Source organism: Limanda limanda, chromosome 3, assembly GCF_963576545.1.
Source record: "Limanda limanda chromosome 3, fLimLim1.1, whole genome shotgun sequence".
NCBI classification, from domain to species: Eukaryota; Metazoa; Chordata; class Actinopteri; order Pleuronectiformes; family Pleuronectidae; genus Limanda; species Limanda limanda.
Window position 1 is genome coordinate 31927385 of NC_083638.1, and position 144179 is coordinate 32071563.

General features: G+C 40.3%; 4 protein-coding genes across 4 annotated transcripts in view; 3 read left to right on the top strand and 1 right to left on the bottom strand.

The window, feature by feature from the left end:
- The first annotated feature begins 16512 nt into the window (after window positions 1-16512).
- On the top strand, window positions 16513-99462 carry cemip (cell migration inducing hyaluronidase 1). Its single transcript, XM_061068128.1, has 28 exons — window positions 16513-16567; window positions 24891-25028; window positions 26017-26155; window positions 27931-28167; window positions 29359-29538; window positions 33843-33913; window positions 34121-34216; window positions 36657-36778; window positions 43299-43446; window positions 47655-47846; window positions 53466-53635; window positions 56863-57072; window positions 59371-59576; window positions 74993-75062; window positions 76630-76758; window positions 80252-80337; window positions 82645-82776; window positions 83549-83584; window positions 84584-84739; window positions 86181-86361; window positions 86921-87136; window positions 87670-87881; window positions 95523-95708; window positions 96228-96432; window positions 97861-97947; window positions 98554-98711; window positions 98847-98947; window positions 99275-99462. Exons 1-28 carry the CDS (start codon window positions 16513-16515, stop codon window positions 99400-99402), a joined length of 4047 nt encoding a protein of 1348 aa, XP_060924111.1. The 3' UTR covers window positions 99403-99462.
- A 9718-nt stretch (window positions 99463-109180) lies between these two features.
- Window positions 109181-119242, bottom strand: mesd (mesoderm development LRP chaperone). The gene is made up of 3 exons (XM_061068672.1): window positions 119059-119242; window positions 111842-112074; window positions 109181-110010 (listed from the first exon to the last, which is right to left on the bottom strand). The coding sequence occupies exons 1-3, from the start codon at window positions 119212-119214 to the stop codon at window positions 109743-109745; spliced, it is 657 nt and encodes a 218-aa protein (XP_060924655.1). The 5' UTR covers window positions 119215-119242; the 3' UTR covers window positions 109181-109742.
- Window positions 119243-125081: 5839 nt separating this feature from the next.
- On the top strand, window positions 125082-128306 carry tlnrd1 (talin rod domain containing 1). Its single transcript, XM_061067998.1, has one exon. The coding sequence runs from the start codon at window positions 126659-126661 to the stop codon at window positions 127721-127723; it is 1065 nt and encodes a 354-aa protein (XP_060923981.1). The 5' UTR covers window positions 125082-126658; the 3' UTR covers window positions 127724-128306.
- Window positions 128307-131374: 3068 nt separating this feature from the next.
- il16 (interleukin 16) overlaps window positions 131375-144179 on the top strand; it is a 52807-nt gene continuing 40002 nt past the window's right edge. Inside the window, exons 1-2 of the mRNA XM_061067676.1 lie at window positions 131375-131484; window positions 142409-142449. Of these exons, the coding sequence (XP_060923659.1) occupies window positions 131375-131484; window positions 142409-142449 (151 nt within the window). The remainder of the gene's footprint in view (window positions 131485-142408; window positions 142450-144179) is intronic.

The window sequence follows — 144179 nt, forward strand, 5'->3', positions numbered from 1 at the left end:
ACAAAGAGAGAGAGGAATGGGTAATGTAAAGTAACTGTCGTACCTTTCTAAGAAGTGAGTGCAGTGATTTAGTGTGATGCTGAAAGGATTGACGTCTGTTTCTGAAGATCCTCCTCGCACCAGTCATTCCTGTCTTGATTGTTCAGATTTACTGGCCCTGTGAAAGACAGGCAGCTTCTCCTGCAGCACCCTACAATCTGCACTGTGTTTTCAGATGTTTGCGTTTCTAAGACTTGCACACATTGACCGACGGTATAGCATCAGCCTCTTGTGTTTTCTTAGATCTACATGATGGTTTTATGTGTGGTTTATTTTCTTTCTAGAAAAATCACCATCCTCCTGCCTTTGAAGCAGCAGTGCTCTCTAACCTTTCAACCACACCGGGGTAGTCATTGGTGTAAAGTGGCTCATACATGGATACACACGACATAGAGTCTATCCCAAGTCTATGTTTTTCATGCGACCAGTGGTTTTGCCTCCGTGTTTATACTTCAGTCTCAGACATGAATTAAGCAAAGCTTTTAAAAGCACTGCAGGTCCTTCAGAAATCTTACGCTCTTGTTATTTTTCTTCAGTTATTTTTCTACCCTGCAAAAGTGGGAAAAGAACAATTTAGTTTTACAAGGTTTTTGTAATTCCTCTGCAAATTCGATAATTATGTGTGTGTGTGTGTGTGTGTGTGTGTGTGTGTGTTTAGTTTCTTTGGTGAGTGCATCAGCGATAAAACATTAGCTGCTGATGTTTGCATGTTAGCTTGGTGATATTAGCCCTCGGCTCAAAGTACCACTGTGACAAGTTCTCAGAGAGGCTTGCATGTATATTTCTCAGAGCATAATTCTTTATCGACTTTGTCAAGTCTACTTGTTCAAATGAGTTATCCTGATGTAGACATGATTCTGAAATGATGAAGCTGCACTAATGTGTTCTAAAGTGTGTTGATGGCACAACTCTAGTGTGCAGGTGCAGCTTTGATCTCAGTAGCACATGCATTATTTGGGTGCACACTGCCCACTATACTCAAAACATTTTTTTTTTTGTTGTGAAAATCCATGATGGGAAAAGGACCACCTCTATACAGTTGGCCAGTTTGCTATCACGTGTCCCCATAAAGGTTGAACTTGGGGTTGTTGCAGTAAGAGTGGAACTCTGCTGCACTCTCCTCCCTCCGCATATCATGGTTACAGCTGTGAACTGAACATAAGCTTGAGTCTTGCCTTATTCATTTTCTATCTATTTTCATCTCAGAACTCGTGTTTGAGCTCCCAGTCTGTGCCTTCATATGAATGATGCAGCAATCATAAACAGCACACCGAATCAGAGTGTTCTGCATCAGTAACTTACACTGAGAGGGGTAGTCCCCTGTAGAGGACACACAGAGTGAGCCAAGCAAAGGAATTTATATCAATAATTCATGCATCTTTGGCACTGGCCATATGAATGAAATCAAATTACAGGTTGTATAAATTACAGCAATTACAGTGTTGCCCTCTGGGAAGCTGAAGACAAATCCTGTGGTGCAGGTGGAGTGAGCTACTTTAAACACCGTTCAGCTAGCTTGGTTTTTCGATTGACTCAAAAACTAACACATAAAACCCAGAGAGCTCATTAATGATGAACTAAATGATGAATGATGGGTTCTAGGCAATGGGTTAGTGGCTTTTAACATAATTTAGATGGGATCGTGATAAGAAGTAAACGTTGAAAGAAAATATGAGTGAAAACTGAACTAAATGTATAAACCAAAACAAGGAATGAAACTTAACTTAAGTATTCTAATTTCTTATCTTAGAGAAGGCCCTGCATCAAAATCTACGCACAGATACAGATGTAACCATTCCAGCTGATGATACGAGTTTTTTTTGTCCCATTTGCTAACATTGAGGGGGCGGGGTTTATGACCTCTACTGCAGCACAGCACCGGGGGGCTTACCTCTCGGGATTAGTCATGTCATCCATCTTTACATGCAGGCATTGTGACAGACTGAGAAAGACCAAGGAGACTGTTGAATGACATTCTTAGGTTATGTGATGATTTATCTAAGTGACACGAGCTTTCATCTATTGACAAAGATGTGAAATGCAATTAAAAATGGTAAGATTTTTGGTCAAATTTTATATTGTAGTTCACAAGTGGTATAAATGTTTTAATCAAAGCACCACAAACTAACAGACATAAACCATGAGGCAGAGTAGTAATATTACAGTAATGGACTGGGTGGTCTCTGTGTCTCGAGCATATAACTGTTGCCACACACTGTATGGTTTGAGAGGACGTTGCACCTTGTTAAGCCCTATGAGACAAATTGTGAATTGTGAATAAGGGCTTTATAAATTTGATTGAATTTGGGTGATTGATGCTTGGACTGCATCTCAAGGCAACTGAGCACATTCCCAGTATACAGTAGCAGGTTGGGATGGTGTTTTTGGGATCAGCAGGGCCAATCAGGAAACCTTTGGCCCTGGGGGTGCCTTACAGTTTCCTGTGTCCATGCTAAGACACATTTGTCTGGTTAGTGTAATAACACACTTGTCACTGGTCTTGCTCTCAGTTCCAATCAGTCAACAGGTAGTGTTTGGACAAGTTGGCATGCGATTGCTTTGAATGGTTTCATAAGGATTGATAGTTTGATGGAGCACACTATTGGCAGACCTTATAACATAATAGTAACACCAAGTAGAAGGCTCAGAGAAGCTTATTTCTTGAGTGCACATATTTATTCAGAAATACTCTCTTCCTGTAACTCAGCATTTTGCAGCTTAAGGAACAGGTGGGCTCTGTTAAATGACATCCAGCAGTGCTCTGATGTTCTTAACAACCAACTGAAGTTCATCAGATTAAATTCCAACCATCAAAATGTTTTTTAAGGCGAGTGAACATCAGCAAACACCATCTTTTCTGAGGTATACATTTTTCTTAAGGATCAATCCCTACATGGACAATGAAAATACTTCAGAGTGGTAGTTATGTGCACAACAAGACAGCTAAGGAAGATGTAGTTATACACAGAACAATTTGTGCAGTGTTGTACTTACAGTCAAATCTATGGATTCCTAAGTGATTAGTATGGAAGCTGTATCAAGGCACAGAAATCGTTGCATGTGCAAATGTGTTTGGCTTCATGGATTCATATGCTGTCCTGTCAAGAAGCACTGATGTGTCCCCAGTGGTTATGCTTTGGTTGTGTATAAGGCATCGGGATATGTTATACATTATGGATAAGTGATGTGCCGGGCCTACACATTACAAGTATAAAGATCAACAAACCTGTCAAGCAGAGGAGATTTAGTCAGATTAATAGAGGAATAGAGGAAAATGTTCCATCTTCTGCTTGTGACAAGCCAGCTCAACAGACCAACCATTTCCCCCTCGCACATTGGACTTGCTAATATAGTGTTCTTTGGCACTGCTGACTGTGTGAGTTAGTGTGTTTATGTGTGTGTATTTTTTTCTTCTTTTTAAACCTTCCTCTCATCTGACTTTTAAATGTTGGACCACTTGGCACAGACGCCATAGAAACAGGGCACATTGAGGAGAGGCGATCTTATTAAAAAACAGCCGCGATGTTTCCAGGAAAGTTATCAGAGTACCTCATTGCTGTGTCGGGAGTCATTTATCAGGAGCTGGGATTTGTTAGCTGTTTAGTCGTGCTCCACATCAAGCATGTAAGTCGTGTTCCTCATGCAGCTCCTGGAGGGAATTAAATAAACAGATGGTCAGTTTGTTAAATGTTCTGTTATGATTTTCTTTTTCTCACTATCAATACATTCTATGAAAAGACCTGAAGCAACAATTAACTGATGCTACCATTAAGCATTGTCTGTGTATCCAAAACCTGAAAAACATTATTCTTTTTTTCCACGGTGCTCCACTGTTATGTTATGTTGTGTTGTGGTCTTACTCCTTAAACACCATGAACACATTTATTTTGACTCTATTCCACATGAACCATCCTTGTGCTGTAAACACACACTTAAGCACCAACTGTAGGTTAACCCACAGTGAAAACAATGTCCAACAAATGCAGCACTGTCTTCTGTTTCAGTAACATTGAATAAAAAATAGAGCTCCCAGCTGTTACAGGAAAGTACTTACCCTTGCCACCCTCATGGAGTCTGTTTCTGACAGTTTGGTCAGAAACATGCACACCAGTAGCCTGCTGGAGGTCCTTGTGTAGGACTCTGGCCATGCTCCTCCGGTTCCTCTTCGCACAAAGGAGCAGATACCTGCTCTTGAAACTGTGCTGGGAGACACTGCAAACCTTCTTGCAACCCCACATATGGATGTGTCATCCAGGAGGAGCTGGACTACCTGTGCAACCTGATTGGGCTACAGGTACCGTTTCATTCTACCAGTAGTGACAAGGACACCTGCAGAACACAAAACTAGAGAAGAATCAGTCAGTAAGGATAAGGAGAGAGCAGCTGTCTGTGGCCACCACATGCAAAATCAATTTCCTTTTGTAAGGATGTCTAGCTTTTCTCTAGTTAATTGTCCTACCTAATTGTCAGGAGAGCAGGGATCAAGACGCTAAACCTGCTGCCCCATAGAAACCAGAGCTAATAATAAGTGTTCTAATGTCACCTCAATGTGTGACAACCCTCAGGCAGGTTGACAGACAGGCAGAGTGACAGACAGGCGGAATGACAGACAGGCAGAGTGACAGACAGGCAGAGTGACAGACAGGCAGAGTGACAGACAGACAGACCAGGAGCTGTGAAACACTTGTGCTGTGTCAGGGTTAAAATGCGCATGCAGCTGCAGCAGATTCCATCGGTTGCCCCCGGTCAGTGAAATGAAAGTTTGTCTTGCAGAGGACAGAGTAAGACACTCAGCAGCAGTTTGAACAACAACAACCTGTCCTGTGTGCACGTGCTGAGTTACATCGACATTTGTCCCCCTGATTCCAGTATCAGCACTGCACTGCTGCATGTCGCTGAGGATTTGCTTGACTCAATATACAATATGTGGCTGAAACAGTCCTGATTTATTGGTTTTGACTTATTTTGTTGTGTGCTATTTTTATGGCTTAGGAAACAATGAGCCTAGGGCTGAGTGGCACACCTGACACATGGGAGAATTTGCCTCTTTATAAGACATGCAGAATGCAAATACACTGAACGTCTGTTAGTTAAAAAGCACGCAGACCCAAAATAGTGTCATGGTTTCATGTAATGGCATCTTTAAATTTGGGACTTGTTATTATGTGTGCATGTGTCAATGTGTCATAGTTCATAGCTCTTCAAAGTGAGGCTGTAGCCTAGATGCTGGGTTTTGTTGTTGGGGGCTCTGTCCTAGTTAAGAGTGAAGCAGCACAGCGGTGGTGTATCTGTATGACTGCCTGTCTGAGCACAGCAGGTCTCTCTCTTTGAACCCCCGAGATTGTCAACTCTACGACCGTCTCACACTCATCCTCCTCTCGTTCTCTCAGCATGGCTGCTGCGCCTCGCCAGGAGAAAACTCTTAATTGGAAGAAGTAATTAAAAGTTGCTTATATATTTATGTAGCACATCAATGGGAACCTGCTGCAATGTGCATTGCTAATCACAACTGCGATGGTGCAGAGCTTCTCTGAGGCTGCAGGAACTGGAGCCAATTCTCAATAAGAAAGGTCCTGTCTGTCTTCACTTTTAGCTTTGACTTGCAATGTGATAGTTTCAGAATATCTGGGGTAACAAAATTCTGCCGAGTTTGAAAAAAGCATTTTGATAAAATGGGAAGTGATAACTGATATAGTTCTGTAAGATTAGATTTTTGCCATTTACCTTCCTTTCCTTTACCTTTCTCTAAGTATTTGTGACGTTTACCACAAGCCACTTCACGGCTTTCACAATTTTGGTTTCACTTGAGCATGTTTCTGTGTGAGGGTGGAATATAGTTATAAATGCCACCATGACCATCTATTAGCTACATTAGCCAGATTTACATTTTCGGTGAAACACAGAGATTTTCCTGATCATCCTTTGGATGGTTTTCTTAGACTCAGAGTGCTATTGAGGAAGTGTCCTGTTGCGATCAGTCTTTAATATTTAACTTTATACTATTTTGTAAAAGTAGGTGATGTAGCAAATACATTTAATTCATCTAAATGGTGGATTATTGTCTTTGAAGTGTGAACATTTCTTTGTATTTGACAGTGTTTGTGTAATATCCTACATTCCAAAGACTTTAACTTACTCTGAAGTGAAACGTAGCCTACACCAAATATAGTCTAAATCTGTACCCATACTAACAAAGCACAATAGCATGGATGAGGCACAGATGATTCCCTGTTTTCGAAAACATAGTGGTCAATGGCTCGCACCACACTTTAACACTCAGGTCATTAACTCCAGTAGCCTTTAAATCAAAGAGAGCGTTAATTAAAATAAATTTTTCAGTGCACATTTACCTACTACTTACACAGCCGATTAGCACCATCCACCATGCAATCCTCCAGGTCATCACACAATAACGGGAAGAATGTCCGAGATGCACTTATGTGTTGCTTAGATAACAAAACAAATTCACACTGATCCTAACTGAATGTGACATGGAAAAGCGAGCGAGTGTCAGATTGTGTCAGTGTTTTCAGACGAAGATGTCCTAACCTCAACCCTGAAACCAGACATGACCTTTACTGTTGAATTGGTCTTCAGTTTTTAGCAAAAATGTGAACTTTAACTGTAGGTCTGCGACAGAATGCAAACTCCTCAAGCTTCCTCTCTGTAGGACTCTACATCCTGCACTGAGACATGGCTAATGGCAGAGAGCAGCTCCTGTTCTCTATTTGAAGGTGGCCTCCTTAGTGTACTCAGCTTTGCCTGGAACAAAAACCTGTGTTTTCTCTCCATGGTGTGACAGTCCCCTCCTGACTGAGTGTGATTACGTTCACGTTTGCTGCTTTGACGAGGACTAGACTGGGATAGGCCACAATGAAATTACTAAAATGAAAAGAAGAGGCATTGTGTTGCTCAAGCTCCAGTCCACACTCCGACAGAAATGAAAACAATTTGGTTTCAACCTTTTTATAGATTAAAAAGGACATAGCTCTGTACTCATTTTAGCAACATTAACATATCAAGTTTTATCTTCCGTGTTGAATGCTTCACCACTTCAACGGTATAATCTCCCCTATTCTCTAAGACGCCTCTTTTGATTCCCTGTGCGGTTTTTCATCTTCTTGCATTTTTCCTCTCCTGACTCAGCATTTTGACAGTAACACTGGCACCCTGAAGGCCCTTTCAAACATTCAGGATAAAAAAAAAATACCCCAAACCCCAGTACCTTGCCCCCCGCTCCTGTCAACCACTGCTAATGTCAAATAGATTTCATCATTTCTCCTGTGTGTTTCAATTTCATCACACTTACATATTTAGCTGGTGAAATCTCTGGGCTGTGCAGGGATGGCACAGTGGGACTGCAGGGCTCACACTTCATGCTGTTGACGATGCTATAGCACCAGCGTTAATGAGGTCATTTCTCCCCATCTCTATCCGCCTATTTACTGTGACTGTTGAGAGGTTTCATCATTTCATCGCAGCGACAGAGGGATAAGCGACAGACAGGAAGCTGAAGGGGGAGTGTGTTGGCCTGTCATTCAGTCTCAGATCACCTTGCTGCCTCTGATCTTCCACTGTAGCCTGTAGGTGTCAAAACTGAGCTCCCTGATGTCTTCTAAAATGAACAAATTTACAAAATTCAAATGAAATCATCTCCACTTTGAGACAAACTACATTTAAAAAATAATTTAATTGAGTCATATCAGGTAATGATATTAAGTGTAGATGGAGGAACAGCGAAGCATCTAAGAAAACAAGATTTTTCTCTAGTGAAACAAAAAACTGCATCCCATTCATTGACCTTAGCACCTGTGGTTTTTAATTAGATGTAAACCACATCCTATTAGTTTGAACTTTAATTTTTCTGACATTTTCACACATGCTGAATTATGCAATGTGTTTCCAATATTATTATTCAACTGAACTTTGCAGGAAATATTGCAATATTTTTGGTAAAACATGCCGACCATGTTAAACGCATGACATGTGGCCTTGTGTTTTCTTATTGGCCGAGGCAAGACCCCATGTTTACTACATGCACGTGTATATATCTTAGCATGTGCAGCCAGCATGACAGGCAGTTCCTCCAGTGACGTTTCCTCCATGTTACAGTTTGTGTGTGGTTGTGTGCGTGTGTGTGTGTGTGTGTGTGCACACATTCTTGTGTCTCGTAGATTTCATGCTCATGCTAACCTTGTTAGGTGTACCTGGATCAGATTGAGGACAGCATGCTCAGAATGTGACCAAATACAATTTTCCTGCAACACAATCCAGACTGCTGACCCCCTCAAACACACACATACACACGCGCATACCTGAACCAAACCCTTCCTGTCTGTGAGTATGTGCGTTGAGGCTGATCTGTTATCAAAACTGGCGTGTGTGTCTGTGTGTGTGTGTGTGTGTGTGTGTGACACAGGACTGCCCAAAGGTTTTTGGGGGGCCCTCAACAGAATTTGGCTCTAACCCCAGTGACCCACCCATACCCTGTCAACTACTGTGAGCAGTCAGCAGCACATTGTCCTAGTCATTGACTTTGTGAAGAACGTGAGTGCAGTGCATTTTTTGCATCAAGTGAAAATAAAACTGTTGAAATTACTTCAACAAATTCCGAAATAATAACAAAAATGTGAACCAAAAATGACATCACATTTTGCTTAAGGCTTAAACAACACACACAACAAGCCAATAAGATACTGATTAGGGAAGCAAAGACATTTGTATATTGTCCGCAAGCTCCGAAGTTCATATTCGACTCAAACAAGGTCATTTACACTGTGTTTTAAGCCTAAATGTCTTCTGATAGCCTCCTCTGAGTCACGTTCACGGACCCTCGGACACACTATCACGTGACTATGTCTGCTAGCTTACCAACTTCAGGTGGAATTTTAGGCATAAACACAGTGTAAATTACCTCATTTTGAGATGAATTTGAATGTCGGAGCTTGCAGACACTTGGATGACACCACACGAGCAGTGGGGGCTTGTTAGGTTCTTTTTGTTGTCTGAAGTCTAGGTCACCATTGACTTAGATTGTATTGAAGTTGGCAGAAGCACTATTTACCCCTGAAACTCCTAAAGTCTTTTGTCGACTCAATCACTTTACCCACCCCTCCATCGACATACTGGTGAGTAGATAATGAATGAATTTTAATTTTCATCCTGTCCATAAAAACAAATAAAGATTAAAATAACAATATGCACATTAATTCATGGACTGGGGAACAGTGATAAAGTGTTGCAACGTTTTCTTATAGCAATTAACACATAAATAGGACTAAATTAGTTTTCCTGCTTTACACAATAATGGTAGTAAAACAAAAGAGTTTGACAACCATGCTGAAAATCAAATTATACATTTTATTATACATCTTTTCAACTAACAGCAAAAGAGCAAATTCAACTGACTTCCCCCCCACACACCTCAGTAGCAGCAATGGAGCAGGCACTAGTGAGAGTAGTGACCCCTTATGGATGTGTGGGTCTGTAAAGGGGTTAGGATCTGTGAGGGATAGAGTGAACCTCAGTACTTGCTCTACACATCTGGTGTAGCTCGCTCGCAAATAGATGAAAGAAGCAGACTATTGAAACAACACAGTGATGGCATCTACATCCCATCATCTGGGATATCAGACTTTCCCCTTTCACTGGAATGAAGAATAGTTTATTCAAATCTCTAGCCATGGCGTTTCACTCTTGAGGCTGTGATTGGATTGTCTTTCTTTAGATGAGACAGGGATCAAAACATTTATTCAGACAAAAATGTACTTGGAAAGTTCAAGTGCGTGTGTGTGTAGTCAGCAGAATTCCTATACCTCCATATGGCCAGTGTTTAGCTAGACCTCAAAGAGAGCTGCTGCTATTGCAGCTGACAGAGCTCCACCCAACATTTCCCCAGAGGTATATTATTACACACTATTCCTGGAGTTAAAGCTTGTTTCTGCAAGAGATTAATTGCAAGTTTTTGTTACTGTGGAAGTCATAAAAACATCTTTTAGTATGTTCTCCACCCTCAGTTAACTTGCTGGCAAATGTGTGTTGCTGTGTCACTGTTTATGTGGCAGGCAGAGTAGTTTGATGGGGTAAGTGGCAATTTCTCTCAGAAGTTCCTTTTTAGGAAGTTTGTGTGTGTGTGTGTGTGTGTGTGTGTGTGTGTGTGTGTGTGTGTGTGTGTGTGTGTGTGTGTGTGTGTATTTGTGTGAGAGAGGGAGTTTTGTCAGAGCAGTGCCAGCTTGTGTTTATAAATTTCACAGTTGCTCTGAGCTCATAAAGTGTCCAATAACCAGTAGAGCCTGGAAGTGCATAAGCTACCGTACAGTTTCATCTCTGTGAGTTGCCTCTCACATGAATGTACAATGGATCTCATATTTCTACTGCTTCTACGCAATAGCATACTGAAGAATTGCACTGTTTTGAAATATGATCATATTTTACAATCCACACTGAAACAAAGTAAGACGTAGTAAGACCAAAATCGTCCAGATTTTCTTCCTCCTTACTCAAAGGAGTAAAGCCATGTATTATTGCCAGCATCATTTGTTCAGTGGTAAGTTGTAATGGATGGCCAGATAACAGCACCTTTAATAAACTATTATCTTCTGTTGTCACTCTGTGCACACTTAGTGCACATGAAAACAGAATAGTTAATGCTGACACTGAGTTTGTTGACTGTTTCTCGTTCTCAGAATTTAAATCTATTCTACTGAAGGCTCTGTACATAACATTCAGGTTGCAGTGTGCAGGAGCTTGGGCTGTATAAATTCACCAGCGTTTCCCTTTATCACTAAATGCTCTTGAATCTCATTCTTTTCAAGTTGATATCTTCGTCAGTGTACGGCCCCTCTTTTTCAACATTCTGTTCTATTTTCATCATCAATATGCTACTTGCTGGGGGTGAGTATTCAGTATAATTTTCTGTTGTATTCTCACATGGACATTAATCAAAGTTTTTACTAGGGGGCTAGCAATATAAGCTCAAGGGAATGTCTGCAGCAAGACATAAATCTTCACATATGAATCTGGATATATTTCAGGAGAATATCCAGAGTTAATTGCATGTCTGAAAGCACATTAAAAGATTACACAAACCTTCACATTAGACAATATGGAATCAGTGGATCTTTGTGTAGCTCAAAATGCCCTTTAAATGTTGAATGAATAATGTTGAATAATGTCGATTATGTTCTCAGATATCAAATAATATCATCAGCTTGACAAAAATATAGATAAACTATTAAAATTAAGAGTGAAAACTATCTCAATTAATCAAGATTTGTTACAGACTTATTCTACTATCCAGCTGGTCAAACCTGTCTCGGCCTAACTATGTTTACAGCTCTGGCAATAAGTCAGAGAGGCCTGATGGAGAAGCAAAATAAAAAATACTTGAAAAGATTCAGTTCAAAATTCATAAGCAGTAGCAATGACATAGCCTTTAATAGTGAGACCACCAGTCACAACACTCTCTCTCTCCCTCTCACACACACACACACACACACACACACACACACACACACACACACACACACACACACACACACACACACACACACACACACACACACACACACACGCGCACACACACACACACACACACACAAACACACACTCTCTATGGAGTACATAAACACATCCTTTTTCCTGGCTGGCTGTCTTGCAGACTGTCTAACTTGCCAGCTGGCTGCTTCGAATCATGTTGACATGCTTACTGAGAAATGATAAACAGTGAAGTGTTGCGTGGCTCGAAGGCCAATGGTTCAGCATTACAGCTCAGAAATATCCATTTGAACTTTATGAAAGCCAAGACTGCACAAGCTTCTGTTATTAATCATACATGAATGCTTCACTTAAGTGGCTCCTGCCTTTGCTCACATGTGTGTGATCTATGTGTGTCAGTCAGAATGCATCTGATTGGAAGATGAAGTATTTCACATTCCTTTTGCGCACGAGTGTGTGCAAACTCTTCCGAGCCTTCACCTCGTGATAAGGTCAGGCAATTCTTGGATACTATGTGGTGAGGGAGGTATTTGGTCTTGGACAAATAAGAAAAACCTTAGCTGAAGTCAAAAACATCCTTCCAAAATGAAAACCGCTTGGCACGAGTTCGAAATGGAACCTTTTAGATTTGAATTGTGCCAAATCCATCCTGTTATGTAATCCTCTCATTGAGGTCAAACATATTATTCAGATTTAGGGAACATGATTGACGTTGTTTAAATACACACCTGCAAAACACAGGTGGATGTCATTTTTGCTCATATAGGTTCAAGTGACTGTAACTCCAGTCCAACTTGTCTGGTACATCTGTAACTGCTTGATGTCAAAGAGGTTTCACTTGTAGAATGTACAAAATTCATAAAAGGTAATGTCTGAGTTCTTGTAAAGTACTAACACACTTTTCCAAAGAGGAACCTCATTCTTCGAGAATACCTTTTTGTAAAGGCGCGACTATGATAGGGCGACTATTATACTGAGACACATACGTCATAAAGATCAGGTTTGAGATGAACTTTAGAGATACTGTAGCACACTGAGGAAGCGGTCTTTTCAGTCATTAGTGCATTGCCCATCCATGCATCAAGTAGTCTAGGCTTGATGGGATATGGCCCCCCCATCAGTGTTCTGGGTCTGTCCCATTGTCCCTTCTAAGTTGGATGTTATCCTAATACTTCCACTGGGAGGCGTTCAGGAGTCATCCTGTCCAAATCCTCTTAACTAAACATCCTCATCACAACTCGTTTGATGTGAAGGAGCAGCACTATTTCAAACTTGGGTTTATTTCAACTCTGAGTGTTTAGTACGTGTGACTATTGTGAGTCTACTGGTACACGTATACTAACTCTGCACATGCCACCATTGTAGAGCTTCTCCAGGACAGAATGCAAGCTGCAGTAGCATCCTACAGATCTCTGCATCCAGGTCGATTTGCTGCCCTAGCTAACCTGGTATATCCGATAAACTGTGACTGTTTCTCCCAGTGTCCATTTTAATGTTAGATCATAATGGGTCAAGGAAAATATACAACCCACTCCTTTAACCATAGAGAGCTGACCGCATTGATACAAAAAATATGGCTGGAGTTATAAGATTGTTGTTTCAGATGCGTCCTCAGACAACATTGAGCAATTCAAAAAGCACTTTGTATGAAACACACCGAAGCATTCAGCTGCCAATCTCAGATGGGAGTGATTGTTTATGGTAGAAGTTGACCCAGATAATCTGAAAAAAACTAGTTTTGTCTTTTTTCATGGTGTAGTTTACTTGTTTTCTTCCTTTATTTCCCAGTTTGCTGATTAACCCTTACAGGTCATCTTCCCTTAGGAGGGATTCAGTCCACTTTGGTTCTCTTGTTGAACATCAGTGTTCGTTTGCTGCTACAGAAAGATGCTGTTTGATTTTGAAAGACTAGTGACACCTAACAGTACAGTTTCCTAATGTCTTTGATCACAAAAAAAATTCAAGTTCATGTTTCTTCTCCGGTTGTTTTTTTTTCTGGCCTTTTCACTGTTTATAGGTTTCTTCAAGATTTAAGATTAAAAAGGCGAAAATTATCAAAATGTTGTGTATTCCTCTGAGGCTGCCTTGTAGACTGTGAGTTAGAAACTCATTCATTAGGCCTGTTTTCCCTGCCAAGTCAGGAGCCTTTTGGCCCTGGGAAGGAAACATGTGACACCCCCACGTGAGATAATCACACTCATAATGCATCAATGGGAGAGTAAGCAATGATACCTTGAACAGTAATCACTCCCACATTTACTCCCACACCACCTGATGCGTGGGTCACTCCAGTTCCTCAAGGTGTTTACAAAATCTCACAACCACAGAAATAAATGCAGCTAACAATCAGTGCAGTGAAACTTCAAAGTGTTCCACATAAATGGCTTCATCAATGTACAAAATTACTCTGGAGAATGCAGCTTTATATAAGCAAATCCCTGAACCCAGTCAAAAACAAAATAACCTCATAATGTAACAGTGCAAGTATCTACAGTGGATTTGAAATTACATCGTGTTTGACTATGATACCTGAAGTGTGTTCGTATCCTTTCAGGATCAGTCTGAAGCATGTTTGTTACTGCATCATCATCACTTCTTTCAACCACTAGGAAACTGCAGAGACTGGTTTAGATTTTCCAGCTGCAGCCATGTTTTCAATGGAATAAACAGTGATCCACTAGAATGTACTGATGACTCTTAGCCTTTGTGCACAGTGTGTCAGTGTGTTAATTACTAGTAACTGAAGAGCAGGGCGCTATTTATGTCTTTCTCATAGATTTTGTAGTTTTTTATTTATTTTTCATGAATATAATCTAACAACCGTCGGTTTTATTGGAATTGATTTAGTCTTGAATGTTTACAGTCTGCCCATGAATGTGGCAATATTAGTGCTCTGTGAGTCCTCTAGTCACAGCAAACATCTTTCTACTGTTTCTAAGAATGAAATTAGCATATAGATAAAAACTTTTCCTTGTTTTCAAGAGACTCCGGCCAGTCCTGTACATCTCTCAACCACCTTAGAGACACAATTATATAAACACTGTGATTCTGATAATAGTACTTTTACTGTTAAAGTATTTAAAGTAACTGGGACACTTGCAACTTTCCTAATTGTTAAAGTTGGATCTTTGCCAGCAGGAAGAAATATAATCTTTCATTTTCTTTGGTTTCCGCTGCAGCTCAGGGATTTATCTGCTGCTAGACAGGATAATCATATGATTCCAATCTGCAGAGGAGATTACCTGGGTGAAATGTTTCCCAGTGATTACTACACAGCTGTGACCTGTGAATGTGCTCACAGCCAGATTAACATATGCATACACTTGTATTCATAATGAGCAGATGTCTGGACTGCAGGTGAAACGTGTTGGCAAGAATAACAGAGGGACAAGCAGCATGAGCAGCATGAAGTCCAGCAAACTATCTGAATGAAATTTAAGTCTCTGTCTTGCTCATTAAGTCAGCATGAGTGTAAACTGTTTTTCTGTGTGTAGGTAAATCCGCTGACTGTCACAGCTGACTGAGCACAGAGACTAACTCTGTAACCCATAGTCAAACCGAAAGGTAATTAGAATGTACAGTAAATGATGATTAACTATTTTAGCGCTCCTTTACGCTCCCAGCGTCTCACTGAGCTCTCTGCATGTCATGAGATAATTAAATTAAAGACAGCATCGGGTTGTCACGTCTTCTACAGCAATTGAGCCAATTTTCTGGTCATGCATAAAGCAACAAGTTAATCTGCAGTAAATATTGTTAAATCATTAAATAAGTAATTATAAAGCACAACATTATGACTGTTTTATTAGGTTACAAACTTGCATGTGAATAATTTGAGCTTTTTATCTTTCCTATAACTTCCACGGTGTAGCTTCTTCTCTAGTAAATGTTCTGAGTGTGTGAATACGAGAGCAACACAGCACACTACATTTCTTGCCTTCTCTATCCTGTTTATTTTGAGCAGGTTTGGGAAAGCCTCAGTCACATGCTTGACAGTAAGACTACAGTCACGTCCACTAGTGTTGATTCTGAGTTAAGGCAAAAAGTCCCAGCAGACTCAGGACCATTGTGTCAGTTCAATACTCCTGTTATATCTGATATCTGTGATCTTACACCAATACAAAACAGTTTTGAATTTAAAAATGACAGGGAGAGAAATGTAATTTGTAATAATGTGTTTCATTGTTAGATAAAATTGTCATTACACTCGTCAGAAAAAATGATAGAGATTTGTATTAGACATGTAACTTGTGGAACAGAAAGAACTGGCCCTATTCTGCCATTATATGGTCATCTTGATAAGGATGTGGTTTTATCTTTGTGTTTATTATTTCCAAAAGAAAAATTTGGGTTTTAACAATATATATATATATATATATATATATATATATATATATATATATACTGCTTTGAGTGCAGCAGTAGTGTGAGGCAGAATTAAAGCAGGACTCATTGTTAATGTAAAGTATCACTGCTGAAAGGTTCTAGCATGTGTGTCCATAGAAAGACAGTGACTCAAACACACCATGCTGATAACTGAAGTTCAGCTATCAACTGCAGGGAATTTGGGCTTCATCTCTTTTGTGTATGTTTTGAAAACCTGTGTGTTGTGGAATGATTTGATGTGTGTCTCCCCTGCATATAGTAAGATAATCTGAAATTTTACATGTAATAAAAATAAAACTCAAAGCTAAAGCATGAGTTCTGAAGACTCCTGCACTGCGTGACATAGCTGTGAAGAGATGTGACACACCTCCCGCCACGCTTGTGAACTAGGGAGTCTTTGACAAACGGCGATTTGAACATGTCTTGCTGAGTCCTCTGCATTTCAATGTGATGTTCTAGGTGACTTTGGTGGTCTCCCACAGTCAACTTGGCACTTACCACTCTGCAGCCCCCCCCCCGAATCCCACTGGGAGGTCTAAAGCAACCTTTGAAGGCCTCAAGAGTGAAGTTGGTCAGGAGCGGCTGAGAGAGATGAAGACATGTGCCATATTTCTGGCAGCTCTGCTGCTCCCCAGCATCCAAGCAGGTGAGTGAGGGATGTTTTCTATTCAAATTCTACCATCCAATGAATCAGTGTCATAAAACCGGTTCACATTACTCAGAGTGTAGAAAAGAAAAGGAAAAGATAACATAAAATGACAGAGATGGTAAAAGAATGTCTTGGCTTGAAAAAAATCTATTTTGTTATAATGGTGACCTTCAAATAAAGAAAGAAGGAAAAAAATTGAGATATTATTAATATTCATATCATCATTCAACATTCAGTCATCCTCTCAGCATGTAAGCAGTGAAGGTTTATTCTGAGCATGCTCAGTGGCCTCTACCTGTTACAGAACTATACTCGTGAAGATATATTATTTCAGTAATTCAATTGCTCGATGGCTCATGAGCTATGTCTTACTATATCACAGTAAAAAGCTATTACATATAATATAAAATGTAAGAGTGTATGTTATCAACATCACTTTGAGTCGTGGCTAAAAACCATGGCTGTACACCTGTCCTGCACCGTGCAGAAGAATAATAAATAAAGTTAGATTAGCTGCTGAACTTGTGTAAATATTTACTCAAATCAGAGCTGAAGGGAGAGTGAATATTGGACTAATGCTTATCGGGTGGACAGAAACTAAATAAAGGCACATATGTTGCTCTTCACCCCCTTCTAAACAGACATATTGTGCCACACTGAACCAAACAAAGGCAACATATTGCTGCCCCAGTGTGTGATTTTAGACAGCAAGCCAGAATCAGCAGTGGGACATGTAAAAGTCGTCATCCAGCTCTCCATTTCATTCAGATGTCAATTTGGCTTGAAAACAGAACAACAATGCCCCCCACTAATTGCATCCTTTCAACAAAACAGCAAAGTATTCTCACATCATACTGGCTTTGTGAAAAGGGCCTGTGTCTACAGATTTGTTGAGCTCAATGGATCATTGTGGACACTAATTCAGAACTCACGCACAGAAACTGACTAAGAGCCTAAACATGGTAGTGTATTGTAACCTTGCAAACCGTGAAACGTTGCTACATTGTGGAGCCGAGCTGCAGAGAGAAGAGCCATGGCAGGCAAAGGAAAATGGAGGAAATAAGTGTGGCAGGTGATCTGCGGCCGAGGGAACTAAGAATCACTATTGGGAAAAAAATAAGTGGAAACATTTAAGCTCTTAAGAGAGTTTGGCCAAAATGTGTCATGTGGAGACACTGAATGAAGTGGCGATGAGGAGACAACGTAAACAAGGTGAGTCTGCTTCTCTGGCCCTGTTCAGATTAACATCCTTAGTGATCCAAGCACAAATGGACATCTCTTAGCACACATGTGGACACAGCCAAGATGCATTGTGGAAGCACGAAGGGACACATTGTGAGTGAGTGAGTCAAAGACCTTGAGTGTTTATATACAGTACATATAAAGTGTTCATATCAAGTATGAACAGATACTCTGACCAGTTTCTGATTTCCTTACCCAGTCTGTGGTGCATGATCCTACTGATAAAATACTGAGCAACTTTTTCAAATGGCCTACATTGCAACATAATATTGGGGAAATCACACAAAATATATTCAGAGGCCTTTTTAAACATGCAATACAAAACATGTTAGAGCTTTATCAGACAGAGTGCATAGATAGTACCTGGTAGCTTACAGTTGTTGTTGGTTTTGGTCTTTAATAGGATTTACTAAGAAGAGCAGAACAGACAACCTGGCTGGTTGATCAGTGTTTTATTCATCACTGCAAATTATTTCAGTAAAAAAACTGCAGTGAAGTGCACCCAAACGTAGCGCCTGTGGCATCTGCTTCATATTTAAACAACAGCGGCTGTCAAGAGCTGTGATGGATTAGTCCACTAAACACCCCGAATGCATCATTTTGATGTGAAACTATAGCCCTGCAGCGCTTACCCTGAATGAGAGTTCTTCGATTACAGAAGGTAAGCTTGTGTGTATATATTCTGCTGGAAACATGTGGAATACAAATGAAGGGATATTAGGGCTGAACTTTAGCCCTGCCAAAACAAATCGCTTTTTACCACATCTCAGGATCTCCTCATATAAAATACTATGACATGCAACAGAAAACTTTAGAAAAATCTAGTGAGTGGAACTTGAGTTTAACATATTTTCCTACTTATCCCGATGTAATCTGTTTCCAGAAACAGATTTGTGTTAAGTTTACCCCTGAAAAATCAAAACATTTATTTCTCTGTATTTTGCAACAAAAATAAGTTTATATGCTACTAATGTGCTACGATGAATTTTTTAAACAAAGTTAATGCTTTTTTTGCTTGGAAATGAGGATTAATTCTTATGTTCAGGTAAGCCAAAGCACTTGGTTAAGGTAAAGAAAAGAATGTGGTGGGAGTTAAATATTTTAAAAATCAACAGTGACCACAAGCACAGACAGGATGCATTTATTTTATTAACATTTAATCAAAACCCTGGTATTTCCTTGACCTCACCACATAAAGGACTCTAGCTCCTACTTCACTGGAAACAATGTCGTCACTGAACATAATCCAGACGGCAACATGTTTCCCTTGTAGTATATTGGTAGTATAAGAGGTCATTAATGTTGATATATGAAAATAAATCAAACTTGAGAAAAATATCAGTAATTATACTTCCAGAAAATTGCCATTTAAAATGATGTGGATACAAAAATAAATCATGAAAATATAATGTGGACATTTCAAAATAAGTATTCACCTGTGCCCACATGGGATTTACAGGCATTTACGCTACACAGGTAACACAATTATTTTTCTCCATAATGTATCAGGCAAAATAATATAGGAATATACAATGTTATCTACAGGAGAGACTATTTGAAAAAGTACAAACAAACTACTTAACATCACAATTACAGTAAATTAATACATTAAGCTGCAACATCTTGTCCCATTATAATGTTGTTATAATCTACAGTAGGCAGTTGGCAGGGATTTGTTCACAGTGTTAACCTGCAGAGTTAAAGGAAAACCTTTATTGGCGTTATTACACACACACACACACACACACACACACACACACACACAAAAACACACAAACACACTCACTGAAATAAAGATCAATGTATTTTGGACTGATTCCAGCAATGACACCAGGGGAAAAAATAATTGAAACTCCAAAATTCTGACTAACATTGTTCTTTGAAAAGAGGCAGATTGTTGTTCTGCCTCAACAATGTTGCTGTAAATCCAACTTCTCTTTCCTCATTATATCTGGTCTCAATGTAAAATACAACCAGTTCACTCGTCTCTGTCTCACTGAGACGAAGTTTCAAACACAGTTGAGCTTTGCAGTTACTCCAGTGATAATCGCAAACAGCTTTGTAGTTGTTAGTAAAATATAGAGTATTTAAGTGTTTTCTGACCATCTGTGGTCTTGTGGGTCTTTCTACACACAAAGTGACGCATATTGATCAACATCATTTATCACTTAGAAGTAACATAAAATCAGGGACAACCATCAATGCATAGACGGAGAGAGGTCTAGGGGGATGCAAAAAATAATAATCCAATAGTTGTTGACGTCTTCAAGTGATGGACCAGCTCCCCAACAGACAAAAGAGTCTAGAGTCATGATGTTAATATGGTCACCTCTAAAGCTGCTGGGATGATTGATTTTCTTTACAGTTTCATTAACTGAAATGTGAATGATTCCAGTGTGGAAACGAGGCTGTTGAAAGGCGAACAGCAAGAGAATACATCGAAGAGGGATCAGAGAGGCAAATGAGGATTTTCTATAGTAAATGAAGATAAAATCCTCATACACATTCAGCAGGAGATATGTAGATGCAAATGTGCAAAATATGTGAAACATATTGCAGGGTTCATCTATAGTGCACTGTACACATGTCAGTGCCCTTTCTTTTTTCTTTCTGTCTTTTTTTCTCTTATAAAAAATCTTATGAATTAAACTCTGACATATTATTTTTTGATTTCTTCTAGCTTTATATGACAGGGTTAATAACCAGTGGCAATTAACCAGTGAAATTAGCAACATTAATATTTATCATTATAGACCATAAGCATCTGACTGAAATTGAAAAAAACTTAACTGGAAATGTTTGATGAGGTACAGAGAAGAAATCAGGGAGGATTTAATACAAGTGCTGACAATGATGATGTGTGACAAGTGGTTGTTTGCATGTCTGAGTAATGGCAAAGAGTAGTGCAGGCATCATGTGTGCAATTTGTAGACCGCGTGTTACTAACAAACATCAGCGATCTCTGGTGCTCTCTGAATGACAGCATTCAGAGCATTTCTGTTAGAAGTCAGAACAATAATCCAAATTTGAACTTTTCGCAGATGGATAAAACTACAGGCAAAGTTGTTGAACACAAAAAATGTGGCAGTGGGGTGTTTAGACTGAATGAGCATCTGTTATTAGTTTGCTATGGGATCTTTTCCTCGCCTTCCATCTTTTCCTCATAGACAATGCTTTGTTCGGAGTCTTGATATGCAAAGTCTTTATCCCTTTTTGCAGACATACCAATGAAAGAACAGTTTCTCAAGATAATTACACAAACACTCTCTCTCAGTTATTCTCCTGTTCTTGTGTGCAATTGGACTAGTTAAAAGAGTAGATATAATTCTTTAAAGTCTTGATTTCCCCTGGTTTATTTCGAGGTTTAAGTCTCCCTGACTCACCTGGCTTGGTGTTTATCTGATGGAGTTCATTCTCAGGTCATTGTGATGTTGGATTACAAAAGAATTTAAACCAAAGCAAAGCAAAGCGGCAGGTTCAGCAGTTTTTACTCCCAGCTGTCAGAAACTCCAGTAGCTGGCAGCCACACTGACTTCAGACGCTCATTCAAAAATGTGTGTGAACGGATGCTGATTAGGCTTTTTACTGCATATTCTATTGCTTCTGGTTTTATCGTACGGCTTTTCCATTTTTGTGCATGTATCCTTTTGTGCTTGGTGGTGGAAACTTGCACATGAGTAAGTCCTTGTATAAGGTTCAAATGCAGTTTTATAAAACAAAAATATGACAAAGCAGAGAGGAAGGAAAAGGAAGTTGAGGCAAGCCAAGATTTTGCGGCGACAAATCAACATGCAGAAACGTACATGTAAAGTAGCATACATTGGTTTCAAGTACTCAGACCCTGTCACTTTTTACCCCATTGTGTTATGTCTTATGCTTCTTATTTTTCCTCCTTAGTCTACATTCAATAACCCCCTAATGAGAACTGAATTCATTTTGATTTAAGAAAAACTGTTATACCACTCTGACTTAAGCATTTCGATGCTTCTACCATGAAACTCATAGCTGACAGTGAGTTTGAAGGAGCTGCCCACAGGCCTTAGAGAGAGGTTTGTGTTAAGGCACAGATCTGAGGAAGCAAAACAACTTGCTGCATTGAAGTTTTCTAAGAAACAAAGTGGTCACCAAAAGTTTTAAAGGAAGACGTGTTGAACCAGCATGATTTCTCATAGTGTTGAAACCAGGGTCGCAAGAACCTGATGGTCTGTCTGTCTGAGCTCCGGAGATCAGATGACAGAAGAAGACATAATCTTCAAAAATGGTCTTAAAATGGAACTTCAGTTATGTGGTCATATATGGGTGTACTTTGACAATGAGAGTTAAGTACAGAACAAACACTGCTAAAACATTGTGGAGCCATCAGGAGCATCCCAGTGGGAACTCCTCACATGGCCTGTGTTTTACAGCTCCAGATCCCTCAAGTCACAAGCCACAAACCATTCAAAACACTGAGTTCTCTGCTGGTACCACCTAAGTATGTCTTCATTTTCTTTGTTGCTGCTAGTAATTGCTCATCAACATCTATCTGCTCCAATTTTAACACAAACTGCTTGTAACACTGTTCTGAAGTCAACAGAGACAAAAACTAAAGAAAAAAAAACAAATGTACATTTTTAAGTCCCCAGATGCAACTGCAGAACCAGAGAACTTTAAATATTCTGACCAGAAACCATAAGACACTCAACTTCAGCATAAAAACTCTACCGCCATAGTGCAATTGAAAGATCGGCCCTGTGCGCAGGCTACGTTCATATCTACGTCGTAGCTTTGATGCAGAAGCATGAATTGGCCTTCATCATGTGATGAATATTCAACCCTCAGGGCAGGGTTGCCAGGTCTGCATGACAAAACCAACCAAACAAAAGAAGAAAAAAGAATTAAGTACATTCATTTGTAGTACATTAAAGTACATTAGCATAAATAAAATATTGCTCTGTGAACATGGTGACTAATTTTCTGATGCTCAAACAGCTGATTTTTCTTTTTCTTCTCTTAGTTTTTTCGTCCTCCATCATGCCTGTAACATATGCATACTTACTTAATGTAATTTACTGTAGTTATTTCAATACCTTATTTCAGCTGAAACACCAAAATAATCCACTCATTTCACACGAAACGAGAGATAATGACTCATTGACAAGATAAACCACAAACATAAACCATGGATACAATGTATGATGTGGTCAAACATTGAAAATATATACACATCTTATTAACTCTAGAAAACATGATTTTGAGAATATGATTAACAGCTAAATACTGTTTCTAGAGATGCAACTTGAGACATGATTCACTATCTCCCTGCTATTGTTCCGTCTGCAAAAAAAATGTTTCAACCTGCAGCAACACTTAAAAAACTAGCCAAAAACCACATACCTGGCAACCCGGGTGTAATGAAGCCTATTGTGATGAGCTATTTCCACATTGTAAAGTTGCAATGTCTACTTTTAGTTAAGATAGTTAAAAGTGAAGAAGTTAGGATTGAAACCAGTCTCAGTTTCCACATTAAGATGCAACTACTGTCCCAAAACAACAACTGAGTCCAATGACAGAGAGCCAGTGTAATGCTGGTGACTCAACATGCTAGGTCGGCTGACTTATTTATGTGATTGAGAAGGTAGTGGTTTGTGTCTTAGAGAAATTGCAAGGCAGCCTACAGCTCTGCACACACTCTGAGTCCTCCAGAGTCAAACAGCAGTCACGCAAAGACATCAGAAAACCAGCTGATTGCACGTTACCGTCTATCAATCTGTGTTTGCCCTCTGGGAAATCTCCTTGACCATTCAGGTCTTGGCCAGTCAATTCCAATGATTGATCCATTAGGCGGCAGGGAGATGATGTAACCACAACACACACACACACACACACACACACACACACACACACACACACACACACACACACACACACACACACACACACACACACACACACACACACACACACACACACACACACACACACACACACACACACACACACACACACACACACATACACACTCAAACACAACAGAAAGCATAGGATTGAAACTTTATTGGACAGAATCACACACAATGTCTCACAGTGCTATCCTGATAATAACAGACACAAACTAAATGGGTTCATCAGTCACTTACTCTTGAGTGAGCAATCCAATAACCTTGTGTGCTATTTTATCCCAATTTAGGTTGTTTGGGAGCTGAGAAGGTTACAGATTAGGAAGAAATTTAAGTAATGAAAAAAATCTGATAGCATAGAACATATTGACAAACCTGTAGTCGAACACGCTAATTACGCGACTGTCATGTTTGATGGATTTGATGAACTTACAATTGCATTGTTTTATATAATTTCCCAATTTTTGTTCTCATTTTTCTCTCAGCATTTCAACGGAATCAAGAATTTTCTTTTACCAATTGTTTGCCATCAATTAAAGGAGATAGGTAGATCTATGTGTACTGTTTTTAGATATGAATATATTGGTGCATCCCGTGCCACTAGGAGTTTTGCCATGAAAATAGTGTGTCAAGAGAGAAGCTGATTGATGTACTTTGAGGGGCTGTTTCAAACCCGTTTTTTACCCTGCTGCTCATTTACACTGTTTTATTCCAAAGGGAAATAACTAAACAATAAAAAGTATGTATGCCCAGCAATTTTAGGTTTCAGATTTATACGGTAAAAAGCAATTTTCCCAGCTGTAAAAGATTCCATCTAGGTGTTGATACAGCCTGATAAATGCTACAGCAGCTACAGGATGTTTTGAGAAATGTAATTGGTTCTAAAAGTATCGAAAAGTGGGGTAAAAATCCTGCCTCCTGGTTTCATTCCACTGCCTCCCTGATCGCTCTCCAACAACTATGTTATATTAATTTCTTGGTATAATATTTCATGTGTTTCTTTATGTCGAAAGTTAATCCCAAAAGCAAACTGTAACTATAGTTGTTAAAGGTACTGATTGGTGTCATAACCAAATCAAATGAAATAATCCTCAAATCAAGATGCAAATGAAATTGGCCTGAAGTACTGTACTGTTAATTTATTAAGTTAGAAAAACATGGATGGAAGTGAAGTGTTGTCTATATCCTGTCCCCTGCAGTGTGTCCAGATAAAGAGCCAGGACTACAGCCATGGATGCCAGGACACAGTGTAGACCACCGGGTGACAATTGGCTACGGCAGGAAGGTCCTCCTCACTACTTCAGCTACGGTCCACTCCATTGAGATTCTCAACGGTGGTAAGATGGAAGAATACAACTTTTGTGGATTTTCATTTAAGGTCACACTTTCTTTATCTTCTGTAACATGACATGTTCCTGTGTGAAGCAGAGTGTATGGGCGGGTGATAGTTGCAAGGTGGGTTCAAAACAAATTCTCCAAATTTGATTGGCTTTCTCTTCTCTCTCCTAACCCTTACCCTTTTTAACGGGTTTGTTTTAATTAATAGGGGCCTCTATCTACCACTAGGCCATATAAGGGAGTCTTGCTTAATAATTTATTTAATGTTATGATGTAATAAACATGCAATGTAAAGATGTACTGTTCATACATGTTTACAGCTATTTCTTATTCTATATCATTACAGTACAGTTCAGCATTAATCCTCCCAGCAGACTCCTCATCACTCAGATTCGTTGATAGTCCCTTAAAAGGGCGAAGCCTATTCTGCCACATTTTACTGCTCATTCATTTGATCTAAATGGTCACTTTCTTGACGGAAGCATCTGAGCCTTGATTATCTCTTAATAATTGAAAGTGGAAGACATTTCAATAATACTGTGCAAGAGGCAGAAACAAGACAAAAGGAATATGCTGAAAGCAGGGTCCCTGCCCTTCAGAGAACAGAGGAACATACAGGAGATGATGTTCAATGTTGAGCAGCTATTCACCACTTCACTACTGAACTGGAATCATTGGATTGCAGGTCTGGTAACAGACGTGGTTGGCCAGCTACATTCACTGTGTGTGTGTGTGTGTGTGTGTGTGTGTGTGTGTGTGTGTGTGTGTGTGTGTGTGTGTGTGTGTGTGTGTGTGTGTGTGTGTGTGTGTGTGTGTGTGTGTGTGTGTGTGTGTGTGTGTGTTCAGTCTGAGCACAAGGCCATAAATGGTAGAAAGACAGAAGGTGTCTGAGGGGCACTGGGGCATGAAGGACCTGCCAGGAGGCTTCACCCCCCCCCCCCCACACACACACACCCACTCCAACCCTCATCTCTCTTTGTCCTGTAGGAAAGTTGGTGATTGCTGACACCAACCGGCCCATATTGCTTCGAACAAAACACATTTTGATTGGGAGCAAGGGGGAGCTACACATTGGGAGCCCAGACTGTCCTTATAGAGGCAATCTCACCATCTCCCTATTTGGAAGGTACAGTATGAAACCCAGCTTGAAGCAGAATGATACTTAAGCACAGTAACACTGGTCAATAAGCACACACCCTGTGAGCACAGCAGTGTACTAATAGTGGGCACTTCCTCCATTTAGCTCCCAGACAGATTGTGGACCTTCCTCTAATGGTCTGCTCCACGTTGGTATGACTGCATTTCATCGCTTTTTGTATAATTGTCAGTTGCACACTCTGGGTTCACATCTGGTGACAAAGGAGGTCACTGAAGTTCACTGAACTCATTGTCATGTTCATGAAACCAGTTTGAGACATTTACTTTGTGACATGGAACATTAACCTGCTAGAAGTGTCCATTAGAAGATGATTGATTTGTATGAAAACCCAAGTTGTATAAAAAAAAACTTAATTTCTAAATACCACACCACCTCCAACAGGTTGGACTGTTAACACAGGGCATGTTGTCTCTATGGATTCATGCCGTTGACTCCAGATTGTGACTCTACCATCTGCAGCCTGATCAGAAATCCAGACTCTTCAGACCAGGCTATGTTTTTTACGTTATGTCTACAACTGTCCAGTGTTGGTGAGTCTGTGTCACTGCAGCCTCACTCTTCTGTTGTTGGCTGAAAGGAGAGGAGCCTGATGGGGTCTCTGCTGCTGGAGAACCATCCACCTTCAGGTTCAACAGGTTGTTTATTCTAAGGGGCTACTCTGGTCACCACAGTTGAAAAGAGGCTTATCTGAGTAACTGTAATCTCTACAGTATGTCTGCTCTATCCAGTCTGACCTCCCTCATCAACAGATTGTGATTGTGCTGTGTTCATTGGGCAATCACAATAATCCAACCCCCAAACCCCTACACATAGCAGGTTCCGTCATCTACAGTCAGTACAAATCTTGTAAAATCAAAGATTGGCCAGATTGGCTTCCTTGCTCACTGACTGGAGAGCTGCTCAGCAGCAGGAGTTCAGTGATACCATCAATGCTGTGCTTCACAGGAAGAAACCTTTCTCTGTTCTGATAATTCAAGTTATTTTGTTGCGCTGCAGTCCCATGACACAATGCTTGCTATTTTGTTGTTTTTTATTTTTTGACCAACCTTAGAAGTCTCCATGCAGCCACATAATCCTGAAACACCTTTCATGAGCTACTATGTGACTGAAAGGTCTAAATTATGATAAATTTAATATTATTCTTGTGTTATACAGATACATTGTCCAATTGTTCATCATTTTGCAACACACACACTCTACTTTAATTTGAATCATGCTACCCAAGAAAAAAGACCCAAACAAATCCAAGGTTTATTTTGACTGAGAAAAACTGCAATAAAATAGACCTTTATAAAATGAATGAACTTTTTTTTCTGTTAAACTAAGCCATTTATGTCATATAAGCAACATTCTAGGGTTGACATCATCGGTTCCTCATTAATTTCTGCACAGACTTTAATTTCCCCAGAGAATGAAGTGACTTTGCTGATCCACTGACTTTTAATTTATTTCAACAATATTGAAATCTTTGACACATACCACTCAGCAGATTATCAGTTCATCAGTTTGCCCAATACTGCGGCCAGAAATCTGCAACCAGCAAATGAGGACAATGTTTCATAAGATTTTTTAAATCATCAAAAATACAAATCCCACATGCAATTTAAACATGTCTACATGTTGGACAAACTTTCACAATTCACATTCACAAACATCGCCAAAGAATTCTTCTTGTTTCATGCCACTTGCAGAAAGACATATACTCTATTAACGCATTTTTTATTTTTCTACACTGTTCTCAGATTGGATGACAGTGATCAGGAACACAGCTACTTTGGGAGGAAGTACCTTGGAGTGGGCACAGGGGGGACATTAGAGATCCATGGAAAAAACAAACTGTCATGGACGTTCCTCAACAAAACCCTTCACCCCGGAGAGAGCAACCAAAACAACTACCTGTTTCAGAGAAGCTGGGGCAACCGAGGCATCATTATCCATGTCATCGATCCCAAGACCGGAGACGTGCTACACGACGACAGGTGAGGGTCCCCTCGAAGCAGAGGCAGCGTCTCAGCTCCTGAACATTCATGAGACACTAATTAGAGCAGAGAAGAAGCCGTGGCGTCACCTCATAAGCTGTCAAACCACAGGCTTGTAATGATGGTGACAAATATGCTCTGGCATTGCTTTGTTTGGGGATATTAAATTTTGAAAATGGAGCCATCCTTAGTAACCCCCCGCGTTTAAATGTCCATTACATTTTTATTTCAAATAAATCAATTCATTGATATACAGTTTTTTTTGTGGTTAATAGATGAATTGGTCATTCTTAGAGGAGGTGGAGGCAGGGCACTGGACTGTGTCCAGTCTTGTCAAATTGAATTTCATTAGAAGGTGACAACCATAAAATGCACTTAATAAAAGGCTGTTACAACACATTTAATATAGACAGAATCAACCGCGACAGAAGAATTAGAGAAAAATTATTAAATAATTAGAAAAGGATAGGGCTGGTGTTATACTTTGATGTCATTGATTGTTCAAATTATCTTTCATCTCCCTTTTTGCTCTTGTGCTTAATTTAAGTTTATTTTAAGTAAACTTGGTTTTATCAAAGCTCCTATAGCACCGGATATTACGCCGCACTTAATGTACATTAGTCACATCACAGAAGTCATTTCATCTTCTTTAAATGCGTTTTTTTATCAGTAAAAGAAAGGAGCGGGAAGAGTCTCTGAACGAACGGCTGGAATCTGAGCTTGATTGACAGCTGAAGCAGCAGGGGCACAGAATCGCAATGTAGCAATTTAGCTTTGTCCCTCGACAGAAAAACAACTCCACCGACCAGAAGCCATGTCAAGACACTCAACAATATATACATATTCTTTATATTGTGTGATCTGTTGTGTATTTACAATAGTTATATTTTTTCAAAAAAGAGAAGGGGCCATGCTATTAACATAACAGATCTTTCTATTATTTGTTTTCCTTTTCAGTGCATGGTGCACGTGTGGATATTCATGAGCCATTTCTGTAAATATAGCACAATCATTTCTAGCCTTAATATTAAAACTCAGCACATGTCGGTGGATGCTGCACATGCAGTAGTTGTATTACATACAGAGTGGGCTTGAGAGCGTCTTCTCTGGTAAGTAAAAGGTTGAACCGAAGATGCTGTAATAGTTTTGTGTCTTTGTCTTCTTCTTCTACCCATCCCTTCATTCCTGCAGGTTTGACACATACCGCAGTAAGGATGAGAGTCGTCGCCTTGCGAAGTATGTGGACGGTGTGGGAGTGGGTCTCATACTGGCCGTGGTGGTCAATGACGAGGGTTCCAACAACTTGGAGGAATCTGCCAAGAAGAGCCTCTCCAAACTTGGCAGTCAGCAAATCAGCAGTCTGGGATTTCGGTGAGCTAATTATAAATGTTTGTTTAATCATAAAATTGCATAATTTTAAGCTATATAAAATTAATTCTACATTTTTCTAGATATAATATGTAAATAAATAATATAAAAAGCAATTTAATTTGATGAACCAATGATGACTATAACGGTTCTCTACACCCCGCTGATTTCTACTCTGAGCTCAACATCTCTGAGCTCTTCCAATTCAAACTCAGGTATTCAGTTCACAATGTGGGAGGAAAGATGCTCCCAGCATTGTATTGTCTGGAGCCCGCTTTTTATTGATTGCTGTGAATTAATGAGAAAATGTTACAACTTCAGTCAATGGCTGTCTTTTTCTAATTAATCCCTGCAGCTTTTTGGGCAACTTTTGGTTATCGAAGATTTTCAGTAAACTATCTCCTGTGTATCACTTGTAAAAAATATATACACTCAGTGGCCACTTCATACGGTACTTATGAACGTACTGGTGGAATTCATATTTTGTGTTCCCTAATCTACATATGGCTTATGAAGAAACACCTCTGAATATAATGGTGTCCAGCAAAGTACCACCACTAACTGTGACCTCAATTCAAAATATAGATAAAAACACTGCATGGCAGAACACACACACAGAACGTGGTCTTTTCTACATCAAACTAAGACATCCTCCCTCAAATTCACCCTGGGAGTGCCTAAATATAAGAATAGAAAAGTTTATAATGTGTTCATCATTGCAAATAATATTGTATTTCAAGATCAGCATGAGGTTTCCTTAAGATCTTATTTGTTGTGGTGATTTAGCTGTATATAAAAGCACTATTTAGGAGACAGGGTTGTGAGGTGTGACAAGTAGCTGCTGCTAGCAAATGTTGCTTTGCCTACAACTAAAGAAATATATTTTCTGTACATTTTGGAGCAGCAGAATTAACTATAGACACAACACTTCCGTAATATAGCAAATGTCATTTGTAAATGCCTTTTACCTATACAGCAGATACATTAATATTTATTAGCAGTTGTGTATGTGCTCAGCCAATGAATCTGACAGAAGTCCAATATACACTCAGCTTCTAGCTGATAGATGCTCAGTTATTAGCATCAAGTGACCAACTGTGTTGACTTTGCTCCACCTAACAGAAATTAAGCTAAGCCTTTGCACTAAAAAACATGCAAGTGTGAGCATGTGTGAGCATGTGTGTGTGTGTGTGTGTGTGTGTGTGTGTGTGTGTGTGTGTGCATATACGCAGACAATATGCGCACAAACTCCCACACTTTGACTATTTTATGCTGCAGTAGCTAATCCATTTGTGTGAGCTTTAGTTCTGCCATATCTCACTGTGCAGAAATTGTTTAAGGGAAAAAGCTTGGACTGTTTGTGTGTGTGTGTCTGTGTGTGAGAGAGAGAGAGAGAGAGAGAGAGAGAGAGAGAGAGAGAGAGAGAGAGAGAGAGAGAGAGAGAGAGAGAGAGAGAGAGAGAGAGAGAGAGAGAGAGAGAGAGAGAGAGAGAGAGAGAGAGAGCGAGAGAGAGAGCGAATTAGTTTGTCAGCAAGGCAATGGAAATGGAAACTGAATCATGCCATGATAAGAGCAACCCTGGAGATGTGTCAGTGTCTGACAGAAGGAATATCCTGGTAGATAAGGATGTCTACATTTTGTACACTTAGATATTGACAAATTCCTCAAACAAGACTCGACTGCTCTTTTGTTTGTTGGATAGGCCGCATGCTCGTGTGACTGTGTTGTGCGCTGTGCGAGTTAACTGCAGCATCAGGGGCCTTGTTGTGGGCTGAGGGAAGATGCTGGTGAGTCTTGGCAGCACAGGCCCTGTCCTGTGGTTGGCCTCCTAGCCAGACGGCGTTAGGAAACTAAATGCTGCAGAGAAGACCACAGTAAACACTGACAGGGATTCATGAACGATATGAGTTTGCATTCCACTTCCCAGTTTGCACTATGCTCCATGGTTGTGGATGCTGTGGAGGACAGAATAAGTGGAAGGGAGAGATGGTGAGGTGACAGAGGAATTCCTGCCTAACGACTCCTGTCGCCTTCCCTCCTCAAACTGTTGCCAAACAGACCAACACTGGTGTCTTCAGCAGAGAGAGACTAAGGAATTTGCAACGAACCCAGAGACATTTCAATAAGCTTGGGTTTATGAGACATTGTAGACTCTGCAGTTCATTCTCTGTTATGTAATTTGCATATGTTTACTGCAGCTGCCACTGAAGAAATATAACAACACACCTCTGGTGCAGCGTTTCTTTATTAAAGCTCAACATAAATCATATTGAAATAATTTGATGGATGTATACAGATGTGGTCTGGAGTTGATTCTAACCAACCAAACTATGTTAGCATTAAAATAGTTTGGCTTTTGAATTCTCTGTCTTTACTTTCTAATTATTCGCACATTCCTGTTTGAATAGTGAAGACAGTAAGAACTGGCTGACTCACTGTGCAAAACAGATCCTAATAAATCAGCTGTTACTGATCAGTCTCTCCTCTGTGAACTCTGTGACTGCACAGATAGTTGTCTGGTGCTGCTCTGGGCTTGCTGGATGGATCCACTAACCACTTATTCCCAGGAATTGTATTCCTACTCAGCTCCTCACTGCCGAGCTTTCTCATAAACAAACAAAAGTGACATTTACATTCAGTGTTCCTTACCAAGTGTGTGTATCCTTGAGATTAAGCAAACATGGGGAATTAAATTTCTTCCAAAAATAAACATTTACTATGGCAATTTCTTGATTTTCAATAATGCAGTGTTTGCATTCATGTTAAGCATGGTTGTAATAATTGGACCTAGTGCAGTGCACATTGTAAACATGCTTTTTTGAAATCTTTGCTTGGCCTGTAGTTGCAGCTTACTCAAAGAAACAACTACACACATGACAAGTATTTAATGTATTGATTGCAGTATTACTGCCATATATACATTACCATCGTTATAAGGGAAATCTTCTGACACAAGCATGAAACAATCCAATGTGCAAAGTTTAAAGAACGAAATTGGTGGGTTTCTGTCCAACATGCTCTGACGCTTTTGGTGCAAGTTCAAGCGAGGATTCCTCAGAGAGATCATGCATGGACTCATGGATGTAAGGCTTTGAACCAGGCACAGCCATCTTTGTGATGCACCATTGTCGTGATGACTTAGGACAGGTAAACAACTCATAATAGAGCAAACATAAGCTGTTGGGGAATTTTTGACCATCCTCACACATTACTGTATATGCCACTATATATTATGTATACTGTATATTACACATTATATCTGTACAGGAGAATAGTGCCTGTTTAAACTCCACATATACTCCCTTGTCTCTCTTTGCAGTACCCAAGGTCAGGTTATAGATAAAGGAGCCAACCAACAGTACATTGTAGTGTCTATGTTGCGGGACCTTCATATCTAACTCAGATGCACCAGACAGAGAGACACCAACTTCCACTCTCACCAACTTTAACTATTTTTTTTAATTTTCATAAGGACACAATGGATTTAGTTATGCATACTTTAGACTTAACTATCCAATAGGAAACAAGGGTGAATACGCAACCTTGGATCTTATCTTCAGATTGATTGATTTAATGAGTAGGTTTGAAATGTGTAAATCAAATCTCAGTTTAGAACAAACACTTTAGGAATGTAGAAAGGAAAACATGAATACATGTGTGCAGATGTTGTAGATAATAGAAGTCATTGTGTTCGTGTCAGCACCTTAACTTTATATATGTCCCTCACTGGAGCACAAATACAATCATTTTGCTGGCATGTTATTGCAATAATAGCTTCATCCCACTCAGGTGTCCTCATGTCACTGCCCTGGTATTGTGCATGCTTACTTTGGGAGGAATGTACTGGCAAACTATACCTGTCAATTTCTTCCCATGCAATTTGGATGTTTGATTAATTGTTAGAGTCATTTATCAAGTAAAAATGTCAAACGTTTCTTTCTCAACTGAGGGGAGATGATTTATGTCACTGTAAACTGTATGTCTTTGGGATTTGGCCAGCTCCTTGACTTAAAGGTTGATTGTACAACATCACCTCAGGGTCTGCTTAAATATGAGCAGCGCTTTTCACTATCAGATGAGTGCATTCATGCACATTTGTGTTTGTGTGTTTTATATATAATTCCCACCTGCTCTTCAGCTGCTTCTGTCTATATTTCCTTTTATTGTTCCCTCTCTGGTTTCATTTCATCTTTACTTTATTCTGTCTCTGTCTACTCCTTGTCCAGTCCTTCTCTTCTTTCTGTCTATTTGCTGACCTGTACTCTCTCTTTTCTCTACCTCACATCTCCTCTGCTTTTCCTCTTCAGACATCCCTGGACTTTTATAGTGACTAAAGGTGACACTTCTTCAGTAGTGGAGGATCACGCTGTCTATCAAGGTAGGAATGATTGTAGAAAAAAGGCGTGTATATTATAAATGATCTTGACACTGTGTCTCTTCATAATATTTTAATGCGGTATGATCAAGGTGGTGCCAGTTCAGAAATCCCTGCACAATACCATTGTCATGGTAAATGTCTAACATTTGCATAATCTTTCTCTCTCTCTCACCGCTTGTGTCTGTGTGTGTCTGTGTGTGTTTTTAGGGACCAAGGCCTCCTCAGAGGCCCGGAGCTCACGTGTCTTTCGATCCACTTATGGGGAACATTTCACCATCACCACCTGCAGCCAGTGGGTACAAGGTACTGTCACTTATCTCTCGTACAGACTGGGGTTTGTTGAGCGACATGTTGGTGGCGTTTGGATTATTCCCAGGGACAGATATACTGCTTTGAAACATTCACGTGGTAACAAATGTATCAAAGTCACACCAGAGAGGAGCAACAGTTTTGCAAGTTGTTTGTGCGAGTGTTTCCCAAGTGTGTCTCATCTCTCATGGAAATAATTTATTGAAGGGCCACAGGCAAATAATAGGAGGAAACACGTAACAGACAATCAATCAATAAGTCAGTTGATCGGACTGTATATAACAGTTTTCGTGCAAACAAAACGTAACATAGTGCCACTCATAAAAACAAAGATGGATAGATCCAATCAGCCCAACCAACCTCCAGAGTTGATGACAGAATTGAGCAGGAGTGTAAATGCAGTTGTGTCCATAATCTACAAACAACAGCTATGTTGGTGGAAATAATAAACATACATGACTGTTCCAAACCAGCCAGGGCTGGGCAGCTTGCAGCCATTAGCCAGTAACCAGGAAGCAGTCCTATCCTTAGTCCTTGTGAGACACAAGAGACCTTCGGATAGAGTGAAGGGGAGACCAATCAAAAAGCAAGCGAACACAATAAAGCAGCTTTAGGGATGGCTACCCTTTTCTTCTATTTATCTTCTTCAAACTTGTATTTTTTTGGACCCTCCCAATAGAGAAGAGAATGTGGCTGGAGCAGGACACAGAGATCAGATCTCGGTTTGGACACTGGAGACACATATTAATAGCAGATGTAAACAGATGCAGATGTCTCTCTCTCTCTTCTCTCTCTCTCTCTCTCTCTCTCTCTCTCTCTCTCTCTCTCTCTATCTCTGTATTTATTTAATAAGATAGAACTTTGACTTTTTAACTGTTGAACTACAGTCATTGTAAATTGCTTTGTAATTCATCACCTCATTACCATTTTATTTCAGAGCTTAGTGATCTCAGTGAAATACAACAGCAAACACATCCTCTGAATTTCCTCTCATTCGCCATGTGCAACATGATAGTCAGTCTCAGGATCAGTCCAGGAGCTGTGTTACTGTGTAATGAGCTGCTGTGTTTGTAGATCAGGCAGATCATGACTGCAAACACTTGCACATCAGGATTTGCTTAGTAAGCCAGGCACTGATGTGTTTATTATTTAACACTGACATATCATTAAGCTACTGCACGGCTCTCTGCTTCTATAGCTCTCCCAGTAACAGACAGTTGAGGAAATATTTTTGGGTTCTCCGTTTTCTCTTCCAAAATATGTGCTCATGTTTATTTTAGACCTTTCAAACACATTTCATGGTCTTCATCCACAAATGGAACATACTTTGTCGTCACCTGTGACAACAGGTGGACATGCATGCTAAAGTCAGTTCCACAGTGGTTGAATTAAAATAGTTAAATCTTAGCCAGGCTGAAAAATGTTTTGAAAACCAAATCTAAATTTGATTATGTCAAAATATGAAAATCTCCCATTAAAGCTTTGCAGTATTACAGTACCCATCTAGCACCACGTGCCATATTGACGGGTGGAACTAATGTATTGGGTCTATGAACAACATACAACCACCTGTCTCAGCTGAGCTACACAGCTAAAATCATTAAACCTATATTTTTCCTGATCAGTGGTTTGCATGACTAAAAATAGTAAACCTGTATCAACATGCAGCCTCAGGTGACTCTGGTTCAGCCCACACTGACAAAGACACAAAAAGAAAGCCAGCAGCTCCTGGCAGCTGTTAAAGGTTGTGATTTCCACATCAGCAAATACACACACATAAAGACACACCTACACACACACACAGGTTCATGCACAGACAATAACGCCTACACACACACACACACACACACACAGGTGCATGCACAGACAAACAACTCTACACTTGTTCCATCATTTCACTCTGTCTCTTTAAATTCTTCTCCAGAGGCTATCGATCAGCCTCAGATATCATCACCACATCATCTTCTTATCAATATGTCTGCCTCTTGCTCAGCTGCCTGGTACGCTGCTTTTAGTGAACCCCTCCCTCCCAAAGCTGAGTCCAATTAGGTGCTTCTCATCACATATCTGATAGCATCTCTTTTATTGAAACCGCCACACTGCAACACGCAGATATGCATACAGTGGAAGAAGCTGTGAGACCTGCGCTCAGACATAGTCAGGCAACCTAACTGTGTGTCAAGCTCCAGATAGTAATTCGGGGGCACAGTCAAATGCATATCCCCTGCTGTGGCAGCCAGACAGAGAACATAATGAGAGGGGAGAACCCTTCAATTACTTTGCTACAAATGCTCTCTGACAGCCTAAATGGACTACAAGCCAAAGCTTTGACGTAGATTAGTTTAATATCTACCACTTCGGTGTCTGACCACTGAACTGGGATGTACTTGTGTGTGTGTGTGTCTGTGTGTGTGTGTGTGTGTTCGTCCCGCAGAGGCAGAGTGGACGGAATGGTTTGACAGGGATGATGAGAGGGGATCTGGAGACTGGGAGAAACTGTCTGACCTGCACGAGGCCTATCCAGACCGATTGTGTGGCAGTCCGATGGATATACAGGTAAACCTTCCCTGACTTCTTACTTGCATGAGTGTGTGTGTGTGTGTGTTTGCACGCTCACACAGGGGACTCCTGCAGAGGTCAAATTCTGCAAACATGCACCTGCCCCCGCACCTTTAAAGCTCCGTACGAGATTATCTTTGTATAAATTATGTCTTAATCAAATGCAGGCCTTTCCGACCCATTAATATTAGTCCCACAAGCCCCATTAATTTAAACCCATCGGCTTCTCAGTCACTCACTTAAAAACTCACCCAGACTGTACTTAAAGGGATAGTTCACAGATAAATTAAAATGTACTAATTATCTAGTCACCATTAAAACCTCCATCCTGCTCCTGTGGTGCCTCCCAAGTCTCCATAAGTCCCGACGTTCACATTTGACTCAAAACGATGGCATTTACACCGTGTTATTTGCCTAAATGTCAGCTGTTGTCCTCCTTTGCCCGTGGATCACAGCAAGCTGGGTTTGCTTGTTGGTTGACACGTGCAAATCTACTGTTCTCAATAATGCACAGATCATTTCGTTGAGATGTGTCACTCGGCCATCTCCCACATGTTTTCAATGTCATTTGACACAAAGGTAACCAAGTCGGGAGCATTTATTCGTACACTCAAGTTACTGTCGCATTGTTGTGGTGAACTGCAGAGTGAAAGTTTGTGTTGTAAAGACATTCACAAGAAAAATAATGTCCCTAAGCTATCATATGTTTTTGAAGCAACATGAACCACCCTGATAGGTTATCAGCAGAAACACCTGAATGTTGCAGCGTGTTAGAAGCGATTGCTTTTGCATGATGTACACTTGATGTACAATTTAAATAAGAGGAATTCGATGAAAGCAGCTTTAATACCTTGTGGACAGTAGCATACAAAACCTGTAAAGCATTAATGCTCCAGACTCTCACCCAATTTTGTGAGGGCCATTGTTGTAGAGTTTGAACCACCTTTTCTTCAGAAGCCAAAAGTTAGTTTTATACTTGGCTGCATCAGATTCATGTGGAAAAGAGACTGACTGACATCAGCTCTCTGACCCCTGACCTCTTATACTCCAGCCTGGTCTCTTCCATGTGTCTCTTCTCATGTGGTGTGTCTGAGTCTTTTCGCTGTGTAACTTATGTAATCGCTCTCTCTGCCTCCTTTTCAGTGTCTCCATAACCTATTGCCTCTCTCTCATCTCCATCAACTTTTCTCTTTGTTTTTCTATCTGTCTCGTCATTTTGTGCCAGATCTCTGAGCTTTGATTCATGCAGTTCTCACGTTGTCATGTGTTAGTGAATAAAGTAAAAACAGGGTCAATTGATATGCATATGCATAAGCTGCCAGTCGAGACCTAATTAATAGTAAAACATAAATTGAATTGAAAGAAGTCGTATTGCAACTTTTGTTGAAAGGAATTTATAGGATGATGTCTGGAAATAAAAGGTATTAAACTACAAGCAGGCCACTGATAAATCATCTAGTTATATTTGTTGTGATATTGTATGCATCATATGTATCACAGTGGAATCAGCAGTTAACGCGTTACTGCTGTAGAGAAGGCTGCAGTTTCAGGGTTGCACTTATAGGCACCTAGTTTTTCATGACACTGCCACCTGATGAACTGGATATCCAGGAACAACACTTCTACAATAACAAGATGAACAAGAATTAGCAAAAGTAATTGATTTGATTTAGCTTTCATTAGCTTATTGTAGAACGAATATTGTGTCTTGAAATGGATAGCAAAGTTAACATTGCGTGGTGTTGGCAAACATAAGGAGGTGTTGACTTAAAAGAGTAATCATTGAAAATAATTCAATCTATTCAGGTAAGAAGAGAGATGTAAAGACAAGTCAAGAGATACAGTCCAGGAGTATTCTCCTACCTCACAAGACCTCACTAGAAGAACAGACTGGAGGCATGTGGCTCATGCTATCCCTCTTAAGTGGAAAAAATGTGTATCCAAAAGATATAAAAAGAGCAATGAGAAGAATGTTATTTTCAAAAGCAAGAGTGACTCACTCAGTATCTCAACTGTTGTTCTCACTTTGGCCGTGACATCAGCTTACTTGATACTTACTAATAAAGTACAGGGCACAAAGTACTATCTGTAGACGACTTGAGTTTATTTGAAATCATATGTTTAAGGGCTCAACTACTGTTCCTTCCCTTTTTAGTCTTTATGATTAACTATGCTAAACTCAGGTCAGTCTAATCCCACTAATGGATGTGCAGTACAAAGGATAGTAGTGATTTGTAATGTTTCCAGTCGAAAACTATTTCTTCTAAAAAGTATCAGGAGAAAGAATTGACAACATTTTTTAGTAATAAACAATACACAAAATAGTATAAGCAGTTATTATATTATATATTTTTTATGACAGTAGATGTTTCTTGATGTGAATTGCTTAAATGCTTGTAGTGTGACTTCCTATTTTCAAGTACAGTAGAGATAATCTGTAGCTTAAAATGTTTCTTATAAATACTTGTTCACAGCTGGAATATGTATAGGTTGGATGTAGCTTTCACAGTTTCACTTTATATGCAAAACCTGATTTATTCCTCTTCTTATTCTAAGACGTCAGGTAGACAGTACAGAGGTTGAAGCGATATCTTTCCTTACATCTGATCTCTGATCAGCATTAAGGATTTGATAATTTACCATCCACTTGTGGTCTATTGTCTCTGGAAGTTAACATGACTTCCATCTGATGCTGTTCATCACTTCAGGATATCGGAGTGATAATGTCCTGTTGACCAACACCAGTTTGAGCCAGAATATAGTTTTTTTTAACTAGCCGTGTGCATATAACGACTGCACAAAATAGAGAGAGAATTGGGATGGTGATGCTGAGGCTGGGGACTGGTGCAGAGAGTTAGAAGTCTGCAGTATAGCTGTGAGCTGGTATGAGCACACCCAGACCAAGTGTCATTACTTTCATTGCAGTAAGACATCTGTCTGAATGCAACAATACGTCATGGCTAATAAAATTAGATATGATGGTCAAACATAACAACCGCTGTCTGATTGCGTATCTGTAAAAGTCAGCCAAATAAACTTGTGTTGTTTTAATGCAGTAGTCAGGCAATAATGATTACAGCCATGATCAAAATCCCACGCTGCACAAGATACAAGTAGTTTTCCATAGAGCAGGAAAGGGAGAAGGTTAGCCAGCTGAGAATCTGGAGGTGTACAGTCAGCTGCCTCCAGCCATCCAATTAACAGCTCTTGGTTACTGATCCTATTCTTACATTAGCCGTTGTGATATACAACACTGATCTCCTGTGTTTGGAAGTTGAATGGTAAAATAAGATAATAGAATAACATTTTAACTGCGTCATCAGTACCTTCGTGCAGTTTTGATACAATGTGAAGAGAATAAAAGGCCAACATTGAAGTATCGCTGAGATAAAGTTACGTTGGATTACATGCTGCATTATTTGCTTTGAGTTCCTTGTGCGTGTGAAGGAAGTCTGAATGCAACATGAGAAGGGCAGTGACCTGCCAATACACAGAGGTAATAAGACTAATTATAGGCAATGACTTTTACAGAAAAAAAATGGCCACCATAAATAAATTCAGCCACTGGGTGTGATGAAATCCTTTAGAATCATCTCAGCTATTGCTGTTGTATTAATGGAGTTTCAAACAGAAGACCCCACATGGATGTCAGCTCCAGATGCTCCTGTGTCCGGTTTCATTGTGGTTGGTCTGTCCGTGCAGTCAAGTGATCATCAACACAAAGCCAGTCTGTCATTACTGCGCTGCAGGGACATGACACGGTTGCAGCCAGTGAATGCGGTTCAGCCTGGCACCATAAAGCTGCAGCTGTTAACCTTCCATGAATGATATGCAGTAGCACAGGGTCTGCCCACTCAGCCTCCAACACCCATTACCATAAAAAATAAGGCTCCAACTGCTCTTTTTATATGGATAGTGTGCAATTTTCTACCTCAGTGTCCTCTTCTTTTTTTAATAATGCACAATTTTCTTCCTTTATGTGCTCTTGTTATCTTACTGGACTGTTCTGTTTTTGCAATACGATAAAATAAATAATTCTAAATGGATAGTTTGCAAAAATGATTTCCAGAAATGTACTAATCTTAGTTTTATATATCTTTTTATTATCAGCCTTTTACAACGTAGTAAGTCTCTGGAAATGTTATTCTGTTTTCATAAACATCCAAGAAGAACTGGTATGTCCCTCATAGCTTGCCAGCTCTGTGTGTCATCATTTTTCCACAGAGCCTGGACAAAGTCATGGTTTTCCTCAGTTTGCAGTTTTTACTGTCTAATTTGCCTTTGTGGGATCTCTATTTTTAGTGTTTTTGCTTTTTGTCTCATTCCAAAAAATTATGTAATGTGGTTCGGATTTGTTTTTGATTATCTGAGCATCCTACGGAAATATGGAGTCTCAGTGCCTGAGATCGAGTGTCTGCACTTTCCTGTTGTTGCTTTGAAGTTTGTAAAGTTGTTCTGTAATGTGACACTGATGGTCACTGGGGATCAAGAGGTCATGGTGTGCATTCTTAAAACATTAGCATCATTAAACGCAGAACTGCTGTGGTTGAGGGGTAGAGTGATTGCCCTCTAACTCGAAGGTCGGCGGTTCCACCATCAGTCTTCTCCATCTGCATGCCGAAGTGTCCTTGGGCAAGATACTGAACCCCTAAAATGGCCCCTCATAGATATTGAATGCACTAATTGAATCCTTACTTGTGTTGAGGGTTAAGGAAAGAGGATGTCACACCTTGTTAAAGCCCTATGAGACAAATTGTGATTTGTGAATATGGGCTATACAAATATAATTTGATTGATTGATTGATTGATAATTGCAAGTCTTTTTTCGGATAAAAGCGTCTGCCAAATGAGGTGTAATGTAATGTAAACAAAACAAGGAGTGGCCTCTCCACTTAATTTATGTCACCAACCATTTTCTGAAGAGAAAATCTCTGGATTTCACAAAAAGCACTGAAATTCAGCAGTGTTCATACCATAGACTAGCCTGGGTGCCAGACGAACTTAGCCCCGCCCACAACATTTGTTGTTCGGGAAGTTCGGTCTGGAGTCGCTCCGTTGGGGAGACACTATGGCCGATCAGGAGCTGATCGGACCAATCAAATCATCAGGGCGGGCTTTATACGATGATTGACAGATGATCTACAGTGACGTAATCAACCACGTCACCAGAGAGCGCTGCCTGCAGAGCTGAGATGTGTCGATGCTGCATCGAGTCTGTTCCAGCAGACATCGACAGCGCATTCATTTTGAAAGAGGAACAGAGGAACGCGATCAAGGTATTTGTAGATCGAACAGATGTTTTTGCCGTCCTCCTACGGGATTCATAAAAAGTTTAATTTATCAGCTGGCCCCGATGCTGCGGCCACACAAGCAGTATAAAAAGAGAGTGGGGGGGGCGCTACGCTACGCTCCTCAGCACATATGAGACAAAAAAGACACATGTTGGGACACTGTTAATGTTGGAGCAACAAGGAAGTGTAAAACGCTCCTGCAGAGCCATGACAGCTCTGCCACGCAGCGTGCGGATCAGCAGCTCCGTGGATTTCTGGTAGGGACGGATCTCTCTCAAAGCCCCGGGCCGGTCCCGGGGCCGGTCGCGGTCCCGGGGCCGGTCGCGGTCCCGGGCCGGTAGCGAGACTCTGAGAGAGATCCGTAGCGGGCTTCTTCACGCCGCCGCCGGCCGGGGCTCTCACGAGCAGCCCTGGTCTCCAGCTGCTTCCTGGGGGCTTTGCCTCCAGTGGATATATGAGCGGCATTAGCAGCATTTCCATTGATTTATTTAGAGAGTGAATAAACTTGTGAAACAGACAACTGACAACAACTATGCGTCGCTTGACATACGTCACATACTACGTTGCTCTGATTGGTTGTAGGTCTATCCAATTGAGCGAAGAGGCTGGTTCTGTTGAAACACGCCCCATAATCACAGCCCAATGGAGCGGTCTCAGACTCATATTCTGACTAGAATAATGAGTATGACAACGTCAGGCTAACCATAGACTGTATCAGTTCCCAAATAGAATGCAAATTTTAAAGTTGAAATTTAACCTGTGGCAAAAGGCTGTAGAACTGGATGTGGGACTCTCATCCCTGCATTTCCACTTTGAGCCAGATGTTGACAGACAACATTGGGCTTACTAGCTGACACTGTACTGCATATGGAATTTTTGTGAGAAATGTCATAAATTAGTAGCATTTAGGCTAAACTATGTATAACATGGCACAGCACAAGTATTGGCCACAGAGCAGATTTAACTGGGGAAAACCACACTGTTCAGTAAAAGACCTGAGCCCTAACCCATAGTGCTAGTAGACGTCATTAAATTCCTGTCATTTGCCAGCAATAAAAGGCAGAAACTTGAAAAATAGCAGATGTCTGGTAGAAAGTGCCTTCATTTTAAGTGCCTGCAAGTCCTTTGCAAGAATGTTTCTTTTCTCTTTATCATTGGTGTGTCTTGAAATTTTATAGTTAGGTTTGCCGCCCGTCATGTTTTTCATTCTTTTCTCCTGTGTCCAGGCTGAAACCCATGATGGTATACCATCCAACCAGACAGGAGATGTGATCCACAAGAATGACAAGGACTACGGCTTTGTCTGCCTCAACAAGGACCAGGCTCATGGCCTCTGTCGCAACTACAGGGTCCGCTTCCTCTGTGGGAAACTGGGTACGTTTATCACTTTGTGTGTTGTGTTTGTATGTATTTATTAGGGCTGGGCAACGATTAAAAGTTTTAATCGCGATAAATCGCATGATTTCCCTGATTAATCACGATTAATCGCATTTGTATACGCAAAATCCAATAATGAATTAAAAAGTAGTGTATAGCGCAATTTTATTTTCAATGTTCTGCCATATGAACGAAAGTGCCATAACATTTGTTGTGCAAACACTTTTAACATCAGCATTTAATACAGTAGCAGTTAAATAAAATATTCAGTGTAAATCTCAACTTAACAATGTTATCAAAGCAAATACAAAATTAAAGCTCAATGCCACTGCCAGGGCATTAATGTTATCCTCTTCGTTATGAAAAATGTATACTCCTCCCTGCGTCTAACGTAGTCTGCCGAAGCCTCGCTCCGCTCGCTGTTTCGTTGAGTGATTTGCTGATATCAACTGTGTGTTTTGCATTTAGGTGATATTTTAGACTGGAAGTGCTCCGGTGATAAGAAAATTCACCTTTGCAGTGGCTACAAATGACTTTGGTTCTGTCGACTCAGCCGTCTGGAAGAACTTTAAAATGAAAATGGCCATGTAAAAGCTCGGTACCCTTATCCATGGTTGTTTATCCGCCAATTATTTTCTTTTTTCCGGTTCCGCAGCAGTCAGCAACAGACTTTCACAAAATAAAAGCCTGACTTTCACAATAAAACAATAAATAATCAAACCTGAGTTAATGCGAGATAAAATAATTAATCGAGTTAACTCATCACTTGAGTTAACTCGATTAAAACGAGTTAACTTGCCCAGCCCTAGTATTTATTTTATGTAAGTATGTCCTTGAAATATTCTGTCCGTGATGTTCTAGGTAAACTTTGTTTCTGTTCAACGAGGATTAATGGATCTCACAAGAATATTATGGATAGAGAGCTTGAACTGATCAGTGCTGGTATATACTGTACACAAACATGCTGGCTGTGGTCCAGAGATTGTGTTGTGTGTGGCATGCTGCTATGGTTGGAATGCATGGGGCCCACATCATGGTGCAGGAAAACACTATCGAATGGCCAGCTCAGAGTTCAGAGGCTGTGCACCAACAATACAGAGATACCATGGACCAATGTCTGGGCTCGTCGCTATGTGTCTGCATGCGTGTGTGTCTGTGTGTTATGAGAGCACAACGGAATTTTGGCATGATCTACAATTACCCCACACGCACACAAAATGTGTCATAGCGCATCTACACCCTCCCACATATTCAAGGAAAATCTTCTTAACCAGCCGAGATGTAATTTTAGGACAAAATTGATTCCAGTTCACAAATGAATGGCAAATGAAAACAGATACGACACTGTATGAGTTAAAAATGTTGAACCACAAGTTGTGCAAACACACATTTTCATTAAGTTGTTTGTTTGGCTTAATAGAGGTTTGGGAAGTCAATAATGCCTTTAAAAAGTAGAGAAGACAAAAATATCCAGGATGGCACCATAGATGCTTGCCTTAGTTTGTTTTGCAAAAGGTATTTATTTAATTATTTTCCTTTATTTAAACTTGAAAAGAATCATTGAGGGCCAGCTGGCCCTTATTCACAATAAAGCTGGGTAAAAATAAAAGACACAAGGTAGAAGTTTAAATTGACCAAGGATTCCCAACAACATATTTTTACAGTGTGTTGTAAAGACTTCCATGTGGTTGGAGAACCTAAAAGCAGATTTTCCAAGCCCAGTTACAGACAGTTTGATATGGTCCAGAACATAAGTCGAGCATAGAAGTGATATAAGACGGCAGTTTCCCAATCAGGGCTTTGTAGATAACAAATTCATATGCCTATCACGTCTTTTAGACCACCCAGCTTTTTATACAGGATGCAAGGATAGGTTCGAAAGCATAACCAGTAATAAACCTAAAGGCAGAATGATGAACAGCATCCAAGGGTTTAAAAGTGAAGGCAGAGGCCTGACTATAAATCACATCTTCATAATCCGTAGCAGAAGGGAAAACAGCTTCAACAATCCTTTCCCCTACACGACATAGGAAAGTTAGCTCTATTTCTACACTAATAATGTTTTTATCAGCATTTATTATTATGTCTATATGATATTGAATGTGAATATGTCATCTTTTGAAATTATTCAAAATATTGGAAACCTGCAGACAACTACATAGAGTTAGTTGTTTTTGCATTCAATATGAATAAGACACAATGAGGAGAACCGCAAAAGAATGTTGCAGGTTTTCCATTGCTACGATAGCAGAGTTTGCCAAATAATACAATACAATCTGCATACAAATTTACATTGCAGATAAAGATGTTTTATTATAAAACGTGGAACACCCTTTGGCGTATTGTATAATCTCTTACATTGTTTTGATTCTTATGCACCACAACAGTGAGGCAACTTCCTTGGAATTAGAAAATCTAACAAACATGTTTTTGATTTTTGATTTGATAGAAGAGATCTTCTGCTTTGATGAACAGTTGAAAGTATGAGAGAGGTTACTTTACTGGTAATCTGTCCCACTGTGTGTTTGTCTTAGAGGGGGAGGTGGCTTGAGGTGGAATGAAGATACAATATTTCTTCTTAACAGCCTGGTAACCAACACTGTTTGGACTGGTAGACCACAGTGTTTGATGGTCTCTCCCCACCACATTGGTTTATCTATGTTCATGTTTAAAATAAAATGTATAACATTGCTATATTATCCTGGATCACATAAGGGTTGATACCAAATATAACTGTGTCTCCCTGCTCAGTCACAAGGAAAAGCTTACACTTGATGTGAGACATCAGCTGATTATTGATCCTCAGAGTCAGGAGGAACAACTGTAGACCAGCTCTTTGTCGTTCCAAGGACAAACCCTGAACACACTGGAGAGATGCTTTCAAAAATACTGCCATACATTTTTTTTATTTCTCAGCTGACTAAAACACAAGGTACTGTCAACGGAAAAAAACTATCAAATCAATTTTCAGTCTGACCATCTCCCCAGGTACACTTGTGCAGATTGTAGTTTCTCAAGGTACTTTGTAGGTCCGTTTTCACAGGAATCTTGGTAAATCTGCACAGTTGTTATGTGAACTAAAGCTGTCTCTGTGTCTTCTGTCTCTTCATGTGATCCCAGACTGACTCAGAGCTCAAGTGGGGTCACACCTTCTTTTATAAGACTCTTCATTGTCATTGATGCTGAAGATCTATAGTACCCAACAATACCCAATTGTATATCTCCAATCTGGCCTGGGAACACCTTGGGATTCACAAGGAGGGGCTGAGAGAGATAGATTGGTAAAACATCTAGGTCACCTAGCTAAGCACAATGATAGTAAGACTGAGGGAATTTAATTTGCATTCTTAATCTAAAAGTGAGATAATCACAATGTGAAGCAGCCCTAAATCTAAGTAAATTCAAATGATTCTCAATCAGACATCCTGTGAGGTTTTTTTTTCAATGAATGGAGCTGATGTATTGTTCTTGCATGAAACATGATGATCATTTTCCGACTTTAAAGTGTGGGAATATGGGAGCACAGTGTTCTTTTTCAAAATAGAGCAAAACCTACAAACTAGCTGAGCCAGGTGGAGTGACGCTGATTCATAACCTAGTAAATGGCTGGACAGGTATACGGTCAACATGCTAAATTGTGGCTGTAGTTGGAAACATTGGAACCGTAATGTTTCCAACATCAATCCATGATGTCATTGCATCATAACATGTGCATTATGACTGGTATCAGCAGATTTTAAAGCTTTATAAGTCCATTTAATGTCCAGTTTTACTAACTCACACACAGCTCCTACGGTTTCTGTCCAATAAAGTTTGGGATTAAAGTGCTCATATTAAAACAGCTTGTGTCTTTCACAATGACCACAGCCTCTGTCTGGGTAACAAACCAAACTAGATATTAGAGAGTAAATGTGGTTTGCCCCTGTAGGTGCTCAAGAAAAAATTCCTCAAAGGGTTAAAAAGTGCCAATTCATTTTAAGAGAGCAATGACCATTCAGGAAACTCCGCTAGCTGACCTATGTTGGAACTTGATCATGAACTCTGGCATTTGGGAATGTAGTTCTGGACTTTGGCTGGTTATTGCACTGGAAATTATACTTAAATATGCTCACAATGCAATACATGGACCAGATATTTTACTGGTGTGACTCTTTGACTGTGTCGGTCATTTTGTGTGGTCTAACTCTTATCACCTTCCTCTGTAGTTCGTCCACAAGCCTCCATATCCATCGACATGTTGTCTAACAGCAGCATCCTGGAGCTGGCTGAACAACCAGAGGGCTGGGGCTTAGGGGATCGAGTGGTGGTGGCCAGTACTGACTACTCCATGCACCAGTCTGAAGAGTTCACCCTGTTGCCCTGCCCAACTTGCACATCCAACCAGGTCAAGGTCCAAGGTAAGAGAAGCAGTGACCTGCAGTGTGTTACAATGCAGCCATCAAAGGTTTTGCTCCTTCTGGGTTATCATTCAAATTTGATAACTACTTAATTGTAATAAAAACATTCACCATTTGAATTGATATCTTTCGAAGACAACCCATGGGGTTTGGGAAATTGCATTATTATTTTCCTACATTTATGCATAATAATACAAATATTGTTTTATTATATTCAGTCATATTCAACACCAGGGAGGTGAATGTTCGAGGCAGGTGTATTCCATCAGTTAGCATGTCCCTGTGCTCCAAGTACAGATCAGTTGCAAATTAAATGAAAACACAACATAAAGTGTCTTAGTAACGTGCAACAATTATAATACAAAAACTTTACAATAATCAAATGTGAGCTGATTCCCTTTATCATATATAAATGCAGATGTTGCTATAGAAACAGCAGCCAGCAAAGCCTCGTTGTGACTAAAGCCTCTACAATCACTGTCTCAACAATACGGCTGTTACAATTCACAAACCAAAACTGAGTCCCCAGTCCAGACATCCACGGTTCCGGTTCGCACACACAACCGCTTTTTGAACATGTTCTTTAGTGTTTTCATTGTTCCAAATGTAGGTGTTTTAATAAAACCCACAAACTAAACACCCCCCTCAAAACAAAAAACTAAAAAACGAGGTCCAAACTGGACTATGGATTCAGCACATCTGTACAGTCCTACTCAAAACAAACCCTAGAGTCAACTGAATTTTATAATCTAAATCAACTGGGCCATGCTCAGAATGTCGATGTCACAGAGCGGGATTGGATGGTAACCTAATTTTGCTGTAGAGTGCACGTCTTTGGGTGTGCAGTTGTCATGTTTATGTCCACTCGTTCTTTCTGGATGTCCTCTTAAAGATCCTATATGCAGCTGTTTACTTTCTTTCAGAAATATTGTAATAACTGCATCAAGCTTTCCTCCATCCCTCCTTCTTTTACTCTCTCAGAGCCTGTCTCCATCAGTGGAAGACAACAGTAGTGCCTCTTGTTTGGTTTCTATTTCAATAGCTTCTATCCTTCTACTGAAGTTAGTATGCCAGGGATACCACAGATAGTAAGTCACTGTAGCTGAAGTGTCAAACCTTTTCTATAACAGGAATTGTTTATAATGTGGAAGAAGCAGAGGGGAGAGTGTAAGTGAGTACAGAGACTGAGGACTCGAATCATCTGAATAGACAGACGGCAGGTTGTTTTGGAGCTTAAAATAAAGAGGGGATGTTCTTAGCTTAAAATAGGTGTGTCAGAGAGACCTGAGGTGTGTTCTGCTCTATTCCAGCTCCTGTGGGATGCCTCAGGCACAACTCAGTTTCCTCTGTAAGGAGGACAAATACCCTGTGAGCTTTTCCTCCATGAATTTATTATTGAACTTAACTTAAAATACAAAAAAGCAGATTACACAAATCACAGCAATCCAATTTAGTCAGTGACTCAAACATTTGAGAATGTGTCGTTATGTTGCCCAGCTGCATTAAATGTAATTTGCTTATTGTCTCAAGTACCTCAGTGAGGAGAGAAGGACACTAACTCTTCCTAGGTGAACACTTCAATCTTCTATCTATCTGAATGGATGACATTACAAAGCAAGATACAGAGACATGAGGGAAATAATCATAAATACATCAATATTTTGATTTGAAAATATAATCCTGCAAATGTTCATATTACATCCAGTTGTGAAATATATTATATTTTTAAGATCATGCTAAAGATGGCAATGTCATTCAGGCAGTTGGCCATGCACACATGCTTCCACCATTACACTCTCACCACAGTTCACAGCTCAGCCTCAGAACGCCCGCTGTGAGTTGGCATGCACATGTTAGGCCACGCACTGAGGGTGTAGCAAAGACAGTTTTCACAAAAACACATCTTTCATTTTATTTGAAGGATTTTTTTTCTAAATTGAAATGGCAAGTCATGTAGAGTCAGCCTTACTTTCACAGCACATACACCACAAACCACTTTATTACGAAGTGTTTCCACAAGGATAAAAGCAAAAGGTGAGAGCAGTTGGAATATAATGAAAAGTGGCCAAGCACATAAACCAAGCAATGGAAATACATCAGTGGCACAGAAAGGCAAGGTGACCTTTGAAACAGTCAGGTAAATTGTGTCACTGTGTAGAAGCTGGATAAACAAATGCTTAGTTACACATACCAACATGGAAGCAGGTAAAACACAGTAAACTCAAGCATTTTGAGTTAGAGCTCCATCAAAACAACTGAAGGGTTTCTCATCTTATTTCAATCTTATTTGTTTCCCTATTTTATTCTCAACCTTCCAAATGTTTTCTGTTGACATATATTGACAGTAAGACCCTATCTTATCGCATCAACATCACCATGATATCTTCAGGCTGATGTATTTGTCATTGTTTCTCACCCATGTTGGTTAGACAGAAAATGTATTATTGCATTACATTACACAAGGTCTGAGTAGTCATCACAACTCATGTAATAATGTAGTAATAAGAAATTGTAAATGGTCTGTATTGATTTAGCACTTTTCTAGTCTTGATGACCACTCAAAGTGCTTTACAGTACATTCACACACACATTCATACAGTACATATGTGCAGCACTTTTGTCTATTAGGGGGCCATTCTTGCTTCAGTATCTTTGCCAAGGACACTTGTAGATTGGGAGGACTGGGATCGAACTGCTGACCTTCTGGTTGGTTGGAGGACGACTGCTCAACCCCCTAAGCCACAGTGGGCAAGGGCTTTTTCCATTTTTAAGGTGGTGTGTGTCTGTGTGTGTGTGTCCGGTGTGTGTGTGCCACCCAATGCCAAGCTAGTATGAACACATACATAAAAGGCCCTTATTCTTCTGCATCTCACACACACATTGAGCAGTGTTCTTCAGGTCAGCCTTGTCAGCTGTCTCCTTTCTTGTGTATGAATAAAAAAACCTCTTTGTCACTTGGAAAAAAGACTGTGCCTGCAGAAGCTAAAAGTCAGCATTAACGTGATGTGACGTATCCTCGCGTTGCTGTCGCATCCTGTCACAGATTCATGCACCAAAAAAAATAAAGTTAGCATTTCTTCCGCTTTGGATTCGGGGGTCCGTCTATTTATTTAAAATCTCTGCTTGAGCTGCTGGCATTTGTCTCCTGCCCAGCTGCATCAGAAGATCAGTCAATTTAACTTCCCCTTTACCTTCCCCTTTCCTCTCTGTTTTCTCTCAGCTCTTTGACGTCACTGGGTCTTTGGCCTTCCAAAATGAAAATCCTATTTTTGAGAGCCTGGGGCTGCTCCTCAGAGCTGTCATACTCCTTACTGTTATCCTTTAAATTAATTCCTGCCCTTGTGCCACTTTGCTGCACCATTTTCGTGACAATGCGGTCTGCTCTCCAGCCCCTGAGGTAATGCACAAATACTGAGGGTGTGTTGTTGAGACACAGACAGACGGCCTGTGGCTATTTATCAGTTTGAGTCCAATAAGTAGTGCTTGGGTTTTACATGTTGAACTCTTGACACTTCTAAATGGCATTATATGATGATGGGTGTAGAAAATAAACGCTGTGGAGTGGATCAATGGCCTGGAGCAGTGGTGAAGTATTTAGCATTATTCTATTTCTCTCTGACATTTAACTAAACTCACAAAGTCAGGCTCTGTCTCTCCAGCTCAGTTTTAACATCTTTCACCAGCCCACAGACGTCTGTCAAAACTTACAAACCACATTAACAGCTATCACAACTTCTTTAGTGGATACATTACATGGCCCTTAAATATATCCACATTAAAACCATATGGGAGGATTTGACATGCAATTCCACCTTGAGCCACCACTCTTGTGGTTTCCTGCTTTCTATCTTGAATTGCATGCTGGCTTTGTGAAGTGTTACATATCACTACCTGTATACTACTCTATGTTTGAACTGGATTAATTTATGGCCAGATTTACATCAGCAGTATGAACACTACTAAATGTTTAAAAATTATTCCATCTATAAGCTACATGGTTGTTGAATTATTTGCTCTCTGAAAGTGATGGTGTGTGAATCCTTTCAAATCAATATCGGTATATGAAAATATTTATCCGGGTCTGGGTTAGTTCTGTCAGTACCCGAGGCAGCCGGTTGTATCTTACCTGGCAGCATCTATATAGCACATGAAGAGCTGCTCATCAGTTTATGAAAAAAGTGAATCTAAGTAAATCTAAAACTCTAGTAAACTGAAATATGAAAGATGAATGTATGTGAACCTGAGCTGTTGAAGTGTTTGAGCTGGAATGAAAGTGTCCTGGCTGTGCTGGTGGAAGGAGTAGGAGGAGAAAAGAGGTTAAGCATGTGGGTGTCTGAGCTTCTGTCTCTCAGATTTCACACTTGAACATTTCATTGGTTCCATTTCTTTTCCTGGCATCTCTTTGTTTGTACCTAATCAGCACATTTGTGTTGTTCAGAATGTGAATGTGTAGGAGTGGAGGACACAAGGAACTGAACCGTTATCGTTTCTGCAGCATTCTTCCACTTACTGTGTTGTTTTGTTGCCTTTTATGGGCTCCTCTTTGTTCTTCTCATCTAAAGGAGATACACTACATGCAACAAGCATAATGCTGTAGCTTTTAAACTAGTGAAAGGCTCAGTGTGAGGGGTGGGGGGTGGGGGGGGTACTTATAGCTGTCATGTGTTGTAGCTGTCGCTGTGTCCGATTGTATTCTGGCAGCTCATTAAGCCCAAATCAAAAAGTGTGTGACATAGCCATCGGAGCATTAGTGTTCGCTAATGCCAAGGAATATTAAAACAGTCCTCCAATTGAGCTTTATAGACAGCATGTGGTTCAGAGTGAAGTTAGAAAATTGTGTTCATCCTATTATTATAATAGATGATTATAATAGACAGACAGATCAGAAAAATACCAAAAGCTCATCTTGTGTTATAATTAGGGTCTTTGGCCTGTCTTTGCTACAGGAAAAGGGGACAGTGTAGTGTACTGTACCTTTTGTTCTGAGCTTCCTGTAGCAGCAAGAGGTTGGAGGAAAGTCCAACTCTTTGATGGCAACAACATGAGCAGCAAGTTCACATTAGGGAAGGTCATAAAAAACCACTATGCAAATGAATTCACACTGAATCTTTGATCTCTGAACTTGACATATGGATTGCATTCCATCCTATTTTCTGTATCTGAAACAACATGCTTCCAGCATCACAGCCTCTTACATCTTTTTAACAGATGGCTTGCATTGGCCTGGATGCCAGGTAGGTGTGAACATGTAGCAAGTTAAAATTGGATGGGGTGGAAGGTGAGGTGGAGAACTACTGAGTTTCTGACTGGTTTACTGCTCTGGGGTGTACTCTAACTAATGGTCAGCTCTCAAGTGGTGCATTAATCCGAAACATCTGCTCAGCCACACACACACACACACACACTCACACATACACAGAACTATTCTCTAGTGTGAATTGACATCTGTTGAGACTGTGCTCAGAATGATGAGTGTTGATCCGAGCAGCAGTTTTCAACAGATGTCCCTATTTTGTGTTTGTTGTAATCTCTTGTGTGTGTGTGTGTGTGTGTGTGTGTGTGTGTGTGTGTGTGTGTGTGTGTGTGTGTGTGTGTGTGTTTGTGTGTGTGTGCACACAGGTAAGGCTCAGTTCATCCACATGGGTGAGGAGGTGGACGGTGTGGATGTGAGGGCAGAAGTTGGCCTGCTGAGTCGTAACATCCTGGTTCGTGGGGAGATGGAGCCTGGCTGCTACGGCAATGAGGCTTGCAAATTCTTCGACTTCGACACTTTTGGTGGTCATTTGAAGGTACAGTCTTTTCCTAACCTTTTAATTCACAACAGACAACCAGGTGATTCACTGGGGAACCCGTTTGTACACCAGGGATCATGAACAGTAATCATGTAAAACAGCACTTGCAATATAATATTACTGAACTCAACTTATCTCGAGTACCCCCGAAAGTTTGTGCAACTATCCATGGCAAATGAGCAAACACAAAGCAGTATGTGGACTGTGTTTAGATATTTTTCTCAATGGCTCCTCTGATGTTGGTCTTTTGCTTTGATAATACATGTGCATCATAGGTTGTACTTCACTTTAAGGAGGAGGTTGGGGTGAATGTTTGGGTGTTATCACAAAAAAAATGTATCACTGGATGATTCAGCACCTCACAATTCAGCTCTAGTGCCAAAGCTTAGTGCCACTGCAGGAAGTAATGTGTCTTTTGGGTAGTGAGGTGGAAGGTAGCAGAGGGGAGATTGGGGTGGTGGATGATTGCATTTATCGTGGAAAGCACCAATTTTAATCAATCAGACATAATTGACACTGGATGTTGTCATTGAATGAAGTCTGGATTTCTGCTAAACTGTCCAATACCACTATCCATTTCATAACAGGAGCTCACACTGCGAGAGGCAGGGCACACCCTGGACAAGTTGCCAGGGAATCACAGGTCTAACACATAGAGACACACATTCATACTCACATTCACACCTGGAGGGAATCTAGAGTCATCGGTGATAAAAACCTCTACTATGGAAAGAAACCAGCGCACAAAGAGTAAACCCACAGGCATGGATATTTCACCTTCAAAATTACATCACATCTTAGTTTTTTTAATTTTACCAATCCTCCACTTAACCAATAAAAAAAGTCTGAAGTCATGGCTTCCAAAATAACACATTATAGCCTATTCCCTTAGCCTAACAGCAGGACTCTGTTTTTATTATAAAAAACATTTCAATAAAGGAGAGCATAAAGGTTTTGTCAGAATAAATGTACTGTATGTCATATAATGCATTCAGCATTAATGGACTGTTACGCCATTGACAGTCCTTGGTTTCTTGTAACCCCCTGTGTATTAAACGAGATCGATGATGCAAGATATATTTTGTTTAAGCAAACCTATGCAGCTTCATGCCTATAAACCTTTTTTAATTTGACTATTAATTAATAATTTATTTACTACTCTCTGTTATATGAAGAATAAAGTTAAAATACAGTGAATAATGGGCTGATTAAGGAATTAAAACCTTTTCCTTAGAGGCAAATCAAGTGGACAAATCAGTGGATGTAGTCCTAACCAAATTTTTACCCAGGTGTTTGAATTACCCAGCACTTTACAATTCAACGACTTCTCATCATGAATACATTTGCCTTAAAGTCAAAGTGCATAATACTAAATGAGAACAAACAATGACTATAAAATAAAGCAAACATATCTGTTCTGTGGTTGGTTACGAAGTAGTTAGTTTGCTTTTGATTGGTTCAGAGCTGGACTCTAAGGAGACAGCTTAGATGTGTGTCAGACTGTTGCCTGCTCCACCCCTCAGAGCATCACACTAATGATAAAGAAGCACTGCTACTCTGAGGTCAGACACCGACCCAGACCCAAAGATGAGGGTGTGATGGGAAAAATAAATTATTGCGTGAGAGGAAATCTGAAAGAGTCAGGAAGAACTTCAGTTTCTCATGATGTAACTGGTGCATATTAGTGAAAGGAACAGTCCGACACTACAGATCATACTCCAGAGTATAATGAGAAGATCAATTTTATTTAGTTCATATGTGTATCCACTGCAGAGTGAAGGTCTACGCACAGGTTTAAAATGAGAAAATGTGTTTATGCTGTGTGGATCAGCCTGTCAACAAGAGTAAAGAAGAGAGGATGGAGAGAGACACTGAGGGAAAGGAAAGGACAGATGAGAGAGAGAGATAGAGAGAGCTGTGGTTGTATTGCTAATGTCTCTCTCTCCCCAAGGCAAGCTATCATATCCTATTATGAATTTCCATAACAGCTCATGTGACATAATTCTCATGCATGGGTGTGTGAACAGCACGAACAAGCAACACAGGAAGGAAAGCCCCGGTGAGATTTCAGAGAAGCCTCACAACCTCTCCCACCCCTGACAATTCTGCTTTGATTTTTCTAACTGTAAAACCTTGTATCTCCATGAACATCATCAGGTCATCCGTTGAGAAGTACTTGTATTTCTGAAATTGTTTCATAAACAACGTTTTTTTTGTGCGTATTATCAAAGTCCTTTTTATTTGATCAACTGAAGTCCCAATAAAAATCACCAACAATGGTAGTTAGGAGGTTTTGTTACTATATGGTGCAACAGTGGTTTGAGTTTGTGGAACAAAGCAGCTTTTCATCAGTGAGTCGCTCTGTCTTTTATTCCCTGATCAATCTCCATCTGTCCCTCTTCTTCATTCAGTGACTCTGTCATGTTAACTGCCTCTAAAACCTCCTTTCATCTCTCCTTTTTCTCATCCTCTCTTCTTTTCCTCTATTCTCTCCATCTCTTTTTGTTTGTTACATAATTTCTCTGTCCCACGTACACTTCTACCTTCTTCCCCATGCCCTCTACTTAGTGTAAATTTTTCAACAAAGCCTCCGGCCTGCATTTCTCCTCCATACCACTTTATCTTTCTGCTTCCTTACTTTCTACATCTTATTTGTCCATCCGTGCCATTCGACTGTCCTGAATTTTTTTCGCCAGAAAACTGCAACCTCCTTCTGTTCTTCTTCCCACCCTCCCCTTTAATTTCTAGTCAATTCCTGTTTCCCTCCATGCTTCCGCCCCCTCTCGCTATAGCTTCCCATATCTTCCCTCTTTCCTTTCTTCCTTCATCTATAAACTCTCTATTCTATCTTTGCAACTCCCTCCCCATCATGCCTTTGAAAAATTCTCTTCTCATTTCTTCTATCCATCATTTCACTTTTCTGCCCAACAGTTTCTTTCCTCCATTCCTCCATCCACACATTTATTGCTCATTCTTCACCCTCCACATCTCATGCCCTCCTTTTCCCTTGTTCTGTCAGTATCATCCCCCTTTATTTTTTTGTTTTGATATTCTACTTTAAAAAAAACACCCACTGTTCAGATTATATGTTTTGTCTTTGCATTTCAGTATCCCAATTTGCTTTTCTTTTCTGTGCCTAGTGATTACAGTTGTAGCTGTTCTTGGAGTGATGAGGTGACCTGATCTCCCTGCAGAGGTGTCTGAATTATATCTTCTTTCATCAGGTGGAGCGAGGCTTCAGGGCAGTTCATATATCTGGGCTGGAGCTGCAGCACATGGGCCAGCAGACAATGGGACACTACCCCGTTCATTTCCATATGAATGGAGACGTGGATGAGAAGGGAGGCTACAACCCCCCCACATCTGTCAGAGATCTGTCCATCCACCACTCCTTCTCTCGCTGCGTAACCATCCATGGTTCCAATGGGCTACTGGTCAGTTATGACATTTTTACTTAGATTCATTTTTACTTGATGTATTGCAATTATGTCTGTAAAATAAAGACTGTAGGTGTTGGGAAAAGGTTATTTCTGTTTGAAGACATCAAAGGTTCGATAGTTAAATATGTACAAATTTAATAACTACAAGTTTAGGTTTTACCAACTGGGGATTGTGTTATGGTGTTCCATATCTAAGGCTGGGCTCTGGCAACTTTAGTCTGAATGGGCCACATTTTTCCCAACCATACGTATTCTCCTCATCTCACTCTTTGTTAATCTTCTATATAAAGTGCCTTGAGATAATGTAAATTATATATATTCATTTGGCGCTATTAGGGTTGGGTACCGAGAACCGGTTCCAATATGGAACCGGTTCCAATACAACCGGTACCTACCCGGACCGAAACGCAACGGAGATTTCGGTGCCTCATTTCGGTGCCTGAGCCAATCGAAGCCTGAGGTCTCCGCTCGTCCCGCCTCCTCACACTTCCGCTCCTTCCTTCACGGGAAGCGGCGGCTCCCGTCGGGCCCCCGCGGGCGCGGCTGCCGGTGGACAGACTCTTGTCCCCGCGCTGCCCGCGCCCCGCGTGCGTCAGGGCTTCCGTGCAGGTGAGGGGGGAGGATCTCCTCGTGAGACCTCTCCCAAACTCGTGAGACCTCTCCCCGGCGCTGGCTGCCCCCCGCCGGGCGCATTTCCTCTGTGGCGTTGCGTCGCGAGCTGCTCCGGGTCGGCTTGGAAAGGCTCGGGGTGGGAGGAACGAAGACCACGCCGAGAAATGTTTCATAAAAGCGACCGCATGTTAGGGGCACAGGCGGGGGGCCGAAGCCCCCCTGCGACAGCCCCAGCCGCGGAGACACGGGGGTCTCCGAGTGATGGAACAGCGACCCTCAGTCTTCATTTGGCTCAGGCACCGAAGTCAGAGTCACGAGTCAGAGTGTGTGTGTTTTGCATTTATTTTTATTTATTCAAGTAAACTTTTGTTAACAGTTCGTATGTTATTCATAGTTTTAAGTTAAAAAGGGTTTTGTATTTATTTATATTTATAATCTACTTTAAACAGTTAATATATTTGGCAATAAAAAAAGCCTTTCTTAGTCAAGCATCGTTTTGTGCACTTTTTTGAAAAAAGTATCGGTTCAGGCACCGTTTAGGAACCGGTATCATTTTAAAAGTATCAGTTAGGAACCGGTATCGGATAAAAACCAAACGATACCCATCCCTAGGCGCTATACATATCAAATTGAATTTGTAAGAAAGCCAATGAGCATACGTAGCAGTCGTCCCATTGTCCCCTTCAGACACATACAGTATGTTGCCCTTTGATACAAATTGTTATTGACCACAGCCAAAACTCTTTTCCATCAGCCATCTTTTGCCAGGCCACTTTTAATACTCCCTCCCCTAATGACATACAAGATTAAACAGAACATAGAACACAACTTAACTATATGTTAGATATACCTTATAAACCAGAAATTGATGTAAAAAAAAATCTCATTAACAGAGATATTTTTAGTGCAACAATTATGTTAACGCAGTTTGACAGATTATAGAGCTAAGTGACCAATTTTTCTTGTCAAACACCATCCAATAAAAGAAACAGCTCAAAAGAAACAATGAATACATTTGTGACTGATCCTCCCATGTGGCTCTTTATAAAATCACAGTTTGATCCATATGTTTCAATGGAAGTTAAAGCCATTAGTGTGCGTAGGAAGTCAGCAGGAAGTCAGCCAGCTCACCCACATAAGCTCTCTAATGTTAATACTCGATGGGCCCAACAATGTGGAGGCATAAAAGGCATTTACAGCTAATGCTCTTGTGAATGATTAAGGAACCATTTTAAAGAACAGAATGTCCTTCCACATATTCACAATGGAGCCTGTTCCCAGAGACTCTAAGGAGGATGGTGATTCAGACTCAGCTGTCAAGATGCACAGTCACTTGGTAAGGAGTCAGTTAATGTTTCATGGAAAATGGTGCTAAAATGTTAAAATGTTAATAATGATGACAATCGTGCATTTAACAGAGGATGGAGATAACTGTAATAATTGGTCTTGTGGAGAGTTGATACTTTCAAGACAAATCATGTTGATAGTTTGCTGTCACTCAGCAGGTAGACAAGGTCGTCCACTAACCAAAGGGTTGTTTGTTCGATCCCTAGCATCTCTAGCCTGCATTCCAAAGTGTCCTTTGGAAACATACTGAACCTGAACACTGTAAATGTGTGATGTGTGAAAACGTACTGCGTATTGATACATATATATATTCAATGTCTTTGTCGCACACAGGTAAAGGATGTGGTGGGCTATGACACACTAGGCCACTGTTTTTTCATGGAGGATGGTCCAGAGGAGAGGAACACGTTTGACCACTGTCTGGGTCTGATGGTTCGAGCAGGGACGCTGCTGCCTTCAGACAGAGACAGCAAAATGTGCCGTGACATCACTGACGGAGCGTACCCAGGATATGTGGCCAACCCTCGCCAAGACTGCAGGTAAGAACATATGACCTCTGTCCAGTCTGCCATAGATCTGCTAAGTGGGGTTACAACCTTTTTGGTCATGCTGAAGTTTGATAATGATGCAAAACACATTAAGAATATTGTATTTGATGGAGCAGTGCAGCCATAATAAATGAGTCTTGTCTGATGTAGAGACTGACACAACACTTATAACATAATATAAGTGGTCTATCACCACATTTTGTAAATCTGTTTTCTCATACTGGTTCAAGTTTAGAGACAATATAGAATGTGTCCAATACTACAGGAGCAGAGCTTTTAAAACCATTTGGGAATTCTTTTTGAGACTTCACAGTTATGTAGATCAGGTAGAGAACAGCAGCCATTTGATATTTGCGGGATAAAAAAGGCACCACTCTCTACAAGTCATTGTACCATGAAATTCATAATGCTTTAAGCTCAAGCAGTATCACTCCAAATCTCATAGCACATGAGTACTGTTCCTACAGTGTCTTTTTTTCTCTCCCACAGCACTTTGCACAAGTTGGAATAATAACGTGAAATGCCCCACATCTGTCTTTTTTTTCTTCATCTGAAGCTATAAAATGAACAAAGATGTCACTGTGGAACAATACACATTAACATGCAAACATAGAGACAGCAGTGGAACTCTTGGAGGTGCAAGTTCTGTTTGAATCAGAGACTAGCCAGCAAAGCCAACAAACAAACACATGATTTTCTCTAATGGCACAAAGATACAAGAAATAAATAATTAGCAGAGACAGAATCTTCTTGTGGAAAAGAATGTCACACTGTAAAAGAGCAGAGGTTAAAACAAATTGGCAGTCGCTAGTGATCTAGAGTTGAAGCTTTTCCTCTCTCTCTCTTTTAGTTTGTCAGGAACAGACACACAGACACAGAGACACACAAACACACACTTAAGTTTGACTCTTAGTGCTTTTTTGTTATAGTCTGTCTGATTTTGTGACATTTATGATTATGAGTAATGCAGCACCTTCAATTAATTCTCACCCATTAAAGTGTAGATTGCATTTTCAATTATCCGCCAACATTGTAAAGGTCAGCAAATGGTCTGTTAAACAATCTGCATTCACACATATCAACGAAATAGCAAACAAAGTAAAAAGAGAACTTTAAAACTCAAGCATACTATGATTCAAACATCTGGCAATTATACAAAAGAACGACAACAGCCAAATTGCTTGCCAAATATGTTGATTAACATATCCACATTAGGTTAATAGAAAACTTAATGAAATTGCGATTAAGTTTTCTTCACTATGTATTGGCTATAGTAGTCAAACATAATTTCTAGAAGACCATGTTGGCTACAGTTATTTTCCGCTCAAAAGCAACCTTCGCAGGAGCGATACATGTCACACGGCGCTTTCCACTAATAGTAATATCTGATGTACTTCATGATAAAAATCATAATTCAGATTTATAAAACACTGACTGAGGCTCTGCCTACAACTTTAGATTTTGGTTTGCCATCCTCAGATTCCCTGTCAAAGGTATTTCAAGGAATTACATCTGTATGATTTTTAAACATATTGGCTGCACATTGCAGGATAAGGCTTGGGCAAGTGATACATATTTACCTCATAATACATTATTGAAACTTGTAGTTTTGAAATCATGCCTGACTTGGCAGTGAACTGGAAAAATAATGAGCAGAAGTTAGGCACTCCTTATTTGTCACAAGTTTTACAAACCAAACCATCATATAGACAACCTCCAGTATTTGAGGATGATGTTATGATGAGGAGTCAGATCATCCCACCTCTACTTCTCTATTTGATTCCCATTCATCATTTCAAGAGCCGGAGGAGTACTGATTCCAAAAAAGGAAGAATCCTCGAACATCGGACAATTTCGGCCTATCAATCTCTTCAGTGTAGAAGGCAAGATCTTCTTTAGTGTCACAGCCCAAAGCCTGACAAGCTATTTAGTAAGAATCAAGCTGCTGGTTCCCTAGATCTCGCTTATACATTTGGGTCAGTATCACATAGTATCCTCTGTTCTGCTTTCGACTTCTTCAAAGTACCACAGAATATCACAAATTTGAGTAAAGCCTTCTTCGAAGATCTGCAATTCTGCATCAACACACCAAGTTTTACCACCATATGGCAGCTTCTCGAAGAGGACATCAAGGCTGTCTGCACTTTGTCCCTACCAGAGTTCACTATGGCGATGGAGATGATTATTAGAGCTTCAAAATGGGTAGTAGGTAGCGAGCGACAGAAATCTGGGGTCCAATTAACAACAATCATGGACAACATGACAACCCTGTTCACAACAGCACCATGCACCACATGGTTGCTAGGGAAACTTGAACAAAACACCACATGGGCCAGAATGAGAATCAATTCATCAATATCAAGAAGAATCTCAATAGGCAAAGGTAAGAGATCAGACTATAGGTTCTACATTAATGGATAACCCATCCCAACAGTGTCTGAGTAACCAATAAAAAGCCTTGGTTGATGTTATGATGCAAGCCTCAAAGATTGCGAGCGGGTCCTGAAGCAGGATGTCAACAGAGGTCTGAAAAACATTGACCAGTCCTTGCTTCCTGGCAAGCTAAAGCCCTGGTGCTTCCAGTTTGGCCTTTTACCCTGACTGATGTGGCCACTTACAGTAGTTGACATTCCTATGACAAGCGTTGAGAACATGGAGAAAAAGATCAACTCCTATGTAGGGCTGGGCAAGTTAACTAGTTAATTACGAGTTAACTCATCACTTATTTAACTCAACTAATTATTTTATCTCGCATTAACTCAGGTTTGATTATTTATTGTTTTATTGTGAAAGTCAGGCTTTTATTTTGTGAAAGTCTGTTGCTGACTGCTGCGGAACCGGAAAAAAGAAAATAATTGGCGGATAAACAACCATGGATAAGGGTACGGAGCTTTTACATGGCCATTTTCATTTTAAAGTTCTTCCAGACGGCGGAGTCGACAGAACCAAAGTTATTTGTAGCCACTGCCATGGTGAATTTTCTTATCACCGGAGTACTTCCAGTCTTAAATATCACCTGAATGCAAAACACACAGTTGATATCAGCAAATCATTCAACGAAACAGCGAGTGAAGCGAGGCTTCGGCAGACTACGTTAGACGCAGGGAGGAGTATGCATTTTTCATAACGAAGAGGATAACATTAATGCCCTGGCAGTGGCATTGAGCTTTAACTTTGTATTTGCCTTGATAACATTGTTAAGTTGAGATTTACACTGAATATTTTATTTAACTGCTACTGTATTAAATGCTGATGTTAAAAGTGTTTGCACAACAAATGTTATGGCACTTTCGTTCATATGGCAGAACATTGAAAATAAAATTGCGCGATACACTACTTTTTAATTCATTATTAGATTTTGCGTATACAAATGCGATTAATCGTGATTAATCAGGGAAATCATGCGATTAAAACTTTTAATCGTTGCCCAGCCCTACTCCTATGTGAGAAAGTGGTTAGGAGTCCCAAGATGTCTGAGCAACATCAGCCTGTTGGACATGGTATCCTTGAGCTGCCTATCCCAAGTCTCGTCAAGGAGTTTAAATGCACCAAAACAAGGCTGGAGATGATCCTCTCAGAGTCCCGATACAAATTTATACGGGCTGTTGGACCATCATTGACAACAGCGGTAGGCATTAATAAGTGCGGTAGAACATACTAGGGATATTCTCTATCTTGTACTATGTTCTAATATTGGGACAGTGTTTAGTTTAAAAAGGCATAGAGGTAAAGATGTCTTATCTACTAAGCAACCACATGGCTTTAGTACTACAAGCAGTAGCCAGTCAGATTTACCTTGGAGTTTTAAGTTTAAGAAGACCTTCAACCTACAAGGGATATTCACCATCTTTTCCTAAATTCTAAAATCAGAAAAAATAACCTTTAAACAACTGTAATTTGGACATTATTTTAGATTATAATAACATTAATATTTGTACTGATATCATATGATTTATGTACTTGGTTCATATATTGCTTTTTTCATAAACTTTTGATGAGCAACTTCACTTTTTCCAGGCTCTCCCTGTGAATATATGGTTTTCCTCTGAGAGCAGTCCAAAAACATGCTGAGGCTCTCGCTCAACCTGAGCTGTTTATGTACGATCCCACCCTCATGTCCCAGCCATAACCTATTACATGCTACCAGACATGCTGCTGGAAAATTGAAACCTTTTTTAATGTGCAGTTAACAGAAAAGACACACACACACACACACACACACACACACACACACACACACACACACACACACACACACACACACACACACACACACAATACACAAACAATAACAGCACCCTGAATTCTGAGTACAGATCCAGATGTCTTGCTTTGAGCTGCAAGTGGTTGCTTTTTTAGTTTAGAAATGCTCTGTGACACTGTTTGCATACTGTTGCAGTAGACATGCTGCTGCACCTGGACCTGCCATCAGGTGTTGTGATTGTTACTGTGTCTGCCTTCATTTAGCTTCCCATTTCACATCAGACTGATAAACAGGGTTTGTATGCTGCCCTCTTCAGTCTGTAGGACTCACATCTCCAGCAACTTAAACATCAGTAGAAACATCTGTGCCATCCTTGATACATTTGGCATTGATTTGGTATTGACGTATTGGTTTGATTTCTCTATACATAGGCATAGTTATGTACATATGTATTTTGAATTACTTGTCATTCATGGCTTTATTTTAGCCTGTTATGTGATCTGAAATCAATCAGTGCCACTTCGTGAAATAAGTCAGATGTTTCTGACTCATCTCCTCTCAGCATTGATGTAGTGTTTATATGAGATTTTAAATGTACAGAGGATAAGCCCACACTATGTTTGGTATGAATAATGTGTGTCTTCCTTGGACACACATTACCTCGAGTAATAAGAGATCTGAGGCTGAATCTGCATCCAACCTCAGTTTTACATATGTAAGTATGTAGGTACTCTCTAAGCCATTTGTTGATTAAAGTTTACTTAGCTAAAGTATAAGCCATGAGTGACTATGGAGATATGGCAGGGGGAGCTTCAGGATTTGATGTCGGCAGAATCTCTCCCCATGTCCAACAGGATAGGTGGTACGCACCCACTCCAAGATTGTTTTTACTTAATGTGAAGACAATGAAAATGTCAATATAAGAGGACTGCTTTAACACAAGACCGAATAAATTCACAACCAACCCCATGTCCATACAGGAAATCACATTAAATCACATTATATTATATATAGTCCCTCCAGATGAGGAGCATTAATTGTATTGACTATGGCCCAAAAGGTCTATGTTAACCATGGTACCATGTTAACTAGAATACTGCAATCTCAATGGGGTAGCTCCAACATGCTCCCAGTGCACGGTTCAGATAGAGACAAAATATTAAGGCATCTGTTGGGATGGCCTTTCACAACATAATGAAGCAGGATTGATCGCCAAGATACTTTCTGTAGCAGGAGATTGGTGCTGTTTGCTTTCTCACCTCAGCTGTAACAAAGTCAGATCTGTCCCAATCCCTCTCCCATGGCCCTACCCCTACATATCAACTGCCCTTCGCTGGATGTGTCCCCCTCCAGATCAAAACACATTAATTTGTGGTTGTAACATCACTCACTACGACAAATATTAGGGTAAGGTCAGCAGCAAACCAATGTTATTACAGTGACAAACAGTATCCAATAAAATTATCACATTAACAGCCATTATCAACCAATTAGTGACATGTGCAGATTTGACAGATTGATCTATTGATCAATGCCCACTGTGTTTACATTGGTTATTTCAATGTAACGTTAGTCCTGTCGATAGAAACTTCTTCCCCAGACTGAAAACTTTATAACATTATTTCAAACTTTCTATATGGGACAAGGAAGTACTGAACATTACTTGTAACTCTCACTCAGACTGTTTACATGCTTGTTTTGAAGGCGTGAATAGTGATTTTCCTGAAGTGCTTTGTCACAGAGATTCAATTACGTTGGCATTTGCTTCTGAATTGAAATAAGATATTACATTGGATTCAAAAATGTTTTGTCTAGTTTCTAAAATGTGTTTGTTGATTTTGCTTGAGTGTAAACAGGTCGCCAGTGAACTCTAACTCTAACTAATGCAGCCGAATCAATCCCCACTAGAAACTTGAGACTATCGAACAGATGATCTCATACCCTGACCATGCTTAGGACACTGGTTTGCCTTTTCCAGCTGCTCACCTTCAATCCACAGCAGGAAGCCGCGGGCCTTTGTTACTAGTCTCCAGGGAAACTTTGAAAAGCTTGGGTAACTCAAGTGTCTCCTACTCTGCCTCCAATTACTAGACAGTTATCTTGTTGATTGCCCTAAGCAAGTAACTTTCTGTAGCATGCCAAGCAGTCATGCGATGTTCTTGAGTTTTGTTGGGGCCACTCCACTATGATGAACCCCTGTAGGCTGCAGTTTTTTTCATTTATAAAGTAAACAAAATACATTTTAAAAAATCTTAAATTTCTTGTTATTATCATTCCTCTTATTTATTCGGGCCATTTAAAGATCTCTTCATAATTTACAATATTTGAAGAGAAGATCCACAGTTCTCCTGTGCCAAAAATAATTTCGAAGTTTATTATGAGGCTTCAGCTGGGTAAATAAAATCATCATCTTAAGGAGCAGTCTTTGTAGTGCAAAGTTCCTCCTTTGTGTTTTCTTCGACGGTTTTCCTTGCTGAGCGGTTATGGTGGAAGAGGAGCAGAAAACAAATTTTCCTCCAAAATATCTATGACTCGCTTGAGCAGCTTGACATTCTCAGACTGTTGAAGCCTGCTATTAGTTTTTTGCTGAAGTTTAGAATGTGGCTGTACACTATTTACACAGGGATTGTGGCTTTTTTCCAATTCAAACACTTAATTTTGAAAGTGCATAAACAAAAGATCAAATCTAAATAACTGGCATTTTTATGATAACTTCTCCTAAACGCAAGTTTATTTATGCAGCCTAAATTTAGAGATAAGGCAAAGGCTAGGAAGTAAATCACAAATAATACATCGGAGACATTAGAATACATTCAAAAGAAAACAAGACAATTTTAAGTGCTTCACAGTAACATTGATGGTTAGGAGCAGTAAGTCATTTTTCATTTCAAATCACAACATTCATTATCTCAAGGCACTTAATTAGTGACATGGAGGAAAATAAATTGGACAATATGAAGACAACAAGGTTCTACTTAAAACGAGATGTTAACAATATATAAAACAAACTCGAGAATGGACCCTGGGTACCTCCACAAGTAATTGGTCTTTGCTCAGTGTATCAATGTATCATTCATGATTCATTCAATTGACACAATATCGTTCCTGACTTGTAAATATGATTGAACCAATTAAACAAAGTGCCAGAAAGACACACCCATTAGTCTATTTTCACTGATAGTATCTTATGCATGTTGATTTTTTGCAACTTTGCATTCTCAGAACTGTTGTCTGGATAAAATCCAGCTATTGAACTGTTGACTCAGTAGTACACCTGATGCTTTGCAGTTAAATACATCTTAATACATGCTTGTAGGTGAAGGCGCAGGCAACATAGCCATTCTGCTCAAGATGTTTAGGCTCAGTTTAGAATAATATATTTGCTTGACTTTTTCACCAGTAAGTAAGGTGAATGGGTAAATAAAAATGTATTAATAACTTAATTTTAGTTTCAAGTTTTAGAGATGACACAATGAGCCTGAAGTGTTTCACCCTTTGCATTCTGCTTGTCTACAGTCTCTTTGTATGAACTTTTACAGTGTGCTATCTGTCCATGATGCTTTCTTCTTACCAGAGACAACCTTGATCTTCATAGGGCAACGGCATCAATAACCCACAGATATTTTGTGAGTGTAGAAGCCTGGGTAAAACTTTTTTAGGTGATTTAGTTAAAGCTTTCTGTTACCTTTGTTTTGACGCTGCTAGTATGAGCTGTCACGGTCATTTAAAAGAAGAAACACACAGTAATGGCTGGTGTTGCCCTTTCGGGCCAACACCAGCCATTACTGCCACAACATCAGAAATGTGTAGACCTTTGGAAATAATTAGGACTAAAACATGTTCCTTATTATTTGTTGAGTCTTTCACATGGAGGAAACGTCTAAAGTTATACAGGATGTACACGAGTTAATTTGCACTAGAACCATCATTGCGATTATCAATATGATTATTAAAATCCCTATAACAGTAGACGATTGCTACTATTGCTTGACGATCAAGCACTATCTAACATACAGAACATACAAAAGTCTCTGTATGACCACTGTTATGTGTTTCTTATTAAATAAAGTGGCTAGACCATCCCATTTTCTCAGTGTTCCAGAGCTTCACTAAAAGTTTACGGGAACAGCACCACTACTGGATTCATTTAACCAACTTTCAAAAACATTAAATAAAGGTTTTCTTAATATATAAAAACATTAAGTAACATTGGCTTGCCAACCAGGGGCCTTATGCTCAACAAAGCTAAGTGTACCAAAGGCATTGTTGATCTCAAGAGGGTCTGGAAGCTACAGCATAGTCACCAGTGTGGGGCTCCCAAGCCACTTTTCATTGCGCTTTCATGTCCCTGAATGTGAAGTTCAGTTGGTTCTGGACCAGTAGCGTGGGAAGCACTAAACAAGTTTGAATAAGTTTTTCCTCCTTGTGTATTTGGCAGAGTCGAGGAATTCTTTCTTCAAGCTCTGTGATTTTCTTACTGAGCATGGCACAGCTGGTGCATTCAGTTGAGCAAGAAAGGAGGGGAGGTATCTTTTTCTCAGGCAACCGTCTGTGGCAGGGCTCTGAAACTTTCCTCTGTCCTGAGGGTAAACTTTTCCAGTCTCCTATGTTTTCGTTAAAGCCAATACTGGTAACAGCTCTTCTTGGAGGAATGTTTTGGAGTATTCAGGAAATTAGAAATGTAAGAAAAAAAGAACAAAGCACACAGCAGGCAGAGAGCAGCGAAAAAACACATCTGAAGAGTAACAAGGTCACACACGTGTTATAATCACACAGAAACAGTTAGGAAATTTACAAGGGCACAACAAGGTTGATGAAAATGTATGAGGAAGAATACAATATAGATGAAGGAAAATCCGCAGTAGTTTTAGCATCAGATGTGAGAGAGACCGACGTGCATCCAACAGCCTCAACAGTTTACTCAATATAATCAAGACCATAATCCTCCATTGTTCTGCGGTGGTCTGTTAAATTCCAGTGTGTGTCGTAATTTCAAGAAAATGTGGCTGCTCTGCACTGCAATGCCTAGTCTCCAATGTGTGTGTGTATATATCCACACAGTTGAAGACACACATCACACTTACCAGGAGGTAGCCTGTCCCCCCCCCCCCCCCTTGCAAATTACATTTTAAGCATAAAGATGCAGCTCAGCATATAAAGCAGTTTAATCCAGGTCACATGACTTTTTATCTAGTCTAACTGCCTGCGCCTTCAGCTGCAGAGCATAAAGGCCAAGGTTAGGGGTGCAGAATGGCACTGGCTTTCCCTGATATGGAGTCATCCACCTGCTCTGCAGCATGAAAGTACTGGAAGGATTTAGCTTGTTTTCCTCTCCTCTTTCCTCTCCTTATTTATGCATTTATAGCAGCCTGTTAATACACAATGCATTATACTTCTAATGAGGCTTTTTGCCCAATTTGTCTCGATCATTGTATTCTGTAATGATTTGGAAACTGTCATTCAAAAATTCTCATTTAATCAAACTGGATTGCACTAACATCGTTCCCCATTGTAAGATTTATGATGATTAATTTCCAGTCAGCTTTTCATGCTCCCTTGTGGCCTCTTCTGTCTCCTCTACCATCATTATTGAGCTCTGTGTGTGTGTGTGTGTGTGTGTGTGTGAGTGTGTTGGCGTTAAATCCTCAGAAGAGAACAATACATTTTAGTCAGATTTGCCAGGGGCAGGGGACATGTGGGCTGAGGAGGATGAGAGCTGTCATTTAAACCAAGCCAGATGAATGTGCTGGGTCTTAATGCTTTGCTAATTTAAAGTGTGTGGGTGTGTGTGTGTCTGTGTGTAGGTGTATGTCCTTGAGCAGGCATTTGCAAATAATCCTTCAAAGCCATGATTTTCAAATCGATAATATCAAAAATGTTTGATATATATGACTTTATATCCTTGTAGTTTGAGGGCAATATAAATGGAATATTGAGCAGAATTCTGCTATAGCCATTGAAAATGAGGTGACAAGAATTACACAGTGATATACCTTGCCATGGCCAGACCTTTGCAAATGGGTCTGGAACCTGTTGGTTCATTTTTTTAACGGCCCCAACAACCCAATCAGAGCAACAAAGTGGGTGACCAAGTGCAGAGCAACAGAAAAGTTTCTGGAAGCACCTTGAAGCACTGTTAAGTGAAGTTTGAAAATATAACCATCCAGTTTGTTTAATACTGTCTCAGTAAAGTATTAAACATACCTCATCAGCTGAGGCCATCATGGAAAACGCCTCAGTGGCGAACAAACATGAGATAATAGTTAAAAAAATCTGGCATCTCCATGGCAGCAACGGAGCTAAGGACAATGTTTATTTTGCTTTGCAGTGATATTTGAGTTTCTGTGAGAATCCCTTGAATCTACATCGTAAAATGTGATTGAACAAGTTAGTTGAATCTGATGTCCAATGTGTTATGTTTCACTGAAAAAAAATAATGTTGGGGGGTATTTGTGTAAGGTTATTGAAACTAGCTCGCCTTTGATATGGGCAGTGATAGAACAGCATTGCATTTCATTTAAACAAGCACATAACAGTAAATGACACTGTGTCCATTCTCATCTTCCTAAACCAACTTGTATCTGGCTGCTGTCTCCCTCTCGCTTATTTTTATTAGTTAAGTCGAGCCAGGCAAATTGCATCTGTTAATATGAGCCAAACTAAATGATTCTTTCAAATTAAACTTTCTAAAGCGTTCTTATTTGCCTTAGGGTAAAATGTATCAAGGTTCAGCTTTTTAGGATGCCGAAAAGATTCTGTCTTTGCAAAGATTTCGAGGACTCAACGCTGTTACTTGATAAAACATTAGCATTGGACTGTTCCATGAAACAGTAATATCAGTTTGTCCAAAGACGCATCATGTCAACTTATGGGTTTATAGTTTGTGCAGATATTTATGTCCACACAAGGGGAATCCAGTGATTGTGGTGACACCCCCATTACCAACATTGGTTATAAATAACAACAGCAGGTTAAAGTTTTCACATAGTCATCGATTCACATCTACATCTACTAGATGGATTAGCCCCAAACCGTAGACATTCACGCTTCACAGTGTCCTCATGACTTTAGTGGCCCTCTGATATCTCCTCTAGCACCACCATGTGGTTTCACTTAACATCTTGATAACTCCTGATGTGTAGAGAAAGCACATATTATTTTGCACTTGGTTATGCAGTTTACCTTCACATTTCCACAAGTCGTACAACAACAGCAGCAGCAGTAAGGTGAGGAGGGGTTTAGTAGAGAGGCAGAGACAAACAAAGATCCAAATAGAGGCAGTAGAGAGGGGAGGGGGTAAATGTGGGGATGGGAGAGGTTTATGGTGCAGCCATGTGCTAATCTGCTGTGGTGCTAAACTGCATAACTGACACTTCTATTCATATTCATATTTATATTCATTTTCATTACTTAAGCAGCTTTTTCTCACATACTTTGATCTGTTAATGATTTTCTTATTATGCCTCATGCAATGCACACAAAAAGAGACCTAGATGAATTTTCCACATTTATGACGTTAACATCATAAGTGTGTGTGTGTGTGTGTGTGTGTGTGTGTGTGTGTGTGTGTGTGTGTGTGTGTGTGTGTGTGTGTGTGTGTTTTATTTAGAAATCAAAGCGGGAGATGTAGAAATGTACAAAATAGTGCAAAATCAAAAAGTCAAAGGCCTGATGTAAGTAGAGTATAAGGAAGATTTAATGCTGATTGTTTTTTTAAACAATGTGTAGCCTTAGGTATTCAGTTGAGTTCAAGTGTGATACTCATGCCTTGGATCTCTAATCCCCTGCGAGCACCATTACCTCTTTGAAAAAAAGTGCATCCCTAAAGCACACTGTTAGTAAGTAAGTTAGTAAGTGACTGTGGTCAGTGTGATGGTCTTCAATGCTGATGCCGAAGGATGCAGCCCCTGAATTGAACACATAAAGGGTCTTCATCAGTGGGTGGACTCAATATAGTTGTTATTGTGCAATGTTTGAAAACTGGAGTGGTGAGTGGCATCATTACAAATATCGGTGAACCAGCACGGACCTTATATAGTATTTAAGGACCAAGGCGGTCTGTTAGCACAGGAGAGGGTCATCATCTACCCCATATAAGTACATGTTTTCACAGTAACACTTACCTGCTGATGAATACAGTGAGATGCACATGAAAACCAAACTAAATGGACCTTGAGTTAAGATTATTTTCTGTACTCATGAATACCATATCAGAGACAGAAATATGGACCATCATAATGTCTGCTGCTGCCAGAATACTATCTGCCTTGTGGAGGTCAGCATATTTGAGGTTCAGTTTAGTTGAGTTCGCCAACAAAACCAAGCGGAACATCAAGGCTTTGGCTCAGGCGGCTGCCGAGGAGAGCCCGGCCGCATCTCCGCTGGAAACAACAGTCTTCGGCTGTCAGTGTGCTCCTTCTGAACTGTGTGTTGTTGAGGTGAGAAAGGAGCCAGAGTTTGAACTTACCTCTCTCTTCCACACTCTTCATTCATATATTTATTTCTGTCACTTTGCATGTGTGAAAAACCATGAATGCCTTCCACTATTATCCCCTTGTTTAAACAGTATCAAGTATCCTCAGTCTCCATGGCAGCTGGCATTTTACTCATTTCCATTTTGGTGGGGAGGCATATCATATGATCTACTCTGTTTGAGAATAATGTGACCCTCTGCATTAAGTATGAAAGCAGAGAAATGTTGTCATTATGGAATTTGTAAACGTTTCAAAGGTGTGAGCACCATCCACCTCCACTGAACTTGGGTGGACACAGATGTTTAACAATCTGGGTAAGTAAAACCACAGCTGTCTGCACAGAGAGAGATACTATTACCAGCTGTTCACTCAAAGAAAGCTATTTTGTAATTTTGGTTGAACTAACCCCATGGAAGTCCATCGGTCAGCATTCTGTTAGTTTTTGAAGCTCAGGATTGTGGTTTATATTCAAGTGTACCAACTTTTCTTGGCATACATTTTTTTACAGGTACCAATTTCGTTAAAGTAGAAGCCAAATAAATTATTATGGTGAAGAGTAAAGCTGTCATCATTTTAACTCAGAATATTTGCTCTTGATGGAAACTCAATTAGCTAAAGAAATGTTTCCTGCCCTTGAGCCAATTCCATATTTCAAAGCCTGAGATCGCAGCAGTCAGAGTGCAGAGAGTTCCTGGTGTGGTGGAGCTAAGCAGTGTGTTGGAATGATTTCAGTTTGTGTGACCTTAACTCTGTGTCACACTGCTGAAGTTTCTTTCCTTCATCAAGGAGCCTCAGTTGAACCTTGACCGGGGCTGACTGATACCTGGATTACAACCACAATCATAATTTAGTTCTCATCAACAACTGGGCTACTACTTGCATGGGCTGATGGGTAGAGGACCATATATCTTTGTTAAGGCTGCATGACTGAAAGGAGAGGTTTACATATAGGTCAAAATAATGGTTGAGGGTTAAGTTTGGATAGAGGTTTGAACTTTGAGGTAGTTGATCTGCTATCAACTTGCATTTTTGTCTAAACAAGAAATATATTGCAGGCCAATATTTATCACAATTACACTATAAATGGCATGAAAGCTGTTTGTCCTTATTGTACCTCTATAATATCTGAACACAAAGGTTTTGGTCCGGCGAAATACAAAAGAAAAGCGTCACCACTGAAAACGTTGTTTCATCTTGCAATTACCTGCATATTGTTCCTGTTGAGATTTGTGAAACATGAGAGGAGGGGAGTTCAGTCGTTGATTCAGCACAATGTGTCTCCTGTGATCACTTGTGATCAGATCTCACTTCACCATCGCAAATAATCATGTATGTCATTAATTCAATTCAATTTTATTTGTATGGCACCAAATCATAATATACATGATCTCAAGGCACTTTACATTGAATTTCAAGACCTTACTTCAAATTATATTTTTAATCAGTTTGAGTGTACAGATGTGTCAGTAATTGATGTGTTAGAGTGTGTGATGGAGTGAGAGGGAAAGAGAGGGGGATAGAAAGGAGCCAGGAGGAGTTTATCTAATTAATGGGTTGTGTGCATCGTTACAAAATAAGATATTACTCATTTGAAATAGCAAAAAAAAAATGTATATGTGGTGGCCAGTGTTAATAATGTGGTCACAAAATATTTAACAGATGTGAAATACTCAGAAGTGTAAAAATCGCTTGGTCCATTATGAAACTTTTGGTTCAGAGGAAGTCGTGGTTCTTTAAATGTGGCCCAGGACACATTTTTGTTCACACAGCAAATAGAATGTGGTCACATGTGTCCCAGACCACTTCCCAATGTGGTCTGAGTGTTCACATTACAAATGTGTCCTCAATGCACTTTGGGAGCATTCATACCTTAAAGGTTCAGTAATTAAGATTTAGTAAAAGGGATCTATTGGAAGAAATTGAATATAAAATAATCTGGTGACGTTTTCAACAGTGTGTTTCACCTAAACTGTAGGAATTATTGTGTTCTTTACCTTTGAAAGAGCCCTTTATATTTTAAATACTTTATATTTACATCGGGACCGGGTCCTCTCTATTGAGGCCACCATGTTTTTTACAGTCGCTCAAACTAGATAAACTAATAACCTTTTGAGTTTTTATGACAACTGAAGGCTGCCAATGGTTCTCTGTCATGTTTGGAAGGGGAGGGTGAGGTGAGGGGTACTCAGCTGCAACATGACACTTCACAACTAGATGTCACTTAATCGTACACACTGAACCTTTAACTTATAGCCTTCCACCTGTGATGGGATCCGTAAGTGTGAATATTAATACCAGTAATAAGCAGAGCTCTATGCTTAGCACCAGAACTCAGAAAAAACATTAGTCCAATAGTACAACCACAAATATCTGTGCGACATCATTTTTTAATGAGCTGCACAAAACTTGGTGTGTCGTCTGTCTGTGAAAAAAAGGGTTTTCAATAAGGTTGTGCCGTAAAGGTTTTTATTTGAGCTCATTTATATCACTTGTCATGAAACCTATGTAGTTTTTATATCAAGATGAAATATTCACTGAATCTTTTTACATGGAACAGAATCTGTGTGCTGCACTGCTGTCAGTCGCTGCCTCTGTTACTGCTGCTGTCTTCTGAGAGCCAGTGTTCACACTTATTTACAGCTACATCACCAGTTCAAATTATTAGTGTGAAATCCAATAACCATGCTCTTTGTCTCTCTTTCCTTCCCAACACACTCCCTCTTTTATAGCGCGACTTCAACTTTCTGGATCACCAACCCCAATAACAACCTCATCAACTGTGCTGCTGCAGGCTCAGAGGTGAGTTTCTCCCTCCAGCTTTTTACTCTCCTCACCCTCCTCTCCCCGTCTTACACTACACTCTCAATATCTCCCTAGGTGGAGGTCTGTCTCATTACTACGTTGCCAGGTCAGATTAATGGCTGTATACTCCTATTAACTTCAGAATCAAGCAGACAACAGACAGAAGCACTGCCGCACTTTCACTATGGTAGAGTGCCAATTATGATCATGCTCCTGGGATTTCACAAGGATACGCCAGGCAGAATAGAATCTCATTCATTCTCTCCAATGTAATAACTTTTCTCATTTGCATTCATGTACGTGCGTAGAACAACAACAAAACAGGCAGGCTGACATGCAGAGTGGTACAGCCGGGGCTGTAGTTATGTGTTTGGAAATGTGAATGTTCTTTTTATATGAATAGACCTCTACATGAATATTTGATCCACAATTTCCCCCCTTTTTTAAGCCAACTGTCTATTTGTGTGTGTTCGAAAGTTGTGCACCCCCAGAACAGAAATGAATAAGACAGACATTCAAAATGTGCAAGGGTTCGGGCTCTGTTCTCTTGATGAGCTTTGGATGAATCCAGAGGTATTCAGTTATGTTCAAATCAGATAAATGTTCCAATGGTGTTTCATCAAGTAGCTCCAGCAGATTCTGAATTTTTGGATCATTGCTGTATAAGCCAGAATCTTTTCTTTACAAGTAATTTGCATCTTTGCATTTTAGTGAAATTATTTTGCCTCTTGTTGAACAAACCCCTAAGTAAAGTGATTCAAAGTAGTTAGATGTTCTTTTCATAAATGCAGCTTTTTTCTCCAACCAATGTAGGCTGTAGTCAAAGAGCTCAGTTTAGATTCCATCTGTCCAAAACCCTTGCTTCCCTCTGACTGGTTTATCAACACGTTTCTGTCCAAACTTCATGGTGTTGATGTCTGTGATGAGGTAGCAAGTAAGGTTTCCCTCTGATGACTCATCACTTCTGCACAATGGAACAGTGAAGCACAACTCCTGTGTCAGCCACAGTATCCTGAGCTCCCTTCCACTAATGTGCAGGGTTTTTTAATTATTTCCTCTCTGTCCGGCACAGTTTTATCTCAAAGTTCTCTTGGTCCTCCAGACCTTGTCTGGATTTTCACAGTTCGTCTTGGCTGCAATTTCTTCATGACATTTCATACTGAAGAAATTTCGGGCCGGAGATATTTCTAATTTGACAGCCTGCCCTGCTATGAAGGAATCACTTGGCTTCATTTTCAGATCTTCGGTAGCTTATGAGTTACCAAAAAGCTGGAGGTTTAATAAATCAATGAAGTTTTGAGACTTTATGAGAGAATTTTTCACACACCACATACTGTTTATTTGTTTAACTTTTTGGATTGTTAAGTTCATGAAGTTCATTTGCTGCAGGCGTTTTAATGGAGTATTTGCATGCTTCTCTTAAAAAATACAACTGTGTGTGTGTCTGTGTGTATGTGTGTGCGTTTGTGTTTGTTTGTGTGTGTATGTGTGTGTGTTTGTTTGTGTGTGTGTGTGTGTGTGTGTGTGTGTGTGTGTGTGTGTGTGTGTGTGTGTAAACCCTCAGGAGACAGGCTTCTGGTTCATCTTCCACCATGTGCCCACCGGCCCCTCAGAAGGGCTGTACTCCCCTGGACACACAGAACACACTCCTATGGGCCAGTTCATCAACAACAGAGCACATTCCAACCACAGGGTGAGTCTGAGCATGAACGTAGCTGCAGGTAAAAAAAAGGAACTGTAACCAGGGACATGTGTATTTACCTCAACTGCAAAGATAAGAGGCTTTAATTTGAGGCAGGCTTCTTTTTGAAGCAGGCCTTTATTTCTAATTCTCTTCATAAAGGAATGTATAATTGGTCATATTTTAGAAGGTGTAGTAAGTCCCATTTAACTTTGCTTCCTTATTCTTTTTTTTCCTTTGAGTATACAGAAATCAATTTATTGTGGGTCGTTAGCAGTCATACCACATGCATCAGCAATGACAAAGCCAAGTGGCTACACACATATAGACCCTGTGATTAACGGGACAATGATACTTGGATAATATACGGAAAACAAATCCACAACAATAAAGTGTTGAAAATATCATGATTATATTGCTGAATTTATTTAGAAATGTGCATGATGCTTAACTATCATGCACCTTATGTGACAGGCACATTACATTTAATTACAGTTTTTTTCCTCAGGCCTGGATTTGGAGGCCAGTTTTTGTTTGCGTTGCCAACACCCCTCTGAGGAGGAGTCTTGTTGACTGTTTGTGTTTCTTAGGTTTACTCACCCATTTATGTTCTCACATAGTGTTCTGATTTGTTTTGGGTCATTCTGATGTCACACTCTGTTCCTGAGTGTTGTTAGATTGTCCAAGAACTAACTGGAACAATATTAGGTAAACATGCAGAGTATATGGTTGGACGGTGTATGAGCGTGCTGAATTGTTTGCTCCTTTTTTTTAAAAACAGACATGAAGCTGGCGTCTTGGTCATAGCACAGTTATGTCTCACTAGCCTGAATGCAGACAACATTGTAAGCCAGTGTTACCTAACTTGCCATAACACCAGTAGTTTGTGCTTTAGCTGTGTGCATTCTTCTGTTTTGTGCGAAGTCCCCAACTTCATGGAAGTGCATTATTAAATTGTGGAAAGGCCTCTGAACCATTATTTAGACACAGGCTCAATAAACATCCCACAGAAAGAATGACAATACAACTAGAGCCAGTGTTCCTAGAATTACCAATGTTTTTTTCCTTTCTTCTGTGTAACTATGAGTCATTATATCAAAGTGACCTGATAATGTTTGTTACTGGTTTATTGGTGTGCGTTTTTTCTAATGTGTTACCAGGGCTGACAACCAGCAGCTTTAACATCATAGTGATTCATTATTTACTCATTATTTCCAGTATTTGTTTTTAATAAATCTGTAATTAATCAACATGGAAATGAGAAAGATTTCACAGTGTCACATGTGACCTGCTGTGTAACAAAGAGAGGAATAGCAATAGGTGAGCAGTGGGCATAACAAAAATTGAGGACAGGTGAGAGAGCGAGAGGAGAGCAAGAGGAGAGCGAGCCAAAGCAGAGGGATGAGATGGAGAGCACAGTAGAGAGTTTAGAGGCGCCTGCGGCAACAAGCACAGCACAGCTCCAGCAGAGATTTATGAGGCGCTGGTGGAGAGGAAGTGTTATTGTTATCTCCCTCCTCTCTCTGCCCCCAACTCTGATCTCTTTTCTCTACTGCCTCTCTCTTTCCTTCCCTTTTTCACTTAGAATTTGGATCATCCTAATGGGGGCATAACGCATGTCAACCTCCTACCCCAGGATGTTTGTGAGAGAAAAGGTCATGTCGGGGCTGTAGGTTGGGCATTCACAGAAGCAGCTCAGTGATGGGGTCCAGGTTTAGAGGCGACTGGCTGAGGATGGCTTTTATCATTATTACTGTTTTCATTTAACTTGGAACAGTCCGATGAGGTTAACACTTAACGTTGCTTCGCTCATCTTTGGAGCCGTGTCGGCTGCTTCTGACGGGTGAGCCCTAAGATTAGTTATAAGACAGTCTAGTTTGCCATCTACAGTGTAGAGCCGAAAACACCTCCACCAATGCGATTGGTCAGAAGCATGCATTGGAAGAACCCTGACAATACAGCTGCAAACCAAGATCACTACTCAGCAGACACCGGCTCCAAATGACATCAAATGTGAAAGAGGGCAGTACCTGGATCCAGGATATTTGAGCTTTTTTTTTTGCAGGAGGAAGTTGAGAACATCAGCATCCATCTTTATGTACAGTCTATGATGTAGCCAGGTACTACAATAGTACCATATATGTCAAGCACACAAAGGTATTTTTTACTTATGCTGTATACTTTTGCTCTTGTATTTTCCGACTTTAGGCAGGAGATAAAAAGACAGTATACTCTTTCAATTTAAAGTCAGGAATTATTTAAGCAAAAGGTCAGTAGGTCAAGCTTTATTGAACCTACCACAGAGATTGTCAGGGACTAGGAATCGTAGGATAGTCAAGACTAATAATATAAATAAGAACAGATGCATTTGATCTCATGCACTGCTACTAATTCAGACCTGAGCCTGATTAATTTGTTGAAGAAGCCAATAAACAAGCTTCACAATGACACTCACACTCTCTTCCTGCATGAGAGGAGGAAGTAACCCTATGTTTTCAGCGCAACTAAAAAGTCTGTCATTAAGTAATAATTGCTATGACCACAGTGTGACTTCAGTTGGAAAGTTTGGGAGTGTTTTCATATTATTTTTATATTAATTCCAAATAGAGAGAAGGTTTTGTTGAAACCCATGGTTAACAAAGTCTGCAACCAGCAGTCCTCCAATCCATACGACCATATAGACCATTTGTCTCTACTAACAAATAAGCAAACATCACCATGGAGACAATAATAAAGATGCAAAGAAAGACGTGGTTGTGTGCCGACACCAAACTGCTTGGTTAGGTTTGAGAACAGATCATAGTGTGGGTTAAAATACATTCTTAAAGGATAGAGGATGTTTGTTGTCATGGTTACATAAAAAACCTGAGGTTAAGGTTGTGGATAAAAGAGAAAAATATTGATTATCAGTTCCACACGGGAAACAAAGAGTGGTCTCCTATAAAACTCCTGTGGTATATCAGTCCATCCATCCTCCATAACCTCCTCCTCCCTCATGCGAACTTTGTCCCCTGGCTTTTTCCATTGCTGCCATTATAATTACTACAGCCACTGGAGATCGCCTTGTAATAAAATATATGGGTCGCAATAAACAGCTTGACGACCTATTCACGGCCAAATCACAATATACATTATCTCATGGCACTTTACATAGAAGGTCAAGACTTTATCTTGACCTTCTATGTAATGAATAGAGAAACCCAACAGTTCCCACAATGAGCAGCACTTTGGACAATGTGGAGAGAAACCTCCCTCAATAACTGGAAGAACCCTCTAGTAGGACTCAATGTGGGCGGCCATCTTCCTCGTCAGGTTGGGGTGAGGGGGAAAAATGGGGAGGCGAGGAGAGAAAGGTCAGGAAGCGGGGGGGGGGGGTTATGTTACATTTAAACATGTAATTATAATAATAACCTATCCTTTCTTACTTTTAACTCTATTGTGTGGGTTTAGTGTCATATGTGTACCTACTGCGTTCAACATATAGATCTTATTCTTTATGTTCCAGGCTGGAATGATCCTCGATAATGGAGTAAAGACCACCCAGGCTAATGACAAGGACAAGAGACCCTTCCTCTCTCTGATTGGAGCCAGGTCAGTCTCCTCAGCCTATGAATATTACCCTGTATGAGAAAACTGAAGTCAAATCACACCCAGTGTAAATCAGCCTGATGGATCTTCTGCACTATGTAACTGTTGTGTTTCCTGTTGATGTCTTGTAACCAACAAATATAGAACCACAGTAGGGAGAGTCACTTTAAATATCGATCAAACACAAGTCTGAGAGACTCCCATTAAAATCAGCTTAAGTAAAAAAGTAGAACACCAGCCTGTGTACCAAGCGTGTGAAAGAACCAGTGTGTCATCCTGACCTGACACACATCCTCTTCAGCTCAGTGATGCTCCTCCAAATGGGAACATGTTGTCTTTGTCAGAAAACATTCTCAGCAGAGGTATTTCTGGTCCTAACTGGACTTTTGACTGATGTTCTATTTTGTCCTGCTGATATCATTTTAAATGATTTAATGTAACCTATCAGAGTTAGAATCCTTAGTTTGTCATCACACCTCATATATAAAGCTATAGCCAGCAGTTGTTCATTAGCTATTCAGTGTGTTTGCACTCTATTCTTGTGACTCTGCTGCTGGAATCAAATTGTATTTTCTTATCACGACTGGATTAAAGACCACTTTACTTAAGTCTGAGCAGTTTCAATATTGATTTAAGACATTGAAACTAAATGGGGTCAAATCAGAGCAAAGAATACATCCCAAAAATTTGAGTGACACTTAGTAGAGTGCAAACTCCACCAAGGCCCAACAGTCACCTTATGAAACCACATCTACATTCACTACAACCAAATTTTTATTTGAAGCTTCAACAAATGGCACACACTCATAAATGTAAATCCATGAATTATACTCTGAGATATCAATTAAAATATTTTGCAATGTTAGAGAATTTCATAAAAACATTACTGGATCAGCCCTTGTGCCAAGATTTAATGGGCTCTTCCATTGGACATTTCCCATCCTTCTGCTAAGTTTTCCAGGAAGTCTCTTATAGTCCTACTAAACAAACAAACAAAAACAAATGGAGTGGGGTGAAAACATAACCTCCTTGACGGAGGTAAAAAAGAACCAAATCAACCAGTGTCCTTGTGCTTTTGTCTCCATACATAGATAAACAATGTGTCTATTGAGCAGATTTTGACAGATTTTGACAGATTTAATTCAGATTGGGTTTGTGGTCACTTTTATGTGTCAATCTAAATGCACTTTCATTCACATTTTTATGGAAACTCAAACTATGAATCGTACAAGATATGAATTATTCCTGGCACAGTGTTACACGTTAACTCTCAGAGTATGATATCTTTGCAGACAGCTGAAGGTAAACCCACATGTCTAAAATGAGGATGTTTGAATACACTATGGATTATGAGCATTATCTGGCCTGGAAATGACAGAAGAATAAAATCATTGTTCTGTCCGTAGGACTGAGAGCTGAGCAGCCTCTCTAGCAGTGGCATTAACTCATTAGACCCACATTAATTGTTGTCATTGCCATTATTATAAGATATTTGAAATTAGCTCATAAATTAGTTGAAATCATGAAACATGGACAATAGATAACATTGTTAGCAATAACTGATTGACTAAGTACCAAGCTCTGATATGTATGTTATCAATATGTTGAAGGCACATGGCAAGACTTCCTGTTCACATTCCAGTCTTAGTAGAGCAGCCTATTAGGACACACCTGCATACAGCCCAAACTTCAGCTACTCTTAGGTCCACTGTTACACAAGCAGCCAGATTCAAAGGCCGAAAAGATTGACTAAAGACCAGTCTCAGGAGGAAAACATCTCAAGATCAGACCCAAGGGTTGAACCAGACCTGAGTATTACAGCTCTCAGTCACATATGAGGGATTCACTGGAAGCCATTCCTGCAATAGAGTGGATGTTATGTGGAAAAGACAAACTGGCGTATGCTTGAATTTCATATATTGCAGGAGACAACATTGTATTGTATGTTCAGCATTACAGTGCTGGACAGCATTGTTGACTGCCCCCCAGTTTTCTTAAAACAATGTGCCTCTCAGCCCTGTTTTTTTAATTGCTCTGTAGATACATATACACCAGCTGCTCCTCCTCTGCATCACAAACACATCCAGTGTCACTTTAAACTGAAACAATAGGATAATTAATTATCAAAATACACTTGACTGAAATCTGAAGGAATTTTGCTTTGAAACGAGAGAAGATGTTTCTGCAGACATAATCATTGAAGTTATGAGTTGCCCTGAATATTGCAGGAAAGAAAAAATCGTCCAATGCAAACACTCTTTCTCCCCTCCTTGAATATCTGTGTTGTTGCATGTGTCTTGAATTGTTTAGGTACAGCCCTCACCAGGGTGCTGACCCCTTCAAACCCAGAGTCCCTGCTCTCATCCACCACTTTGTGGCCTATAAGAACCAGGACCACGGAGCCTGGCTGAGGGGAGGAGATGTGTGGCTGGATGACTGCCAGTGAGTACTGCAAGAACATTTGGATCCAAAACAGTAAATATCACAAAATAGTTAAGTAACCATACACACAGTGAGCACTTTATTAGGAACATATGTATCCAATCAGCCAATAATGTGGCAGCAGTACACAGAATCCTGGAGGTACAAGTCAGGAGATTTAGTTTATGGGTAACACTATTGTTGGTTTGAGTTTTTCTAAAACTACTGATCCTGCCCTGAGTCAACAGTCCAACCTGTTGGTGGTGGTGTGATGTAATTAATGTTTTTTTGACAAACATTGGGTTTTAATACAAATCAATCATGATTTAAGTGTCACAGTTTATCAGAGTATTGTTGCTGAACATGTTCATCCCTTTGTAGGCACAGTTTATCATCTTTTAATGGACCCCTCTAGCAGGTTAATGATCCATGTCACAAAGTAAAAGTCTCAAACTGGTTTCATGAACATGACAGTGCCTTCAGTGAACTTCAGTGACCCCCTCTGTCACCAGTAGAACCTTTGGGATGTGGTCGAACGGTCAGTGTCAGTGCAAGTTTTATGTTCCTAATAAAGTGATCACTGAGTTTATGTTTGTTGTCAACTTTCGGCTGAACGTAGAGTTTCAGAATGGGTTCTGTTTTTTTCCACCACATTTGATGACAGAGAAGAAAGTAAGAAATTAATTCCTATCTACTAATAACTTTTTTACCTCCTCCAGGCTGTGTGTGTGTGTTCTCAGGAGCTTCAGACTGATACTGTTGCAGCATTAATATTCTCTTTTTCTCTTTTTAGATTTGCTGATAATGGTATAGGCCTCACTCTGGCAAGGTAAACCAGCCTCCTTATATTTGTTTTTGCTCAGTTATTGTGTATTCTCCTCTCTCTCTCTCTCTCTCTCTCTCTCTCTCTCTCTCTCTCTCTCTCTCTCTCTCTCTCTCTCTCTCTCTCTCTCTCTCTCTCTCTCTCTCTCTCTCTCTCTCTCTCTCTCTCTCTCTATCTCTCTCTCTTAATATATTGCTTGTCCCTGTGAAGATATGTAATAAGACCATAATTTAGACTGTTTTCCTGTTCTCAGTAAGTGTTTGTGGTCTGTCTGTGTGAATATGTTTGTTCTATTAAAACAGACTGTCTTATAGTTAATATCTCAGATGACATTTTTCACAGATGTGGCATACAGATTGTTTGAAAAACATATTTACTCCACAAGGAAACACAATCACAGTTTTGTTCACTTGAATAAAATAGATAACACTTTAATAGTCCCTCAACAGAGATGTCAGCCATCATTGGAAGTAATAAATAAGTTAACACACAATATTAACACCAGGAAATATAAAAGTAGAGCATAAAATACAGATTGTAAACACAATATATAGTGTGGGCATATTTGTGTACAGTGTCACAAAGCCATTGAGTAACCATCCAATCGCACAGATAGAAATTTCCATTGCACAGTTAAATGACCTATAAATAGTGCAGTCGAAGAATTGGTAAGACTGGTAGCAGAGCCAGTTGTACAGTCTAACGGCTAAAGGAAGAAACAACGTCTCTCATTGAAGGATGGGACCAGTTGTCTATCAGAGATGACAGCTTAGCTCTTATTCTCCTCTGCCCAACCCCCTCCACTGGGTCAAGGGGTAGATACAGTCTGCTATGGCCCTTCTTGTAAAGAACAGTGGCAATGTCTTGATCATAAAGGGATTTCCCACTATCGGACCGTTTAGGCATTTTAACTATCTTTACAACAATGATACTTCTCCTACATCTACTATCTCCAGTGCCACTACTGGTTCTTTCAGCCTCTAACTCTCCCTTCTATATGTGCAGCGGAGGGACTTTTCCAGATGATGACGGCTCTCGTCAGCAGGTGAAGAACTCACTTTTTGTGGGTGAAAGTGACAACCGTGGGATGCACCTCCTTGACAACCAGATCTGGGGCCCTGGGGGCTCTGATCCCACTGGCAGGACCTTGCCACGGGGCGTGTACGTAACGCTCATTTCCTCTTTTAGTGCTATGTTTAAGTTTTTACCCACAAACTCTCAGCTGCCTAAACTGCAACCACAAATATTGTTCGTAGCCTATAGAAACTTTAGGATTGATAATTTGTCAGATATTTTAAGCCAGTTGCCTGAGGAGTCATCTGCCAAGGTGGATATGTCTCAGAGCAGGATTACACAAAAACTATATGGAAACTATTTTATTGATCCAGGAATTATTGTTTTCTATCTTTAACATTTCGAGAGATGGAGACAGTTGGTGCTTTTGGCATGTATGCGCTTTACTGCGTGCCATTGTAGTTTAAAAGCTAGGTGTGCTAGGTAGGTCCTGACGGTATAATGTCTTTGTTGTCAAGGACACTGTGATCCCGGTATGGTATATTGGTGACCCAGTGGAAAATCTCAATGTCATATATATTGCTGAATTTCCAGTAGTATAGAAATTACAGATTTGCTGGATAAGGAGAGGTCAAAGAAGACCCACCTGCCGATGACATTGATCCAGACCTTGACAGAATCATGTACAAAACTATTATACACTCAAAACCAATACACCAGTAAATTAATTTCAACCATGATGCCTAGACATCTTAACTTTTCCAGCCAAACGTAGCCCAGTTTAAACTGTGGCACACATCAAGTTGACAGTTTTTAGCACAGCTGCTGTTTGTCAAAGAGCAGAGTGAGAACGATTTGACAGACACTTTTTAAGTCCAAGTATTTTGGGTGCAGTTGAAGCTTAATGCTGGCTGGTATTCAGACATGGTATTCTCGAAATCAGCCCTGTGCCCCAGCCCACTTGGCAGAGTAAAGAGGGAATGTCTCAACAGCAGTATTATTAGATAATCCTTTATTGTGTGGGAGAAATAGAACTCCATATGAAGGGCTTCTGTTTGGCTTTTCCCTTTTTAGACTGACATTCTTTGATGGAACCAGATGAACACGGGCACATCATTGATTAGGTGCTCTCACGCTGTGCAGTGTAGAACAGTTGATAGAGGCCACTAGATAGAAAAAAGATTCTCATCACCATCCATTGCAGAGAGTCGTGCACACACAATGGTGCTTTTTTCCCTGTACCAGCACTTACCTGTGTCTGACCTTGAAAGCATCAGACTGAATGTTGACATTCTATTTCCAAACCTGACACTGCCTTATCCTCGTGGAATTATCGTGGTACCTGAGGTATAGTCACAGTTACAGCTCTACTAATCAATCATTGTAGATGAACAATGGATTAAATGAATGAGTATAATGTGATCCATTGTTGATCTAAAAAGATTGATTGGCCCAGTTTTATTGATTGGTGGCTTCTTTCAGTTGATGGTGTGTGTGTGTGTGTGTGTGTGTGTGTGCGTGTGCGTGTGCGTGTGTGTGTGTGTGTGTGTGTGTGTGTGTGTTTGTGGGATCCGTCTTTTCCTTGCAGTGATTTTCCAATCCGCGGCATGCAGATTTATGACGGACCCATCAATGTGCAGAACTGTACATTTCGGAAATACACAGCTCTGTCCGGACGGCACACCAGTGCCTTTGGCTTCAGGCTCAACAATTCGTGGCAGAGCTGCCCCAACAATAACGTCACTGACATCACCTTTGACCACGTACCCGTAAGTCACCATTCGTGTGAAATACACAAAAACAAATGGACTGAGTAACCCTTATTTTTTTCATATTAAAAAATGGAAAAAAATAATGGTCATTGAAAAAGCAAGCTAATATAGGATGTGGCAAGTGGACTCCACTCTCTGTAAAAGTGCCTTGTGGGCAGCGTACTCAGACCTCAAGATCGACTGAACAAATTACCTTGGGGTGATTTATTGATACTGGACTCTCTGGGGAGGCGTGTTCTGTTTTGGTGAATAAGTTAAGAAGAGCCCCTGTGTAAAATAATTCCTCATGCATAAAAAATTACTGCAAATTACCCGCTGAATTTTTCTTGATCAAAAATCAAATTAGAAATAACACAAAAATGAATTCAAATTATTCAAATGATTCCAAACTTTTATCACCACCAGAGAATTTTGTGTTCTGTAAACTGTACTAGCTGAAATCCAGATCAAGCTCAAAAAAATTTAACAATTGGAAGATTTAAAAACCTACATATGTGCACAAAATACTCACAGGGAGGTTCACATGAATGCCTCTCACCATTTGTCTCCACTGTAGATCACATCTCGGGTGTTTTTTGGGGAACCGGGTCCCTGGTTTAATAAGATGCAGATGGATGGGGACAAAACAACAGTGTTCCATGATATTGATGGCTCTGTCAGCGAGTATCCCGGAGCCTTCCTGGTTAAAGAGGACAATTGGCTGCTCCGTCACCCTGACTGCATCGACGTGCCTGACTGGAAGGCTGCGATCTGCAGCGGTCATTATGCGCAGGTAAGGGTTGTAATCAGGGGTCAAACTCACGTATCACACCACATCAGCCTCCTCAAGCACAAATCTACATTCTGTTACACCCTGTCTGGCATTAGTTGATTCCATGCATTTTAAAATCCCAATCAAAGTTCTGTGAAATCACAAATAAGCCCAGAATAGTATTAGTTCTGTGTGAAATGAGAATCAATCATGAATATGAATATAAATATAGTTTATAGGGGGGCTTGGGCTATTGTTGATGGTTTATTCTGTTGATAAACTTTCCTTAAAACTTCTTTAAATATTATATAATTATATAATTGATTTCTGGTGGTTGGAAAAATTTGCAATGCTAAAACAGCTCTTGAGCAAATAAGGAGACTAATTAATTATGTTTTAAAAATATGTTATTTATGATATTCAGTGCATGTGTTTTGGGAAATTTGCTGTATTGGTTGTATTAGGTCTAAATGGCTCAATGGATCAAATAACAGGTACACCAGGGATCCTCAATTCACAGCAGCCCTCCGACTCAATGGTTGTGTTCTCCTCAGATCTATGTGCAGACACGTAACCCTGCCAACCTAAACATGTACATGGTGAGGGATGAGTATCCTGATCGGCCCCTGATGCTAGAGGGCGCCTTGGGGAAGAGAAAACACTACCAGCAGTTCCAGCCTGTGATCACACTGGCCAAAGGCTACACTATACACTGGGACCAGGCGGCGCCTGCTGAGGTCACCATCTGGCTCATCAACTTCAACAAGTCAGTGGACACATGAGCCACACCTGTGACAGCACACAACACACACTCATGATAAACAACCACCGTCACCATGTACTGTTTGACCAGAGGAGAAACATTTAGTTTATTTATCAAGGGTTTTTGTTCAACATGACTTAAAGGTTCAGTTTGTAAGATTTAGTTACTGCTTGTGGTGAAGTTTCATGTTGCAGCTGAATACCCCTCACCTCACCCTCCCCTTCCAAACATGAAAGACAACCTGTGGTAGCCTGTGTCATAAAAACTCTAAAGATGTCTAGTTTGTCCAGTTTCTGTTGGGTTACTGTAAAAGAAACTTGGCGGCCTCCATAGGGAGGACCTGCTCAGAATAAATTTGAAGTATTTAAGGATAAAGGGCTCCTTCTAGAGTAAATAAAAACAACAATTTGTACAACTTAGATGAAACACACTAGTGAAAACATCACTGAGATTTGTTTATATTCAATTTCTGCCAATAGATCCCATTCACTTAATCTTACACACGGGACCTTCGATAAGTAAGACTCAATAGCTCATTACTTTTTTACTTAAAGCACACACTCACACACCCACACATATGCACTTAAGACAGAAAATAGAGGCTGCACACAAGGCAACTTCTCACATATCAAACTAAACTTTAACTATCTTTGACCGAGCAAAATTAAAATACTATAAAATATTGTCCTGTCCCCTCGTTTCTAAAATAACCATATTCTCATATTCCTGTCAAAAGTATCACAAACCAGTTCAGCAAAGTAATGCTTGACTGATAGGGGAAATTGACTTTTCCTCCCTGGTGTGATGTAGCTCAAATTTAAATGACTACAGCATACTTGCCTGTAGTCATTTAAATTTGAGCAGAATATTTGGAATGAGAACAGCTCTCTGTCCATACCCAAGTTTTTTTTTTTAAAAGGTTTATGGCAACATATTTGTCTCTAAGCCCTATGACACAAATTGTGATTTGTGAATATGGGTTTGGACCAGTTTTCTTATCGTCAGTTCAGATACCACAGCATGTGAGTTACAGTTAAAAACACTAAGCTGAACTAAAGTGCCACGAAATTTAAAATAATTACTTGTGGAAACTTGCACCCGCAAGTTATCTTGATAATGATGCTGTGAAATAGTAACAATTTTGCGGGTGATTTGTATTATTATTGTCATTACTATCATTGCACAAAAGCTCCTTACTAATAGGCATACAATCAATAACTTCATGTTATTATCCTGGGTGCACAATTTTTATTGTGTTGTCTACGAGATGATAACCTGCAGACCTAGGAACACGTTTGTGCAGGACAACTTCCTCCTATTGTACAAAAAGAGGCCAAAGTGTATGGGTGCTTCCATCTTGTCTTTTTCCTTTTTAGTTTAGTGCCATCTGCTAACATGTAGAGGGCAGGGTTTATGACCAAAACTACAACCAGCAATGGGGGCAATCCACATATTTTGTCTTCATTTTTGGGGAAATTTGATGTTGTCCATCTTTATATACAGTCTGAAGTCTGCGCAGGTTATTTTCCTTTTTCCTTAAACTGCACATCAGAAATGTGGTTTGAAGCATATGTTTGAGCTTCAGGACCATTTTATATTTTACATCCTGCCAAAATGGAAATAGCCAACAACTCTGCTTGAACGCATCCTGTGCTGCTGCACCACTGCTAACTAATGCTCCCGCTAGACACCAACTCACCTTTTTGATCAGCTAGTTCTCGACCAGCATTTGACCTGTTTACAAGCCTGGTACTTTGAACACAGAGAGTAGCCCCTGGACTTCATATATTTCGATCAACCATCCATGATGTGATTTACAGCTTGTACTTTACTCTCAGCTCCTCCATCACACTGAGCGGACACCATGGAGAGGGAAAAGGAGGTCGAGAGGTAGAAGGCAATGGTGTCTCATTCAGTAATTGGAGCGGTGTCAAATGTCATGGACCACACTTCTTAGATTACAGGTTGTTATGTTTGTCGGTGGATAAAAACTTCCCTGATCAAACATGGACTGTTGTCAGATGTGGACACCCTCATCTTTCTCCAGCAATTTACTGCCTCCTGCTGACCTTTAACCTCTTTCCAGTGGATGCTGGATTTTGCTCTGGTGTTGTGGAAAAGGCAATGTTATTTATAAATTACCTTATAGACACAGAGGAAGATTCAAAGCAGATTCAATAGGCTGTCACTTCTTCAGGGTATTAGCTGTTTCACTCATGTAGTGTTCCCCACAACTGTCACATGCAGTATCAAAGAACTTTCCAAGCCTTAACAAGCTCTGAACTAAAAAGCAAAAACATACCTGTTTGTGAGGGGGAAAATGTATGTGCCATTAATCCCATTTGTATGAAAATACTTGGAGAGAGATCCAACAGGCTTTAGGATTGTAGCCAGGAGGAGTCAGGTCTTTCACTCCACATTTCAGAGGGATCAGTTAGAAGAGAGCGAAGTACTTTCGTGTTTATATGTGCTCAGATGAAATCATAGGATCTATTTCGCTGAAGGATGCTGGGACATCGAAAGGAGAACTCCACCAATTCCACATATCAAAGTTTGGGTACAGGTGTTGGGGCGGTAAATGGTAAATGGATTTGTATAGCGCTTTTCTAGTCTGATGAAGACCACTCAAAGCGCTTTACAGTACAGTTTCACATTCACCCATTCATACACGCATTCATATAGTGCATCTATTTGCAGCACTTAGTTATTCTATGGGGGGCCATTCAGGGTTCAGCATCTTGCCCAAGGACACTTCGGCATGCAGATGGTTCAGACTGGGGATCGAACCGCCGACCTTCAGGTTGGAGGACGACCACTCTACCCCTCAGCCACAGCCGCCCCGGCGGTATAACTGCTTGTGTAGGGAAAAGTTGTGTCAAGTGTTTTGTGATGCCAGAGGGAGCTGAGGGGTAAAGCCCGCTCCCACACCTACTGGCACGGCTATCACAAGGCTTTGTGTAATCAACAATTGTGGTATGCAAGACAAACCATGGTCACAGTCAGTGGTTAAACTCTGGTGGCCTGCACACAACCATCCACTTCCCTCAATGGAAGATGAAAGTGTTAGAATCATTCTTCACAATGCTTCCTTCTGCTCAGTCCAACATTTAGAATTTATTATCACATAATGTCCTGTAACACAATCCATGGCACAATTGTCATACAACTCTCAGTCATTGTTGAAGAGCTTATATAGATTATTTGTCTGTATTTTTGACCTCCTCATCCAAACAATTTCCTGGTCAACATTGCACTTCCTGGTTTTTCAGTAGCACATCTGCCAAGTTTTTCATTCAAAGTCAAATTGTCTGAATTGATATATCCAAATATCTGGTTGGACAAGTGTTTTCTGACTATGTATGAATTCACAAGTATTTATGGAAATGCTCTGTATTTAAATAGCACTCCTCCATTCTAGATTCCCATTCAAATCATGCTACAGTTTTCTATTCATTCATTAACACTCATATTCATACAATTCATCTATGCGCAGCACTTTCTCTATCACATATCACTCAAACACTGTGGCACAGTCATCAGGGGTAATCTGGGGTTCAGTGTCTCGCCCAAGGACACTTAGTGGACAACCCACTCTGTCTCCTGAGGCACAGCCGCCCTGTTCTGGCATAGAGAGAAGTTCAAACCTTGCTTACTCACACACTCCACTTGGCCAGTTTCTGTGTTACATGAGCACAACTCTTGTTTCGAGAATTCAATTATACGGAAAGCGAAGGGGTGTCTTAGACTCTGAAAAGCCCTTTGTTAGAAGTATACTGATGAGTTAATCTTTCATGAAGTGGTTGAATTGCTACCCAGTTATAAAGAGAAAATACAGGGAGCGAGCACATAAACAAAATAAAGTGTTGTGGGTGATGGCAGGGGAAGTTAGCTGACAAGATTCATTTTGTTTTCCTCACTAATCCTACGTAAAGGACTTCTGTAAATGGCAGGGCAGCTCCTGAGGCCACTCAGATGAGGAAAGTAATCTGATGGAGGCCGTTAGCTCATTCCTCTCACTCCTGTTATTTACAAGGGTTGACCACAGAAAGGCGAGTCTCACTTTGTGCTCCTCCTTTCAAACAGTGTGGCCCTCGGCTATTTAAGCTGCATAAAGGAAGATCGTCATTTCAAGCACGTCAGCTATTCCCTATGGCCTGAATCCACCCTGACATGGACAGTGTAGAACCAAAACAGTATATTTCCATTGATGGTGCATACACCAGTGACCCCATCTACAGTTTGTGCACGAATACAGCAAGTGAGATTGATTCTCTGCAGAAAGAGCTGAAATATGACTTGTTTATTTTTTTAAACAGCTGCTGTCTTATTTTAAGGCTATACTAACCGATCGTGGATTTGGGGGGAGATTGGTTGAATACAATTAAGTTATTCTAGCCTTTTTTCTGAATAAAGCTTTGGTGCCATGTTTAAAAGCTATTTCAATCAATCAATCAATCAAGTTTTATTTGTATAGCCCACATTCACAAATAACAATTTGTCTCATAGGGCTTTAACATTGTGTGACATCCTCTGTCCTTAACCCTCAACAAGAGTAAGGAAAAACTACTAAAAACCCTTTTCACAGGTAAAAATATGTAGAAACCTCAGAGAGAGCCACATGTGAGGGATCCCTCTCTCAGGACGGACAGAAGTGCAATAGATGTCAGGTGTAAGAAAACATCATCAGGATTTTTAGCAGCATCCATTAGGCTAAACATTTTTCAATACTATGTGTCAGGCAGTCCCGCTGCAATCACAGTCTCTGGCCAGCAGCAAGACCACGATCCAGCATCAGGATGGATCCACTATAATCCACAGTCATTGTCCACCGCCGCCAGTTAGAATCCATTATCAGCTGCCGCCTCGGTCGTGGTCCCTCATCATCCGATGCCAACGCGACAAAGGATCCTCCATTACAACGACGATCAGCTGGCACGATACAGAATCCACCGAACTGGATCCACCATTGCGACCTCCGACACGCGATCCACAATCATAATCCATGGTGCGGCCACAGCTGTGGCCCTGCATCCGCGGGCGCTAAGGCACAGAAACTCCGGGAAAGGGGTCAAGTTAGTAACATGTACTGATCAGATAAGAATTATCTTGATGTGATAAATATGGAGAAAAGGAAGGAGAAGCAGGAAAGAGAAGCTCCGTGTGTCTTGTGTCATAAATTCCCTGTGCGTCTTAGCATCATCAGGGGTTTTTGCCATTTAATCAAATTTGGAACATCGCACAAATTAGCTCTAACTATAAGCTTTATAAAAAAGGAAGGTTTTGAGTCTACTTTTAAACGAACAGAGCGTGTCTGCCTCCCTAACTGAAAGTGAGAGATTATTCCACAGCAGTGGGGCTTGATGGCTAAAAGCTCTGGCTCCTACTCTACTTTTAGAGACTTTAGGGACAACAAGTAAACCTGAGTTCTGGGATCGGAGTGCTCTAGTAGGTTGATATGGAACTAACATCTCTTTAAGGTAAAGAGGTGCCATATCATTAAGGGCCTTGAAGGTGAGGAGGAGAATTTTAAATTCTATTCTAGATTTAACAGGAAGCCAGTGTAGCGATGCTAATACTGGAGAAATGTGCTCTCTTTTCTTAGTTCTCGTCAGGACACGTGCTGCGGCATTTTGGACCAGCTGCAGAGTCTTTAACGACTTACTGCTGGAGCCTGATAATAGTGAATTACAGTAGTCCAGTCTCGATGTAACAAAGGCGTGGACTAGTTTTTCTGCATCTTTTTGCGAAAGGACATGTCTGATTTTTGAGATATTACGCAAGTGGAAAAACGCGGTCCTAGAAATTACTTTTAAGTGACTATTAAAGGACGAATCAGGATCGAAGATCACTCCCAAGTTCCTGACTGTGTCATTGGAAGCAAGGGCAATGTCATCTAGCGCAGCTATATCATTAGATAATGTATCTCTAAGGTGTTTAGGGCCGAGTATTATAACCTCTGTTTTATCTGAGTTTAATAAGAGAAAATTGCGGGTCATCCAGGTTTTTATGTCCTTGAGACATGCTCGAAGTTTAGTTAATTGATTACTTTGATCAGGTTTTATTGACAAATATAACTGGGTGTCATCCGCATAACAGTGAAAATTTACCGAGTGTGTCCTGATAATGTTTCCTAGTGGAAGCATATATAATGAGAATAAAATTGGGCCGAGCACAGACCCCTGTGGGACACCATGGTTAACTTTGGTGCGCACCGATGACTCATCATTGATTTGAACGAATTGGGAGCGATCAGCAAAATAAGATTTAAACCAGTTTAAGGCCGTTCCTTTAATGTTAATTAACTGTTTTAGTCTCTCTAATAAAATTTGATGGTCAATTGTGTCGAATGCTGCACTGAGATCTAACAGAACGAGGACAGACACAAGTCCCTGATCTGAAGCTATTAGAAGGTCATTAGTGACTTTTGCCAGGGCTGTCTCTGTGCTATGATTGGTTCTAAACCCAGACTGAAAGTCTTCATATATATTATTTTCCTGGAGAAACTCACACAGCTGATTGGCTACAACTTTTTCTAAGATTTTAGATAGGAAGGGGAGATTAGATATTGGCCTGTAATTTGCTAAAACCTCTGGGTCTAGGGTGGGTTTTTTGAGTAGGGGTTTGATTACAGCTATTTTAAAAGACTGTGGTACATAACCTGATGATAATGACAGATTGATTGTGTTAAGTAACGAATTATCTATTAGGGGCAGAATTTCTTTAAGTAATTTAGTTGGAATCGGATCTAAAATACAGGTTGTTGGTTTAGAACCTGAGACTATTTTGGTAAACTGATCACGGGTGATCAGAGAGAAGCTGTCTAAATAATGGGAAGGATTCTCAGCCGTTTCTGAGATCTCTATTGTTGGGAGGGTATTAGTGCCAATTGAGGGCAGGAGATGATTGATTTTATTTCTAATAGTTAGAATTTTATCATTAAAAAAGGTCATAAAGATATTGCAATTTAGGGATCGAGGAATACTGGGTTCGGTGGAGGTGTGACTCTCTGTCAGCCTGGCTACAGTGCTGAAGAGAAACCTGGGGTTGTTTTTATTCTCTTCTATTAGTTTTGAATAATAGGCAGCTCTTGCTTTGTGGAGAGCCTTTTTATATTCTGTAACACTACTCTTCCAGTCTAGGAGATTTTCAACACTGTTGCTGGAGCGCCACTTCCTTTCTATTTGAGACTTTCTCTTCCAATTGAAGTACACACACATATCCATACACTTAATGCCTAACTCCAACTCTAAGAAACCCTGAACTGACCGTAATTCTAATTTGAACCATTAGGCCAAGTCTTCACCCTCAAACACCCTTTTGAAGATGAGTCAGAAAATTAAGTTAAGTTAAACAATTAAAGTCTACAACCAACGGAGTGATTACAATTTGTTTGCGCTAGATCAATGGTGACATTTATTTTTGTCCCGCCAACAATCTATTGTTCTTCTATAAATCACAAACATCAGTTGTTTACTATTGATCAAATGATCAACTCATTTGTCCAACTCTTTTTCCAAGTCACAAGATATTTTACTTGATGAGATGAAGGGAGGAATACTCATGTGTGATGTTACTTTTGGATCTGAGGACAGGTTTTATTGTGAAATTAATCATTATTTTTGTGACTCTTTTGTTGTGTGTCAGAAATGATTGGATCAATGTTGGCCTCTGCTACCCACGAAGCACCAACTTCACCATCATCTCCGATATCCACAACCGCCTGACCAAACAGACCCGCAAGACTGGCGTCTTTGTGAGGACGACGCAGAGAGAGAAGATCAACCATTCCCACCTGATCAGAGGATACTACTACTGGGAGGAAGACACAGGGTGAGACACACAACACAACAACATACCAACTTCTGAAAGAAGTCTTGACTACTATAATACATGAGGATTCAGTAGTTATTCCCACATCGCGTTTGATGAGATCTGGTCTACAACAGGTCAAGAAACTAAAGTTAATCGACCAGAAAGGGTCTTAACAAAACCAACAGTTTATACCAGTAATCTAAATGACTTTATTTGAAGGTCAAACGGAAAGTGGACACACTTGATTACTGCTTCAGTGCAGTACGTACAGTTATAGGAGGAAGGAAGTGGGTCAGTAAGCTATGATGGATATTTACAACTCAACAAATTATGTATTTCTATACAAAATAAAATGTCTGGTCCTCTGACTTCTCAGGGGCTTAGCTCCCCTTTTTAAATGACTTTATGTGCTTATATTTCCAGTCACCATATATGTTAGCCAAGATAAATGTGAGTTTCAACATGTCACTGTATTTTCTATGATTGCCAGTTATCAGAGGCAATGTACGATTCATAAATTTACTATGTGGATTGCAGCCTGCTGTTCCTGAAGGTAAAGGCCCATAACGACAGGGAGCAGTTTGCCTTCTGCTCCATCAAGGGTTGTGAGAGGGTGAAGATCACAGCCATCATCCCTAAAGGCAGTCCGCCCAGCAACTGCATGGCCCAGGCCTACCCCAGACACGCTGAGATGCCCGTTGTGGATGTACCTATGCCCAGAAAGATACCTAACGCCAGGCTGGTGAGACACAGTGGAGGAGGATTTGTGTGTGTATTATATTCTAAAACAGAGGTATCCCAAATAAAACATTTTGGGAGCAAAAAAAGGAGAAAAAAATGAACTAATTTTAAACACTTACTGCTGTGTAAGACGATTCATCGCTATTCAATTTATCTCAGCAGAATATATAAATACATACAAATAATAACTTTGAAGGTGATCATTAAAGTCTTAAATTATGCTCTAAAACAAACAGAGAAGACATAACCAGAGAGAGTAGATCTGTGTGTTACATTTTAATCTTTCCCCCAAGGTGGGGAATACTTTTGTGTGGGCATATTGTACGGTTTTTCCATTATTTTGTCATTTGATACATACTGTCTGTGTTAATTAACTAATTATTCAAAATTAACATTGAATACTTGGATTGATTGTTTCCTAGATGCATAATACATATATTTTTTTTTTCTTTCTTTCTGTTTATTTAATTTGGCACAGCATGTTTACATACTTTAACTCGGATTCTGGGATATTTATGCACATACCCTGTTTTTAAGAAATGCATTCCACTGTGATTAATGGTCTATTGGCTGTATCTTTATTTTAATACGTAATATTCCGCTTGGTTCTATGCAGTTGCTGAATCTCCTGCGGCCTTAATTTCCTCAAAGCAATCATTACAAATATAATCTTATTCTTTCTTTTAAAGTCATTTTTATTGAATTTCACAATTTACACACACAAACCAAGAAGAACACCATTCCCACCCCACAGCGCACATCCTCTCCCCCTGCCGTCCCTCAGTTGGCCACACCAGCTCCCCTTGCTACCACATGGTATGCACATGTCTGAAGTGAACACACAATTTACAACCATTGTTATTCAAGGCACTTAGTGACGTGAAATTAATTAAGAGGTCAAACCGAAGCCGCAGGTGTGTGTCAAGGGTCAGGGTATAATAACGTCATTATTAACTCCTGTACTTGTGTGGAAGGTTTGTCAAAGAATATCAGAAAAGATCTCCACACTTTCACAAGTGTCCTTTCGGAACCCCTTGGTGTGTACCGGATATTTTCAAGCTTCGGGTTAAACAGCACTTCCTTTATCCAGTGGGGGACTGAGGGCGAGGCATCATTCTTTCACCTCAAAAGTATCAGATGACGAGCCAAGAGGGTAGTGAAAGCAACGACCCTTTGACCCCCCTCAGGGAACCGCCATCTCCTCAGGAATAATTCAGAATAGCAACATATGGGGGTCTGGATCAATTTGAACCGTTAATACTATAGAAAGACCTTTTCAGTGACTTACATCAGGGAACAAATATAATCTTATTCTAAGCTGTGATTATCTCGTATCATTTGTTTAGCTCTATAATTGCAGAGAGTGAGAACTAACTTAAAAAATTCTCTCTGTATGTTAATTGTTGCTCTTTGTCTATTTCTTTTTCAGCACTCACCAGAGCACTTCTTAGAGGTCAAACTGGAGTCTTACAACACTCGCTTCTTCCACATCAAGGAAGACTTTGCCTTTACTGAGGTATGTTTTGTCTAATGCAGTCCCACGGTGGGTGTTGACCACTGGTTATGGTTACTGAACAGCTATTGGTTTGATTGATTCATGCGTGGATAACTGCATAAATTGTAAACTTGCTTAAGTAAACAAACCAAGTACAGTTAGACAAACTGATAAAAGTGTGCAAGTAGTAACGGACTTAAAAAAAGAAAATAAAGGGATCTGTCAGATGACACTATCTTCGTCTTTGACTTGATCTCAACTAGCTCTCACCTAAAAACTGTTTTACTGGTTGATATGTTGTTTTTTCGCAGGAGTAATTTACTACACAATCAGTCCATTTTGATAAAGGACTTATAAATTACATATGATCTGTGTGATTCAATGGCAGTTCAATTAAATTAAATTTTATTTGTATAGCGCCAAATCAAAATATACACTATCTCAAGGCACTTTACATTGAAGGTCGGGACTTTAACATTGTTTGTAGAGAAACCCAACAGTTCCGATAAAGAGCAGCAGTTTGGCGACTGTGGAGAGGAAAAGCTCAGTTCTGCTGAGTTTCTGATTTTACTTACGTGTGCAGTGCTGTCAGAGCTGTAGTGTGACTTTCTGACTCTGTTTTCCCAGGTGAATGGTAGGAAGTTGTACCAAGCAGAGGATGGGGTGCAGGTGACAGTAATTGATGGGCATGATGGGAAGGTAGTGGAGAGCAAAGGCTTCAGGAACTCAATCCTGCAGGGCATCCCGGCACAAATAGACAACTACATCAATGGCTTGAGAGATGGGTAAGTAACTGCTGTCAAGCGACACTAAATGTAATTTCACATGACTTTCATCACACAGTATACAGTATACACGTGGAGCTCAAATGAGACAAGCAGCTACTGTCAGCTACACATGAAGATGTGCTTTCTCTCTAGCTCCATCGTTCTCATGACGTCTAAGGGCCGTCTGATTATCAGAGGATCCTGGACTAAAGTTCTGGAGAGACTTGGAGCAGACAAAAGCATCAAATTGAAAGGTAGGCACCTACATCTGTAGCAAAGGCTTCTGAGATCAATATGATCAAGTGGAGCATATAGGTTGTCTTTTCAGTCAGTTCATCAGGAGAGTTGTATCTACTTGAGTTGGTTCCTTAACAAAATGCGTAAAATGTACATTTTAAAACCATAGGTCAAGCTACAATATTTTAGCAGTAACCAGCCTGTATGATGTATATTTTGCAACATTATTGAGTGCACCCCCCCAACACACACACATATGATACCCCTGTGCTGTTTAGAGGTTAATGTGCTCAGATTTGTTCTCTTACTCTTCTCGTCTTTAATGTTATGTTGCCTCCCTGCAGATAAGTTGGCATTTGTGGGGTTCAAGGGCTCCTTCCACCCTGACTGGGTCAATCTGGAGGTGAACGCTGACCGTGCAAAGATCCATCAGGTCCTGCCTGTCCCTGTGGTGCACAAGATGAAACTATGAGGGGCCTGACAAGAGAGCCGAGAGACTATGTAGGCCCCAAATACTGATACACATATCCCCCAAAACATACACATGCACCAACACACTTACAAACACATGCACACTGCCAGCACGGAAGAATCAGCTGCTCCAAGCTATTGGTCCAGGATCAAGTGGTGTATTTTCTTTAGGTTTGGCGGCTAGCACTGCCCATGATGAACTGTATCCACATAAGACACCCACCATCAGTAGAGCGCTTCAAAGTGACAACATACCCCGCGGTAGCCATATTGGAAGTCTTCAGCTCTGTAGCAATAATGGCTCAGAACAACCAATGGGGTTTGAAGAATCATGGTTGTTGCTTTACAGACATTATATGATTTGAGTGACCTGGTTCCATTTCTGAAAGGACACTGTCACTACCATTACAATGTTTACATAATGTTAGCTTGCCAACTAAATTAACCATTGGATTTGTGAGGCTAACTAACTGTATGATACATTGCAAAGCAGCTGCATATCTTGGTCTTTCATTATGTGCATTACGCTTGGCCATCCCACTCCAGCCAAGCGTGATGCACAAGCTCCATCCACTTCGAGGGGATATAAAAAGGCCCTCCTGATTGGTTAGATGTAATAAGGTTTTAGGATATGTTGTCCAACCAGTAGCAAACTCTGTTACAGATGAAAGCAGAGGCTCTAACAATCATATGCAAATATTTTGTATTAACAGTAAACATATCAGCTGGGATTGGCTCCAGTTCCCCCGCGACACTCAAAGGATATAGCATATGGATAATGGATGGGATGGAGAAAACATTGTGAGGAAAACCTCATACAACCCACAAAGTTACGGTCAACTGATCTGCAAAATATTCAGTTACAGTGGTTTTAGTTGGAAAGCTTTCCTATATACATGTTTGGAAACCAAAGATTATGTATCAAGTTATTTTGTTACCTAAAGGGGAAGATCATGGTCATGGATGGATTATTGAAGGAGTAAATCAGGCAGAGATGCACAAGGGGTCACAGATCTCAAGAGCCAGAGCCTCTGAATCAAGTGGGAGTTACTTACTGTATATTACAACAATATTTCTTGTTGGAAATTCAAGCAAACAACCACAAAATGCAAGGCATTACAATAGTACTACAACTATAAAAACGTATTTGTTGTGTGTATGAATATTGTGGTTGGCCTGCAAAATGATACTGAAATGCAAAGCTAAAACAAAAGGACTACAAATGGCTTGTTTGTATGTTTTTCAGTCTGGGTGGAGGAGGAGGAGGCTTTTTGCATGGTTTTAAAATACCCAAGGGTTGTATTGTCTTTCAGTGGTCAGGGTAAAGATCTTCACTAAAAGCTCTTTGCTAAAGATGTTCCTTCTTTACATTACAAGAAAAGCAGTTGGATAAAAAACACCTTAAAGCGGTTTCAGTCCGTTCTGGTCATTTGACAGCAGCCACACCAGTGTAAACAAACAAAATTGAACTATTATCCCTCTCTGATTGTTTATTTCATTACTTCCTGGATTTTAACAGAGGAAGTCAACATATATTGCTAATACAAAGACTTATGTATGATTGTACTTCATAGAAGACTGGGTTGGCCGGTTTACTCTGTCACAATTACCTGAATCATTCATAGTATCTCGATAGTAACTACCGACCAATTGTTTAGTGGACCTCCACAATGTCAACCATAGTTGCTCGGCAATTTATGATGCAAATGCAAAGCTAAATGAATATGAGGGAGCAAATATCAGTGGAGCCAGCTGATCAAACACATGTATACCGGACATGCGTCAGTGAGCATCCCTCTCCTGCAGGTCTGTGACATGTGACACATGTACAAGTTGAGTAGTTTTACCCTTTTGGCTTTCTGTTTAATAAAAGAAAAGAGAAGAATCCAAACATTCCTTGCTTTGGATCCAGACCAGTGGTTGTTGACGTGTTCCGTTTCATTCCAAGCTCTCGCTCACTTGATATTGTGATGTTTACTTTTTTCAGTGATTGTGATCCATTTGTCTGTGTTTTTAGAGTAAACCAGCAAGAGGCCCGTTATAATATAACAATGAAAAAAAAGATGAAATTATCTAATGAATGTTAAATCAGGGAGTTTAAAATGTGCAATTTCCCCTTTCAAAGCGACAAGTAAATCTTTGTTCCAATCTGGCATGAAAAAAGTTCCCCCGCCCATTGCCGAAATAGCTGGTCTTTTTTCGGAGGTCGTTGCAGTAATTTTGTGTTTTGTATGTTTCGTGTGTTTTTAAAATCCACAGATTCCTAAGAGATATATTTTATACTTATTTATTGTACAGACACAGTTGATCCAAATTTACAAGGGACATATTTTAAGTTGTAATGTTATTACTGTCCTGTATGTATACTATATGTAAGAAATAGAGCTCCATTTAAAAAAATTGATCCCAGACACTCATAGCATACATGCATATGACTCATATGGTATAGTGGTTTGTTTTAACTGTACATCAAATGGATGTGTTGTATATGTGGCTTGGGCTTGTAAAGTGATGAATTTCTTTGATGACTTTTGTACAGAAATAAATGATGATGAAGAGTTTGTCTGAATGTCACTGTGTCCCTACTGTTACAAACAAAGCACAAACAATCATTGTCTCTTCGAGATAATACAATTTACACATTCATCTATATTACCAGAAAATAAAATATTTACATTAACCTCAGAAGTGATTTAAACGTCCCCTCTAGATTGTCTTGTCTCCCACCTTTTGGACATCTTAATGCAGTTGCCATCAGAAATATTCAGCCCCCCAAAGATTTTAAGGATTTATCAATTACAGTTTTCTCAAAGAGCAAGATTCTGCTTCGGATTACTTCTTTATGAGTTGAGTGATACATAAAATCAACACAGAAAATGCATGATGTAGTATTTGTGTGTAACAGTATATTTTGTTAAGATAGCCATGTCACAATTATTCAACCCCTATATAATATTGTTGTTTTTAAAACTGTCTGACAGTTGTTATGGCCTAAAGTGGAGTTGAACCATAATTAAGCCTTTGGGAACTCTATAATGATCCTTCATTTGCTTCAGCTGTGATGCATATATAAACCCCACCCATGAAGGTATTCAAGGTGAGTTGCAATCATGGGAAAGACAAAGGAGCTTCCACAAAAGCTGAGAGAGGAAATGATTTCATCACACCTGAAGGGCCTTGGGTATAAGAAGATTTCCCCAAAAATTATATTCCAAGAGACACCATTGGGAGCATTATAAGGAAGTTTAAAACGTATGGAGCAGCTTCAAACCTGCCTGGCCGTGGAAGAAAGCCCAACATTTCATCAAGGGTCCTCAGCAACTTAGTCAGAACAACTCAGATAAACCCCTGTGTGACTGCAAGACACCTACAGGATGACCTGATGAAGGCTGGTACAAGTGCTTCAGTGGCAACTATAAGACGTGCACTGAATAAACAAGGACTCCATGGCCGGACTCCAGGACGCACTCAGCTCTTGACCACAAGGAACATCAAAAGTCGTCTAGAATATGCCAGGAGGAATTTGGATAAGACTACTGAGTTTTGGGTGACAGTTCTATGGACTGATGAAACCAAACTGGAAGTGTTTGGACGTATGGACCAGCGTTTTGTCTGGCATGCGAAAGGCCAGGCTTATGAAAATAAGAATACCATCCCCAAGGTCAAGCCTGATGGTGGGTCATTGATGATGTTGGGCTGTTTTTCTGCAGGAGGAACTGGCAATCCTGATCGTGTACCTGGATTCCCAGAAATACCAGGCCATTTTAAGGAGGAATGTGATGCCTTCTGTTGACAAATATAACCTTGGTGATCATTGGACTTTCCAGAAAGACAATGATCCAAAGCCCACCTCCAAGTCCAGCAAAGCTTAGTTGAGAAAAAGATCCTGGAACATCCTGGAGTGGCATTCACAGTCACCAGATTTAAATCTGATTCTTTCGTGGGATTTAAAGAAGGCAGTTGCAGCACGGAAGCCATCAAACATCACTGAGCTAGAGGCTTTTGCACATGAAAAAATGAAAAAAGATTCCAATCGAGAGGTGTAAGAAGCTTGTCCGCACTTACCGAAAACGTTTGTTAGAAGTTATAAAAGCTAAAGGATGCGCCACAAAGTACTGAAGCTGGGGGTTGAATAATACTGCACATGCACGTGTTAAAAGAGTTACATTTTTCATTTGAACTTCAAAGTCAAGTCAACTTCTGTTGTCAAAATAACTCAAATATGTATCAATAAATATCTTTTATTGTTTAATGAGGTTTTTTGTCATTTATGGAAATTATCTGTCATCCACATCACTAGAATGTCTTTTGAGGTGAGGGGGTTGAATATTTCTAATTGCAACTGTATATATATAGCCCATCTCTACTATAATCAAGCACCTAAAGCTGTTGACAGTACAAGTCCCATGCTGTCATGGATCATTCATATTCATGTCGATGGCAATTTTGGGATCAGTATCTTACCCTAGACATGCAGACTGAAGGAGCTGGAAATCGAACTATGACCCTTTGAGTTTGTGCATGACCTTCTCTACCTTCTGATCCACAACTGCCAGAATACATCAACTCTACCACTCCCACAATAAGAGCTGGTTGCACATGCCTGGCAGACAAAAAAAAAAGGAAATTCTTCATATATTAAGGTTTGAGCAATACACATGTCTTTCATCATATGTTAGTCATAAAAATTTTGTTTTAAAGGAAGAAGATATGTTTGTAAATAGTTAAAGAAATAGGATCTTAAAATCTGCATCGTGATTATTAAAAGCAGCTTTTCGGTTCTTCAGTGTTTGTTCAGTTCTTCTCCAAAGTCATACACAGAGTTGTATCAGAGCAGATACGTTTAAATAATTCATTATATATATTAAGACCTAAAGGGCCGGAGGCTACGGAGGGAGAAAGTTTAAGACGAAAACTAAACTCTATTGTAGAATCTAGCCATTGCTTCAGTAGTTACTGTGATAGTTAAGCGTAAAGCGTAAAGTAGTACATTTTCTTCTTTCTTCAGAGTTAGAGATAAAGTGTAAAATATGACCTGCTCTAACAGTAAAAATAGAGTTTCTTCTTCATCTCCACAAAAAAACGTGTTTATAAGTCTCTAAATATTCACTTCATATTTGAGGTAGGCCTTGCCCTTGAGACAAAAATGATTAACTGCAGAGGAGAGTTTTATCACATCAGTACTTCTGAGAAGAAAGTTACTGTAGAACATTTGTTGTGCCCGTTCTGAAACTGCTTTGTCACTCCCAAGGACGAGTAGAGACACAACAGACTCCAGTCCAGATCAACCTCATTTGAATTCATCAATGGGTGAGTACCGCAAAAAAATCAAAACCAACTCCATCCAAGCTGACTAACCTGAACCATCAAATGAAATGCAATACAGTGATATTACCTGGGTACCCAATGTGAGCAGGGGTACAGATATTATTGTCTCAGGACTTGCTTTCAGTAGATATTTACAACGATCATACTGATCCAATCTGAACTAAATGATCCTTCATTCTGCAGAGCCCAATCGGCCAGGACGACACAGAGGCCTCGGAAGTCTCAATGAAGAGGTAAGGCAGGAATCTTGTTTAAGTAGGCTTGAAGAACCTCTTGTCCTTTTAGCAGGCACAAGCTACAGCTCAAGACACAAGGAGAAAGTACACATGATAGGTGAACATCACCACCCTGAGGCAGCGAGGGAGAACAACCAAAACAAGTACCCAATCAAATAACTCTGGGTAAGTTATTAATGGGTCAGGCAGAGGGATGGAGCTGGAACAGGCAGAGGAAGAACTGTGACTACCATGAAGACTGTTTAATAAATGAGAAGAGAACATTTCTGTTTCAGATTTTCAGTTACTGAATGAGTGGCCTGGAGCACATTTTAACTCTTCTTATTAATGTGAGGCACCAAGCAACATCCATGGTTGATGCACTACAGGGACTTGTAGTCGTTATTCTTTAATTCGAGGACCGTATAATTATTTGAGGATAAAATAAAAAATGTTTTCCGTCTCTCTGCTACCATGCGAACAATCTAAGTCACCTCATACCTTGATGTGAGCATCCTCCCCCCCCTCCCTGAATAAACTGTAGTGTACACTGTCCACACTGTGTGTTAGTGCACTGAGAGTTATTTACAATGTTATATCTCTGATGATGATCCCACATAACTTGAGACTGTACATCCGAAGAAGTTGTCTGTTGAATATTCAGCATTCCCCTTAAATGAAAATGCCTCAGAGCCAAAGTGACATCTGGTTTATTCATATGAAAATGTAGTTTTGGTTTTACTTAGTGGAATAAATACACAGACCAATGCACAGCTGCCCTCTGCTGGTCAAACCTCAAATCAAAGCACCTTGTGTTAAACGTGTCACTTATTCTGGGTTCCCCCTCTGTCATGGCTTCAGGTACAGCAGGACCGGCCCTGGCAATGTTGGCCCCCTAGGCGAGATTTCAAATTGGCGCCCCCCAACATACACACGCAAACTATCATGCATCCACAATAACTTTTGGACTGTATACAGATGCACACAGTGGCAGACAAAATTGTATGCTATAAAAAAACAATAAAAATATATAACAAAAATATAAAGAGTCTGAAATCAGCTGTACTGATAGCATATCATGTCATGTCGACAAAAATAAACATTAACGATGTCCACAATCCGGGTGATTCTTACCTCTATATTGTTCTTTCTTCTCCTCCTCTACTTTGTGGTGCTTTCTGAATTGTGCACCTGATAATTTAATCTTTTTTTGATTCATCTTTGACTCTAACAGCAGTCTGTCACCGCAGCGTGTCTGTTCACACAGGGAGCCCATCCAGGAGGAGGGTTTAGATGCTGGCGAAACATTGAAGGAAGGCGAATAAGGAAATTGAGACCATTTCATAGTTTAATACAAACATTCTTTAGGGGTCCAAGCTAATTCAATACTGCACTTAAAAACTGTAACTGGCTATACAGCTGACAATGATGCACCTATATACAATACACTGTTACACAAGTACAGTTCTTTTTTTTAAATCCATTCTCACATTTCGTAATTCATACTTGGCCTCCAGAAAGTTGGTACATGTGCACAAGTGATAGGAATCCGAAGTTGTTTTTCAAGACATAGCACCTCTACACTTTGACAAGTGCATGTTTTATTAAAATTATTTCAGATAATTGAATGTCTACTGATGCATGTTGAAATGATTTAATTCTTTGCTTTGGGTTTTTAAGCTATATTATGATTAAGGTGTAAACAGAAAAGTTTGAGAAGGAAATTTTCTGTAGCCACCCCCCACCCCCCACAGGAGATTATGTGCTTATGTGTGTGTTTGTGGCCGCTGCGCTTCCCGGTTCTTCCCGGCATTACGCTGCCGGTGCGAACATGGGCGAGGAAATGAGGCGGACCGCTTTTCAAAGTATAATGAAATGTTTCTAGAATATCAAAATAGTTGACGGGTAATTTTTTGTTGGTCGACGTATCAATTAATTTATTAAAAGCTCATTTTCCCCTGCTACTTAGTCTATAGGCTTTTTATATTGTGTTTTATTTACATTGTATATATTGGTTTATTTTTTTCATGCACTAGTTGCTGGTTGTACATCAAATTGCCCTTGAAGGATAATAAAGATTTTCTTTTATGGACAGCTTTAGTTAATCACAAGCTGCACAAACCAAGCAAGAGCAGCAGAGGAACCCAGCAGCCAGCAGGGTTGCTCTGCTGCGCACGCAATTCCTGCGCAATGCGCTTCTGCGCAGTAGGTTTCTGCGCAGGATGTGCGCGCGCAGTTGTTTTTATTTTTTAATTTTTTAATTTATTTTTATTTAATTTTTTTTAAATATATTTAATTTGAAATGGTTATGGTTCATTTTTGTTTTGAAATGTAAATATTATTAGACATTATGCAATGAATAGGTGGTTAAAGTCCTGCCAACAAGACAGCCTGCCAAACTTGCCCATGAGTTCGGACCGCATTTCTCCGCGCTGGTTCAGGGGTAAATGTTGCTGGTCTTCACAGGTGACTGACCTACGTAAGGATGTAGCCGCCCCCACCCCCACCCCCACCCCCCTCAGGAGATTATGTGCTTGTGTGTGTGTGTGTGGCCGCGGCGCTTACCGGTTCTTCTCGGCATTACGCTGCCGGTGCGAACATGGGCAGGAAATGAGGCGGACCGCTTTTCGCTGCGCTTCTACCTCCGTTGCGTCCCGGGGTTAGAGGATGATGGTGTGACGTTAATATATTGTTTTACATTGCTTGTGTAACGTCATGATAATTCAGTCTGTTGTGCCGCCCTCTCGGCATTTTTCACCCTAGGCAACCGCCTATGTGGCCTGTACCAGGAGCCGCCCCTGAGGTACAGATGCAACTAATAGCAACAGGAAATTTAGATATTAGAGCTGAAATTCAATTCAGTTCAATTCTATATTGGTATTTGTACAGCACTTAAGTACTTTAAATTATAGAGAAACCCAACAGTTCCCACAGCAAGCAAGCACTTTGCGACTGTGGAGAGAAAAAACTCTCATACACTGGAAAAACCTGGAAGAGGACATAGGCAGCCATCTGCCTCGACCAGTTGGCATGAGACAAATTGGGGAGGGAGGATAGGTGGGTGGAAAAGAGGGAAGAGAGGAGAGAGACCAGGAACAGATGTGTAGCCATCACGTTAAACTCCATCAGAATATATATAATGGAAATATAAAAATATATTTTTAGATGTTATGATGTATTAAATGTTAGCAGCGCCATACAATAATGATAATAATAGCTATTTTTGTTCCTGCAGCTCTAGAGTCAAAGACACCTTCTCTATGAGAGAGAGGGAGGGAGTGGGAAAGAGAGAGAAAGAGAGGGAAGAGAGAGAAAGAGAGGGAAAGAGAAAGAGAGAGATAGAGGGAGGGGGAAGAGAGTGGGAGAGAAAAAGAGAGAGAGGGAGGGGGAGAGATAGTCAGCGAGGGAGGGGAAGTAGGAGAGAGGGAGGGAGGGGGTGGGATAGAGAGAGAGGGAGACAGTGTCCATATTCATGTCTTCTCATTTCATGTTATTCCCTTATATGTACAGGCTCTCCATGTCTGCTGCACAGGAGTCTGTGAGGTCAATGAATCAATACAATTTTATTTGTGTAGTCCATATTCACCGATTACAATTTGTCTCATAGGGCCTAACTAGGTGGGACATCTTCTGCCCTTAACCCTCAAGAGAAAAGAAAAAAACACTGAAAAGCGTTCTAACAGGTGGGTCTAACACTGCTGCTGGGTGATCAGGTCCGAGTCCAGTGTCACAAAATCCATTTGCAAGCACTGACTATATGCAGTCCAAAAAAGCTGAGTGTCTTTCACACACTGTCACTTGCATGATGCAGATGTTTAGGTTTATCACATGCTGTTTGATAAGCCAGTCAGTCAACTAGGAATACAAATTCTTTGGGATGTGGTTGTGTTATGTTGAAATAAGAAAAACAGCAGCTGTTGAAAACAGACTTTTATCTAAAAGGTTTCCCTTTAGGGTAACTGAGCCCCCTGGACCAAACAGTGAATGTCAGACAGGACAGCAGATACTAATGACCACAAAGAGCATCATCATTATTAAATTTGTCTGTATTATTCAATTATATTAGTGTGCTACTGCCAGGTAAATATATGATTAAGTCAGGGAGGTGAAGACCATTGATTTTTCAGTGACAACATGTCAGCTGTTACAGTAAAGTCACAGTCTGCACTACACAGTTGTCACAGTGGAATTAGAGATGACACGTCATACTTCAGCAATGACACATAGCTCATATGATTACATAAAAATGTTTATTTTCATATTCAGTGAAAAATCAAAGAGAAAAGTCAGGTGCTACTTTTGTATGAAATCTCGAAGTGCTGCTGGATGTGAGCAGTGGGTAACACAGGCCTGAAGCAAAGACACTTCCTGTTCCCAACACGACTCTTGGCACATAAACAAAAATCAGCTTTATAACATTAATTGAGTACCTATAACATGACAGGTGTGTGCATTGGTTTTCACTTGATGATAATGTAAAAAGAAAATAACTAAATCAGCCAGCACTGATGCTACAACTGATTCACAAGAGCTTGTGACCACTCTGATGATGATTTCAAGAAAGTACTCGTCACCTCAATGTGTTTCCGTGAGGGAGAGCAGGAGGAAAGGCAGTACATCACTGAGCAGTGATTCGAGTTAAGCAGTCCAGGTGAATAGACTGAACAGGATTAGTTTGTTGACTCAATTTCTGTCTCTGAATCACCGCATCTTCATGTGGTTCTTGAAAAAACACACATCTGAGGCCAGAAGGAAAACAAAGGATCAATGACTCCTCATCTCCCCCTGCGTTATTCCATCACAGCTCATTTTTCAGAGGGCTGGCGCTGTTCCCCTCAAAGTCCGGCTTCTTGCTCTCTGTCTTCTTCTTGCTCTTCTTCTTGGTGTTGACTCCATTCTGCTGGTTATCTTTGCCACTGCCCTTCTTGGCAGGCTTTCCAGGGAACACCTGTCCCTCCACTGTGACATCCATGCAGCGTTCCTGGGCCACAAGATAGTCTTTGACCTCCCAGGCCAGACTGCCGTCTCGCAGCATGAAGATCACCCGGTTGGAACCCACCACGAACCTGCAGGGGGATCACACCAAGTGCTTTCATTAATATAGACTTCTCTCCACTGCAATGTAACAGATTACTTAAGTGAGATGTGGTGATTCTTAGTGCATCACAGGGTATGGAAGCGTTTCAACTTGATAACAGCCATTATGTTAAATCACTGATAAGTGGACAAAGCTTTATAATAGGGCTGCTTGATTATGGAAAAAATCATAATCACGATTATTTTGGACAAAAACTAAATCACGATTATTCAAACGATTATTAATATGTGCCCTTTTTTTTTTTAAATGACTAACCGGAAGTACCAGTCACTTCTGGTTCCGGTAAACACCGATTACGGCTGCAATCAGACGGGACTGCCCTCCCTCTGCCATTTTCCACTCCCGCTGTTTTTTAAATACCTCCGGTCCCCACACACACAACTCGCCTCCTTCACTTCACAGCTGCTTGAGAGTGAGTGCCAGTCAGCGGGCCTGCGCTGAATGCTTTAGGGGAGGGACTGAATTGCGAATGCGCATCTCTTTAGAAAAAATGCCAAATAATCGTTTCAACTCGATTATAGTAGTTTGGAGATCGTTTGACCCAATAATCGTAATCACGATTATATTTCGATTAATTGAGCAGCCCTTCTTTATAATGTACAACCTTTTTCTGTGCCATTATGAGGAGCAGCTCACAAGTAGTGTTCAACCTGTCTCCAATTGTTAAACTCAGTGAGTGATAGTTTCGTCAACCCCACCTTTTTAAACCTAAAATCAAATCAAACTATCACATTTTAGTCAAAGAAAAACAGAAACATTTTAGTGCAGACCAAGAATGGACATTTTAAACAAACTTCAGCAAACAAAGAACATCACAATAAGTGACTGATTATCATTTAGCCTGAATCTGCATCTGTAAACACTGTTATAACATCCTCTTGTAGTGATGCCAACCGATAATGTTACACCACTGCCTTTATTCATCTGTTTACAATGACTAAATTAATGTTATTTGTTGATGTGATCTTCTATTCCCTTCACTGTACATTATCTGAACTACGGTCACAACCCCAGTTACTGAAGAGCTTGATCCAGTCTAAGACTACTGTCAGTGTCACCAGAGAGATCATTAGAGCGCATTTTTCTTAACAGATATTCCATGTTGATATAATCACAGTTTGTGTTTTATGGTGTCGGTGTCATCATCATCTTGTCATAAGTCATGTAAAACTAAACACTGACAAAGATATTTAATTTAGATTTGGTTCATGAAAATATCGATCTATCCCCTACCTATTAAACCCCCTTTGCTTGTGCAGTCTTTAGAAACATGATTTATAGATTAGGAGTTAATTTAATTAAATTAATTTGAAAATAAGGGAAAGGATGAAATGTTGTGAACGATTTACATCTTGAGTTGTACATAGATTGTATCATGTGCATAAAGGCACATATTTTAAAAGCATATCATAATGTGACTGTTTGAACTTGGATCACCTGATGAAAATTAAAACACTATCTGCTGCTGAAGCCCTTGAGCTGCAGTTGACGGTAGCCAAATGTGTCAGTGCCTTCGCCTGTCTTGAACAGCTGCTATTTGTTCTACAAACCACCAGGTGTCACTGTCATCAATGGGTTAAATGTTACAACATTTTTTTCAGCTCAGACAGAGAGAAAGCTCTAAAACATCATCAGGCTTTCCTCACACCTAACAATCAATTTTACTTATAATGGGTAAAAGTACTATTAGTTCATTGATTGGTGAGTCCACTTAAATAATCTTTAACTTCAAGTTAATCGACCCTCTTGAAAAGCAACAAAGTTCTTGTTGATGTAGAATGGTCTAAGTGAGTAACTACCTCTGAATATCATAGTTGGCGTTGAAGAGGCTGCCCTGCCACAGGCCTGTGATCTCCTCCGTCTCTCTCTCAGTGGGATCCCCGGTCACTGTGGCAAACACCATCAGAGTCTTGCCCTTCTTGGACAGCTTGAGCAGCTCTTCTGGCTTTGAGGGGTCCACCTTGGAGAAGTCGACGGGGGGAGAAGACCTCATGTGTTCTGGGAGGTCCCCTTCTTCAATGTCATCATCCTTCTGTGGAATAATAGATGTACTGGATATAAATGAAAGCAACACTTTCTTGCTCTACATATGACTGAAGGTGCTGAGCTTAACCACATTCGAAATACCCCCATGAATAATTCATGGTTCGTGGTAGAGGTATCACTCAACAAATGTCCTACCTCAAACAGCTCAACTTTGTAGAAACACCGTACTGTGGAAGAATGTAAAGTACATTCACAGCCTCATGTATATGAACTACATTTTATGCTACGTCATATTTTTGCTTAAGATAAATACTAAACTTTGTGCTTGAATGAATTTATCTAATTATAATCATTACCTTCTCAGAGTTTGCAATTCGTTTTTTTGTTGTATTTAAGGCCCAACACAACAGTTAACCACACTTCTGCATCCAAAACTTTTCATACATGTTTCAGCATCACTTCATTGAGCCTGAACTCAGAATAAAACATCATCACAGCTTCTGCATTCAGCCACAAGTTGTGATCCACACCAATCAGGCCCTGTAGCGATTCACCTGGGTAACTGAAGCTGTCGCTTTTATTGGTATTGTTTAACTAACCCAATATGTTTCAATGAAACTCAAGAGTTTAAAAGACTGAAAAAATAAATAATAATTTTTTGGGGGGGTTCTTAATTAATAAATCCTTGATCGAAAGCACTATTTTACTTTGAGTCAGTGGCGGCTGGCCAATAGAGGTCGCTAGGGCGCCGCTCTTCCTTGTAGAGAGTGTCTTTATTAAGAGGGTTTTTTTTGGCGTGTCTTTTCTTTGCTTATGGTTTACCTCATACAGATATCCAGCAGTGTATGGCACTTCCTTTTATTAAGTCTTAATAGTTTTATAGAATAGAGACTGTCTCTGTCTACCGTCCGATTCAATTATTTAAATTAAACAATAACAGAGCGAGAACTCACAATAATCTTATACAAATTAACACAACCTCTGGAACAACACAGGAAACCAAGACTTTCAAATGTAGTCTTTTAAACAAAAGATCACTGTCCTCAAAGGCTATTTTAGTTAATGAACTAGTCTCAGACTACAATATAGATTTATTGTCCCTTACTGAGACGTGGCTGCATCCTGATGAATATGTCAGTTTAAATGAATCTACTCCCCCCAGTCATATAAATTCACACGTTCCCAGGGAACTCGGGCGAGGAGGTGGAGTTGCTGCTATTTTTAACTCCAGTCTATCAATTAATCCTAAACCTAAACTCAGCTACAACTCATTTGAATGTCTTGTTCTTAATCTTCCACGTCAATCCAGGAAACACCAACAGCCAATCATATTTGCTGTAGTTTATCGTGCTCCTGGGGCTTATACTGAATTCCTAACAGAATTCCCTGAGTTTTTATCAAACCTAGTCCTAAAGACCGATAAAATTATTATTGTTGGTGACTTTAATATTCATGTTGACAATAATAAAGATAGCCTGAGCGCAGCATTTATTTCAATACTAGACTCAATTGGTTTTAGTCAGTGTGTACATCAACCTACTCATTGTTGTAACCACACACTTGACCTTGTATTATCATACGGTGTCAAAATTTAACATTTAACAGTACTTCCGCGCAATCCAGTACTATCAGACCATAATTTAATAACCTTCGATTTTTCATTATCTGAATATATGCCCCTAATAAAAAACTAATTTTCTAGATGTCTACCTGATAGTGCTATAGCTAAATTTAAGGAAATAATTCCGATTACATTTAAACCCGTATTATCCGTCGACATGAACAACAAATTCTTTAAAAACCCGAGCTCTATTGAGATTGACCACCTCGTAGATAGCTCTGCAGACTCGTTACGATTAACATTAGACTCAATAGCGCCTCTAAAAAAGAAATGTGTAAAACATAGTCAATTAGCTCCGTGGTATAATTCCAAGACACATGAGTTGAAACAAATATCAAGAAAATTAGAAAGGAAGTGGCGCTCCAGCAACAGTGTTGAAAATCTCCTAGACTGGAAGAGTAGTGTTAAAGAATATAAAAAGGCTCTCCACAAAGCAAGAGCTGCCTATTATTCAAAACTAATAGAAGAGAATAAAAACAACCCAAGGTTTCTCTTCAGCACTGTAGCCAGGCTGACAGAGAGTCACACCTCCACCGAACCCAGTATTCCTCGATCCCTAAATAGCAATATCTTTATGACCTTTTTTAATGATAAAATTCTAACTATTAGAAATAAAATCAACCATCTCCTGCCCTCAGTTGACACTAATACCCTCCCAACAACAGAGATCTCAGAAACGGCTGAGAATCCTTCCCATTACTTAGACAGCTTCTCTCTGATCACCCGTGATCAGTTTACCAAAATAATCTCAGGTTCTAAACCAACAACCTGTATCTTAGATCCGATTCCAACTAAATTACTTAAAGAAATTCTGCCCCTAATAGATAGTTCGTTACTTAACACAATAAATCTGTCATTATCATCAGGTTATGTACCACAGTCTTTTAAAATAGCTGTAATCAAACCCCTACTCAAAAAACCCACCCTAGACCCAGAGGTTTTAGCAAATTACAGGCCAATATCCAATCTCACCTTCCTCTCTAAAATCTTAGAAAAAGTTGTAGCCAATCAGCTGTGTGAGTTTCTCCAGGAAAATAATATATATGAAGACTTTCAGTCTGGGTTTAGAACCAATCACAGCACAGAGACAGCCCTGGCAAAAGTCACTAATGACCTTCTAATAGCTTCAGATCAGGGACTTGTGTCTGTCCTTGTTCTGTTAGATCTCAGTGCAGCATTCGACACAATTGACCATCACATTTTATTACAAAGACTAAAACAGTTAATTAACATTAAAGGAACGGCCCTAAACTGGTTTAAATCTTATTTTTCTGATCGCTCCCAATTCGTACAAATTAATGATGAGTCATCTGTGCGCACCAAAGTTAACCATGGTGTTCCACAGGGGTCTGTGCTCGGCCCAATTTTAACCCTTCTCATTATATATGCTTCCACTAGGAAACATTATCAGGACACACTCGGTAAATTTTCACTGTTATGCGGATGACACCCAGTTATATTTGTCAATAAAACCTGATCAAAGTAATCAATTAACTAAACTTCGAGCATGTCTCAAGGACATAAAAACCTGGATGACCCGCAATTTTCTCTTATTAAACTCAGATAAAACTGAGGTTATAATACTCTGCCCTAAACACCTTAGAGAAACATTATCTAATGATATAGCTGCGCTAGACGACATTGCCCTTGCTTCCAATGAAACTGTCAGGAACTTGGGAGTGATCTTCGATCCTGATTTGTCCTTTAATAGTCACTTAAAACAAATTTCTAGGACCGCCTTTTTCCACTTGCGTAATATCTCAAAAATCAGACATGTCCTTTCACAAAAAGATGCAGAAAAACTAGTCCACGCCTTTGTTACATCGAGACTGGACTACTGTAATTCACTATTATCAAGCTCCAGCAGTAAGTCGTTAGAGACTCTGCAGCTGGTCCAAAATGCCGCAGCACGTGTCCTGACAAGAACTAAGAAAAGAGAGCACATTTCCCCAGTATTAGCATCGCTACACTGGCTTCCTGTTAAATCAAGAATAGAATTTAAAATTCTCCTCCTCACCTTCAAGGCCCTTAATGATATGGCACATTTTTACCTTAAAGAGATGTTAATACCATATCACTACTACTACTAGAGGGCTCCGATCCCAGAATTCAGGTTTACTTGTCGTCCCTAAAGTCTCTAAAAGTAGAGTAGGAGCCAGAGCTTTTAGCCATCAAGCCCCACTGCTGTGGAATAATCTCTCACTTTCAGTTAGGGAAGCAGACACGCTCTGTTCGTTTAAAAGTAGACTCAAAACCTTCCTTTTTGATAAAGCTTATAGTTAGAGCTAATTAGTGGAATTTATGACACAAGACACACGGAGCTTCTCTTTCCTGCTTCTCCTTCCTTTTCTCCATCCCTAACACATCAAGGTCATTCTTATCTCATCAGTACATGTTACTAACTTGACCCCTTTCCAGGAGTTTCTGTGCCTCACGCCGGGTTTACACCGGGCGCTGAAGCGTCGCGTAAGCGCAGCGCCCTAGTGCGCAGGCGCCAGGCTGGTCACAACAAACACGCTTTTCTCCGCGGCGGTCATCCTGCGATTCCTCTCCGTGATCACACATACAGCTGATATTTGTCATTAACTGCAACAGCTTCCCAGCATTTGTCCTATTTAATGTTGTCTTTATACAACATGTGCCGAGGATCATACAGCTCACTGTACTACTTCTCCACTTCAATTATTAATTTAATGTCATCCATCATCAATAACTTCTCCGCTGTTTGCTCTGTTCAATGTCGGGTGTCGAGGGTAAATTACGTATTCCCCACTCAAGCCTATGTGGAGAGTACGTAGACACCCCCCCCCCCTCCTCTCTTTTTATCTTTATGACTGCTTGTGTGGCTGTAGTGGGGGCAGAGGGGGACATTTAATAATGTGATCGGTAAAATTGGTAAAATTGAAAACTCCAGGACAACAGAAGGGAAATACAAACTATGGGTTGCATATTTGATCATTTATATCATATAAAATATGTCATCAATATCGTTTAAAATCATTTTTCAGTGTGTTTCCTGCAGCGATACGCTCGCGTCAAGCGCAAAAAATAGACTCCACGCCGAAACGATCGCTGCACTGCGCTCGGCAGCCTTGGCGCAGCGCTGCACTTCAGCCTCTGGTGTAAACCCGGCGTTAGCGCCCGCGGATGCAGGGCCACAGCTGTGGCCGCACCGTGGATATGATTGTGGATCGCGCGTCAGAGGTCGCAATGGTGGATCCAGTTCGGTGGATTCTGTATCGTGCCTGCTGATCGTAGTGGTAATGGAGGATCCTTTGTCGGTCGCGCTGGCATCGGCTGATGGTGGACCACGACCGAGGCGGCAGCTGATAATGGATTCTAACTGGCGGCAGTGGACAATGACTGTGGACTAGTGTTGCACGGTGTACCGGTACTAGAAAGGTACCGCGGTACCCTTACGTTAAAAACGATACGGTTTAGCATATTTTTAGTACCGGTACTTTATTAAAATAGCAGGCAAAGAGAGCGCACTCTCTGCTCCGCTCCCTGTCCCGCTGACTGCATGCATTGACTGCGAGGGGCGTGGCTACCCAGCTCTCACACATGCAACAGGCAGCCGTCACTCACAGCGAGTAATCTCAGGGAGACATGGCCGAGCCGACCGTCCTCGGCTTGTTGGAAGTGATTCTCTCTCAAACTGTGTGGCGCGGCCGGGCGGAGACATAACAGGTGGAGCGCGCCACCGGGAGAGGGGGGGGATGTGACGCGGGACTGTAACGTCCGCATCTATTACAAGTCGTTGTTTCTCCGGAGCGGGGGGGGGGGGTCTCACCCCTCGGCCCCTCCCTGTGCAGTGTTCATATGTTGAACGGGAACGTCACGTTCATTTGTCAAATCAGCATCGTATCAGACCAGCATGAAAAAACCAGGAGCGGGCGTGTGTGTGTGTGTGTGCGCACACACACAGGCCCCGGGGGCCCCGCCCCCACTCACTCGCTCAGGTGGCACGCTTTTTTTTCACCTCAAACACACATCTGTAAAATTATGTAACTCTTGTGGAAACAACTAGTCATATAGTCAGATACGGACAATAGGCCTGCATCGCCGTGTATAATCAATGCTATGATGTCACCATGTAGTTTTCATTTATATCTTGCTGTAGGCTAATACTAATATGAATACCATTTGTTACGTGTTCAAAAAGCTGGGCAGGAACAAGCTGGTAAAAAAGGGAACCTTAACGATGTTTTATTTATTACTATGATAAATAAATATACCAGTATCGTATCGTATTTGTGGTATCGTACCGTATTTGTGGTATTGTACCGTATTTGTGGTATTGTATCGTATTGGTGGTATCGTATCGAAAGTATCGAGTATCGTGATATTTTGGCAGGTACAGTATCGAAGTCATAATTTTGGTATCGTGACAACACTACTGTGGACTATAGTGGATCCCATCCTGATGCTGGATCGTGATCTTGCTGCTGACCAGAGACTATGATGCAGCAGGACTGCTTCACATATAGTATCAAAAAAATGTTTACCCTCATTGATGCTGCTAAAAACTTTAATCCTGATGATGTTTTCTTAACACTTGACATCTATTGCACTTCTGTCCGTCCTGGGAGAGGGATCCCTTACATGTGGCTCTCTCTGAGGTTTCTACATATTTTTACCTGTTAAAAAGGTTTTTAGTAGTTTTTCCTTACTCTTGTTGAGGGTTAAGGACAGAGGATGTCACACCATGTTAAAGCCCTATGAGACGAATTGTGATTTGTGAATGTGGGCTATACAAATAAAACTTGATTGATTGATTGATTGATTGATTGATTGATAGTGTTATTTAATAGTACTGCATATATTTCAGGAATGAATGGTTAGTAAACACTAGTAACCAGACTCAGTCTGTTGATGCATACTCTACTTACTATCTGAGCACAAGGGCAACAACTAATAATAGTTTACATTAATTATCAATCGGCTGGTGATTATTATTTTTGTATATATTATTTTTATTTAATTTTCTAAGTTTCGTTTTTTAAGTTAGTTTGTGCAGTATACTGTTAGCTATCTGTTTTTGTGTAGAAATGACCGACATGTTTATTATTGGAATTAAATAATTACCTGCTATTTCACAAATAACTGGTATCCTGCGATTTGTATTAAATCGTAGTGGGATGGTTACTGAAAACTCAGCCATACCAAGAATATTTCGCCAGCCGCCACTGCATTGAGATATTGTTACGTTAATTTAAATAAAGTAAAGCAAACGTATCAATAACACATCGAGAAAAGCTTCTTCCGCCACAGTCAGCTCAGTAAAGCAGCAGGTGAACTGTTGCTGTAGTAGACACCGTTTTAGCTTCTAGGACATAGCATGGTATGCTAACCGCTCGGCTAGCAGCTACAATGTGTGCAGGCTGCCTGAATGACAAGCTGACAAACCTCCCACTGCTCCAGCAGCCGCGCCATGTCTGCATCGTTGTAGTCGCGGATGTCCTTCTTTTTCTTGGGCTTCTCTTTGCTGTCAGCCGCTAAACCGCAGAGCAAACAGGCGCAGAGCAGCAGCAGGACACTTCTCCACCTGAAGTCGGACGCCATGTTTGCAGTTGGCGAATCCTGATTGGCTATGCGATCTGCCGGTCACGAGACGGGAGAGTGACGTCAGTGTTGTAAAAGTCAGACCGGCAGCACGCGCGCCATATGCAGGAATTTCAAAATAAAGTCAGAAGGATTTAAGTTTTTCTTTTTGGGTGGTTCTTAAAACATTAAAGTGTATTAAAGACACTTTCTCGGATATTTAATTTCCACCCCTTCGCTCTTTATTGTACAGGCTTGCACATAAAACACAGATAAAAGCATTTTAAAGCGATAATTCACCCAAAAAGGAAAATTCACTCATTATCTACTCACTCACCAGTATGCCGATGGAGGGGTGGGTGAGTGTTTGAGTCCACAAAACACTTTTAGAGTTTCAGGGGTAAACAGTGTTGCAGACAAATCCAATACTATTGAAGTAAATGGTGACAGATTCTTTAGACAGAAAAAAAACATGCCTCTATACTGCTCCTGTGGTGCTATCCAAGTTTCTGTAAGCCCCTACATTCAAATTTGACTTGAAATTGTATTATTTATACTGGGTTTTTAGCCTTAATGTCCTCTGATATCCTGCTCTGGAGCCGTGTTCGCACATGGATCACAGTAGATGTTTTTGCAAACTTCTTTGTTCATTCGAATCCTAAAAGCATAACACTCAAACCCTGTGACAGTAAAAATATGCTACGCTAAATGATAAGTACACAGCCATATCTGTCTTCTCCTACATATACTGACACTGATTGATCAATGCAGGATGTCAAAGAAAAAAAGGAAAATGTCCTCTGAACGACAAAGGTTAATTTGCTGTTCACTGTTGTTAAATGTCACATGTTATGTGTGTGACATGTCAATGGTCTTGGAAGTAGAAGATCACCACAAATTAAGGCTAAATTATTCAAAATGTGCTCACTGATTTGTCTGATGTAAACACACAGGTCATCAGTAAGTCATCTATATCTTGGTTAAGACTTTTTTATGTCTTACTTGGTCCTTTCTCTAAAAACAGACAGTTATAAGAGGACAAACTCCTTTCCTGTGAAATGAAACAGACAACAGGAGAATGTCTGGAGCACTAAACCATATCAACATCCAGCCATAAGCAAGACCCAGGGGCGTTTCTAGGATTGAAAGAAAGGGGGGGCTTAGCCCCTAAGGATGTTGAATGTTTGCGCGCGCAGCGCGCGCCAATTTTTTTTGAGCTCATTTGGGGCTGCGGATATCCATTGTTTCAGACAGTTCATAGATTGGTTCAATCAGAAAGACTGTGATTTTTCTCTGTATCTTTGCTTGCATTCATTCAGTATAAGATAACAGAAGAGACAGAATTTCAGGGTCATTGTGAAATTTGACAACACAAATATGAACTTTTCTCAAATAGAGAGAAATAATTTTCCTGCTTGTTAAGGAAAGACGGATATACTAGTTTTGACTAGCATTAACTGATTATAAACATCAACATTCTATAGGCACTGATATTATTGTTTTAAAATACTAGAGATAGATATTAATGCAAAGAATAGAGAGCTGTCGATAGTTATTTCTTACATTTCAAATTTGCTCGTTCACACTCTTGCTCACTGGAGAAATTTTCTAACAAAATAGCTAGCAATATTCCCTTACATTTGCCTCAAGTAAACCTAAATTCAAGCAGGTAACAAACGTTAGAAACTACAGATAGCCACATTCTGTAACCACCTGTACTTACAATTTCACTCCGTGCATCATTTACTATGAGCTAAACTCCTTGGCTGTAATCCTGCTGTCTTGATGAGAGACATTAAGGCCGATTTATACTAGGCTTTTTACGCACGCACGCACGCGAGAGACGCAACACGCCCCTCGCGTACTTGCGGGGGGCGTGTTGCGGCTTGCGTGCGTCCGCCAATTTTTCTGACTATATGACAAAGCGACGCGAGCCTCACGCAGCCCACAAGGCTTGTGATTGGTCTGCTTACTACATCCCGTCCGGAGTCTAGTTTCCGGTTTCAATCCCGGAAACTGCGGAAGCCACGGAAGATTTAGAAGAACGAATATGGACCAAATAGAAGAGCACTTGGCAGAAAAGATCCGAAACTATGACCACTAGTATAACCCGTCACTAACCGGCGGATTTGTCCGCCAGAAAAAGGCTCTGAGGAGCCGCCGTGGCGATGTAATTTAACGTGTGCCACACACGAAGAAGAGCCGACTTCAACAAAAAACATTACTCCGGCTAGTGGTCTGGCGGTGAATTGCGTTGCAACACCCGCAACCGTGAGGGAACTATAAACCAAAACGAGTCCGTAGAAGCTGCGTGCGTGCGTGCGTAAAAACCGACTATAATTCGGCCTTTACTTGACAGAGTGAGAAAGCCAGCACAGCAGCGATACAGACTCCCCAAGGTCCTAGTGCCCGGTCTTTTATTGTTAAGTATGATGAGAGGCTATTGGATTGTAATTTGAAGGGGGAGAAAACATACAAACCAGAAACGCACTCACATATGTACCATGTTAGAGTTATAAATAACTTGTCCATGTGTAAAACAATAGTTTATTTTTTAAAAAAAATTATTATTATTATTTTTTTTTTTTTAAATAATAAGGGGGCTGAACAACATTTTAGGGGGGCTTCAGCCCCCCTAAAACAGGCCTGACGACGCCCCTGGCAAGACCACTTATCGTTGGGAGGGAGCCAGCTTATATATCGGGCGAGAGAGGTGCCTCAAGCAGGTCATGAGCCAAGAGATGTAATTCATTATATTTCACTCAAAATAAGATGGCTTGCCTCTTTCAACTTCACAAAGTTACCAGACAAGAGATACCAGATGGAAAATCTGCATTAAAGAGAGTTTCTAGTGTGCAGAGTTTATGTGGGTTTAACTTTCCTCACTTCCTCAAGTCGACAACTGAGAGGAACTATTTATCTATAATCATAACTCAGTTTACTTGACCAACATTGTTCATTTGTTTCAGCATTCACCTCAGAAAATCACAGGAAGTTTCGAACATGTTCTTGAATTTAGTGTCACTGAACCTTTATTTTCCCAAGCATGTGGCTTGCTCGCTGAGACATTGTTAGGAAGCGGTGTTTGAAGGCCAGCAGAGTTCACAGGGTCGAGGAGATCGGAGATCAGCCTGGTGAACACAAAGTGTGGAGCTGTTTCCTCTCGGCCAGCTCCACCCAATGGCACTGTGCCCCGTGCAGCTGCAAATCCCACTGACAGTACAGCAACTCAAGCACTGACTCACAGTGTGTTCATCACTACAGCGAAGGGCTTGCTACCATGCAACACATCAACATATATACATATATATATATATATATATATATATATATATATATATATATATATATAATATTGTTTTATTGTCTGGCTCTATAATATTTTATTTTAATAATTGTGATTTTCTGTGAAAGGTGCTTTGGGATTCCTTATGTACAAAATATTGGTCTTAGTCTGAAAATGTATGTTTTGACTGTTTCACTTTTTTGTGTTGAAAATATATACCAAAAACTGATATCTATTCAGTTAATATCAGACACACTTACAAACATACATGCCAAATGTGACTTTTAATACTTATTAAAATTATATATAAAATAAATAACTTACTTAATTCCATTCAATTAGAAAAGTTTAAATGACGCTTTTACTTGAGTACATATTTTTCTATACACAGGTGTTATTAAACACATTAAAAGGTTCTGTGAAAGGCTGCTGTGGAACGATAAAAGTTTAAAACGAGCAGGTTTAACCGGTCAAACAAATGACACAAACAGTTGGCATTCAAAACTCTGCTTCAGTAAAAGTACATTAGTATAATCGTATTTCTATTAGTAATGTGTTACAATACAAGCAGCATTTAAGATGGATGTTTGAGATGGAGCTATTTTTAGAAACTATTCCACAACCTGTAGGACACTTAATTGATCATCTCACTCACTCCTCTTCATTTGTTGCACAGGTTAAACCTGCTCCTTATTGTATTGATTTTGCATGGTTCAGTCAGGTGAGGTCGTATAACAAACAATAAAAGAACATTCTGCTGTGTCACTGTATTGTGACTAAGAACATTAACTCAACACTTTTTCACGTTTTCACAGACTCCCTCAGATGTTCTTTATATACCACCGGGAAGTCCCGCCCATTCTACAACCGGTAGGCTCCCAATACTTTCAGGGCAGCCCATGGTTCCATAATATGATTGGATGACGTCCACATTGGCATTTAGTGATTGGACGATGACTGCTACGTCATTTTTTTCAACAGTAATATGACTCATCTCTCACTGCCCAAGAGAAACACTACAGTGAGACGTGTGGAGCAGGAGAGAAGGAAATATCCCCTACACTATTTCCATGCATGTAATACCATTCACTTACACAGTGCAAATATAAATATATATTTTACTAAGTTATAGAGCACCATATACCATATATTCATATCTTATACTTCAGAGTTTGTTTTTCGTATTTAGAGAATAACTATCTCCTCTGTTTGACCTCTCCCATATGTGGAGCAGGTGTATGATCGGGTCATGTCCATTTAAAGACTTTTATCTTGACTCCCGGGAAAGTAAGTGTAAAACCTTGGTCACGCAGAGCTGGAGGTTGGATATGGACATGAGTGACCTGCAGGAGAGACCTTAGTGCTGTGGGTGAGCAACGTCAAGCGCACTAGAATAAGGAAAGAAACATCCGGTGTAGCTGTCAAAACAAAGCATGTATTTAAAAGCATGAGCCAGAAATAGCTCATGGTGTGAAATAAGAGTCAGTGTTTATTAAAGGGGATTACTGTACTTCACCTGCTAGTATTTCAGTTTAATGCTACTTCCTATCCAGTCTATATATTAATCTATATATTTTTTTTCTTTAAATTTTATTTTAATAAACGAGGACAATGCACAAAAACATTAATCTCAAAATGAGAAGGGATGATTTATGCCACATTAAGCTAACAGTTCATTTCCATTTACCTTTTGAATAAAGGAGTTTTAACGTAATAATCTATTCACCAATTTCAACATTAGCTTGATTATATTTTTGAGATTTTTTTTTACAGACTAAGATATGGAATATTATCTTACTGTAAGCAAGGCCAAAGCCAAGGAGAGTATTAGTACTATTCTCATGTCCCAATATAGCCCTGTAAAATTTGTTCTAACTCAAATTTGGATTTGTTATTAAATTGTATATGGTGATGTTAAAATGTATTTCCCATCATGACAGTCTACTAAATGCTATGTTAGAAGATTCTTACACTGTGTGGGAAAAAACGAATGTGTAGGGGAAATTCTGAATCAGTATATAGAGGTAGTATAGGGCTGGGTAATATGAAATAAAAAATTTAGATAATTTTTTTAAATATTTTTTTAAATTATCATGAAAGTCACATTATTATTTATTTTAAGTTCAAGGACTGACATGATTTGCTTCTGAAGTACGGTTATGGTTTTAAATCATTCTGTATGCAGAGAGAATGACATTATCAATTGATAAAAAGTCTACAAATTTAAATAAGATTAGCTTATTTGTTATACCTCCTATACTTGCACTATATATACACATTCTAATGATATGTATTGGACTTTTACATTGCGATAATTACTGGTATTGTTTTATTGCCCAGGCCTAAAGGAGAACAGAACATGTTGGAGTAAACCTATGCGATGTTGACTCCATTATATTACCATAAATACTGATTTTAAATGTAGAGTCAAAAACTCTTCCCGTGCTCCTGAAACCCCAAACAATCCCAGGAGGGCGAAGACAGGGTTAAATAGGACCTTCACCTTCGGAAACAATACCGCAGCTCTTATTTTGAAGACCGTAGCTTCCGGTGTGGATGTAGCTAGCGAGGCTAGCGGCTGTCTTGACGCAGCAGTGATGTCTGACGGCAGCAGTCAGTCCTGAAAGCAGCCGTATAAAACCTCCCTGGCTGCGGTGGAAGTGGACTCTCATCCCGCGGCGTCGGCAGTGAGGCAGCGGCCGGCTAACGCACTCGGTGCCGCGGTATTTGCGGAGGGAACGACTCCTTGTGTTGCTCCGTTGCTACAACTTTCCGGAGTCCAGCCGCCGCTCAGCGCGACCACACCCTCCCCGCTTCCTCATAGCGCAGCAGCGGGAGCGCGCAGCCCCGCTTTGAATCCCCGGGAATAACGGCCCCTTCTCCCCGCTGCCTGTCCGGGTCCGTGACCGTGGGACCAGAAAGAGCGAGTGGGTTGAATGCCCGAAGGCCACCGACTGGTATGGATGTGAGGAGCGACTCCCCACAGAGGACATGCGGGGCCACACACTCTCCGGTCCCGAGTTAAGACGCGGAGGAGGAGGAGGGCGGACAGACGGACGATGCATATGGAACCGAGGCGACCGGAGCAACTGCTAGCTTCTAACCCGGGGCTCTGTCCGAAAAAGAAGAGGTTGAAAGCGGATTGAGGGCTTCGTGTGCTTGGACTGTCGCCCTGTCGGTGGATTGTACTCGGGGAGGGACTCCTGAAAGGATGGTGCTGGAGGGAAACGCAAGTCTTCCCGCTACCCAGAGGATCCGCCCGGGTGTTGCCCCGTCTGGAACCAGCATGAGTACCACAGGCCGGTCAAAGTCAGCGGGAACAAGTCGGACAAGGTGTCGGTGTTGTGTCAGGTTGTTTATGGACACTAAATGAGATCCTGTTGATTTAAAGAAAGACCTCAAATAACCTAGTTCAAGTTGAGCTGCTGTTTTCTCGCCTGCAGTCTAACTAGTTCCAGTTGGGAATGTGTTTGAAAAAGTAAGGAGCTTCTGACATTGTTTTCACAGCCTTATTCTCAATCTGCACTTTGCCTTGTTGAAGGCTCCCTGGTGGTTCTGCAGCTTGTGTGTGAGTTTCTTTTTTCATTAACCAAAACCTGTGAATCTGTTCCACAAAAACCTGGAACTACAGTGAGGAGATTGACTTTTTTAGTAATAATGAAGTGTGTTGTTCAGGGCATTTAAATTCAATTAAATTCACTTGGATAAGATCATATAACACCCAACACTGATTAGTCAGAAGTTGTGGGGATTGTTGGTCAGCTGTGTTACATGGTAACATTACTAATAACCAGGGCAGATAACTGAGAATATGCCAGATCATGGTCTTGACTTTTGTTATGATTTACTTTAGAGGAGCATTAGTTAACGGTGAGGGTGTTATTCGAACATAAATGCCGTAATTAAGTTTTGCTTGTTACACATGTTTACATTGAGAATACATGTCCTGTGTATCAACATATAATATTCAATTCATTTTACTCTGAAGGAATTTAAGTAAGACTGTTTAGCCAGTTGTTATTTTAAGGAATTTGTAAAAGACAGTGAGGTGACGCTTATGTTGGAAATGTCTTAAAAAGTACAATGCAGTGTGCCGCAGAAGAAAACTAAATAATTGAACCCCTCCAGAAGATCAGTTTGACCCTCACCCCCACCCCTCCACACACAACCCTCCTTATTATGGCTAGTGGTGGTTCTGGCAAATCGGCTAGCGAGGGATCAACCAGCACACCCAGTGGCAGTTTGCAGCAGAGGAAGCGTCTCTCCTCCATCTGCGACACATGTAAAGGCAAGATGCAGCTGGTGGCTGACCTCCTCCTGCTGGCCAGTGAAACCCGGCCAGTGATGACCCACGAAGGTGTAGCAGTGGCCGACACCTTTGACCAGTGCCGTGACACGGTCATCGCCAGGACTAAAGAACTCTCCATTCTCACCCACGACATCCAGAGCCAGCTCAACATGGGCCGCTTCACAGAGGTGGGGGACCGCCTCTTGGAGATGGCAGACCTTGTGGTGTCTCTGACTGAGTGCTCAGCCCATGCCGCTTACCTTGCAGCCGTGGAGACCCCTGGCTCTCAGCCCTGCCTGTCGGGTCTGGTGGACAGATACAAAGTGACCCGCTGCCGACACGAGGTGGAGCAGAGTTGCGGCATCCTCCGAATCACACCCCTGCCAGACCTCACCCCCCAACTCCTCCTGGAGCTCTCTCAAAACATCTCCACCAACCTCAAGACTCTGACGGATATCTCGTCGCTGGCCAGCGAGAGGTCTAGGGACCGCTTTGCAAAGGAACAATTCAAGTTGAGTGTCAAGAGCATGAGCACGAGCGGCACGGCCTTCCTGGCGTGTGTCAAGGAGGTGAAAACCCAGCCCAGTGAGCTGACCAGGAACCGCTGTGTCCTTTTTAATGCCGCCCTGGTCCAGGCTGTCAGCGCCCTGGTTGGGTTCGCCACAGAGCCTCAGTTCCTGGGAAGAGCTGCGAGTATCTCCACTGAAGGGAAGGGGGTACAGACTGCGGTTTTAGGGGGGGCCATGAGTGTGGTTTCAGCCTGTGTCCTCCTCACTCAGGGTCTTAGGGACGTTGCCCAGCATCCAGAGAGCAGCTCAAAGATGGCAGACTACCGGGAGCGTCTGCGTAACTCGGCGTGCGCCGTGTCAGATGGCTGCACTCTGCTCACTCAGGCACTCAGAGAACGCTCCTCTCCAAGGACTCTGCCGCCAGTCAACTCTCATTCTGTGAATTAGCTTAGGAAGAGGCACCATGATCTCCATTCGCCTCTGTCCTATACTGACGTACCAAAGAGACTCACTTGGGTTATCCCTGTTCATCAGGTTTAGAGTCAGAGTAACATCAGAACAAGGCTGTGGCTCTGTCTATGTTGGTGAAAGTCTGTCGAAATCAAAGGAGCACAAAAACTTCCGCTGCATGGTTTTGTGTCGCGCTGGATGTGACTCAGACCGTGTTAGAAAGGGACCACCTGACCGCTGTCATCAGCAGACAGCAGCCTTCTAAACCTGAAAAGTTTACCTCAGTTTTCAGCTCCGGTGAAAACACCAGCCTTGATGATGGATGTAGCCTTGCTGTGTGAACCTATGGTTGGCTGACCTGCTCAATTACATGTGCTTTGTGAGATTGGAAAGAGTGATCATCTGAGTGTCTCAAAGGATATTTTTTTCAACATGTGTGAATTCTTAATTGGTAAAAAGCTGCTGTGAGTGTGTGCCATAGGTTTTACACTATTTACCAGATGCGCATAGTATTTTAAAGTGTTTTGATCATGCATGTAATGGAGTATTTATTTCAACTATTAAAATGTTGTTTCTGATATATTGTTGTTGGGTAAAATGCTTTAAAAGGCCTAATAGATTTAAAGGTTCATTCAAGTAACACCAGGATATATTTCTGCTTCTACTTCAATATAATGGAGGTAAATTAACTAATATAAGTACTTTCTAATAAGACACCCAATATAAATGGATTTATGAGATGTAACACATTTTTATTTTCTTATTAAAATTATTCTTTGTAGATAATTTGGAAGCTGTTAATAAAAAAATGACGATTTATTCATGACCACCTTTAAGTGATAAAATGCATGGGATTTGATTTCAAACCCCACCATCTTTCAGCTCTTAAACCTTTGAACAACCACTCTTGTGTTAGTATCAAGGCTGGTATCTTGGAGACAAATAAATAAACTACACTTTAATAAATTAATGTTAATGCTCAGAATAATAGCAACGGGTTGTGGTAATCTTTATGACAATTTGTGGTTAATTACAGTAAGATAAGATTTTCTTCTGCATTGTAAACTAATATTTATGACCGTTTTTTTTCAGACTGTTAAATTTAAAGCGAATCATTTGAAGCGGACCCAACTAAGTTCCTCCCCTTTGAGAAAAATATGACTTAAGTGACCTTAAGTTAGATCATTTTCTCAAAGACCTTTATACATTTTCAAAATGTTAAACCAACTGAATTAATTAACATTTTTTGTTTATTTGATACGAATTTAATTAAAAATTCTGTTTACATTGTATCTGCAATGTTTTAAATGAACTTGTAAAATCTAAGTACAATTCAGTTGCATAAATTATATAAAAATGTCAAAATACTTTTATTCACTTAAGATAAGGAAGTTAATTATCTAACCTCAAGAAGTGTGTCCATAAAGTTTTACACTAAATGTTCTGTGTAACTGGTTTCTCTCAGTAATGTTCACGGCAGTATTAAACATTTACTTTGTCCATAATCACTGTCCGGAGATGCAGCTTAAAGAGATAGTTCACTTCAAAAAAATGAAAATTCACCCATTCTCTACTCACCACTATGCCGGTTGAGGGGTGGGTGGAGTGTTTGAGTCAATTGTGTGTTTCGTGGGGAGTCTCGGGAAAACAGCATTGCAGCCAAATCCAATATAATTCAAGTCTTTTGTGATTGCTTCTTCAGAAGTTAGAAAACAACAGAAAAAGCACAACAAACCTCGATACTGCGTGTGTGGTGTCATCGAAGTGTCCACAAGCTCCCACATTCAAATTCTATTCGAAATGAGATAATTTACACTATGTTTTAAGCCTCAAAGTCCACAGGAAGTGGCTAAGCTAGCGGACGTAGCCACACAATTGTGGAGTATATTTAGGCTAAACACGTGGTGTAAATTATCTTGTTCATACCATATGAAAGTCGGGGGTTGCAAACACTTGGATGACACCACAGGAGCAGTATGGAAAACCTTTGACCTTTGATCCCCTGTCTATGAGGAAGAATGGATGAGTTAACTGTATTTGATATGAAATAGGATGATATGAAGGTTATCTCTCTCATCCAGCCAATCAGTGGATGTATTAGAATATTGTCAGTGCGCAGCCTAATTTTCCTGTTGCTACCTCCATGAACTGGTTGCAGCATTAGTCGTGCCCTCACACATCCCTGCACGTAAAGCAGCTTCCTGTGTCCTCTGTCCAGTTCAACCCAGGTCACACTCTTTCTTCTGGAGTAAAACCATCATAAGATCTGGGTTCTGGCAATCTCTCACAGCCCGAATTCTCTTTAAATGAAACAAATCACACCAGGATGTCCCTGCTGTAGGATGGGAGGTTGGGTCTGAGCTTGATTATCTTATAACCCAGTTCAGGTAACTCTGATATGACTGTGGTGGATGTTTGCCATATTCGGCATCCTGAAAAAAAGGGTTTTGCACACATGCAGCCTCACACTGATAAACTAACTAAACAAATGTGTTGGCTTCCAGTGGGAATGTCAACTCAAAATGAAGCTGCCCTTCAATGCAACTCAGGGGTAAGAGATCTAAGCATTATTTACCATTCACTTACTTTTTAAACTCTTTTTATTAATGGCCAGTCTAATAGATTTACTAATTGAAAGGAGAGATCCATTTTACGAGGTTTTTACAGCAGATCACTCACAGATGTAGATGGATAATCAGCCAGATACAAATGAAGTAAGGAATAAATGGAACAATTGGGAGTAATGGTCACAAATTGGACATAAATTACATAAAGCAGTGGACATGAAGATACTATCATTACACTCAGAATTGGGAAACTTAAATGAAAAGGAGTAAAAACAGTGGACTATTTAGTAAAAAAGTGATTGAGATACGTTTGTATGACCTGAACAATACCACCATAAATAAGAAATAATCATGGAACAATAAAGAGATGATAATCAAGACATATTTGCTCAACTGTGTCCACTGAAACTGCATTTGTCTCCCTGTCTGCTTGGTTAACAAACCTCTGGAAAAACTAATAATTATACTGTGAAGGAAGATTTTTTTTAAGTGTTGTTTCAAAATTGTCATAACGAGCTAAAGATCACTCTGATCTGGTCAGTCCACTTCAACTACCATAATAATATGACATGTTAAAGTCACTGCTAAACTGTCAGCCTCTCTTCATTACATCTACTGTTGTGCAAATAGAAGATTCTTCCAGTTCGTTAAAAATATACATGTGAATATTAAATTAACTAAGATGAAACTGCTTACAACCTTAAAATGATAATTACAATCAAAACAATAATGTTCTGTTGAGTCACAAAGCTTAAACAGACCCAAACTACTTGCAATTACTGTATTACAATAACTACTACTAAATTAAAGTAACTACATCTGTAACTTGTAAATTCAGTGCATGAGCCTTTTATGGCACACAGTTGACCGGCTCTCAGTGATTCTAAGTCTTTCTTTCCACCCTAAAACAGCCAGCCAAACTGTTGGCCCACAACAGGAAACCTATAGCCTGTGCTATCAGGAGTGGCTTCCTTCTCTCGATATATTGCTGGAGTCGTAATTTCAGGCAAGGTTTCGCCCATTTCCTGCTGCAAGAGGGAAACACTTGCCTATCCTTTTCCCCAGGGGACTTCCCATCCCCATGGCGTTGACGACACCCAAGCTGCTGGTGGCCGAGTGGAGGCCGGAGTGTTGTGCCTCACCCACACAGACACGCTCACCTGCTCTTGGATATATTTTACCAGAGTTCAGGTGAATTTATTTGGAATGTTTGGCAGCACACAATGAGAATGTCTGTCTCTGTTTGCCGGGCAGGTTAACTCATTAGGTTTTCAGGTGCACTAGTAACCTGATAAGAGTAAACTGATCCTGGGTGAATTATTTATGTTTGGCTGATGAAATGACAGGGCTATTTCTCTGGCTCAGGTATAGTTACAAACACTTTAAAAGACAGGATGTCATGTGACACTGCTGTTGTCTCATCATACCTGCAAATGTTCTAATCAATAGTAAAAATAAAACCAGTAAAGGACCTGTGACCCCAAACAGATAAACCATTTCTCAAAAGGTAATTTGTATAACACCATATTTATTAATTATCCTGAATTTAGAATTAAGATCATTCATGGTATTTATCACAGTTCATTGCATTTACACCTGTAATCTACAATGTTGTACCACAGCTTTTACCAAGATCGGAGACATACTGAGGTCATGTCAGTCTGAGTCTCTCACAACAACACCAAGTGTTAAGTTCTTTAAACTGTGTGAAATATTGACTTTTCTTGAACTTGTCAAAATGTTATTCTATAACATTTAAAATAGGATTATTTTAGAACATTTCAGTTAATCTATACATGGTTCTCATGATCATCTATGCTTGCTAGGTGCATTGACATATGAATAAATGGCAAAAAAAACATACAAACATATACTGCACTATTGATGATGAAAATAACACTTTATGGTGAATGGTTGGTATTTATTAAACACTTTTTTAACTATTGGTGACCACTCAAAGTGCTTTTTAGTATAGTTTTGCCATGCACCCATTCATACTGTGCATTCATACTGTACAAGGACACTTTGGCATGTAGCTAAGAACGCACTGCTATCACTACAGTATTAATATTGTGAATACAGGCGAGTTCTTCAGGAATAAGCTGGTCAGCTAGGATGATACCCTTGTTATGGTGAGTGTGATAGAAACATGGACTGTGTTTGGAGAGAGAGAAGGGCGGGGGGGCTGTAACCATGAACCTCTTAACAGGCAGCTGAAAAATATTCTCACCAGTCAGTGAGAAGTTTGCTTGTGAACCTGGAGGATCTCAAGTGTGACTTCTGTAAATTCCCTCACTCTTGATCGCATGATGTCTAAATGAAAATCCAAAGACAAGTTACTATTAGTTTCTGTTTTAAATAAAGAGGGGAGGAGTCTGTGTGTTTTTTATGTGGAGAGGCGCTCAACATTGAGAGCTTAAAAATTGACAAACTAGACAGACTTCTCCAAATAAGAAAAAAAAAACTTGTCTGTGTGGCATTCACAGTCAGGGGGAGACTGAACCAATAGTTGATGCTGTGAATTTGACTCCATACCAGGCCACCCTGTTCACACAGACCAGCAGCCTGCTAGGTTTAAAACCTGTTTGTTAATGTTACATATCACGGTAGAAGCATTGGGTCACCTTGTTGATCGGAGAGGAAAATTACCCATATTAAACAATACAAACATTTGAGACTGACCAACAATAGCCTGTGTGAAAACACAGGCTATTGGTCCAATAGCCTGAGTAACCTTATAGATTTTACAAGGTCCAATCTGACTCCCTATGAGAACACTGATCACAGCACATACAAGTGTATATTTAGAATGAGATAAATAAATATCTCAAATGTTCAAATGATCTTTATAGTCAAGTATTAAGCAAATCAAATATCACATACCTACATATTTACTCGAACTGAACATCAACAATGAGCTGGTTATTTTAACTGACCTAACTCCTTACGGCCAAACATGTCACATATTTTGCAACATTTAGCTGTTGCTAAAGGACCTTTAACTTGTTTTTACCGCTCCCTCTCTTCCCCACCTTTCCTTTTCCTCTGACCATGACATCTTGTCCAGAATGTTATCAGTGAAGAAGCAGGTGGGCGGTTCCTGTGTGCCTCATCGAAACAAATGATAACACCACTGTGGTGAGTGAGAGTGACACCTGGGGCCTCAGGTCGACTGTTTAATGGAGCAGACTGAAACCAGTAGGAGATGTCCCTGTGCTGAGGAAGTTTGAGGAAGACAGAAAATTTATATTTTGGGTCTCACCTGAAAAAGTTCCCATTTGGACAAAGGTTACTATGAACTGACTAAATATTTACAGAAGCCAGTTAAGAGGGCTAACTTGATAACAAATTTAAATCCTTTTGTTTTCATTACCTCACAATAGACTGAACATGTTTCTACAGTAGCCTAGAATGGACAAACAGCACACTGGCTCTCAAACTCTAGGAGAGGACCTCTCATGTGACATGAACAGTGCTATATGGCAACACCATCGATGATATTTAATTTTTGTACAGTGTGAGAAAGTGGAGATGCGTCGTCCATTAATTGTTTAAAATCCTCAGTGTTGAGGACATGGAATTCTTTGCAAAAGTTACATTCACTTGGGTGTGGGAATGTTCTTTGAGAAAAAAAGATCAGATGTAATTTATGTGGAAAACCTATAGGCACAAAGCACATTATTTACATGTCCTAAAACGACTGTAGACAGCGTCTTAAATTCAGTGTCAAAAGCTGTGCAGCTTAGCACTACTGAACACCTTCTCCAAACTGCACATTCATATGGCAGCTCCCAGCAGCTGTTGTTGTGATGTTTTTGCAGGTTATGGGACTAAACAGTTGTTCTTTAGCCTTGACATCTGCTCTGTTTTACTGAAAACACCCTCTGTTAACATCCAGCCACAGAATGTGGAAACTTGGCTGCCTCTCCAGTCCATTTTTAATTCCAAGTCCAGCCCTTCTTTGGCTCCTGACACAGTACAATACTGACCTTTGACCTCAGCCACATTGAGATCCTCTCTTTCTTTTCGACCTGCCTGCAGGGAAGAGATGGTCGGCTGGGTGCTTTCACACCCACACACTGACCTTTGAGCCACAATGACTTCAGGAACTCTTTTTGGATTCACAGTGTTTGGAGAGCTTCCCTCTGATGAGCAGACACTATACACATTGTTAACACGAGCCCACTCCCCACTCAAAACACACACTTCATATCCTGTTCCTACCCCACCCAACTTGCTATTGTCCTCACACACAAACACAAACATTACAGGGGACTGGGCCTCAGTCCACCTCTGCAGCCACTGTTTTGACTTCATTGGGAATCACCTCATCCCTCGGTGCTGTGGGAAAGTGTGTGTGTGTGAGAAAAATGGCTTTGTGATTTCCTACTAATGTGAGCGCAGTTCACATATCCTGTTCCTGCCAGGAGGAGAGGCAGAGGCTTATTTTTGATCCTAACTTCCTCTTGTCTTAAAGCCAGGTGGAGGGTGGGTGATATCACAGCGATTAGAGTATGGAAACAAGATAGCAGAGCTTGATGAAAGCCTGCAGCTCCAACTGCTTTTTGTTTCTTGTTGCTAAAATAACCACAGTGGAAAACCACAACTTATCTAAGCCACTGGTGGGGAAAGATTTATCTATCAAGGGAAATTTAAATATTTATATGATCTATATGTCACACCAACCTCTTTGTGATTGGTCCAGATGATCCTTCTCTGGAGATTGTGAAGTCTCTTCAGCTCTGCTAGCCTACATGTAAAAGTTCCCTCATATCACAGACAGAAATGGTCAAATACAAAATGTCAGCTAAGTAGAAGTGCAAACTCTGAGACGGCTGCAAACTGCAAATAAAATAATAGCAGACAGAGCACCAGGTGTGATACAGTTGTGTTTTGTGTCTTCAAATTATGCTCAAATGCCTAGTTTAAATAAAAATGGGAGTTTTGCAAGCTGACAACACTGCAACAATAGTAAAGTTATGGAAGATTTTTGTATAATAATTATTATTATACAACAGTATTTCAACTTAAAATGTACATTATATATATATATATATAAAAGTTAGGAAATTGATATAAGCTTTTTTCCATGTTACGCAGCAAACAGCAGTCAATAATTGTTGTCTATTCTGAGTGCCAAATACGAATACAATACAGTGGAGGGAAACAACAGGCGACAACTAGCTGACTAGTTAGCAGTGTATTTTTCCATCTATCTCAGGGTCACTTATGTGATCTCCTTACATAACAACTGGGCTTTTGTGGTTGTTACCTTGATGATCTGCTGTTACAAGAGCACTTTAAGCAAATTTAAACCCATACTCACCTTATCCACATATTCTTCCAGTTGTGTGTTCAGAATAAAGAAAACACAATAGTCAAAGTTGATTTAGCTGATAAAGCACAGAACTCAAAATTTTTATATATATCATGAATGGTTTTACTTGACCAAAAGAGGCTGATCTTTTCTGTGGGTTGTTCACATGGGTGGGAGTACCTGTGTGGAGTGAGATCTGATGTCCAGAACATCAGCCTCTCATTGCTTTAAATGTGGAGGAGTGTGGGCAGGACATGTTTGGTTTTCATTAGTGAAGTCTCCAGCAATAACAGCTCCTCACAACAGTGATCACTACAGTCAGACCAACTGAAGCCCAAGCGACAGGGCTCCTTACTACAGGCCATGGCTTTTTAATTTAGTCTATATTGATCTTTTCAAGAGAATTACCGTTGCTGTCACTGAAGAAGCTGTGTTTTTGAGCTAATGTTTGTGGTTGCTTACTCAATGATCAATACGCCCCAGGTACTGTGACATTAGGATGATCCCAGAAGCTTTTGACCAGAATCTGATAAAGTATAATACATGAGACAGCCACAGCTTTGAGTTGGATCCCTGGTGTGTACATGTCAAATGAAGCTGGTTGTCAACCACCCTAACTTAAGTTATACATTAAGTGTGATGAACTCTCCCTCTGTTTGTTAGTAGCTCTGTTTTAAAATGAGGGTACATATGAAAAGTCTGGAGCAGCAAAACGATTCCACTGATCTGTAACAGTATCTGCAGCTCTTTATTATTGGTCACTTTCCTGTTAAGTATGTTGTCCCTGTCAGGTTGCTGTAGAATGGAGCAGGTTTGTGGTTCAATCAGTTACCATGGTGATTTACAGTTAGTGAACCAGCTTCATAGAATTGAAAACCCAGAATCAAACCTAAATCTACCTGGTTCTACAGACCCCTGTCCTGATTTAACTTTGTACATGGGAGTCAAATGTGTGCAATGTTTCTGAATAACTGCAGGGAATTAACGAGACCTGGGTTTGTTTGTTAGTTTGATGCACAGTTGGCATAATGGTCATTACCAGTTGTTATGTGAATGGGGACAGTAGAGATTTGTGTCGCAAGAACATTTATGAAACATTACTTGGGGTAAACAAGATGGATGAGGAGATGCAATAAAAAATGGTGTTCTGGGTAGAGAGTGTGAATCATGAACAACCAACACCACAGCCCAACTGCCTGGACCTTTCCTCCACCTTCATACATCAGTTAGTAAGTGAGTGGAGTCAGTCAACTAATGGCTCTGACGCCACAAACCACATCAAGTAAGTGAACATCATCATTTAATCTTTGTACAGCACACATGCACCTAACGGAAGATACTGATTTCTGTGCTGCCCCAAAGAGAGTACAGGCTCTTGCCTGGCTGCCGCCCCATTCACCACTGTTGACACACAGCTAATGTGTCAACCACAGGTGCTGCTGCGTAAGTCTAAACACTCTGTGTGTGTGTGTGTGTGTGTGTGTGTGTGTGTGTGTTTGTGTGTGTGTGTGTGTGTGTGTGTGTGTGTGTGTGTATAAGAATTATGTTTAGGTTAGGTTAAGGGTTAGGCATTTAGCTTGGATGGGTAGGGTTAGGGTAAGGGGCTAGGGAATGAACTATGCCAATGAGTGTCCTCACTAAGATTGAAGTACAAACGTATGTGTGTGTATGTATGTATGTGTGTGTTTGTGTGTATGTGTGAGAGAGAGAGAGAGAGAGAGAACCAGCTAATGTGAACAGCAGTAGGAGTCATGCTTGCTCGATACCTCTGAGTCCAGTTCTTTCTCTTTCAAGTTACTGATGTTTTTAGTCAGACTCAAATGCACTGATGCTTTCCTGTTTCATAAGACTAACAATAACTGGCTAGTATTTACACAGGGACGCAACGGGAAATGAAATCCGCTAAAGGTTGTGCATTGTTCTGTGAGTTAAGCAAGAGTGTAATTGGTAAAGTAACGTACCTAATTTTGACAGTAGAAGGGGGCGCAATACCTAGTGAGCACCTGGTGTGTAAAAAATGCTCTGTGGTGGATAATACATTTGTTAGGGCTGGGCAACGATTAAAAGTTTTAATCGCGATTAATCGCATCAATGTTCTGCCATATGAACAAAAGTGCCATAACATTTGTTGTGCAAACACTTTTAACATCAGCATTTAATACAGTAGCAGTTAAATAAAATATTCAGTGTAAATCTCAACTTAACAATGTTATCAAAGCAAATACAAAATTAAAGCTCAATGCCACTGCAAGGGCATTAATGTTATCCTCTTCGTTATGAAAAATGTATACTCCTCCCTGCGTCTAACGTAGTCTGCCGAAGCCTCGCTCCGCTCGCTGTTTCGTTGAGTGATTTGCTGATATCAACTGTGTTTTGCATTTAGGTGATATTTTAGACTGGAAGTGCTCCGGTGATAAGAAAATTCACCTTGGCAGTGGCTACAAATTACTTTGGTTCTGTCGACTCCGCCGTCTGGAAGAACTTTAAAATGAAAATGGCCATGTAAAAGCTCGGTAACCTTAACCATGGTTGTTTATCCGCCAATTATTTTCTTTTTTCCGGTTCCGCAGCAGTCAGCAACAGACTTTCACAAAATAAAAGCCTGACTTTCACAATAAAACAATAAATAATCAAACCTGAGTTAATGCGAGATAAAATAATTAATCGAGTTAACTCATCACTTGAGTTAACTCGATTAAACAAGTTAACTTGCCCAGCCCTAACATTTGTCAATTGTTTTTTCTGAAATATTATGGTTACAAATGCAAATGTGGCATTATCTATTTAAAATGTGCTAATAATTAAAAAATTTTGTTATTACGTTATCCAAAACAATGCAATGGTATATATTTAAGATTATGAATGAAAAATCTTTCTGTAAAAACATTCACAATTTGGTGGTGTGAAAATATGAGCACATTGTGAGAAAACTGCCTTCAAAGATTTGAATTGTAATTGAAATCTACAAACAGACAAATCAGATTAAGTTTGAATGGATATTCAAAGGATATAAAGTCATATATTGGAGGGAGTTTACCTTGCAGTTGATTAATATGAGGTAAGTATCTAAGTTATGTGCTCAACATGAAGACAATGAATATATTTCTCTTCTCCAGATATGTATTAAGGCGACTACACCAGTTACTGGAAACATGTAAAACTGGCAGGTCAGTGGGTCATTTTTGTCTCTCTATCAAAACAATAAGAAAAAAATGGTTAAATGGTTTTGTATTTATATAGCCCTTTTCTAGTCTTGATCACTCAAAACCATTCAGCATCTTGCCCAAGGACACTTCAGCATGCAGATGGGGAAGACTGGGGTATCGAACTGCCGACCTTCAGGTTGGAGGATGACCACTCTACCCCTCAGCCACAGCACCACAAGAGTTCAGTGACTTCGTAAAAGTGGGATTTTGGGTGTGGGGGAAGTTGATGTCATCATTCCAGTCAGCTTCTCCTGATTAGGATTCCTTTTGAGAAGGAACTGAATTCTTCTCAGAAGTCTCCTCCCCCTCAAAACAAACAGACACGCTGATTTAATCCAGTAAATGGTTTGCTCAGCTGGTTTCTCTGATAATTTCTCTGATCCAGACGTTTCTGGTAGACAAACACAACCGTGACACATACACAGATGTTAAATGATGGCACTGACAGGTAATCAGATGAAACACAGTGTTTTCTTGATTATAGTCTGAAAATAGCTAGAAACATTTGTAATAATGTAAATGAATATAATTCTAAAAAGAAAGATAGTTCTAATTGTTTTCAGACACATAAATATGGGTGGTATGGTGGGGCAGTGGTTACCTGTTTGAATCCCAAACTGGCTGGGGTAATCATTGGCGTGAATGGTTGTCTCTGTAAGTGTGACGCTGGCAGCCTGGGTGTACCCCAAGACAATGCAACGTGGGCTCATCTGTACAGAGTAACATTGAAATGATTTTAAAGAAGAACACGAGAAGAGTCTTTATCACAGAGGAAAAGAAAAGAAGAAACTCATCTCTGGGCCATAGACAGATATAGAAAGTTTGTCCACTGATGGAAGCAGAAAGAGGGAGGCAGAGTTTTAGTGTTTAATAATAGGCCCGACTCTGACTAGCGTCCAGAGATGGAAGAGAAACTTCCTGAAGAGTCCTGCGCTCAGGCTGTTTACTGGGGATGTTTCTTTCCCCTCTGAGGTGTGGTCCATTTCCTTCACACACTGCAGCACAGAAAAGAGCCGCTCCACTGTGAGCTGTTAGAATAAACGTCTCTCGTTTCTCGCTGTGCTACATTGAGCACAGCGAGAAACAAGAGACTGAGTAAACTGCACTTCAGTTACTTAGCTAACCGCAGACGATTTCTATACATATCTATTGAATGTGATATTGATGATTTAAAATCAATACTAAAACTAACAAGTAAGCATTAATTCAGTGCAAGATGTTCTGTCCTAGTGGTCTTGGACACCATGAGAGAAGCACAGTTGTTAATAAAAACTAACTGGTTTTGGGTAATGGAAGACATAAAAGCTCTTTGTTTCAATCAGTGACAGAAATGTCTTTAACTTTATATGTTATGATGTTTCTGAGATGATATGAAGAAAATGTTGTTATCCTTTACCAAACATGAATCCAAGACAGAACCAGGGTTTCTTCTCTGTTGGCTTTGGGTAAGTCCTGAAGAGTTTAATTTCATGGCCATCATCTTTGTCTGTGTAAGTGAAACTGGTTCTGTGCTTTTAGCAGAGTCACTGGGATTAGTCCTTTTCATAGCAGACATTCTGATATGTCGCAGTCGGAAAAGCACATGTAAACAATGAAAGAAAGGATGGCTGAATTCCAACCAGATACAGATTCAGTTTCAGAGTCCTGCACACTCACTGGCAAAACTTACAACTACAGGACATGTGACTAGAACAGGTCCATTGTTAATGTTGTTAGTAATTCCTGTGATTTTCATACTTTGATTAGAATAAATATTCCCCTGGAGAACAAGGCCTTTAGCCACTGAGGTTAGTATCTGAAGCCATTCACTACAACAAACTGACAGACAAACCTTGATTTGTCAGACATGAAGCTATAATATGAAGAATCACAACGTGAGTGTGAATTTATCTTAACATTATGTTCATAATAATTTATCCGTAGATATCATATTATCAATAGATATTCCAATTGTTGAATTAATCTGGATATTAACTACTGTTCCAGTGGGTGTAAAGTGTAAAGGATACATTTTATAAAAAAGATTATTATTAAATTAACTTAATGTAAAGTTTTTCAGTAAATGATTCCCACTTAAAGTATAAACATTTTTCTGAACTGCACATATTTACTTCAATAGCTGAAAAAAATGTATTTTTATGAAAACATTTTTTATGGATATCTCTCTAAACATTTGGCTCTTATATTTTAACAGCATGAAACAAACATTTTATACTTCGTACTGTTTTTGTGCTGAAGGTGTGAAGCTAAGAGAACTCAGTTTTGAAAAATGCATGGAATCAAGTGCAAACATTGTGACACAGAACTAAACAGATGGTATCAGTGAAGTTAGACTGAATAGTTCTGTTTTTTATACAAACAATCTACAATCACTTCTTGTCTATTTATAGGTAACTCCTTGCTGCTCATTTAAACGACTGAAAGGAGAGAAAGGAATTGTAGTGAGACTAACCGCAGCAACACAGGCAGGCCACTAGAGGGAGGCACAACAACATGCATGGCAAACACCCCGCAGAAAGTAGACTCAATTATGTACAAATAGTTGCATGAAAAATTCTGCTACAGATGTTCTTGAGGGGGTGGACACCTCCCTCAGCCGACCCTACTTATCACAGTGGATTATTGCCAGGTGTGAGTGAGAGGCATGCTGTTGTTGGGCTCTCAGCCTCAGGCAGTAGTTCTCTGGAATCACGTCAACAAACAACCTTCTAGTTATTAGGTATTCAAATGAAAACCAAGACCCAGTGCTTGTGTGGTTCATCACACATGCTCATCCAGGGGGTGCATGGCCAAAAATTTGACGAACCAAGGAGTTTGACTGCTGCTGAGCGTCCTCTGTGTTTCTTAAGAGAAAATGGCCAACATTTAACTTTCCTCCATATCCTAAAGCACATACCAGACCCTCATTAAGGCTTCACCTCCCAAGGCAGCCTGTCTGAATGAAGTGACTTCACTCTGAGTGGTTCTCTCCATCCACTGGCTCAACCAACATCAACCTTACATCTGTATATTTACTGTCCAGTACAAACAACACTGGCCAAACTAAAAACTAGATCCATACTAATACATATAGACTCAACTGAGGGGTGTGTGTTGATGTGTAAATTGGAGTGAACCACAGAGAATCTATTCATACAGCACACACACACACACACACACACACACACACACACACACACACACACACACACACACACACACACACACACACACACACACACACACACACACACACACACACACACACACACACACACACACAACCAAAAGACTACAACCAGTATGTGATGCAAAGTAGGTGTGAGGTCAGGCCCAGTGGTGTATTTTCCTCTCTGGAGCTGACTCACAGGAAAGGGGCAGTGATTTTGGGGAGCTGTGCCTTACTGAGACACAGTGTTGTGTTCTTCACAAACGAGGGGGAGGAAAAGGAGGAGGAAGACGGAGGAGGAGAAGAGGTACAGGCACGTTAACCCAGATGAATCGCAGGGAGGAATCTTTGCTCTGAGCTTTTAACCCGATTCTCAGCCTGGACCTCTGCCTGTTTCTCTGGAGTGAACTCATCCTTTGGACCTGCTGTTTTTATCTTTGGTAGAAGCTGTGGATGCTGGCTGCGAGGCATCATGATTGACTACGGTAAGTAGTAATCCCACTACTAATGCTGATGGCAGGTTTATTAGTGCAACTCCTCAATTATCTAAACCATCTCTCAGAAGATTAGATGACAGGAAAGACAGAGAAAAAGTTGTTTCTGATGACATGAGTATTGTGTAACTACCAAAATTATTTGCAGACCCAGGAAATTAAATCATGCACTTGTCCTGAGGACTAGATGTGCGAAATCAGTTTGTGCGTGTGTGTGTGTGTGTGTATGTGCTTGTGTGTTTTTGTTTATGTGTGTTGATTCATGAATTCACGCAAACATTAAATAGAATTGCATATGTCCATTCTAAGGCATTCTATAGCCCAAATTGCCCTCAGAGACCAGTAAGAGACGGACACAGATTCCTCGCTACTCCTCCCACAGCCAATCAAAATCCCATGAGTCCAGACTTAGATACGACCACATGGTCATACACAGCCTGCAGTTGTCATTCCACACAGTGACAACAGCTGCCAGACCCGTGGAACCTCCCTTGAGTGGCCCCTGTCGAGCAAACCAAAAGCGATCTCTGTGATTGTCCACACTGTAAAAGTGGTGAAGTGCACATTTGCAGCGTGACTGAGACATGCTCTTGGCTGTCATCTAGGTCCTGCTCCACCTCTCAGTCTGGAAAAAAATCCCCAGAGAAAACTGCAAACAGCACACACGTTGTTCGGCTGTGCAGTAGCTCCACCCTCTGCTTTCTCTCAATCAGGTTCTGTTAGGCTGGTATTCCTGCCTTACTAATGCTACAGGCAAAAAAGTATGTTTTCTCTCAGTGCACACACACACACACACACACACACTATGCAAACATGTGTTCACACACTTTATCAAGTCTCTGCCCAAAACATGCAACGTGACCCAACCTATGCTCTCTTCTCCTCCCCCAGTTTTTCTTCTACGTGCATGTCCTAATAGTGAACAGTGTTACTGCTGTGTGCCATTACATCAATAGAGCACTGTGTGTCAGGGGAAAGTTGGACTCGCCATGTACCAAAGCTGACATCACAGGAGGCAGTCAGCATCTTCAGGACTCTGAAACAAGTGCTTTTTATGAAGCTTGAAATACACACAATAACCACACACACATACATATAAATACAGCATATGGCCTACATGGAGGGGCTCTAAATGCTCAGAGCAGAGAGTCTCACTGAAACAGAAGCAGCCCTCTTTGGGCCTGAATGGCACCTGATAGCATGAAGATAGGTCCTTCACGGACCTGGAAACTTGGTAGAAGCCATGTACTGTATAAAGATGGATGACATGACCTTGATCACCCCCGTGGCTGGTTGCAGTATAGGTCAAAAACAAGTTAACAAGATAAGATTTATTTATAAAAAATTATTATGATTGACATTTGAGACTGGCCCGTGATTGGTCGAGCAGATGTATGGGCGTGTCCTTGATACCACTCCATGATGACGACAAATGTAAAAGATGGTGGAACCCATGTCTGGAATATTTTTTAATTTGTATACATCAGAGGGAGGTAGCAACATGTAAAAATTTGTTGTGTTCAACTTAAAGTTAACACCAAATGTATCGCTAAGGAGTCAAGTCAGTGAGGCAACTGTTCCCTTGATATCGAAATCAATTTCAATCTGATGTCTGTCCATTAAAGAAGGAGATGAGTCAAGACGTTTAAGTTTAATGAGGGCTAACAAAGTCTGCATGGCTCTGTCTAAGGTAAAAACAACATCTATCTTAAATGTGTCCA

Coding starts and splice junctions, on each gene's coding strand:
- cemip (XM_061068128.1), top strand. CDS start 16,513: ATGAAGACATGTGCCATATTTCTGGCAGCTCTGCTGCTCCCCAGCATC. Junction 29,539..33,842: donor ATCAGCAGTCTGGGATTTCG/GTGAGCTAATTA, acceptor TTTCCTCTTCAG/ACATCCCTGGACTTTTATAG. Junction 75,063..76,629: donor GTGCTGCTGCAGGCTCAGAG/GTGAGTTTCTCC, acceptor GTAAACCCTCAG/GAGACAGGCTTCTGGTTCAT.
- mesd (XM_061068672.1), bottom strand. CDS start 119,214: ATGGCGTCCGACTTCAGGTGGAGAAGTGTCCTGCTGCTGCTCTGCGCC. Junction 112,075..119,058: donor GGCTGCTGGAGCAGTGGGAG/GTTTGTCAGCTT, acceptor ATTATTCCACAG/AAGGATGATGACATTGAAGA. Junction 110,011..111,841: donor GCCAACTATGATATTCAGAG/GTAGTTACTCAC, acceptor ATCCCCCTGCAG/GTTCGTGGTGGGTTCCAACC.
- tlnrd1 (XM_061067998.1), top strand. CDS start 126,659: ATGGCTAGTGGTGGTTCTGGCAAATCGGCTAGCGAGGGATCAACCAGC.